General features: G+C 35.2%; 1 long non-coding RNA gene and 1 pseudogene across 2 annotated transcripts; one reads left to right on the forward strand and one right to left on the reverse strand.

Moving 5' to 3' along the window:
• Positions 1-1,299: 1,299 nt before the first annotated feature.
• On the reverse strand, positions 1,300-110,005 carry LOC143251100 (metabotropic glutamate receptor 7-like; annotated as a pseudogene). Its single transcript, XR_013028494.1, has 9 exons — positions 109,473-110,005; positions 31,604-31,820; positions 20,216-20,349; positions 15,585-15,739; positions 11,626-11,754; positions 7,953-8,147; positions 7,687-7,822; positions 5,345-6,266; positions 1,300-2,157 (listed from the first exon to the last, which is right to left on the reverse strand). The product of XR_013028494.1 is annotated as a metabotropic glutamate receptor 7-like (transcript).
• LOC143251101 (uncharacterized) lies at positions 98,079-112,922 on the forward strand. Its single transcript, XR_013028495.1, has 3 exons — positions 98,079-98,488; positions 98,579-98,634; positions 112,652-112,922. It is a non-coding gene; the product is annotated as an uncharacterized LOC143251101 (long non-coding RNA).
• The last annotated feature ends 31,257 nt before the right edge of the window (positions 112,923-144,179 follow it).

A 144,179-nucleotide genomic window follows, 5' to 3' on the forward strand; every position in this document is an offset into this window, starting at 1 on the left:
CCAGACACTAATGTTACAGAAACACGATTTAAAATAAAGAGTCGTTTGTTGTTTGTTGTTTTTTTTCAAATGTTTTGCTCGCGAATTCATTCTAAGTTTAGGTTAATAATAGGCGATATTATACTTTGTATACACACTATAATCGCTGGAGTTCTGTTCATAATTTTAATTATTCGCATCATGAATGAAATGGGGCCAGAGAGTTTGAACGAATGTTAAGATAAGACAAATGGTAGTTTAAACGTATCATGAAAGTACCAACAGTTTCGCATGAATATTTTCCTCGGGAAAACAACGTTATCATTCTTACTACGGAATTGCATCATTCATGTAAATGTTAAACGTTTCTTCTGATTGTCAATAAATACGTAACACACTATTTAGTGGAGTCACAGCTTCTCTGAGGGTGATACGTAACACACTAGTTAGTGGAGTCGCAGCTTCTCTGAGGGTGATACGTAACACACTATTTAGTGGAGTCGCAGCTTCTCTGAGGGTGATACGTAATACACTATTTAGTGGAGTCGCAGCTTCTCTGAGGGTGATACGTAATACACTATTTAGTGGAGTCGCAGCTTCTCTGAGGGTGATACGTAACACACTTTATTTAGTGCAGTCACAGCCTTTTCCGAGGGTGATACGTAACACATTTTATTTATTGGAGTTGCAGTTTTTCCGAGAGTTATACCTAACACCCTTTATTTAGTGAGTACCGATAACACCCTTTATTTAGTGAGTCACAGCCTTTATTTAGTGAGTCACAGCCTTTTCGAGGGTGACACGTAACACCCTTTATTTAGTGAGTCACATCTTTTCCGAGGGTGATACGTAACACCCTTTATTTAGTGAGTCACATCTTTCCCGAGGGCGATACGTAACACACTTTATTTAATGGAGTCACAGCCTTTTCGAGGATGACACGTAACACCCTTTATTTAGTGAGTCACAGCTTTTTCGAGGGTGATACGTAACACACTTTATTTTGTGGAGTCACAGGTTTTCTGAGGGTGGTAAATAAAAGAGTTCTGCTCACCCACACTGTTAGTCACAACAAAAAAGAACCAGCAGTGGATTTCACTTGAGTCTGTGTAGTTGCTAGATTTAGTGATATACTATCGATTGGCGATCACAAGGTGATTACTTGTTGATGGCCATTATGTATGACGTCATTAAGTTGTATTACTTAATGCACGCAGTTTTCTTGTTACAAGAAATCATCTCTATTGACCGAGTGACACGAGAAGATTTCGATTTTCAAATCTTCAATAAAAAATCACAGAGTTCTTATGTACAGTAATTTTGTTGCTTTTTAAACCTTTATTAAATACAAACTGTACAGTTAATAAGTCTAAACTTAATTGTTAAAATGACACTCGTTCGATTTTCGTTTTTGCTGATTTAAAGTTGAAAAATATTTTAATCCTAATGACAGTGAAAACAAATTGTATTCCAAGACAAAATATAAAGCTAAGACAATAACGTGTCGTCGTACGAGGATAGGAGAATAGAACTATGCTACTATCTTGTACACATGAGCTCCACAGAAACTGGCAGAAAGATTGAAATTGAGCATATATTGGAGGACTTAAAATTGGTGAGCTTTGGGTTTAGCCATTTTGAATTCTGTAGATTTCAACATCGACAATCGAATCTCACTGGAATTCCAGTTCTTGCCAGAGGGCGCTCATGGGGTTGAGCGCACGTGCTGGGGATAGTGTTGATTCCAGTGTTTATGTTTTACACTTACGTTAAGTTCTTTTCGACAAAAATCATCTCGCTTCGTTTTACGTTTAGTTGGTAAAAGTAGGTAACTGTCCAATTCCCCATTGAAAACTACCCATTTTAACTTATACTGCTTTCTTCCACGCTTGGTGACGTCACTTCCCCATTTGTGGTAGACCGGATATCGGACGTTTCTGTGGCGTGTCTGGAGGAGCTAATCACTGCGGCTGTTGCAACACTAGCTATAGCAGCACTCGCTGTAGGTCGAGCAAACCTCATGCCGTGGCAGGTCCCGGATGTGCTACTTTGTGTGCCACCCGAACGGACATTTTTATAAGGCTGACAAAGACAGATGTAGAGTTTCGGTGTGAAAAGACATCCGAGAGCAACAGTAGCACTGATACTTATACAGATACACAAACTGGCCAACTGGGTCTGTAATACAAGAAAAACATATTAATTTGTACAGCACTGTTTTAAAGTTACGTGTATCCAAACTATATGTACGTATATAAGGAATATATATATATGTGGTGTGTGTTTCTTCTAAAAACTAAACCCGATTTCAAGTGGTACGATCCAGACATAAACATACTAAAACAAGCTCTCAAAATCATATACATTAAGATATTTTTTACACAGATCAACACGTGTATCCAAACTATAAGTACTAAAATAATATACATTAAGATACTTCTTAAAAACTACCGATAAATACACATAAAACAAGCTCTCAAAATCATATACATTAAGATACTTCCTTACAGATCAACACATAAAACAAGCACTCAAAATCATATACATTAAGATACTTCCTTACAGATCAACACATAAAACAAGCACTCAAAATCATATACATTAAGATATTTCCTTACAGATCAACACATAAAACAAGCTCTCATAATAATATACATTAAGATACTTTCTTATTCCCAAGAATTTGTTTGTTCTAATTTTAACTAAATAGTGCTGAGGTACATCGGTGTAGATACACACACATATCCGAAACTTTATATATAGAGAGTTACTTTGAAGTTAACGTTACGGTTGACGTGATCTGTAATAAACGTAGTATATAATATTGAAACAAATTTTAGATTAAAGCTGAAATACGTCGACATGAATGTACTGCCTCAGTTTGAAGTTAACGTTGGAACTAGATAAAACCTTACAAATGTTCATAAGCGTCAAATGAATATTGTAACCGGAGAATCCGGCATATTTGTTGACGTCAGAGCTGAATAATACGTACGTCATTGTAGTGTCAACCTTGAAGTTAACGTTAAACCTGAACAATATTAAAATTAGAACAGTTTCTCGTCTTGTAGTTAACGTTAGAGATGAGGCAAACTAACATAACTGTATTACCAGTCTTTGAAGTATGCATTAGTGCTAAAGGAAACCTGTTTAAATGTAGTACGTTACCTTGAAGTAAACATTCTATCTGTAGGAAACCGGAATGAGTTTAGTATATCTGAATGAAACCGCGATAGATGTAGTACACAATCCTAAAATAAAAGTTATAGGTGGAGAAGAGTTGTGTTTATGCACCTAATTTTGAAATAACTGTTAGGCCGTAGCTAGAGATCGATTTAAATGTAGTACTGCACGTTAGAGCTTAATGAAATCAGTGTAAATATAACGAAATTAATGTTAGCACTGAAATGAATCGATCAAGATGCAGTGTCTGATGTTAAAGTGAACACTAGTGCTGAAAAGAAACCTGGTACATATGCAGTGTTTATAATGGATTTAGTGCTTTGTACTTTTTTACTATCTATGCTCATTTCAGTTTAATATATATTTAAAAAAATGAATATGTGCATTGCGAAAGTCTCGCCTGTTCTCTAAATTTGTAGAAGGTGTGGGTGTGGGTGTTTTCGTATAGCAAAGCCATAAAGGGCTATCTGCTCAGTCCACCGCGGGGAATCGAACCCCTGATTTTAGCGTTGTAAATCCGGAGACATACCGCTGTACTAGCGGGGAGCGAATTTGTAGGAGACTCTCGAGCGTGAGAATCAACAACCGGTATTCTTGGGCCAACTGAACTTTCTAAAACGTCGCCTTAAAGCTTATAAATCGACGCACCAAGAGACAGCATAATATTGTTATATTGTTGGTTTGCTACAGTCTGTATACTATTAATCTCGGAAGCTATAAGTGTTATAAACGCTTATTAATCGGTAAACGATAGATACTGGGCCAGGAAAGTTTATATTTAAGAACCATTCAACTTCAGAGAATTAACTCCGGACGTTAATATTTCCATGAAGACATTGTATAACTTCAGCTATGAGAAAATTACGCGAGACTAGACAAGAACAGAGCTAGCTAGTATTCCTGCTAAGTGAAATGCACCTGTATATTAACTTAGAATTACTTCTGTCTCCGTCAACCGTCGATAAAAGTTTCAATTCTAAACCAGATATAATTCTCAGTATTGTCTGTAAGTTTGTAAAACTGTGATATATATATATATATATAAATATAAATAAATCATTATTTTTCATAACTATTTGTAATAACCATTATTATAAATTGTATTGTTGTTTGTATATTAAAATATATTTCTGTTAAGAAAAAAATTGTGTGTATCAATCTTGTTAGCAAATACCATAAATTTCAAAATTCATATTCAAGCGTTCGATTATTTGATATCGTAATATGTAACGTACGTAACATGATAGGCCCTGCATAGCTAGGTGGTTAACGGTGCTCGACTCGTAATCTGAAGATCGCGGGCTCGAATATTCGTCACACCAAACATGCTCTCTGTTTCAGCTATGGGGGCGTTGTAATTTGACTGTCAATTATGCTATTCGTTGGTAAAAGAGTAGCCCATGTGTTGATGGTGGGTGGTGATGATTAGCTGCCTTCCCTCTAGCTTACGCTGTTTAATTTGGGACGGCTAGCGCAGATAGCCTTCGTGTAGCTTTGCGCGAAATTCAAACCAAACCAAACTCAGTTTCATTAGATTTGAGAACTGCATTACTTTTATGAAATAATTAAATATTGTTTAAAATTTCACTCATCATTGCTGTCAGCATGGTTGTACTGTGTCTAATATAGGAACTTATTAACCTATGGGAAAGAATTGGCAAGTTTAAGAAATATGACTGTATCAGGTATATTTCAACATGTTCTAGATGAGTGTGATGTAGTCGTACATCCAAATTATTACAATATCCTATAAAGGACAAATACTGAATAGAGCTTACGTTTAAAGTAAAGCTTATTCGTACACAAACCAGGACCAGAAATTATCTGCGCCACACTGGGTTTTATAATATCAATTCGTCATGTTGAAATCTTAATGAATAGACTTGTTTTTGCCCTATATTTATTGTCGGTATTGGCATAGGCTTCAATCGTTCTTTACCTTGAAATTATTGTTGGTACTGATACAGACAAGTCTAAATCGTTTCTTAACTTGAAATCATTGTTTGTACTGATAGAGATATGTTGAAATTGGTCCTTACTTTGCAATCATTGTTTGTACTGTCATAAATATGTTTAAATCTCTCCTTATCTTGAAATCTTTGTTGGTGATGAATTAGATATGTAATTGCTTCATTGAAATCATTGTAGACACTGATATAAATAGGTTTCAGTTGCTTCTTACCTTGAAATCATTGTTGGTACTGAAGTAGATGGGTATAAAAGCCAGCCAAACAATGCACGTTGAGTACATGGTAAAGCCAATATATTTGGCTTCGTTGAAGTTCTCGGGGATTTTGCGGGTTTTAAAGGCGTACACGGTACATAGCACTATTAGAAGCATGTTGTAGATTAGAGAAACAATCATGGACATGCTAGAAATCCCACACTGGAGAGCGGCAAAGTTACCGTTTGGAAAATTCTTTTGCTTAAGGCTTGGCGGTTCTGCTATCAACCAGGCTATGGCAAAGACCAGCTGAACAGATACCAGGGCTAAACAGATAACTACTTGGGATCGTGGGCTGGTGTAGCTAGGTCTTTTGATGCTTTGGATTCCCCGATTGAAAATTCTGGAAATCCGATTCGTTTTGGTAAAAATGGCGGAGTAACATAGGCTTAAACATAGACCTAGGCCTACTCTCATTAAGCTGCACGTGGGAACAGTGGGTTTTGCCAGAATAACGAAGCTTACACCGTAACTTAGCAACAAACCAAACAATAGCAAGTAGCACAGTTCTCTTCCGGAAGCCATGATGACGGGGGTGTGACTAAAGCGAATGAAGACGGCGCACGTGAAAAGTGTACAAACTATTCCCAATGCAGCAAATACAGCGGGGACGATTGCCCAAGGGCTTTCCCAAGTCATGTACACCAGGGGGAGCTTCGAGCAAGCTACCTTGTCGCTTCTTGGCATATAACCTTCGGGACATTTAGTGCATTGGTCATCAACCATGTACTCATCATTTCGACAAGGAACACAGACCCAACAGCAGGTGCCCTGCCGGAATGCTCGCACGTGCCCAGATGGACACGGGTCACTGCAGTTGGACATCGGGATGGTAGTGTTGCCATCTTCCCATTTGGTACGGTTTAAGTGAAGACTTAATCTGTAAAGAAAATACAATAATTTACTGACCGACGACAAAATGTTAAAAGTATGGTGTCATACTTTTGTTATTTGTCAAAGTAACACTTACGTATTCAATCAGTTTGTGCTTTACAATATTTAATGGCCCGGCTTAGCCAGGTGGTTAAGACACTCGACTCGCAATTCGAGTGTCGCGGGTTCGAATCCCCTCACACCAAACATGCTCGCCCTTCCAGCTGTGAGGGCGTTATAATGTAACGGTCAATCCCACTATTCGTTGGTAAAATAGTAGCCCAAGAGTTAGCGGTGGGTGGTAATGACTAGCTGCCTTCCCTCTAGTCTTACACTGCTAAATTAGGAAAGGCCAGCGCAAACAAACAAACAATTTTTGATACATTCAAGTTTTTAGAAAAAAAATTGAAGACGGCTTGAATGGGTAGGTATTGGTTTGGCTTATTTTGAATTTCGTGCAAAGCTACACGAGGATTATCTGCTTTAGCCGTCCCTAATTTAGCAGTGTAAGACTAGAGGGAAGGCAGCTAGTCATCATCGCCCACCGCTAACTCTTGGGCTACTATTTTACCAAAGAATAGTGGGAATGACCGTCATATTATAACTCTCCCATGGCTGAAGGGGGGAGCATGTTTGGTGTGATGGGAAATGGGTAGGGAAGGAAACGTTGTACGTTTGAAAATGAATTGTAAACTCGCTTAAACTCGAGTTTCCATGGGTAAGCAATGAAACAAACTGTTCGAGTTTGGCAATCATCTAAAGTTTATTGCTGCGAATGTGGCTTAAATAAGCGGGGAGGTTGGTAGTATATAACAGATACACTGCAATTTACTTTATCTGATATGTTTTTCTTTACTTATAGGCTATTATAAAACACTTGAAGACATCGACAAACGAAACTGACGTTTCATTCCGCGTCTAACACAAGTACCTTTGTATCGGGCGAATGGCTCATGTGCTGTGGCTCCAAACAGTGGAAGAGGTGGCCCGCTCCACCTCTATAACATTAACCTGTTGACTGCCAAGTATTTCAGCTGCTACAATACAACTCTAATGCTTCTTCATTTTGTAACTTTTTTCGTGACGCCATTTTGGATCGAAAGTGAAACAGTTTGTAAGTAGGTCAAATGCATGTATGGTGCTGACATCTAGCGTTGAAGTTAGGTATTATTGAGAACGAATTAACTCGTCCGTGGCACTGTGTTACCGATCGGCTTGGACGAGTTATCTCGTCTACGGCACTGAAAAGGTTAATTGTCTAAGCTCGGCATTACTCTGCACCTTTGCTAGATTTTATGATAAAGCTGTTGTTTTTTTTTTTCATTAAATAGACGCTGGTTTCCATACATCTAAAACTTAAAGATTTAAAGATTTTTACAAAAGTTACTTATGTATATATATTAACAGGTAAGACTAAATCGCCTTACTTTTGCTCACTCCATTCTCCAATTCGCTTGTAGTCAAACTTATGGCCCTCAAGTTTTTGATATTGGTAGATGTAATAGCTTCCTGGAGCGTCTCCATCTTTGTTGAACCTGACAACGATGTTTTTATCTTGCAAACCTGGAAGTGTAATTGGTTACAGTGAAAGATTCGGTGATTTTATTGAAAATAATTCGTTTAAGAGACCTTGCACTGAAACAACATAACAAATGAAATATCTATTCAGGAAATTAAATATTTTTGTACTTACTTTGAAAAGAAACATTTCGAATGTACTGTAAAAGTTTACTGCCATGTGGAACTGGTAAAAGTTCTTTGCACAACACACTGGAATTATCACATTGGTCACGAATCATGTCATCAAGTGCATGCGCCATGGCATAAACAGCGTCAATGACAAAAGGAACCAAACCTTCCTGTTCGTATTTCGTAAAAGTTTCGTTTCCTAGAGTGAACGAAAATCACATGGAGGTTCGTATTACAATTAGAAAAAGCACATATGGCTCACAGCAATGTTTTTGCATAGTTACAGGTATTTGGTACAACTTTAAATGAGATTTATAAATTATATTACCAGTTGACAATGCGTCACAGATTATGACATTATTTCGGGAATTGGAAACACAAAACTTTGCTTTAAAATTTGTTTTCCTATTTGAGTAAGAACATATTTACAAATATAAAACGCTTCATAAAAGAGATACACACACTTAATTATTCGCGGTGTATTTTGAAAGTTCTTTTCGGAAGGTTATTTTGCATTCTTTGGTGAATTGGAAATGATATAACGTAAAGTGATAAACCGCTCGTCTTGTACAGGTTCTTTATTGAAATTCTTACACGATAAACCCCTCGTCTTGTACAGGTTCTTTAGTGAAGTGTTTACATAATAAACCACTCGTTTTGTATGAGTTGTTTAGTGAAATTCTTAGATAAACTACTAGTCTTGTACAGGTTCTTTAATGAAGTGTTTAAATGATAAATCACTCGTCTTGTATGGGTTCTTCAGTGAAATTCTTACATGATAAATCACTCGTCTTGTACGGGTTCTTTAATCAGTGTCTTATGTAGTTTCATCACAGTTTCTTGAAAATTAATAATTCAGAACATTATAGTACTAGTGCAAAGAACATAAAATCATACTTTTAAAACGACTTAATTTAACAATAGTTTTCACATATTTTGACCAGAAAAAAATTAAATTAACTTTACTGTGTGTATAATTAAGGAAGTGGGTGTTTATACTGAGGTAGAAATAAATTACAAATATGTTAATTAAACTGTTATAAAGGGTTTTATACTGTTTGGTTTGTTTTTTGAATTTTGCACCAAGCTACACGAGGGTTATCTGCGCTAGCCATCCCTAATTTAGTAGTGTAAGACTAGAGGGAAGGCAGCTAGTCATCACTACCCACCGCCAATTCTTGAGCTACTCTTTTATCAACGGATAGTGGGATTGACCGTAACATTATGCAAGACTAGAGGAAAGGCAGCTAGTCATCACTACCCACCGCCAACTCCTGGGCTACTCTTTTATCAACGAATAGTGGGATTGACCGTCACAATATGACGCCCCCACGGCTGAAAGGACGAGCATGTTTGGTGCGACGAGGATTCGAACCCGCGACACTCAGATTAGGATGGCTAATAAGAAATGGGAGAAGCGTTATTACCTGAATAATTATTACGAGAAACAGGAAGTAAAAGTTTTCTGAAAAAGGAGGACGCCGGGAAAGAGGAAATACGAAAGTAAATAAAAAAGTAGGTTAAAATTCGGGGTTAGATTCCTCGTCGTGAACAGAGCGCAGATAGTCCATTGTGTAGCTTTGCTTCGTATAAAACAAACATTACAAAATAATAGAAAAAATAGCGGTAAAATGTGCAAAATAGATAAGATTATGTTTACCAGATTTTCTATAATGCCTGTCGAGATTATTTGTGACGTTTCACGAAACTTTTCACGCTCGAGTCATTTCAAGTAGTTATGGTTGATGAAGTTTGCGACGATTCAAAAAATATTTTATACGTGTTCTAATTTCATACGTTTATAAGCACGAGAGGAAAGAGAGAGACAGACCGAATCGATTGTGCAGCTCTTATCGCTCGCTATCTGTTGGACCGCGAGAAGGAAACAAATGCAAAGACAGAAATAAATAGGTCCACGTGACGAATATTTAGAAAATACGTGTATTTTTTTCGTATTTTATTTTGTATTAATATTTATTTTTATACAATGAGCGACGAAAGTAAAACAAAATCTATAAAGTTAATAACTATTTCCTTGTCTTTTGCGTTTACCGGTGATTCGTCATCTGTTTATTCGAACAAGAGCCTAGCGAAACCGTAGGAGCACTTCATAATAACTGTTTCATTAATAGCTATACCAGTTGTTTCTAGTCAGGTTTCTAGTTACCCGTGTAACAAGTTGGGAGTTATTGTAGGTTTAAGTTCGACACAAATCGTGCAAAACTTCTTTTAAATAAGAATTCCATATTTCTCACTTTAGACATTACATTGTAGGATATATACATATGTGGTAACTAGTATAGAGGTTATATTATGGAATATACAAATAAGGGGTAGCAATATGCTATCAATAAACTAGAAGTTACAGGTAGAGTTATACACAAATAAGGGGTATCAATATGCTATCAATAACTAGAAGTTACAGGTAGAGTTATACACAAATAAGGGGTAGCAATATGCTATCAATAAACTAGAAGTTACAGGTAGAGTTATACACAAATAAGGGGTATCAATATGCTATCAATAACTAGAAGTTACAGGTAGAGTTATACACAAATAAGGGGTAGCAATATGCTATCAATAACTAGAAGTTACAGGTAGAGTTATACACAAATAAGGGGTACCAATATGCTATCAACAACTAGAAGTTACAGGTAGAGTTATACACAAATAAGGGGTACCAATATGCTATCAACAACTAGAAGTTACAGGTAGAGCTATACACAAATAAGGGGTATCAATATGCTATCAATAAACTAGAAGTTACAGGTAGAGTTATACACAAATAAGGGGTATCAATATGCTATCAACAACTAGAAGTTACAGGTAGAGTTATACACAAATAAGGGGTAGCAATATGCTATCAATAAACTAGAAGTTACAGGTAGAGTTATACACAAATAAGGGGTATCAATATGCTATCAACAACTAGAAGTTACAGGTAGAGCTATACACAAATAAGGGGTATCAATATGCTATCAACAACTAGAAGTTACAGGTAGAGATATACACAAATAAGGGGTAGCAATATGCTATCAATAACTAGAAGTTACAGGTAGAGCTATACACAAATAAGGGGTATCAATATGCTATCAATAACTAGAAGTTGCAGGTAGAGCTATACACAAATAAGGGGTATCAATATGCTATCAATAACTATAAGTTACACGTAGAGATATACACATGATAAAAGTTATAGGTAGAGATATACACATGATAAAAGTTATAGGTAGAGATATACACATGATAAAAGTTACAGGTAGAGATATACACATGATAAAAGTTATAGGTAGAGATATACACATGATAAAAGTTATAGGTAGAGATATACACATGATAAAAGTTACAGGTAGAGATATACACATGATAAAAGTTACAGGTAGAGATATACACATGATAAAAGTTACAGGTAGAGATATACACATGATAAGATACCACTGTTGAGTTAAAGCTGTATCAACTTCTTTAATAATAAAAACAAAACTTTAATTTAACTATAATCTAATTTTCAGACATGGAAAAGAAGAAAAATATTTTGATTAAAATAAATTACAATTGTCATTTGTGTAGCTCATTTTATTAATTTAATATCCTTTCTCAAGTTATACACCGCAAATAGTTCACTTCTAAATTTAGCAAGTTTTGTTCTTCTAATCTAACATATTTCTCAGACTTACCTGCGCATTTGGTTATATTTACATCCAGTGTCTCAAAGGTACAGTCGAAGACTTGTTCCCAAAATGGTTTAAACCAGGGATTCCGCAAGTTAGTTTCGGGTTTCAAAGATCTGAAGTAGTCGTTGAACCCTGGAACGAGATATCCACAAACCCGTGGGATTTTGATGTCTTTCATTATTTATTGGTTACACACATTTTTGAAGTTTCATTAATTGCCCTAGAATTTCATAAATCCCACGATGAGATTTTTTTCAAAAGTTAACAAGAAATTGTAGTACGTGTGTTTGTAACTACTATTAACGTAACGCCATACGTTATTAGTTTTGTTCCTATGATAACACTACGTGACACAAATTTTGTTCCTGGATAGTATGTGTTATTTCTTAATTGCTTATGTTGTAAAAATATAGAAAATGGTCATTATTCCCTTCAAACTTTGCTTTTGTGACCTGGATAATGAAATTTAGAAATTAAACCTATTTTCTATGTAAAAACGGGCAAATTTGCATATTTTCATTCACATGAGATCTGAATAAAACAACGTATGAATCAAGATTTACATGTATTTATACTAAAGTTATACAAAAATGAACAAAAATGTTTAGAAGTGAATAGTTTTTCAAGGTTTGCGACTGTAATGTAAATTACTTTCATGTATCAGTCCCCAAATATAGTTTCCCATCATGTTTTCGTCATACGCTATCAGGTCACGAAAGCAAAGTTTGAAAAGAGAAAAACAGGTATTTTCCATTTACTTTAGGCATAAGTAATTCGGAAATAACACTTTCTGCCCAGGAACAAAAAAAAGTAAAAATTTTGTTACATATTTGAACGATCAGAGACTAGGTTAGAAACATTCTAAATTAGCAAACTTTTCAGGTAAATTTATCTCAGTATATAGAGAGTTAATTCAGTTATTATTACAGAAAAGTGTTTTCTCAAGAATGCGAGACACATGTATAAAAAAATGGCGAAATATGTTTTTGTATTAAATTTCATCACTGTACCTAGCCATTATTTCATAATTACCTTCTTCACCACTTAATTAAAAGGTGGATAATTAAAAACTTTTCAAATTCGTTTACCAATTCTTATCTTCAGAATAATCAATCCAACTTCTTTAGTTAATGTTATATGCACACTAACACCACGTTTCGGATGTTTTCTTAAATTATTCTAAACTTTAATTAAACATCCGTTGAAACTTTTCTTTACTAAGTGAACAGTTACCTGAGTACTTCTAATATTATAATTTTATATTTTAAATGTTCGGTAAAATTTTCTCTTTCTGTCTTTCTGACACAATGTATTGTTATATTAAACACATATATATGTGTTTCAAGTAATATTTTTTATTATTAATAGCTTCGACAAAAATAAATCTTTTCTGTCTTACGGCATTCTTCAGTTCTTTAATTAAAAAAAAGTTAAGAACATGTTTATCCACTGTATTGATTTCTGTTTTCTCTAACCATCCCTAGCTGTTAGAAGATGTTACTAAAAACCTTTCAGAATAAACAAATCGTGAATTAAAAGCGTCCTATGTTTCATCTAAAGCTTGGTACAGAAATTGGTTTGGTTTCAATTTCGCGCAAAGCTACACGAGAGCTCTCTGTGCTAGCCATCCCTAATTTTGCAGTGTAAGACTAGAGGGAAGGTCACTAGTCATCACCATCCACGGCCAACTGTTGGGCTACTCTTATATCAACGAATAATGGAATTGACTGTCACATTATAACGCCCCCACGGTTGAAAGAGCGAGCATTTTTGGTGCGATGGGGATTCGAACCCGCGACCCTCAGATTACGGGGCGAGTGCATTAACCACCTGGCCATGCTGGGCCCAGTACAGAAATAAAAACAACGTTTCACTAGGATTTGTAATTAATACCAGAATGGAATTAAAGCAGCAACAACAAAACAAACAAATATTAAGATTTACGTTTCGTTACAACAACCAGTTATGATCAGGACAAAAACCAAACAATAATTATAACTGTTACGTTTTAGAGGAATAAAGAATTATGTTCCCTTAGAATTTCTGGGTGTCATGATGACTTGGTTATTTGAAGACATTAGACAGTTGGTAACACCTGCGGGTTGGGGTCTAAAATGTCGAACTAACCCTTCTAGCTGGTTCCAAAAAAGGACCAAACGCGTTTTGTGGTAAAAGAAACATTATTCTGTTTTAGTAGCAGTTTGGCATGCTGATAAGAAAAACAAAAACAAAACACATACACACACAAAACAAGAAACATTTTAGTGGTTTATGAAAGACGTTCGTTTGAAATATCTTGCCATTTGTGGACCTTTAGACGTCTGAACACTTGGAGGACAGATACGTCGACTAAACTTCTTTACGCTTTAAATAAGTCAGTCAAATAGAAATGTTCATGTATCTGACATTAGAACCGTGTTCAGTCTAAAATGTAAATCAGCTAAAGGGCTTTTAATGATCCTCAAAATTCGGGAAAACATCAAAAGTATTCGAAGGAAGGTTGTGTAATGTTTTCATATCTGAAACCTTCCAAAGTACTTACAGAGAACACGTTGCGTAGACACCAGAGGTGGAGTCCATTTCCATGTGACTGTTTTTTATGCATTAAAAGAGTGAACATGTTATAAACGTGATTCTGACGTTTCTTACCTATCCCCAAAACTGCAGGTTTACCACAATCTAACACAGCTTTTAGTCTCATTGAATATTTTATAGATTGGCTGAAAAATTAATGTTATATTTGAATGATCTGATTTAAAACAGATAGTAGGTAACCAAGCAACTACGAATATTTACTACAAACTTTTTTTTTTTTTTGCACTTCAGGAACATCATTTACCATCTTATCTCAGATTTTGTGTAATTCGTGACTTTTAGCATCTTACACATACTGCCATACCACTCAATGGAGTTTTAATACGTGCGTGATCTGGTATGTCTCCACTGAGGGCTTTAGGCGTGAAGAACAGTTTTAGATTTCTTAGTAACTATCTATATATAATTTAGGTTTATTTGTATTTTATGTTCTTATATAGATTATATTGTTTAAACTAATAATAACTGCAGCTTTTAAAGCACCGTGGTAGCAGCTGCTATTGAGGTTTTGGTAATACTGGAAGTTTGTGGTTTGTGTAATATTTTCATTGCATTATGCTCTCATTGGTCATACTTTTGAAACTTCATAGTCAAACAGATGACTGTTCTTTTTTAATTTCTTTTGTCACTAATGACACACAATTTAAAAGCTACTTTCATTATATTACCGGTTATAACGTTTATAACGCTTTATTATTTTAGCATTATTCATTTTGTTCTTATGAACATGATAATGCAATGTTAGCAAAGAATATAAGTTTATGTCTAAATAAAACCCTTGTGAGATATTAATGGGATTATGCACGAAAGTATCGTTCATATCTTACAAAACTGACGATTCAGTGTATTTTAAGTGTTGTAACCTTCAGTTTTAATTTTTCAGTTGTATTATAGAAAATTTATAAATTTGTAACTTACTTCTTGTAGTTCTGATCTTTATAAGTACGTTCACTTTGATACCAAATCTGTAATAATAACCTCTTTAGCTCTATCATAGGGGTATAATATATCTCCATTGTCCAAAGCTAATGATAAAATATTTCTCTGTGTTTTTTGTACTAAAAGTTTATTTTGTATAATTGTTTTAGTAGTGAATACAGTTTTGACCTTTTATTCGTATAGATAAGTAGAAAAGTAGTTAGCATTTCCATGGAAACAATCTAATATTGACAGGCCATAAATTATACTTTATGTGACTACAAATAGTTTTCCGATGTGCTGACGTACACCGTTAAATTTTTCTTGTTGGCTGGCTGTAGAAAATTGACTTTATTTACTTATATGTTACTTTCAAAACTGTTTCAGTTCAGGTTAATTTAGTTAGCTTATAAGTTTTTTAATAATTGTCAATATATATGCTTTCGAACCTTTAATTTCGTATCGTTTAGGCAGGATAGTGATAGCTCCCTCTGCTGCTTCCTCCTGTTCTCTAACCGGATGGGCCTTGGCACCCCAACTGTCACTTCCAATCCATAAAAAATGTCCCGCTTTACGAGCTCGGATAGAGGCCGCGAGTAATTTCCTGGAAGAAAGAATGATATAATACGATCCATGAGCAAGATGATATACAATAATGTAAATTTAAATACAACAATAATAAATATTTAAATTTTTTCTTCTCATAGTGAGGTCCGTGGGGGGGCGTTATAATGTGACGGTCAATCCACTATTCGTTGATAAAAGAGTAGCCCAAGAGTTGGCGGTGGGTGGTAATGACTAGCTGCCTTTCCTCTAGTCTTACACTGCTAAAATAGAAACGGCTGGTGCAGATAGCCCTCGTGTAGTTTTGCGCGAAATTCAAAATAAATCTTGCCATAGTGTTTGTGGTAAAAAGATAAAATATTCACCGAATTGAGTTGGTATTTAAAGAGTTTGTTTATCTTTGTTCAGACTCGTGCCTGCTTGTTTGTTTTTGAATTTCGCGCAAAGCAACTCGAGGGCTATTTGCGCTAGCCATCCATAATTTAGCAGTGCAAAACTAGAGGGAAGGCAGCTAGTCATAACTACCCACCGGCAACTCTTGGGCTACTCTTTTACCAACGAATAGTAGGATTGACCGTCAAATTATAACTCCCCCACGGCTGAAAGGGCAGGTATGTTTGGTGCAATGGAGATTCGAAGCCGCGACCCCCATATTACGAGTCGAAGCCTTAACCCACTTGACCATGCCGGGTCATGAACTCCTATGTAATTCTTTTCCTCCTATTATCACACGTACGTGTGGCCAATATGTACTTAACATTTAACTCCATTATTGATGGAACTATTAAGGAAGGTATGCAAATTACAATTCATCTAAGTGATTATAAACTTCTTAATGAAATGATGCACTGACACTACAAACAACAGTCAGCGAGAGAAGGCAATATACTTACACCAGTAATTGAAGGATTAAACCAACGACTGTATATTACTGAGAACCTAGCAAAATAGCCTTGCCAGTAGGAGTTGTCTAGTAGTGAAGTAAAGTTTTAGGACTTTAGGACATAAAACAGCCTTCTCTTTTATTTCTAAATATACACATATTTTCAGTAAAGTTTCGATTTGTTAAACTAAATTATTCTTTAAAAGTTACATCGTAGAAGACAACTAGAAAGATGTAAAAAACGAATGTGGGTGTGCTGTAATTACAACAGTCATTTCAATTATTATGTTAAGAGTAGTCGAGCTAGTAGCAATGGGTTCTGAGAATATATTGCCTTTCATGTGGTCAGGAGTTCTAAATTAGGGTTAACTATGCCTGAAGCCGGGAGTTTCTTTTCTGAAAATCTCACCCAAGAATTACTTGACGTTTAAGGTACCAAAAGCTAGAAAATGAATATATTATGAACGACGAGACCACCTAGTAAAAGTTGATCAGTTTATTCCTTAGTTAACTAGATTGATAGTGTAACAAGTAAAGACCAATGCTGTTTTTTACTAAAATTTTACTACTTGGAATAATGGATGCCTCGCTTCTTGCAAGACAGTAGTACTGAAATAGAGCTGTTACCTCAGTGCTATACAGTTTCTTTTAGTTTGTTTTGTTTTTGGAATTTTGCACAAAGCTACTCGAGGGCTATCTGTGTCAGCCGTCCCTAATTTAGCAGTGTAAGACTAGAGGGAAGGCAGCTAGTCATCACCACCCACCGCCAACTCTTGGGCTACTCTTTTACCAACGAAAAGTGGGATTGACTGAACATTATAACGCCCCCACGGCTGGGAGGGCGAGCATGTTTGGCGCGACGCGGGCGCGAACTCGCGACCCTCGGATTACGAGTCGCACGCCTTACGCGCTTGGCCATGCCGGGCCGTTTATTTTAGAAACTATTGATATATTTTGGTCACTCTTGAATGGACAACGATGGATTTATTCTACGGAATTGAGACTTCAAAGGATGGTCAAATAATTCTAGAAGTCCACTATCCAGAGGCTTCTGCTGACATGACAGATCCTCATATTATATTATCTAGAGCCACGCGTTGCCATGTTATAACCATCGTTTATCGTCATTTCACTACGTTAGACTTCATCATATTTTAGTAATATTGTTGAAACGGATAGCGTTAACAGATGTCGCTATACTACATTTAAAAATTTTTTTTCTTTATTGCAAGAGAACGAAGGACATGAAGCTTTATGAATCGTTTTTGTGTTTTTGAAGAGACGTCTGACAAGATATATGAACGCTTGGCTAATTTTATTCAATACATGTATGCTTTTAACTTTAAAAAACACCTGAGAAATTAGTTGAAATTCATTATATATACAGTCATGTGAAGAAATTAGGACACCATATGAATGTCTGTGTATTTTTGTAACATGTTTGGATATATATATATTTAATCTCAGTGATGTCGAGAAAACCCACTTGAAGAGAAATATATATGTAGAAACGGCTCGTTTGGGTTGAGAAAATATTTTACATAGAAGAACGAACAACGTTTCGACCTTCTTCGGTCATCGTCAGGTTCACAAAGAAAGAGAGAGGTAACTGACCGGAAGCTGACCACATGTTTGGAAGGGATTGTGTAACTGAGTGTCGGAATGTAGAGGGCGAGCTTAGATGTTTGAATATATAATTTTATATTATTTATTTTACATTATTATTTATTATATTATTTTTTAATATAGATATAAAGGTGTACCTTTGTATTGGTTTATTTTGGGCTTAAGTTGTTGTATAAGTAAGGCTTCTTTAATTTTGCGTTTGTTTATGTTTGTTTCTTTATTTAGTATTTGAGTGTTTTCTATGGTTATGTTGTGTTTATTTGACTTGCAGTGTTCGAAAACGTGTGAAGGTGACTTTTTATGTTCTTTGAATCTGGTTTCCATTTTTATACTTGTTTCTCCAATATAGAAATCGTGGCAGTTATCACATTGTATTTTATAAATAATGTTGGTGTCGTGTTTGTCAGTGTAGATTTTACATAGTATAGACCTCAGTTTTGTGCCTGGTTTTTGAATAAATTTGGTATTAACTGGAATGTCATATTTTGTTACTAATTTTTGCCAAATGTTGGTTATTTGTTTGCTGATGTCAGGAATATATGGTATACAGCAGTATACGGTTTCGTGGTTTTTTGATTCGTGAGCTGTATTTACTTTAGTTGGTTGATTTTGCTTTCTGTCTAGGTGTGTGCGTATAATGTTTTCTACGGTTTGTGGAGGAAACTTATTGATGTTGATGAAGTATTGTTTTATTTTGTCTAATTCATCGTTAATTTTATCTGGTGAGCATAGTTTTATGACTGTGTTTATTTGGTTTCTTAGTATGTTGAGTTTTTGTTTTGTTTCATGTGCTGAGTCCCAAGGAATGTATAGTCCAGTATGGGTGATTTTTCGGTGGATTTCTGTTTTAAATTGTGTATCGGTTCTTGTAATTTTGAGGTTAAGAACTGATATTTGATTGCTTCCTTCTTGTTCACATGTGAAGTTGATGATGGGATGTATAGCGTTATTGTGATTGAAAAAATTAAGTGTGTGTTCTGTTGATGTGAATCCCGCAATCGTGTCGTTTATATATGTGTACCAGTATAGTGGTGGATGTAATGCTGTGTTAATTGCTTGTGAGAAGTGTTAAAAAATACATAGGCTTTCATAGGGTGTCCTAACTTTTTCACATGATTGTATATATATTGCTTTGTTTTAGATTGAGAAATACTTTTCCAAATATTGTGGCATTGTTTTCTTATCAACTTTTCTCACACATTTTGTCAACTTTCATGTATTTTTTCATCCTGTGAACTAGCATGGAACGTTTGGTTTGAATTTGGCGCAAAGATACATGAGAGTTATCTGCGTTAGCCGTCCCTAATTTAGCAGTGCAAGATTAGAGGGAAGGCAACTAGTCATCACCACCCACCGCGAACTATTGGGCTATTCTTTTACAAAAGAATAGTGGAATTAATTGTAACATTATAACGCTCTCACGGCTGAAAGGGCGCGCATGTTTCATGTGACGGGGTTCGAATCCGCGATCCTCAGACTACGAGTCGAGTGCCTTAACCATCTGACCACGCCGGGCCGGAACGTTTCGTATCACCATCGGACAGAGCTAGACCGAAATTCTAACGTGGATTAACTAATAATCTGAGAATTTACGATTCATACCTGTTCCCACAAAAACGTGCTCCGCACTTTGGAGACACGGATACGTTATAAGGGTAAGAGTTAAATCCTATTATTCGATCAGGCAAACATAACCTAAGAGTTGGAGGTGGGTACTATTAAAAAGACGACTTCTCATTTGTCTGCTAGTTAAAAATTAGTAACGGTTACTCGCAATAAAGATCGAAATATTAAATTAAAAAAAACATTTATAGAAAATAATAAGAAATAATTATGTAACCCGTTTTACAAAGAGGGGTATAGTCACGTGATCTGATGAACATACAAATGAACGGGAAAGTAAGGATGTAAATGGACCATTGGAGGTTTACATGATATATGAACAAATGTAGTTCGTGGGGAAACGCTATTCTATGAAACACATTCAACAAAGATATATACATTTACCTGCAATTGTCTTCATCCACAAACAAAACAACGCCTCGAGCTCGAGATTTTTGTACAAGCTTTTTTGATGATGTAGTCGAAATCTTCAGGCCGTGAATTCCTGGTTATCTTTTCAGACACGGCTATACAGAGGCCTGTATTGTCATAAGACACAATATGAATATACATAATTCTCTACGTATAATCACTTTCATGGTAGGTGTAACAATTTAATTTTATTATTGTAATAAAAATAATGATTGAAATTTGTAACCTGAAACCTTAGAAAAATTATATTAACAGGATCCGATCTGCCTGAAAAATCATTGTTTGTTTTTGAATTTAGGGCAAAGCTACTCGAGGGCTATCTGCGCTAGCTGTCCCTAATTTAGCAGTGTAAGACTAGAGGGAAGGAAGCTAGTCATCACCATCCACCGCCAACTCTTGGGCGACTTTTTAACCAACGAATAGTGGGATTGACCATCACATTATAAGTCCACCACGGCTGAAAGGGCGAGCCTTGTTGGTGCGACGGGGATTCAAACCCCAACCCTCGGATTACGAGTCGAATGCCTTAACCACCTGGCCATGCCGGAGCCCAAAAATCATTGGAAGAGAAACATTTAACTCTCTAAAGGTTTTGAACGTGATTATATGTGAAACTGTTAGTGATTCAAATGACAATCATGAAATTGTGTTTATAAAACGTAAAATAAAATCAGTATAGCAAAAGGAGCTTAATTAAACATATCTATTAAACGTGAAAAAGACATGACGTATTAATAGCATGTATTGATATGTGAAAAAAAAATGAAATGAAAAAATTATAAGATATTGGAAGTAGTGAGATAAAAAATTCCCCAACAAGTGTGGAATAAACTGATCAATGCAATACCATAATTTTGAAGATTCCAGGTTTCAAGTGTATTTGGATAGTTTCACTTTTGCTAAGCGAAAAATCTAGCGTCCTACATGGACGATCATACGTAGATAGTAAGACATTGCCTACTGTATATTTAGAGGTTAACTGGACAAACAATTCTTTAGGTCATAATCAAGTCAACAATGGATCCATAGGTTCTGAACTTGGACGGACGTAGATAAAACAATTTCGAAATTAAGTTACTCTGATCATAGAGGCAAGAGGTGGGAACAACGATTTGATAGATGCAAGGGAAAAACGTGAAGTGAACCCACAGAAGTAAAATGGAACTCCGGAAAAATCGCCTAAGCATACAAACGTGCAGCACGTGCCGATGTTTGGTTGACAGTTTGTCATGTGTAATGAAAATGTTCAATATAAACTTCGAACACCAACAAACACTGTTTTTTTTTTACCCAACAATTGATAAGAAGTCCGTTCGTCTTTTAAAGGCTTAGCTTTGTTACTGGTCCGTTGTTAAGAAAGAAATATACTTTTTTTATTTTGAAGATTTTTGATAAATGAAAAAACAACAAGAATACAATTCCATAATTCACTGGAGTGTAAACACTGAAGTAGATATGAACAATTTCTGGATACATATGTTAAAAGTACTAAACACAAAAAAGATTTTATCAATATGACAGAATATCCTGTAAATATGGGAAAAGTAGCGTAATTAATTTGAATTTGTATCGATAAGATAGATTGTGCATAATATTTATCCATGGAAGACATTGTGTATAATCCATAAATACGTGTATTTACGTGACAAAGTGGGCAAAATACATCAACATGTTTATCCATGTGACACAGTATATATAATCAGTCAGGATGTTTATCCATGTAACACAGTATATATAATCAGTCAGGATGTTTATCCATGTGACACAGTATATATAATCAGTCAGGATGTTTATCTATGTGACACAGTATATATAATCAGTCAGGATGTTTATCCATGTGACACAGTATATATAATCAGTCAGGATGTTTATCCATGTGACACAGTATATATAATCAGTCAGGATGTTTATCCATGTGACACAGTATATATAATCAGTCAGGATGTTTATCCATGTAAAAGAGTATATATAATCAGTCAGGATGTTTATCCATGTGACACAGTATATATAATCTGTCAGGATGTTTATCCATGTGAAAGAGTATATATAATCCGTCAGGATTTTTATCCATGTGACACAGTATATATAATCCGTCAGGATTTTTATCCATGTGACACAGTATATATAAAATCAGTCAGGATGTTTATCCATGTGACACAGTATATATAATCCGTCAACATGTTTATCCATATGTACTATGAATGAAAACATTCTTGTAATTCTTTAACTTAAATAAGTTTGTTCCGTTATAATTCCACCAAAATTAATTAATTACTTTTATACATGTAAACAGGTATATAGGTAGAACACAGTTAATGTAGAAATCAATTTCCTTTGTATAGGTCATAGAAACTGTATGAAACTTAAGTGATTTTGAAACTATGAATTTCTCTTAAATAGTAGTAGAAATCGAGTTTCGATACCCGTGGTGAGCAGAGCACAGATAGCCCAGTGTGTAGCCTTGTGTTTAATACAAAAAACAAACAAAATAAATAGTAGAAAAAAAAGAAAAATGAGTGAATTAAAAACCCAACAATAAACAAATAAAAACGGCATTTGGTAAAATCGTGACGTTTAATAGAAAGCGTTTGGTCTTAAAATAAAACTCAACAGATAGCCAGGTTTTAGTATCGAATCTTTAAGCACGGGTTTTGTTTCATGCTATTTTTCGTAGCATTATAGATGAATAACGGAAAAGAAGACGGCCTCATGGAAAATTACTAAACTTACACACAAAGTAGAAGTTGATTCAGGCTTGGGTACCGGATGCTTATCATACACGGACAAAATGGAGAAACGTGAAAAACAGAACAACAACATTAATGTTCGTTTGAGACATTTTTTGCAATAATACACTAAAACACGTGCAACTACGAATCCATTAACTTCAACACTAGAATCAGTTGAAAGTAACTTTTCGAAGAAGTTGAAGCAGCGAGTGTGTGAAAGAAAAACGAACAAATAAGAAATGCAAAGAAATAACTGTCGACTTAGAAAGCTATCAATCACATAGAGTTAGTGAATTTTATATCTAGCGTATTTCACCACTAGATGACGTGCAAAGTTGTACAGTTTCGAACTGAATCTTTTTTTGGAGAGAAGTTAAAAAGAAAGCTCTTTTATCGCAGGATATCACATGATATAATCAGGGAAAAATATGAGATAAAATAAAAGAGCTGAACTAAAAGTACGGTTAAAATACATACATTTAGCATATATCATTTTAGTTGTGTTGATTTTATAATTCACTCTCTTACTGCTTTTTAAAGTTAAGACTCTATTACGTCACCTTTTTGACAAGTTTTGTTTGTTTGTTTTTGAATTACACGCAAAGCTATTCCAGGGCTATCTGTGCTAGCTGTCCCTAATTTAGCAGTGTAAGACTAGAGGGAAGGCAGCTAGCCATCACCACCCACCGCCAACACTTGGGCTACTCTTTTACCAACGAATAGTGTGATTGACCGTACATTATAACGCCCCCACGGCTGAAAGTGTGAGCATGTTTGGTGTGACGGGGATCCGAACTCGCGACCTTCGGATTACGAGCCCGAAGACTAGTAAATGGTACTAATTACCAAACAGTGAGAAATAGTATACGTTCAGTAAAGGTTAATACGGTAAGAATCAGTATATGTTAAGAATTAATACTTTGTTACGATTCAGTAAATATTGATCAGGTAATTTAATAACTAATTAAATCCCAATTTATCTTGTCTCTAGCGGCTTCCTAATATTGAACCTTAACTACACAAAATTATTTTTGACATCTAGCAGGTTTTGCTTTGTTAATATAGAGGTTTTGCTAGGTTTTATTTCTTTTTATTTAACCATTCACGCTTTTCACCAAAGTTCTTCATTTTTTGTATTCCATCAAATTTGAGTGCAATTCGATCGGAAATAATATAATGGAGTGTTACTGTTACCTAATAACAAAAGTAATGACAAGAGTAACAACAGTAATAAATAAGTAACAATAACAATAGTAATAAATGTAACAACAACAATAATGATAAAAGTGACAATAACAATAGTAATAAATGTAACAATAACAATAATAAAAGTAACAACAATAATGATAAAAGTGACAATAACAATAGTAATAAACGTAACAACAAAAATAATAAAAGTAACAACAACAATAATGATAAAAGTGACAATAACAATAGTAATAAATGTAACAACAACAATAATGATAAAAGTGACAATAACAATAGTAATAAATGTAACAACAACAATAATAAAAGTAACAACAACAACAATGATAAAAGTGACAATAACAATAGTAATAAAAGTAACAACAACAATAATGAAAAAGTAACAATAACAATAGTAATAAATGTAATAACAACAATAATAAAAGTAACAACAACAATAATGATAAAAGTGACAATAACAATAGTAATAAATGTAACAACAACAATAATGATAAAAGTGACAATAACAATAGTAATAAATGTAACAACAACAATAATAAAAGTAACAACAACAATAGTAATAAATGTAACAACAGTAATAAAAGTAACAACAACATTAGTAATAAATGTAACAACAATAATAAAAGTAACAGCAACAATAATGATAAAAGAAAAATAACAGCCACAATAACAAAAGTAACAACAACAATAATAATAAAAGTAACAACAACAATAATAATAAAAGTAACAACAACAATAGTAAAAGTAATTTACAATTAAAGAATGATGTTCATCGTTGTTAAGGTAATGTTTTTGTATTATATGGTTAATATTTGCACTTAGCGAATCAATCACAAGTACCCATTACTAAAAATTCACGACTTTATTTTCTAGCCATTCACTGTTATTAGTAACATTCATGTGTTTCTTTTTCAGCCGTGCACACTGAATTACACATTATAATTTATCTCGGACGAGTTTCCGATTTATGACATTACGTACATTACGTATTTGTTTGTTTTTGAATTTCGCGCAAATCTAGCCATCAACACCTACCTCTAACTCTTGGGCTACTCTTTTACTGACGAATACTGGGGTTGACCGTCACATTATAACGCCCCCAATGCCTGAAAGGGCGAGCATGTTTGGTGTGAGGGGGACTGAAACCCATGACCCTCGGATTACGAGTCGAGTGCCTTGACTTCCTCGCCATTTTATGTTACGTATTATGATTTCAAATAGCGGGAAATTTGAATTTGAATTTAGAAGTTAATTGAATATCGATATATAAAAAATTTATGATATTTGTCAACGAGATTGATACACACATCTTGTTTCTTAACATAAATATATTTTAATATACAAAGAATAATACAATTTATAACAACGGTTATTACAAATAACGATTTATGTACAACAGTTTTACAAACTTACAAACAATATTGAGTCTTCTATCTGATCTGAAGCTGTATAATTATCGACAGTTCACGGAGAGCGAATTGATTCTATGTTGATACACAGGCACACTTGTCTTAATAATTAGCCTCACGACGTCTACAAGCTGAATTTATTCGCTGTGGATAACTAATGGCCTTGTAGAAATACTAACGTCCAAAGTTAGTTCATTGAAGTTAAATAGTTTGTAATATTCGAACTTTATAAACATTCCTGGTCAAATATCTGTAGTATTACGATTAATAAGCGTTTATCACAATTATAGTTTCAGAAGTTTATAATATAGTGACTGTAGTGATCCATCAATATTAAAAGTGTCTTCCCGCGTGTTGCGATTGCTACATTTTATACTCATTCGGCGAGATTCTAGAAAGTTCAGTGTACTACAATGTGAAACATATATTGTTGATTCTTGCACTCGAGAATCCTTTACAAATTTAGAGAACACGCGGAACTTTTGCAATACACATCTAACAACGTAAGTCACTTGCATTTCTAAATATATTTTAAACTGAAACATAGATATTAAAATACGTGTACAACAGTATATCCATTACAACCTTCATTACTGAAATTCATGACTTTAATTTTTACCAGCTCATACGCATTAGTATCGTTCATGAGTTTCTTTGTCAGTCATTTACACTAATTACCTAAATTAATGTTTGTTTTGTGTTTTGAATTTCGCACAAAGCTACTCGAGGGCTATCTGTGCTAGCCGTCCCTAATTTAGCAGAGGGAAGGCAGCTAGTCATCACCACCCACCGCCAAATCTAGGACTACTCTTTTACCAACGAATAGTGAATTGACCGTCACTTTATAATGCCCCCACGGCTGAAAGGGCGAGCATGTTTGGCGCGATGGGGATGCGAACCCGCGAACCTCAGATTAGGAGTCGAGTGCCTCAAGACGCTTGGCCATGCCGGGCCTTATGTTTACGTAAAATATAGAAGAAACAAATCAATTTCTCAATACCTCTACGACTGGCGTAGTTCTTTATTTAGAATTCTACAAATAATAATTACGAACGACCGTTGTGAGAGAATTAACACGCTTGGCCATGCCGGGCCCCTTAATCAATGACTTCCGTTTCCAGTCATTTACACTCATTACTGAAATTCATGACTTCTTTTTTATCCATTCTAACTCATCATTAAAATTCATTACTTCATTTTTTATCCATTCTAACTCATCATTAAAATTCATTACTTCATTTTTATCCGTTCTAACTTATCATTAAAATTAATTACATCTTTTTTATCCATTCTACCTCATCATTAAAATTCATTACTTCATTTTTATCCGTTCTAATTCATCATTAAAATTCATGACTTCATGTTTATCCGTTCTAACTCATCATTAAAATTCATTACTCCATTTTTATCCGTTCTAACTCATCATTAAAATTCATTACTTCATTTTTATCCGTTCTAATTCATCATTACTGAAATTCATTACTTCTTTTTTATCCATTCTAACTCATCATTAAAATTCATGACTTCATTTTTATCCATTCTAACTCATCATTAAAATTCATGACATCTTTTTTATCCATTCTAACTCATCATTAAAATTCATGACTTCATTTTTATCCATTCTAACTCATCATTAAAATTCATGACATCTTTTTTATCCGTTCTAACTCATTATTAAAATTCATTACTCCATTTTTATCCGTTCTAACTCATCATTAAAATTCATGACATCTTTTTTATCCGTTCTAACTCATCATTAAAATTCATTACTCCATTTTTATCCGTTCTAACTCATCATTAAAATTCATGACATCATTTTTATCCGTTCTAACTCATCATTAAAATTCATGACATCTTTTTTTATCCATTCTAACTCATCATTAAAATTCATTACTTCATTTTTATCCGTTCTAACTCATCATTAAAATTCATTACTTCATTTTTATCCGTTCTAACTTATCATTAAAATTCAGTACTCCATTTTTATCCGTTCTAACTCATCATTAAAATTCATTACTTCATTTTTATCCGTTCTAACTCATCATTAAAATTCATTACTTCATTTTTATCCATTCTAACTCATCATTAAAATTCATGACATCTTTTTTATCCGTTCTAACTCATCATTAAAATTCATTACTCCATTTTTATCCGTTCTAACTCATCATTAAAATTCATGACATCATTTTTTATCCGTTCTAACTCATCATTAAAATTCATGACATCTTTTTTTATCCATTCTAACTCATCATTAAAATTCATTACTTCATTTTTATCCGTTCTAACTCATCATTAAAATTCATTACTTCATTTTTATCCATTCTAACTCATCATTAAAATTCATTACTCCATTTTTATCCGTTCTAACTCATCATTAAAATTCATTACTTCATTTTTATCCATTCTAACTCATCATTAAAATTCATTACTCCATTTTTATCCGTTCTAACTCATCATTAAAATTCATTACTTCATTTTTATCCATTCTAACTCATCATTAAAATTCAATACTTCATTTTTATCCATTCTAACTCATCATTAAAATTCATTACTCCATTTTTATCCGTTCTAACTCATCATTAAAATTCAATACTTCATTTTTATCCATTCTAACTCATCATTAAAATTCATTACTTCATTTTTTATCCATTCTAACTCATCATTAAAATTCATTACTTCATTTTTATCCGTTCTAACTTATCATTAAAATTAATTACATCTTTTTTTATCCATTCTACCTCATCATTAAAATTCATTACTTCATTTTTATCCGTTCTAATTCATCATTAAAATTCATGACTTCATGTTTATCCGTTCTAACTCATCATTAAAATTCATTACTCCATTTTTATCCGTTCTAACTCATCATTAAAATTCATTACTTCATTTTTATCCGTTCTAATTCATCATTACTGAAATTCATTACTTCTTTTTTATCCATTCTAACTCATCATTAAAATTCATGACTTCATTTTTATCCATTCTAACTCATCATTAAAATTCATGACATCTTTTTTATCCATTCTAACTCATCATTAAAATTCATGACTTCATTTTTATCCATTCTAACTCATCATTAAAATTCATGACATCTTTTTTATCCGTTCTAACTCATTATTAAAATTCATTACTCCATTTTTATCCGTTCTAACTCATCATTAAAATTCATGACATCTTTTTTATCCGTTCTAACTCATCATTAAAATTCATTACTCCATTTTTATCCGTTCTAACTCATCATTAAAATTCATGACATCATTTTTATCCGTTCTAACTCATCATTAAAATTCATGACATCTTTTTTTATCCATTCTAACTCATCATTAAAATTCATTACTTCATTTTTTATCCGTTCTAACTCATCATTAAAATTCATTACTTCATTTTTTATCCGTTCTAACTTATCATTAAAATTCAGTACTCCATTTTTTATCCGTTCTAACTCATCATTAAAATTCATTACTTCATTTTTTATCCGTTCTAACTCATCATTAAAATTCATTACTTCATTTTTATCCATTCTAACTCATCATTAAAATTCATGACATCTTTTTTATCCGTTCTAACTCATCATTAAAATTCATTACTCCATTTTTATCCGTTCTAACTCATCATTAAAATTCATGACATCATTTTTATCCGTTCTAACTCATCATTAAAATTCATGACATCTTTTTTTATCCATTCTAACTCATCATTAAAATTCATTACTTCATTTTTATCCGTTCTAACTCATCATTAAAATTCATTACTTCATTTTTATCCATTCTAACTCATCATTAAAATTCATTACTCCATTTTTATCCGTTCTAACTCATCATTAAAATTCATTACTTCATTTTTATCCATTCTAACTCATCATTAAAATTCATTACTCCATTTTTATCCGTTCTAACTCATCATTAAAATTCATTACTTCATTTTTATCCATTCTAACTCATCATTAAAATTCAATACTTCATTTTTATCCATTCTAACTCATCATTAAAATTCATTACTCCATTTTTATCCGTTCTAACTCATCATTAAAATTCATTACTTCATTTTTATCCGTTCTAACTCATCATTAAAATTCATTACTTCATTTTATATCCGTTCTAACTCATCATTAAAATTAATGACTTCATTTTTATCCGTTCTAACTCATCATTAAAATTCATTACTTCATTTTTATCCGTTCTAACTCATCATTAAAATTCATTACTCCATTTTTTATCGTTCTAATTTATCATTAAAATTCATGACTTCATTTTTATCCGTTCTAACTCATCATTAAAATTCATGACTTCATTTTGTATCTGTTCTAACTTATCATTACAATTCATGACTTTTTAACATTTCCTATTTGTTATCAACGTTCTTGTCGTTTCTTTACTTCCATTGCAAAAACTGTTGGTTTTATATTTATCTATTTACATTTCCCATTATATCGAGATAGATAGAAGTCATATATTTTAATAACATTTAATAAATATTTTAACATTTTTCAATAAACTGTTCAATTTCTTAACAAAAAGATTCGTTACTAACACAGGCCTTCGAATTTAAACTTCATAAAAGTTGTTTTAGTTTTAATAAAATATTTTGCAAATTTCAAAATAATATTCATTTTTTTCTATTACGTAATGATTACTTACAAATCGGGGGAAAAACTTTTACTCAGATCAAATTATTATTTCCTTTACCACAATGAACATTTTTTATTACGTTTGGGTTATAGAACGATCGATAAGACTCTCACGTCACGATTGGTCTAGAGAAATCTATAGCCAGTGGTTGTCAACATTTTAATATAATAAAATGTGACCCAATTTCTGTTGCGAATAAGTCTATACTTTAATATTACTGTGTGGCTCTTTCAGATAGGATATTGTGTCGTCTCACACGTTACATTTAACGTAAACAAACAGAACTTGGTGTCTTAACGAACCTGTCTTTTATTGTATTTGTTGTCGTCTCACACGTTATATTTAACGTAAAACAAACAGAACTTGTTGTGTCTTTACGTAAAACAAACAGAACTTGGTGTCTTTACGTCTGCCTTTTATTGTATTTGTTGTCGTTTCGCACGTTATATTTAACGTAAACAAACAGAACTTTGTCTTTACGTACCTGTCTTTTATTGTATTTGTCGTCTCACACGTTATATTTAACGTAAAACAAACAGAACTTGGTCTTTACGTCTCGTCTCACACGTTATATTTAACGTAAAACAAACAGAACTTGGTGTCTTTACGTACCTGTCTTTTATTGTATTTGTTGTCGTCTCACACGTTATATTTAACGTAAAACAAACAGAACTTGGTGTCTTTACGTACCTGCCTTTTATTGTATTTGTTGTCGTTTCGCACGTTATATTTAACGTAAACAAACAGAACTTGGTGTCTTTACGTACCTGTCTTTTATTGTATTTGTTGTCGTCTCACACGTTATATTTAACGTAAAACAAACAGAACTTGGTGTCTTTACGTACCTGTCTTTTATTGTATTTGTTGTCGTCTCACACGTTATATTTAACGTAAAACAAACAGAACTTGGTGTCTTTACGTACCTGTCTTTTATTGTATTTGTTGTCGTCTCACACGTCAAACTTGACGTAAAACAAACAGAACTTGGTGTCTTTACGTACCTGTCTTTTATTGTATTTGTTGTCGTCTCACACGTTATATTTAACGTAAAACAAACAGAACTTGGTGTCTTTACGTACCTGTCTTTTATTGTATTTGTTGTCGTCTCACACATTATATTTAACGTAAAACAAACAGAACTTCGTGTCTTTACGTACCTGTGTTTTATTGTATTTGTTGTCGTCTCACACGTTATATTTAACGTAAAACAAACAGAGCTTGGTGTCTTTACGTACCTGTCTTTTATTGTATTTGTTATCGTCTCACACGTTATATTTAACGTAAACAAACAGAACTTGGTGTCTTTACGTACCTGTCGTTTATTGTATTTGTTGTCGTCTCACACGTTATATTTAACGTAAAGAAACAGAACTTGATGTCTTTACGTACCTGTCTTTTCGGCCAACATTTTGAAATATTCTATACCCTTCTCGCCGTAGTCTCCTTCCACTGCTACGGTAGACACGTAGTTCCAGCCTAACTCTTTGATTACGTCAACCATAGCTTGGGCCTGGAAATTGTCCGGTGGAACGACTCGGGAAAAATAGCCGAATCTAGCTTTATCGCTCAACTCTGTGCTAGTCGAGGCATAACTTATCTGTGGGATCTATGGTATGAAATAAAACAAAAATAAAGAGTGTGTGTGAGAGAGATAAGTTAGACGTATTAACACGTAATGTATACCTCGTGGTAGCAATATTTCTCGATATATTAACGATTTTTGCGCAACGTTAACCGCGGAATTTGAACACTGAAATAGGGCATTTAACACTAAAATTTGACCGGTGTACTGTGGGATACTCTGCCCCAAAAGCACTATAACAACAGCTTGTTTGTTTGTTTTGGAATTTCGCACAAAGCTACTCAAGGGCTATCTGTGCTAGCCGTCCCTAATTTAGCAGTGTAAGACTAGAGGGAAGGCAGCTAGTCATCACCACCCACCGCCAACTCTTGGGCTACTCTTTACCAACGAATAGTGGGATTGACCGTCACATTATACACCCCCACGGCTGGGAGGGCGAGCATGTTTAGCGCGACGCGGGCGCGAACCCGCGACCCTCGGATTACGAATCGCACTCCTTACCCGCTAGGCCATGCCGGGCCATAACAACAGCATAATAGTAGTCGACACGAAAGCTAATGATGGAGGAAGAGATCTTGTGTACTTGATCATCCTGGGTCAACATACCCAAATACCCAAAGACGCGAAGCACTAAAATAGAACAACGAAACATATTTTCAAGGGTGTTTTTATATTTTTAGTCATAATTGCGCGAAATTTTATTATCGTTTGAAACTTGTAATTTCTACGACATTTACCTGAAAAGTGAACCTTTTTTTCTTACGTTTTGCGCTCAGTTACTTTTTCCTTCTTTCTTTCATGAACTTAAATGAAAATTATTTTACTATTTCGTTAAGAATACTTATGTTGATCTCCCAACAATTCGTAATGAAATTCCTTCTTTAACCGTTTCTCTTTCCTTCTTTTTCAGTTTTATTTGTTGTTGTTTTTTAATTCTCATCCGGGAACTTTTCGATGGTGTTTGCCACCTTTGTCATCTCGTATCTTTCTTACAAAGTATTGGTAGAATTTCAGAAGGTTCAGAAAGACTCCGGATTTAGCTCCGTTACGTTAGAGAAAACCAATGTTAAAGAGTTTTAGCCATTTACGTTTTTTTTTTCCGGTTTAAATAGCCCCGTGGCACTGAGAACAAACCTGTATTCCGGAGGTATGTGTCACGTGTTAATTGACACAAAATAAATATATACCAACACACAAGATATAAATATGGAAACAAAACGTGTAATTATTTCACAATTATTTTTCAGAAAATGATATTGTTCACAAAAATTATACATAGAATTGTATTGTTCACAATAACTATACATAGAATTGTATTGTTCACGATTATTATACAGAAGATGATGTGGTTCACAATAATTATAAATAGAATTGTATTGTTCCCGATTATTATATAGGAAGTGATATTTTCATAATAATTATATAGAGAATTGCATTGTTCTCGATTATTATACATATAACTGTATTGTTCACGATTATTATACAGGAAATGATACTGTTCACAATAGTTATACATAGAATTGTATTGTTCACAATAACTATACATAGAATTGTATTGTTCACTATTATTATATAGGAAGTGATATTTTCGTAATAATTATATAGAGAATTGCATTGTTCTCGATTATTATACATATAACTGTATTGTTCACGATTATTATACAGGAAATGATATTGTTCACAATAGTTATACATAGAATTGGTTTGTGCACGATTATTGTATAAGAAATGCTATTGTTCGCAATCATTATATATAGAATTGCATTGTTCACGATTATTATACATGAAACGATATTTACAATAATTATACATAGAATGTATTGTTCACTTCTATTATACAGAAAACGATATTGTTCACAATAGTCATCGGCCCTTTGTACAGAATGTTTGAAGAGGAGTTTTAGTTTGTAAGATCATGTTATGCAGAATACAAAGCATGTTAATGTTACAGGGTGCATTCTAACAGTGAGCAAACAAAGCATGTTAATGTTACAGGGTGCATTCTAACAGTGAGCAAACAAAGCATGTTAATGTTACAGGGTGCATTCTAACAGTGAGCAAACAAAGCATGTTAATGTTACAGGGTGCATTCTAACAGTGAGCAAACAAAGCATGTTAATGTTACAGGGTGCATTCTAACAGTGAGCAAACAAAGCATGTTAATGTTACAGGGTGCATTCTAACAGTGAGCAAACAAAGCATGTTAATGTTACAGGGTGCATTCTAACAGTGAGCAAACAAAGCATGTTAATGTTACAGGGTGCATTCTAACAGTGAGCAAACAAAGCATGTTAATGTTACAGGGTGCATTCTAACAGTGAGCAAACAAAGCATGTTAATGTTACAGGGTGCATTCTAACAGTGAGCAAACAAAGCATGTTAATGTTACAGGGTGCATTCTAACAGTGAGCAAACAAAGCATGTTAATGTTACAGGGTGCATTCTAACAGTGAGCAAACAAAGCATGTTAATGTTACAGGGTGCATTCCATTAGAAAATTATAAAAATATATGTGGTATGAGATTAAATCTAGAAGCAGTTCTACATGAAATATAGCTTAAAAACTGCATAACTTTCCACATAAAATCCATAAACATCTAATGAAAAATAAACAAACCACCATTCCGTTCTAAAACTGTATGAAAAGTTAGGCCTAGGTTAGCATATGCATTTTTATTGTTTCGTATAGTATAGTACTGTACTAACTACATGCAAAGAAATTATTAATTGTTAAATAATATTACTAATTTAAACAACACTATTATATCAGCTATTTTAATGATCGGCTATCATATACGTACATGTATGCACTATTGAAATAACATGCTAGAATGTTCCATTTCTCTGGTGGTGCTTTTCCATAAATAACTTAACAGTTTCAATGTTAATAGCAATGTCACGACGGTTATGAATTAAAGATATAACATCCACCATTCTTTCTTCGGTCTGGTAACAGAGAGCAAATGCTTACGGATTGCAGCGTTGTAAGCCTGTAAACGTACCGCTAACCCATTGGGACACGTGAATGTTTTTGTGACATTTTATTTATTCTTAATTATGTGCACTACATTAAGAATTTTTTCAAACAATATACGAACAGTATTAATATACACAATAATGATACCGACAAGAAGAACTGTTTTTATTGTATTACAAGTCACAGACTTTTTTAGTCAGGAATAATACTGTTTAAAGCGGGTGCGGCGTTTCGATCACTGGTGCGAGCGTTCCAAAGTGTAGAATATTAGGCCCAGCATGGCCAGGTGATTAGAGCGCTTGAGTTGTAATCTTACGGTTCGAATCCCCGTCACACCAAACATGCTCGTCCTTTCAGCCGTGTGGGCGTTATAATTTTACCAATTATTCGTTGGTAAAAGAGTAGCCCAAGAATTGGCGGCGGGTGGTGATGACTAGCTGCCTTCCTTCTAGTCTTACACTGCAAAGTTAGGGACGGCTAGCGCAGATAGCCCTCGTGTTGCTTTGCGTGAAATTCAAAACAAACCAAGCCAAACGTATCTACAGATGGAAACCTGTATGGGGTTTATTTGTTTTCCCGAAAAGGGACTGAAGTCTGCTTAAAGGGGTCATATGTTTTAATCATTCGCTCTACAATACAGTAGTGTGTTGTCTATCAGTCAGTCAATAGACATTAAAATGACGTCACATAAGGGGCGCTTAACGTTATCATTTATATCGTGTGACTTCAGTAAAATGTCCACATACCAACAATAACGAGAATTATTATGCATTCTGTAGATTATAATACAGCAGAATATATGAACTTAAAAAGAAATAAATACAAAATATTTATTATTCTTATATTTAGTTTTATTTACTCTTGAAACAGAACATATGAGATTGACGAACTGAGGTTAAGACTGATAGACGGTGTATCCCCACCGCAGTGTGGGTCCTACTTATGCAATCACCTCCAAAATCTAGGGTACATTTTACATTTTACATGACAGTCTGTACCCTGGGGATCCTTTTGAGTTGTGCAGTGTTTTTGATATCATATTTGTATATACATTATTCGTTTTGTAAAAGTTATTCCCTGCTGAGTTGGGGTTGATTACATCGTTATTTTAGAGTCCATGAAAAGCAAAATACAAAAGTATACTAACAAGTAAAGAAACAATAAGGTCTTTGGCCACAAAGAGAAGTAAGTCCAGAGGTATTATAAGTGTAACAGTTGTTATGCAAAATAAAAAACAAGCGAATTCTAAACACATCAGTGATAATGTCTTAAAGTGATTTGCTTGTTTTTAGTTAAGCGCAGTGTTACATAATGGGATATTTATGATGTGCCCACCACTAGTATCTAAATTCGATGTTTAAACGTTATAAGCCTACAGATATACCCACAACTGAGTCACTTGGGTCCGCTTTAAAATGTTACGATGCTCTCTAAATTTTAGCCTAAAAAACCTGTATTAGATAACTAGTTCACATTCTGTTTAAAAGATCAAAGAAAATAGGTGTAAATATACTTAAACTTCAGTATTAATTATTTGTCATTATTGATTTACTTCGTTTTCAGTTCTCTTATTTCTCTATTTCTGCTAAAGTTTACCTGTTTTATCACACAATTTCTGTATCTTAATCTTACGTATTATTTTGTTTACATCGTTCTAGAAGTGATGATGATTTACAATATATTCTGATTAGATGTTCCTTCATTGCCTCAGAGATTAAGGCGTTCGACTCGTAATCTGAGACTCGAGGGTTCGAATCCCTGTCGCACCAAACATTCTCGCCCTTTGAACTGTGGGGACGTTATATCGTGACGGTCAATCCCACTATTCGTTGGTAAAAGAGTAGCCCAAGAGTTGGCGGTGGATGATGATGACTAGCTGCCTTCCCTCTAGTCTTGCACTGCAAAATTAGGGACGACTAGCGCAGATAGCTTTCGAGTAGCTTCGAGCGAAATTCAAAAACAAACAAAAAATTTTGCAAATTTTTTTCCACAAATCCTACGTAGTTTACGTTTAGTTCAAACGAACGAAACTATAATAAAAATCTACCTTAAAGTTAAACATTAATTAAGGTCTGAAAAACACTTCTTATTTGAGATTCAGTAGCTACGGCAGATTTATTAAACGTGGTTCTCAAATCATCAGGTTTTCATTTTGTGTTTTGTTTGGTACATGCATAACACACCATCTAAAGAGCGTTACATATAAGTCACATTATACGATTTATTCTTTAATCTAAAATAACGGTTTATTATGTATTTGAAGTAATTATGGAACAAATCTCGATAAAGTAATTTTTCATGTTGATAGCATGATAAATATGGCATAACACTATTTGTTATTTTTAGATAATTACACATTTATAAACTATGTAATTAATGTACTTTCCCTGCTTTTGGTTTTGCGATCCAGTTACAGTATCAAAATGGAAATAAAACAACAGTGCAGGAAAAATCTTAAAAATAACAAGGTTAAAAAGTACAATGAAAACAAATTTCTGAAATTTTTAAACAATATCCATCAAGAAAGTTGCCATAGCAGCACACCCTTTAGGAAAATATTTACTTTATGATTTACAACCACCACAAGAGTTACCATGGTAACACATCCCTTAAAAAAAATGATTTCTCTTACGACTTACCGCCATCAGAAGAGTTATTACAGTAACACATCCCTTGGGAAATAATTTCTGTTATGTGTTATTGCCACGAAAGAAGTAATCAAATTGCCTAAATTTGATAGTAAGAAGTAATATTAAGGCTAAATATCACCAGAATAACTACCATGGTAAATCGCTAGTGAACAGAGGGATTTTCATTATAATGTACTTCCATTAGAAGGGTTGTTGTAGTACTTACCATCTCCCATAGTTGTTCTTTGAATGTGGGTAGATACTTTAAAAATTAGCAACTTGTGGAATATTCTGTGTAGGCTGTTATCAATGCTTCATAAACTGTGGCTAAGCCAACTAAGTGTATTGTTAGTTTAATACTGGTTTGTTTATTAATACTGTTAATTAATCTATTTTGTTTGTTTTCTTATAGCAAAGCCTCCTCGGGCTATCTGCTGAGCCCATCAAGGGGAATCGAATCCCTGATTTTAGCGTTGTAAATCCGGAAACATACCGCTGTACTAGCGGGCTAGTACTAATCTAAATCTCCTAAGGTCCGGGGAGCCACGTGAGATATTATTGTAGTAATAGATGAAAATATTGTTGACATAGATGGTAAACAATTAATGAAACGATACATTATGATATTTACTTACATTTATAAAAATGTATTAGAACTGTCCATAGTCTGTTGTATATCAATGTAACTATTTTTTCAAGCTATAGATAAATCTTCATCAAAATTACTGTGAAGGTACATTAGGTCCATGCGGGGGGGGGTAAATAAATTTCCTATTTCACATCTTGTATTTTGCGATTTTTATGGGCCTTTTACTTTTTTGTATAATTACATGTAAGGAAAGCAACTTTTCATGTCCTAAAATAATCTTTCATTAATTATGAATTTACATAAATTCCATCGTGGGGGACAAGTACTTCAGCTAGTCTATAATAACGTATTAAAATTACAAATATAAAATCGAAATTTAGTTTCGATCTAAGTTGTTAGCGTACTCTGATTGAAAGTTGGTACACGAAACGACGTTCCCTCCCCTGTGACAGTGGTCAGTTTTTGGATTTACGACGCTAAAATCAGAGTTTCAATTCCCCTCGGTGAACACAGCATATAGCCCGATGTGGCTATGCTATAAGAAAACACATGTACACGAGAAAAGACGTGGCGATTATATTAACATTTTTTGTCTTAAAAGCCCTAGAAGGTCTTTGTTGTCTCCTAGTGGCACAGTGGCATGTCGGCGGACTTACAACGCTAGAAACTTGGTTTCGATGCCAGTGATGAGCAGAGCACATATAGCCCGTTGTATTGTTTGGTGCTTAATTAGAAACAAAAAGAAGGTATTTGTTTCCATTAATAATTTTTTTTTTATTTTTTTTTGTGGCTAACACTCTCAGCATCACTTTAATTTTTTGTGGCTAACTCTCTCAGCAGCACTTTAATTTTTTGTGGCTAACTCTCTCAGCAGCACTTTAATTTTTTGTGGCTAACACTCTCAGCATCACTTTAATTTTTTGTGGCTAACTCTCTCAGCAGCACTTTAATTTTTTGTAGCTAACACTCTCAGAATCACTTTAATTTTTTGTAGCTAACACTCTCAGCATCACTTTAATTTTTTGTGGCTAACACTCTCAGCATCACTTTAATTTTTTGTGGCTAACTCTCTCAGCAGCACTTTAATTTTTTGTGGCTAACACTCTCAGAATCACTTTAATTTTTTGTGGCTAACACTCTCAGCATCACTTTAATTTTTCGTGCCTAACACTCTCAGCATTACTTTCGTATTTTTATCCTTATTTATTTTTCTCTAACAAACGATCACTTTATCACAAACCCTTTATTTTGTCTTTGTTACTTTGTTTTTCTTTTTAAGTATGCAACTGGACTTTTTCCTACTCAACCTTCTTTTGTATTCTTTGTGGGGACAACTTCCCTCATTACTGTGCTCTTTGTTTCCTTATCTTTTTCCTCTCTCCCCCCAGGTGGTTTAGCAGAAACTCAGTGGGCTTGTAAACCTAAGCCTCGGGTTTCGATATCCATTGTCTAAATTTTATTTCTCAACAAGACAAACAAATGAGCAAATTCATCTTTTTTGGCAGCTCTATCCTTTCTATAACTGCTAATATTTTTCTTCTGACAAATCTGCTTTAAATTAGGTCTTGATAAAGTGAACATGTGAACAAGAGGTACACATTTAAATATATGAAACTTTCCGTGTTTAATTAACTCGAGTCTCCTTAATTATGGCTTAAAAGTTTTCGAATACTGACAGAATAAGGACGTTCAAACACTGTTCTTTAACATGGAAACATTTTACGATAAGCGCTATACAGGTAAAAACGAAGAAATGATGTATGCCTAATTTACTTGGAATTTTAGACAATCCTATAAGATATATTACTTGCCCATCCGATGCCTTTTTGTCATGAAAATCAATCAGCACGTTTTCGGATCAACCATTTAAAATTTTCCTAATGCATATTCCATTTAAACATTAGCTTTTAAGGCACCCGCAACTTGGAAAGTCAAGTAATCTGTTTATGACGTAGTAAGAATGCTTTAGACTTTTGAGCTTTACTTGCCTTTAAATCTCGAATGCAATGAGAATATTCGATAAGACGGAAATCTGAAATTGACTAATATTAGCACTTTAAGTAATCACATAGAAGAACGGCAATCTCTACATGTTCCGGGTACTGATATTCAATATAGAGTAAGCATTTCGTTTGGACAATTACCTGTAGTTTCATATATGTACGCTTTTTAAGAATCATTTACCTCTGCTAATGTGGGTTGGAAAATGCTCATAATCTGGCAGGACTCTAAAATCTTCTGGCAAACCACCAGAATATAAGTGAAAGACCATTAAGCGTTAAGTTCAGACAGAAAACCGTGGATGTAATTACCTAGGAATTATACTGCTTGCACTTCTAAAAACGTTCTTTGGAATATTGAATCCTAAGTTAATTTCTGTTGGCGGTCACAACTTTTATAGTTGAAACTATACTTATTTAACAGGTACTAGAGAAAAGCTCTAATAATTCTTTTCCTAAATTTAGAAATTATGGAATTATATACAATGGATTTCTTGTTAAACTATGATACCACAGCAAATAAATTAGGAACGATTTTCAGAAGTATGAACTTAATAATGTGGACTCTAAACTTGCTTGAAACAGGCTTCAGATAAAGAACTAATACACTAACGTTATTCATACATATGCTAGGCCTTATTTCTTATTTTTGCATCTATTTTGAACTACGAAAACATGAAGTAAAAACAAATTTCGTAACTAATAGAAATATAGTAAAATAGATAAATTTATCATGGTATTATTTTCAGAACTAAATTTACTGCAAAATTATGATTGACGTGTTCCAAAATTTTGCGTGGAATTACACAAGGTTTATATGCTTATATGTATCTCTAATTTTAAACTAGTAGACCAGAAAAAAAAAACAGGTAGCCAACAGAAACAACCAGTGATTAATATACTGTTGTCTGATTGGATAGTTGGATTTTCTCGCCACTCTTACAGCATCTACAACTCCAAGATTGGAAACGGATTATTGAAACAATGGGTTGTGAAACGCGAATTTTTAGATTCACAGTTCGGGCATACTGAACAGTAGGTCATGCGCGCGGCTCAGTATTGTTTTGTACAAGAGACAGATAGATCTCTTCATTACAACGTAGTTTGCTATGGTTTGATTTGAATTTCGCGCAAAGTTACTCAAGGGCTATCTGTGCTAGCCGTCCCTAATTTAGTAGTGTAAGACTAGAGGGAAGACAGCTAATCATCACCACCCACCGCCAACACTTGGACTACTCTTTTACCAACGAATAGTGAGATTGACCGCACATTATAACGCCTCCACGGCTGAAAGGCCGAGCATGTTTGGTGCGATGGGGATTCGAACTGGCGACCCTCAAATTACGAGTTTAGTCTCATAACCACCTAGCCATGTCGAGCCACATAGTTTGGAAACAGTTGCCTAAGCGACTAAATTAAATCAGTGTATAGAGCAGACAGGCGAGAAAGTTCAGAAAAACAAGGACAACAGAAACTAGACCTTCATTAGAACTAAAGCTCTTAAACTATTAGCCCTAAAATATTTCTTATTTACTCATATTTCTGTAACTACTTACAAAAATAAAAACATTGATTATAGCGGCTTCATTAATTCCTTTTTTGTCAACTTGGCGGTAAAATGAGCGATTTTTAACGTCACGTGGTCAGAAGCAGTTAAACAAACTTAAACTAACATTTTGATATATTTTCAAACAGAACGAATACTTTATGAAATGTCAGTTGTATACAGTGTTTTGGAACACGTATACTCATTTTAGGAGTGAAAACTGAAGCTTGGATGTTTCATATTTACGGCATTGAATGAGTTTTTCTCTTCTGGTTTCAGGTTTTCTGGTTTTCCGTTTAAAGATCCTATTTTATTCGTAATAGAAAACGGAATGTTTGTAATTATCTGTTATTAACTTTTTAAAATCACAATATTACGGATAAGAAACAAAATAATAATAGAATTTTGTTGATTTTACAAGCTCAGCTCATTTGTAGACATAAAATTCAAAATATAGACGTATCCTGATGCGGAGAAAATAAGTTGACACGACAGAGTAAACCATTAGCTTTGTACACGGAGGACAAGCTGAGGGAACACACTACGGTAAATTAACTCCATACAAGAAGTCCTAGTTGAGAAAACTTGTACAGCAGAAGAAGCCTTTAATTTGTAGATGAAGTACCAGCAGAGAAAACCCAGTACAGAGAAACAAACCTTCACCTTTCCAAATGGAGTATTAGTCAATTCGTCATTTAAGTCTGGGCCCAGCGTAGCCGAGTGATCGGGGCGCTCGACACGCAATCTGAGGGTCACCGGTTCGAATCTCCGTCACACCTAACGTGCTCGCCCTTTCAGCTGTGGGGATGTTATAATGTACGGTCAATCCCACTATTCGTTACTAAAAGAGTAGCCCAAGATTTGGCGGTGGATGGTGATGACTAGTTGCTTTCTCTCTAGTCTTATACTGCTAAATTAGGGATGGCTAGAGCAGATAGCTCTCGTGTAGCTTTGCGCGAAATTCAAAATCAAACAAACAAACAAACAACACAACGCAAGGTGTTTATGAAGACAGGAAACCTGGCGGATAACTGAAATAATATATTTAATAAAATTGTGTGTTAATTAAGATGGAGTACTCATCTCGTCTCTGTCAATAAATACATAGTTTATACGAAATCAACTTGAAACATATGAACAACCAACAGCTGAGGATAAAGGGAAGCTTCGTAGGAGTTTTATTTCTACTAAAGTTAAGCCTTTAATGAAATTGCTAGAAAATTACTGTTAATGATGTTTTCAATCAGACAACGTGCTCAGAGCGTGGTTTACTGAAGATAATCTGATGTCACCAAAAACAAGACTCGTGCTGTTTTTTTTTTTTGTCTTATTCTCTAGTTTACGTGCAGGTTAAACGGTTGGTATTTATGACTGAATTTATTTGAAATTTAAATCAAATACTCTACTTATTCCTCTAATACTATACGAATATTAAATTTTTAATTTCAAACCTCTTGTACCCGGGATTTTGCGTAGTTATTAAATGATGAAGTGTGTACTTAAACCTATTAGACGGTGTATGGCAAGTGTTATTCGTTGCCAAGAATGAACCTTTGTCACTGTTATGAAACTGTTGCCCTTTCATTTAGCTTCAAATTGCAAGCTTATGATGCAGTTTATGTGCTTTAATACACTATGTCAGGTGCTGATTGGAATATTCACTTATTCCAAAGTAACGTTGGAATGGACGGAACTGTTGATTTTCTTTATTATAATGTAGGCTCTGTCTGGCACAGTCTGGTGACAACTTGAGTTTCAATCTTATCACCGAAGAAGTCCTTTCTTTCAGGTGTGGGAGCGTTATAATGTTACGATCAAGTCCACTATTCTTTTTTACAGGTTAGCCCAAGAGTTTGTGGTAGTCGTTATTATGAATAGCTTTATAAGTATGAACGGTTTATGAAGATAGGCCTTTCACACGAAAATGAACAAACACGCAAACAATGTTGTTGATAATAAAGAGAATCCGGCTAACACCATCTAGTGTAACATATGTATACTTTTTATCATCATTTGAAATGGCTGAAGAATAACGTAGAAGATTGGATGTTCATAAGAATATAAAACAAACAGGTAAGACTTAACGTCCATATTAATATAACACAAAAGGTAAGACTGAATGTTCGTAAGAATATAACACAAACAGGTGAGACTGAACGTCCATATGAATATAACACGAACAGCTGAGCCTGAACCTTTATATTAAAATAACACAAACAGGTGAGACTGAACGTCCATAAGAATATAACACGAACAGGTAAGACTGAACGTCCATATGAATATAACATAAACAATTGAGACTGAACGTTCATATGAATATAACACGAACAGCTGAGACTGAACGTCCATAAGAATATAACACAAACAGTTGAGGCTGAACGTACATATGAATATAACACGAGCAGCTATGACTGCACATCCATATCCATGCAACATAAACATCTGAGACTGAAAGTTCATATGAATATAACATAAACAGCTGAGACTGAACGTTTATACGAATATAACATAAACAGCTGAGACTGAACGTCCATATGAATATAACACAAACAGCTGAGAGTGAACGTCCATATGAATATAACACGAGCAGCTATGACTTAACGTCCATATGAATATAACACAAACAGCTATGACTGAACGTCCATAAGAATATAACACAAACAGCTGAGAGTGAACGTCCATATGAATATAACACAAACAGCTATGACTGAACGTCCATAAGAATATAACACGAGCAGCTATGACTGAACGTCCATATGAATATAACACGAGCAGCTATGACTGAACGTCCATATGAATATAACACAAACAGCTGAGAGTGAACGTCCATATGAATATAACACAAACAGCTATGACTGAACGTCCATATGAATATAACACGAGCAGCTATGACTGAACGTCCATATGAATATAACACAAACAGCTGAGACTGAACGTCCATATGAATATAACACAAACAGCTATGACTGAACGTCCATATGCATATAACACAAACAGCTGAGAGTGAACGTCCATATGCATATAACACAAACAGCTGAGAGTGAACGTCCATATGCATATAACACAAACAGCTGAAATTCCAACCATCGTACCAGATTTTAATATTTTTGTTATATTTTGGTTTAAATTATTTTTGTTCTTTAAAAATTGTGGTGGTTGGTAGCGGTGGGGCAGGGTGAAGATATGGGTCAAGTTTCAAAGAGGGTAAAAAGTTGATAATTTGGTCAGAAAGATTTCTTCGCAATTTTCGTTGTATTCTACTCTTCTGCTTGTTTGTTTGTTTTAGCACAAAGATACACAATGAGTTATGTTCGCTCTGCCCACCACGTGGAACCGAGTACCGGATTTTAGCACTGAAAAATTTCCCTTAACCCACCAAGGGATTTTACTCTTCTGTCTAAACAAATGGTTTTTGTTTTTTTTATCCACGTGATACATTGTTGTTAACTAAAGTGCCCTCCGGTGAACCAGCGGTAACTTTATGGATTTACAGTGCTAACATTGGGGGTTATGTTCTCCACTGAGGACAAGGTAGATAGTCGAATGTGGTTTCAGCTAAAGTTTGGGGTTATTAACTTTCATATTAAATACGTTTCTGTTGAATTTGCATTTTTTTTTATATAACCTATGAAGGTTTTCTTATCCTTTCTCTACACATATGCACATAAATGGATGTGTATGTATATGCGCACGTTTGCATTAGAGAAATATCATACATTGTATGTGGTTTCTATTTTAATATAACAAAATCAAAATAGTTATATACATATTAAACGAATGACTTGTGATTAGCATACAACGTCGACTCCAAAAAAAGACAAACAAATTATAAAATGCAAATTATCTGTTGTTCAGGTAGGCAGTTAATAAGCAAGAATAGCATTTTTTTCGCGATAACTCTGGACCGTATAGCCAGATAAATGTAGCCTTGATCTTGTTTATAGTAATAATATAAGTTTGATAAATGTAAAATACATATCGAGTGACAGAAACAGCCATGTGTAAAGAGGTCTACGTAAATAAGCAGTTGTTACATAAAACTGTATTAAAATGTATTGTTGTTTGTATACAGATAAAACGAAATGCGCTAAACTATACCATGAATTCAAAGGTAAAAGGCATTGCAGTGAAAAAAGACATAAAACTTACACAGACAAAACGCATAGCTGCAAAAGAGACATAAGTATACACAGAAAAACGCAATATGGTAAAAGGAGACAAAATGCACACAAAAAAAATACAATATGGTAAAAAGATACAAAATGCAACCAAAGAAAACACAATATGCTAAAAGAGACATAAGTGTACATAGAGAAAACACAATATGCTAAAAGAGACATAAGTGTACACAAAGAAAACACAATATAGTAAAAGAGACATATGTGTACACAGACAAAACAGAATTTGGTAGAAGAGACATAAGTGTACACAGAGAAAACACAATATGCTAAAGGAGACATAAGTGTACAATATGCTAAAAAACATAAATACACAGTAAAAGAGACAAAGAGACATGTACACAGAGAAAACACAATATGCTAAAAGAGACATAAGTGTACACAAAAAGAAAACCATAATATGGTAAAAGAGACATAAGTGTATACAGAGAAAACACAATATATGGTAAAAGAGACATAAGTGTACACAGAGAAAACACATAATATGGTAAAAGAGACATATAAGTACACAAGAAAACATAATATGGTAAAGAAGACATAAATGTATAAGAGAAAAAAGATACATAAGAGAGACACAAAGTTAACACAGAAAAACAATATAATGGTAAAAAGAGACATAAGTGTACAATATGGTAAAAAGAGACATAAGTGTACACAGAAAACACAATAATAAAAGAGACATAAAAGAGAGAAAATAATATGGTAAAAGAGACATATGTACACAGAAAAAAAAACAGAATAGAAGAGACATAAGTGTACACAGAGAAAACACAATATGCTAAAAGAGACATAAGTGTACACAGAGAAAACACAATATGGTAAAAGAGACATAAGTGTACACAGAGAAAACACAATATGCTAAAAGAGACATAAGTGTACACAGAAAACACAATATGGTAAAAGAGACATAAGTGTACACAGAGAAAACACAATATGGTAAAAGAGACATAAGTGTACACAGAAAACACAATATGGTAAAAGAGACATAAGTGTACACAGAGAAAACACAATATGGTAAAAGAGACATAAGTGTACACAGAGAAAACACATAATATGGTAAAAGAGACATAAGTGTACACAGAAAACACAATATGGTAAATAGACATATGTGTACACAGAGAAAACACAATATGGTAAAAGAGACATAAGTGTACACAGAAAACACAATATGGTAAATAGACATATGTGTACACAGAGAAAACACAATATGGTAAAAGAGACATAAGTGTACACAGAAAACACAATATGGTAAATAGACATATGTGTACACAGACAAAACAGAATTTGGTAAAAGAGACATAAGTGTACACAGAAAACACAATATGGTAAAAGAGACATAAGTGTACACAGAAAACACAATATGGTAAAAGAGACATAAGTGTACACAGAAAACACAATATGGTAAATAGACATATGTGTACACAGACAAAACAGAATTTGGTAAAAGAGACAAAATGTACACAGAGAAAACATAATATGGTAAAAGAAACATCAAATTTACACAGAGAAAATCCATTGTGGTAAAGGAGACCAAAAATGTTCACAAGTGAAACGCATTGCAGTAAAAGCGGTATCAAGAATACATAGATAAAACACGATATAACTCAATTCAAGAGTGGAACTCTTGTTACTATGATATTAGGGTTTGCTATTGTAAATATTGTGTTTGTTGTTATAATATTAGGGTTTGTTACTATGGTATTAGGAGCTTTTGTTACTATGATACTAGGATTTGCTACAATGATGTTGAATTTGTTACTATGACTTTCGTTTTGTTATTATGAAAGTCGGTTTTGTTATTTTAATGATAGTACCATATAAATGGTACTAGAGCAGTATACATAGTATTCATAAACACTATACGCGAACTACATGCTGTAGAGGTCTATACATACGAAAACTTGGAGTTACACGGTTGTCTTCTTTTGTTTTCTAGAAACTATATCTAAACAAAAGTTACAAAGATGCTTTTAATGACAATATTTTTCCACTTGGATGTTAGATGTTCTTATTTCCAGTTTCACAGATACAAGTTTTAACAGTTTTGTATTTTCTGACGTCTTACCCGGTTTCAGTTTTATATAGACGAGTGAAAAGAAACCAACAATTTCGGATAATACAACCTGATAAAGCGTAAAGGAGCTGGTGGTTGGAATAATTTAGTTTCAATGTCATTTTTAATAGTTTATAGTTCGGTGAGACGTACGGTAAGTTTCAATGTTTGCACGTTTGTTTGTGTTGAATTTCGCGCAAAGCTGCACGAGAGCTACCTGTGCTATCCGCCTCTAATTTAGCAGTGAAAGACTAGAGAGAAAGCACTTCGTCATCACCACCCACCGCCAACTCTTGGGCTAATCTGTAAGAAACGAATAGTGGGATTAACCGTCACGATATAACGCCCTTACGGCTGAAAGGACGAGCATGCTTGGTGAGACGGAGATTCGAGCCCGCGACCCTCAGATTGCGAGTCGAGCGCCCTAACCATCTGTCCATACCGGAAGTGCAATGTTTTACATCGTAAACTCCGCAAAATATGAATCGATAGTTATACATAATTTCTTAATAGAAATCTCTTTAGACGGTTGAAACTAATGGCTATATGGTATTTAGACGGTTGTAACTAACGGCTATATAGTATTTAGCTCTTGCTTTTAAAAAACGTTAAGTAATAAAAAGGTAGCTTTTAGATTACATGTGATTTTTTTAAAAACAAATAAATAAATTAAACAAGTCTTAGAATAGTTTAAGAATTCAAGAGGCCAGAGCTATCTGTTTTGTACGCCGCGGAGAATGAAACTCAAGACGCTAGTACTATACGTCCGTATACTCAAATGTAAGCCTGAGGGCTTACAACGCTAACATTGGAGGGATATTCCTTCGCTGTAGGCGAGGAGCAGATAGCACGTTTTGTAGCTTTGCCCTAGAATAAACAATCTTTGAAGAAACTTCAACGCCATTTATGAAATTCTTGTATGTATAATATTTTTAGCTGTTGTTTTTTTGTTTTACGTATTTCTAAAATGTATATAATACCTCGAGAACTTCAAATCAAATTCTTTCTTTTTTCTGTTTTCGCTACAATGTTAATCTTTGCACGACCAGTATAAAACTATATATAATTCATATAATATTCTTGGAAATTACATATATTTTTTATGTTAGTGATACATTACGACATGAATAATGTAACAATCAAAACAAATATATGATGAAAAGATTAATTTATTTATCATATTTGCATATAATATATATAATATAATATATAAATATACTGTTATTTTTTTGAAACTTTCATTTTTCATTGTGCATTCTTTTAAGTTTTAGTTACGTAACCTTGTTTTAGTCTCAAGAGTTTTGTAAAACATTCCTACTTGTAGCTTGTCGTTATTTTCATAATACTGAAATATACACATCGATTATCAGAGCCGTTAGGATATAACCAATATTTATTTGAAATGAATAGGGATTGTTTGAGATGCTAACAATCTAAACAATTCAAGATTTCTCTAAAATACGAGATCCCCAGCAGTGGCATAATTGTATGTTGTCTGTGTTTGAATTTCGTGCAAAGTTACACGAGGGTTATCTGCACTAGCCGTCCGTAATTTGGCACTGTAAGATAGAGGGAAGGCAGCTATTTTTCATCACCCACCGCTAACGTTTGGGCTACTCTTTTACCAACGAAGAGTGGAGCTGACTGAACATTATAACGCCCACACGGCTAAAAGGGCGAGCATGTTTGACGTGATGGTGATTCAAACCTGCGACCCTGAAGTTAAGAGTCAAGCATTTTAACCACCTGGCCATGTCGAGCCGCATTGGTACGTCTTCAGATTTACAACCTTAGAAATCGGGTTTTGATACCTGTGGGGGGCACAGATAGCGCATTGTATAGCTTTGTGCTTAACTACAAACAAACTTGGTCCCGGCATGACTAGGTGGTTAGGGCGCTCGGCTCGTAATCCGAGTATCACGGGTTCGAATTCCCGTCATACTAAACATGCTCACCCATTCAGCAGTGGGGGCATTATAATGTGACGGTCAATCCCACTATTCGTTGGTAAAAGAGTAGCCCAAGAGTTAGAGGTAGGTGGTGATGACTAGCTTCCTTCCTTCTGGTCTTACACTGCTAAATTAGCGACGGCTAGCGCAAATAACCCTCTTGCAGCTTTGCGCGAAATTCAAACTAAACAAACTACGATGGAAATTTAAACATTTATTATTTTGAAATTTGTTTAATTTTATCAGCTTTCCACCTAACTTATCACATTTTGTCTGATTTTCTAATAAGAAGAATTGTTATTTTCAAAATCACGGTAGCTTTTTATGCTAAAATACAATAAAAAAACGAAACATATAAATATTGCAAGACATTATAACATTCTCGGTTTATAACCTTAGCACGTTATAAAAAACAAAGCAAACATATATTGGTGATTTAAAGACCCAGTGAAGAGCTATTTATATACATTTTGTCTAACATAAAATCGTTTAAAGGTGAAAAAGAGTCCGGTAAGTTGCAATAAGAAAAAACAAACAAACAATTTTTTAAACAGTTTTGAATTTTTAAGCATAAAATAGTCGTAATTTTTTTATAATTTTATTGTTTGACGTCTTCAATTTCGATGAACAGTTTCTAGTTGTGCTGGAAGATTTTCCTACGTTTTTAAAGAGCCAGCTTTGTTGAAGTAAGTCGATGACAGACTTAATTTAACTATACTTTGAGTATACAATCCACCATATCCCTCACATGAAGATAGAGACATTCCATGAGACGACGCAATAAGTAATCTAATAGACTTCATCAATGGATGTGCTCATGGCAAATATAAGAATAAATTTAAAAAAATGCATGCATATTACAGGTCAATACGGTTTGGGCATCAGAAACAGCAGAGGTAAAAGTGTGGTTTTGATTTATGAAGATAACTATTTTTTTACAAGTAGTACCTTTTGGTCAGTATCATCAAAGGAGGTGATGTACTTGAAAAGTCCAGAAGACACGCACAGAAACCAAACTGGTTAAATCAGTAAAAATATCATTTGAAAAACAATATCAAATAAATAAGGACAGATACGAGAGTGGACACCAACTCAATTTTTAATCTTCTAATGGAAATAGCAAAGATCAGACTGAAAAAAAACATTTAAATAATGTTACAAGAGTACCCAGAGTGGATGTGAGAAACAACCAAATATTAGAGAAGGATATGAGGTTGAAGTGGTAAGAGAAAGCAGTGAACATGGGATCACAAAAGACAGAGAACAAATGCAAATGCAAGTATACAGCATGTCAACAATATATTCCTAATTAAAGAAAGAGTTGCTAAGTAACCATGGATGGAAGAAAATATCCTAGATCTCATGAAAGAAACATAGAAGAAAGATACTCCTGACTATAATGATTTTTACAAACTAATAAGGAAGGAGTAAAAGCAAGCCAAAGAAGAATGGTAGATGGAGGACATGATAAGCCAAAGAAGAATGGTAGATGGAGGACATGATAAGCCAAAGAAGAATGGTAGATGGAGGACATGATAAGCCAAAGAAGAATGGTAGATGGAGGACATGGTAAGCCAAAGAAGAATGGTAGATGGAGGACATGATAAGCCAAAGAAGAATGGTTGATGGAGGACATGGTAAGCCAAAGAAGAATGGTAGATGGAGAACGTGTATGATAAAAACCAAAAACTTACAACAATAAAGATAAAAATGGACTAAAAACAGTGAGTGCATCAAAACTAAAAATAAAGAGATTATCTTAAGTAAAAAAGGAAATTTTAAAGAAATCGCTAGAATACATTCAGGACCACTTTGAATACGACAGACAACACAGACAAATGTTGAACGGCCAACTATTCATAAGTATTCATAAAATCCATTACAAAGTTGAACTATAATGAGTTGACCAAATATCTACTGAAATGTTCATTTTTCGTTTTGAGAAGTTGACAGGACTGTACAATGACGTAAATAACAAATGACAAAATACCTAAAGAACGTTTTTATCACCATCCCATAGAAGCCAAATGCAGTAGTTTTATCAGACAACGATCAGCGTAATAAGCCATGCCATCAAAAAGGTTAGGATCCTTTTGGGAAGGATCAAATACAAAGTAGACAGAGAGGTTGATTAGGAACAGTTTGGATTAAGACCAAACAGTGAAACGAGAGAAGCAGCATTCTGCAATGGAACGATATCAAAAAAACACATTTAAATGCAGAAAGACGTTTATATCTGTTTTACAGGTTAAGCCAAGAAATTCAACAAAGTGCAATATTAAAAGCTATTAGAATGCACTAACTGTAGAGGAAACAAATAGTAGCAATAACAATAAGAACAGGTGTGAGACGTGGATATGTCATATTCCCTCATCAAATCAACACGTACACAGAAGTTATATTCATATATATAGAAGAAATAGAAGGATTATCCAGACAGACGATACACTGCTGTTGGCTAAAAATAATGCAATAAAGTATAGATAAAATTAAAGGGAAAGTAACGAATATGGATTGGACATGATTATTAAGAAAACAAAGTTAATTATCGCTTTCAGCAAAAAGAAAGAAAAGGCCAAAGAGGAACTAGAACGAGGGTTAAAAACTTCACTTACCCTGAAGAGTTAGTTACAGAAGATGGTGGATATTTAGGAGATAAAAAGAAGAACAACTGCTGCAAAAACTGCTTTTAACAATAGGAAAATAAATTCTTGCATCAAAAATAAATCACTAACTAAAATGAAAATTACTAAACGCTTCCAATGGTCAACACTTTTATATCATGCATGCTCTTAGACAATTAGTTAATGTACTGAGACAAAGTTCAAAGCGTTTGTAAATGTAGATATTCTGAAGAACAAAGAATATCGTGGAAGAAAAAACAATGAAGAGATTTTAGGAAACCTAACCATAAAAGGGGACTCGTGAACACCTCAAAATAAAAACAAAGAGTATACGTTGGGTATATTTAAATACACGGAAAGATATAAACAACAAAGAAAACAATGGAAGAATAACATCAAGCAGTGGACATGTCTTAAGATCTCAAGAGTATACGTTGGGTATATTTAAATACACGGCAAGATATAAACAACAAAGAAAACAATGGAGGGATAACATCAAGTAGTGGACATGTCTTAAGACCTCAAGAGTATACGTTGGGTATATTTAAATACACGGCAAGATATAAACAACAAAGAAAACAATGGAAGAATAACATCAAGCAGTGGACATGTCTTAAGATCTCAAGAGTATACGTTGGGTATACTTAAATACACGGCAAGATATAAACAACAAAGAAAACAATGGAAGTTTAACATCAAGCAGTGGACATGTTTTAAGATCTCAAGAGTATACGTTGGGTATATTTAAATACACGGCAAGATATAAACAACAAAGAAAACAATGGAGGGATAACATCAAGTAGTGGACATGTCTTAAGACCTCAAGAGTATACGTTGGGTATATTTAAATACACGGCAAGATATAAACAACAAAGAAAACAATGGAAGAATAACATCAAGCAGTGGACGTGTCTTAAGATCTCAAGAATATACTTTGGACATATTTAAATACACGGCAAGATATAAACAACAAAGAAAACAATGGAAGTTTAACATCAAGCAGTGGACATGTCTTAAGATCTCAAGAGTATACGTTGGGTATATTTAAATACACGGCAAGATATAAACAACAAAGAAAACAATGGAAGTTTAACATCAAGCAGTGGACATGTCTTAAGATCTCAAGAGTATACGTTGGGTATATTTAAATACACGGCAAGATATAAACAACAAAGAAAACAATGGAAGTTTAACATCAAGCAGTGGACATGTCTTAAGATCTCAAGAGTATACGTTGGGTATATTTAAATACACGGCAAGATATAAACAACAAAGAAAACAATGGAGGGATAATATCAAGTAGTGGACATGTCTTAAGACCTCAAGAGTATACGTTGGGTATATTTAAATACACGGCAAGATATAAACAACAAAGAAAACAATGGAAGAATAACATCAAGCAGTGGACGTGTCTTAAGATCTCAAGAGTATACGTTGGACATATTTAAATACACGGCAAGATATAAACAACAAAGAAAACAATGGAAGTTTAACATCAAGCAGTGGACATGTCTTAAGATCTCAAGAGTATACGTTGGGTATATTTAAATACACGGCAAGATATAAACAACAAAGAAAACAATGGAAGTTTAACATCAAGCAGTGGACATGTCTTAAGACCTCAAGAGTATACGTTGGACATATTTAAATACACGGCAAGATATAAACAACAAAGAAAACAATGGAGGGATAACATCAAGTAGTGGACATATCTTAAGACCTCAAGAGTATACGTTAGACATATTTAAATACACGGCAAGACATAAACAACAAAAACACAATGGAAGGATAACATCAAGCAGTGGACATGTCTTAAGACCTCAAGAGTATACGTTAGACATATTTAAATACACGGCAAGATATAAACAACAAAGAAAACAATGGAAGTTTAACATCAAGCAGTGGACATGTCTTAAGACCTCAAGAGTATACGTTGGACATATTTAAATACACGGCAAGATATAAACAACAAAGAAAACAATGGAGGGATAACATCAAGTAGTGGACATGTCTTAAGACCTCAAGAGTATACGTTAGACATATTTAAATACACGGCAAGATATAAACAACAAAGAAAACAATGGAAGTTTAACATCAAGCAGTGGACATGTCTTAAGATCTCAAGAGTATACGTTGGACATATTTAAATACACGGCAAGATATAAACAACAAAGGAAACAATGGAGGGATAACATCAAGTAGTGGACTTGTCTTAAGACCTCAAGAGTATACGTTAGACATATTTAAATACACGGCAAGGTATAAACAACAAAGAAAACAATGGAAGGATAACATCAAGTAGTGGACATGTCTTAAGACCTCAAGAGTATACGTTAGACATATTTAAATACACGGCAAGATATAAACAACAAAGAAAACAATGGAAGGATAACATCAAGTAGTGGACATATCTTAAGACCTCAAGAGTATACGTTAGACATATTTAAATACACGGCAAGATATAAACAACAAAGAAAACAATGGAAGGATAACATCAAGTAGTGGACATGTCTTAAGACCTCAAGAGTATACGTTAGACATATTTAAATACACGGCAAGATATAAACAACAAAGAAAAGAATGGAAGGATAACATCAAGTAGTGGACATATCTTAAGACCTCAAGAGTATACGTTAGACATATTTAAATACACGGCAAGACATAAACAACAAAAACACAATGGAAGGATAACATCAAGCAGTGGACATGTCTTAAGACCTCAGAGTACACAAGAAAAGTTTAAGAAAGATAGTAATAGCACTCATCCTGTGTGCAGGAGATGGCATAAAATGAATGCATTATCATAGTAAGGTTAAAACACTTGTATCCTAGAACACAGCGACTTATACCCATAGTAATTCCTAAATCATATGAAGAGTAATGAAAGGTTAGGGAAACACTTTCACTGTAACATAACACCTTGTGTATCCGGCTTATGATCAATTTTACTGTAACATAACACCTTGTGTATCCGGCTTATGATCACTTTTACTATAACATAACACCTTGTATATCCGGCTTATGCTCACTTTTACTGTAACATAACACCTTGTATATCCGGCTTATGATCACTTTTACTGTAACATAACACTTTGTGTATTCGGCTTAAGTAGCTTACATAAAAAATATCAAGAATGCCGTATATATTTCACGAGAAACGTTTTCATCGTGCGAATTTAACTGAGCATGACACAAAAAGAAAGAAACCTCCAGATCGTCTACAAATTACTAATCTGGGCACGTATGTGAGATTCGTAATTTAACAAGAAGATATGTGAAGACAATAAGATCACATACAACAGACAGCAGCACAGCTGCTCGTGATTGAAATGGAAGCCATAATGAGTTTGGTGCAGATGATAAACAGATGTGCCGTCAGCATATTTTAAAGTGGAATAAAAGGGTAAAAAAGAAGACAGTGTAAGTTTTACTCCGGACATACCACTGACAGTGTAAGTTTCGCTCCGGACATACAACCGACAGTGTAAGTTTCACTCCGGACATACAACCGACAGTGTAAGTTTCACTCCTGACATACAACTGATAGTGTAAGTTTCACTCCTGACATACAACTGACAGGTAGGATTTAAATATCTAAAGTAGAAACATAAGTAAGCACACAGGGTTCAAACTAAAGGTAATAATGGCATTCTTTTAGTTTGTGTCTCTATATTTTTAAAACTGCGCAATGGGTTATCTGTGCTATGCCAACCACGGGTAACGAAACCCGAGTTTTAGCATTATAAGCGCTCAGGCCGACCGCTGAGCTACCAGGGGAGTGGGGTAAGATAAATACGTCTTGAAAGGCTGATAGAAACATAGATTCACGAGTGGAATGCTGGGTATATAAATGGATACACCTACAAGTGAGTAAGGACAGCCTTTCGGTCATACGTACGGTAAAACAGCCTACATATAGGGGCATACATTAATATTCAAGATATTTTGTGAAAAAAATTAAAACGTTTTGCTCCATTTACTGTGTGCATATGTGGGTGAGTGGTTTGAAAGAGATAGCCCGTCAGTCACTACAGTATAATCACATCTCTAGTCTCTGGGGACAGTAGAGAACATCTCACACTGAGACCCACTCTACGTTTACAGTATCACTTCTCCTTCTGTTCAAGGTTGAGATTCCCTTGAGAATTTCTGAAAACTTTGACATTAACGTCCTAATGAAATCTGAGATAGAAAGAAAGATATATACATCTAACCAGTATAAAGAATAGAAGACAAACTTAAGTTTACGATACAAACTCGCTGAATTAGAAATAGCTATAGCCTGACTCACTCTGTTATGCTAGGATTTCAATGCACAAAATATTGACATGAACTAACATTTTGTTTAAATGAGTTGCGAAATGGTTAGGAGGAAAACCAACAAGGAGGAGTGGCTTACCTTGCAATTAGCTTACATCAAGATGAATAGACACATTCACGTGACTAAGTAAAAAGAAAATTAATGGAAAACCAAATGTTTAGATAGTGTACTGAGAAATACAGACAGGTAGACAGAACATAGTCTTGTCTAAAAACCAGAGATACAATAATAAATAGAGAAACATACAAATAGTCATCTAGTTTTACAGATATGTATGTGTAAGAAGAAATTAAGGAATTTTAAATAGTCTTATGGATAAAACGTTACTGACAAACATAGTTCAATAGAGTAATCTCTAACACTAAATCAGTACACTAGTAGAACTATTAAGTAACGCGTGTTACTAGCTCTATCAGCAGAATATGCAGTCTTCAGAGGATATTATAAACTTCTAGCACGTGTTTACAGTATATAAGATACAATGACACAGCATATTATACAAAAGTATCCGCAATGGTATCGACCCCGAAAATAATAGTCGGAGAGTGTTTCAATGTAGAGAGTTCGTATCATCGGCTTTTTGTATTTTTAAGAATGTTTGAATAACATTTTTTAGACAAAATTGCTAAAAAGAACTTATTTTTCGTTTAAACGCATAACATTTTAAGCATAGTATAAACATTGTTTTTCCTCGTAAGGGTTTCTATGATGATTATTAATAAACACGTCTGAGCTAAACTCTACTTTACTGATGGTTAGTAAGAAACACGTCTGAGCTAAACTCTACTTTACTGATGGTTATTAATAAACACGTCTGAGCTAAACTCTACTTTACTGATGGTTATTAATAAACACGTCTGAGCTAAACTCTACTTTACTGATGGTTAGTAAGAAACACATCTGAGCTAAACTCTACTTTACTGATGGTTATTAAGAAACACGTCTGAGCTTAGCTCTACTTTACTGATGGTTAGTAAGAAACACATCTGAGCTAAACTCTACTTTACTGATGGTTATTAAGAAACACGTCTGAGCTTAGCTCTACTTTACTGATGGTTAGTAAGAAACACGTCTGAGCTGAACTCTACTTTACTGATGGTTATTAATAAACACGTCTGAGCTAAACTCTACTTTATTGATGGTTATTAATAAACACGTCTGAGCTAAACTCTACTTTACTGATGGTTATTAATAAACACGTCTGAGCTAAACTCTACTTTACTGATGGTTATTAATAAACTCGTGTGAGCTAAACTCTACTTTACTGATGGTTATTAATAAACACGTCTGAGCTAAACTCTACTTTATTGATGGTTATTAATAAACACGTCTGAGCTAAACTCTACTTTACTGATGGTTATTAATAAACTCGTGTGAGCTAAACTCTACTTTACCGATAGTTATTAATAAACACGTCTGAGCTAAACTCTACTTTATTGATGGTTATTAATAAACACGTCTGAGCTAAACTCTACTTTACTGATGGTTATTAATAAACTCGTCTGAGCTAAACTCTACGTTACTGATGGTTAGTAATAAACACGTTTGAGCTAAACTCTACTTTACCGATAGTTATTAGGAAATACGTTTGAGCTAAACTCTACTTTACCGATAGTTATTAGGAAATACGTTTGAGCTAAACTCTACTTTACCGATAGTTATTAGGAAATACGTTTGAGCTAAACTCTACTTTACCGATAGTTATTAAGAAATACGTTTGAGCTAAACTCTACTTTACCGATAGTTATTAAGAAATACGTTTGAGCTAAACTCTACTTTACCGATAGTTATTAGGAAATACGTTTGAGCTAAACTCTACTTTACCGATAGTTATTAAGAAATACGTTTGAGCTAAACTCAGAGCTACTGATGATTATTTAAAAGAAGAGGTAAACTTCATTTTAGTTTGTAGCAGAAAGCCGTTTGGATGAATCTCTGTTTTACCGACGGTCTTGAATACGTACAAAAAAATTTTAGGGGCGCAAAACGTGTATATAGAGGACCAATTTTTACAGTGTAATAAACTAAAATAATACATGTAATGTGTGCTTAAACGCAATAATATATTTTTTTACAGTTTTAATAACATTTCGAAAAGTATTTATTGTAACTGTAAAGTTAAGTCTACATTATAATAAATGTAAATTGTGTGGAATTTTTTCCTTTGATTCTTCCCGTGGGCGCCTGTGCTGGTGATTAAAAGAAAAGGCTTAATGACGAAGAAGAAAAAAAGGCTTAGTGACCACTTTATATCTTCAATTTATAAATATATCTTATTATAAAAACAAATGAATTACTGATGGTTAAAATGATACCGAACATGCACAATTTGACGATCAAACAAAAAAAAGTTTATAATTCCTAAACTGTACCGGAATTTTAAATTATGCCTATGGGATGATGTTAGACATAAGTAGACAGATTTTAGTACGAAGAATCTGCGAAATTCGACAAACACCGACTATTAAATTGTAAATAATGTTTAAGGGTTGTATATATTATTCCTGAAGTATTTTCTATGCATGTTTCTTTCCAGGTTATTTCTAAGCCTTCCCTTTGACAAATCTGTTTCAAAATATTCTAATTACATGGAGTTCTATGAGAAACGGAAGGAAATATATGAAAGGCGAGCTTTATATTCGTCACGAAACTATCCAACTGTCAATTCGTACTGCAGTGATTTATCCACAGAGAACAAACACGCGCCACATTCCCTGAAAACCACTCCTCATGAAGGACAAAAACTCACATTTTCAGTGCATAATCTATATATTTGTTTCAGATCGTTCGAATTTCAAACTGAATATCGTGAGCTGTTGCTCAATGTCATGTATGAATCTGGTTCTACCTACGTGTAGAAACATACGTTAGAAGAACATTTTAGTTTCTTTATCGATGTTTACAGTTTTCAAGAAAAAAAATCAGTAACGCTACTTTCGGGTTGTTAATTTAGAAAATTATTTTTTCTATAGATAACGCAAGCCTGCGATGGTTCTACTGTCTTGAAATGTTTACGTGTTCTACACTAATTCCTGTACTCTGACTACAATAATTACCCAGATAACGCAAGCCTGCGATGGTTCTACTGTCTTGAAATGTTTACGTGTTCTACATTAGTTCCTGTACTCTGACTACAATAGTTACCCAGATAACGCAAGCCTGCGATGGTTCTACTGTCTTGAAATGTTTACGTGTTCTACACTAATTCCTGTACTCTGACTACAATAGTTACCCAGATAACGCAAGCCTGCGATGGTTCTACTGTCTTGAAATGTTTACGTGTTCTACACTAATTCCTGTACTCTGACTACAATAATTAACCAGATAACGCAAGCCTGCGATGGTTCTACTGTCTTGAAATGTTTACGTGTTCAACAATAATTCCTGTACTCTGACTACAATAGTTACCCAGATAACGCAAGCCTGCGATGGTTCTACTTTCTTGAAATGTTTACGTGTTCTACACTAATTCCTGTACTCTGACTACAATAGTTACCCAGATAACGCAAGCCTGCGATGGTTCTACTGTCTTGAAATGTTTACGTGTTCTAAAGTAATTTCTGTACTCTGACTACAAAAATTATATCCATTGTTTTCCTTCAGGCATAGATTTTTCACAAAAGGTTATATGTACTTTTACATAAGCGAACCATTTTAATTGAAACTGGATCACATTTTGTTATAGATAAAATGTTGACAACTATAGATTTCTCTAGACCAATCGCGACGTGAGTGTCTTGTCGATCGTTCTAGAACCTACGAAAAACACATGTAATAAAAAAATGTTCATTATGGTAAACGAAATAATAATATGTCTAAGTACCTGTTTTTTATGTGTATATAAAAGGTTGCTTACATGATAGAAAATATATTATTATTTTCAAAACCTGCATAGCTGAATTATGGAAAATCCGTTATTAAAACCCAAACAATTTTTATTAAGTTTGAAATCGCAGCTCTATGTAATTAATTCATGTTTGTATTTAGAATACGTCGCACTTGCGATTTTTTGGAGGGGTTTAAAAATCTCCCTTTTTAAGATTACTTATTTATGTGCTGAGGATTGTTTTGTTTTGAATTTCGCGCAAAGCTACTCGAGGGCTATCTGCGCTAGCCGTCCCTAATTTAGCAGTGTAAGACTAGAGGAAAGGAAGCTAGTCATCACCACCCACCGTCAACTCTTGGGCTACTCTTTTACCAACAAATAGTGGGATTGACCGTCACTTTATAACGCCCTCACGGCTGAAAGAGCGAGCATGTTTGGTGCAACCGGGATTCGAACCCGCGACCCTCAGATTACGAGTCGAACGCCTTAACACACTTGGCTATGTGCTGAGACCCATACCGGAAGCAATAACACATAGTTCAGTTAATAAACGTGCAAGAAAAATACGTGATAAACATTAAAAACAGTGTTAACATTCTCTTCTCAGTCAGAGGACTTATACATGTAAATTGCACAAAATACAAATTACATTTGTTACTTAAATTGGTAAACAATATTAAATAGTAATTATGAATGATGGTCTTTTGTTTAAAATTAAAGTCATATAAATGTTAAAATATTTCACCTTTTTGTACAAAATTAAAACATATCTATTAAAGTTGTCAATGTCCTTCAAAAACACCTCACGTGTTGCGACTTGCTTCGTCGTCTTGAATATGTTTAAGCACCCATCTGACATACGAAAGAACACTGTATTTTAATCTTTGGTCTTTCTATTTCACTTAACAGGTCAGCTAAAGTAAACACCCAAAAAATGTAAGAAATAACGTCTGATGTGCGACAGGTCGTTACTGGCAACAGTTCAACAATCTACAGACGTGTAGATTGTGTTTTTATAATAGATTCTTTCTCCATTGTTTGGTGTTGAGACGGCGTGCCGGACTGAATGGTCAGTTCTCTAACAAGGACCTCAAAATGACCTCATTCAACGAGAAGGGAAAGTTCATTAGAAACATAGTTTGCCTTTCGAATCATATCTGAACACATCTAGAAAGAAGTACTTGCAGGTCTTTAGATGGTTACAATACAACGAACTTATCCATACATCTGACCTTAAAAGAGAAAGAGAGAGAAAAAAAAAACCAATCAGTGGTCAAGACAGTATCTACTTATTGTAGTTTTCGGTTACACGTACTGTTTTCGAGAAATCTTGAGATACTAGACTTTTAGACAATATTTCCTTGACGTATTAGAAGTAATATCAGAGCAATAACGAGTCGACTTTTAGGAAAATCAATTGATTTCCAAGCAAAGGTTCATGTTTCTTCTAGCAATATTAGAAATCGGGTTTAGATACCCATGGTGGGTAGCTACATACATAGCCCATTGTGAAGTTTTGGGCTTAATTCAAAACAAAACGGTCAATTCTACATGTTTCATTTACATAGTTTTATTAACCCCAGAACTGAGTGTTGAATTATAGTTTTGACTTTTTTTGTATGTAAAGCTACACGAGGTCTACTTGCACGAGATATATTTTTTTTTATTTTGAAGGAATAAACTAAAAAGAAGGCTGCTAATTAATACCGTTAACTTTTAGACTACCCTTTACCAAGATAAATTTGTTTGTTTGTTTGTTTTGGCATTATAACCGAAGCTACACAAAGGGCTATTTGTACTCTGTTCACCACAGGTATCGAAACCCGGTCTCTAGCAATATAAGTTTGCAGACATACCACTGTGCCACTGGAGGCCCACAAAGAAAAAAATAGAATTTACTATCAAATTATACCCCCCTTGAAAAAGAGGCTAAAACGTAGAGCATACTCGGCCAAACGTTTCGGACCCGCGATCCATAAATTGCGAGACGACCTCCCTCACCATCAGGTCATGCCAGGTCTAGAAACTGTTCTATTTTAATGGTAACTCTGGGCAAGAGAAAATTAATTTTTCAAGTTTCTCATATAAAGCTTTCCATATAAGTTAATGACTCAATCTTATGGCTTCGAGGAATGCAGTTAAACTCCCAAAATTATGTTGATAAACATTATACCCAAAGGGTTGCGTTTGTTCATGGTCAGAGAGAACTTTTACTTGCTTATTACATCTGGGGTCACTCTACTTAGGCCCGGCATGACCAGGTGGTTAAGACACTCCCCTCCTAATCCAAGAGTCAGTGGTTCGAATCCACGTTACACCAAACATGCTCGCCTTTTTAGCCGTGAAGGCGTTGGTATGGGATAACCACTCCCACTATTCGTTGATAAAAGAGTAGCACAAGAGTTAGCGGTGGGTGGTGATGACTAACTGCTTTCCCTTTAGTCTTGCACTGCAAAACTAGGGACCGCTAGCGCAGATAGCCCATGAGTAACTTTGTGCGAAATTCAAAACAAACCACTTTACTTAGATAGAATAACTAATACATTTCTCCTCACTCTTCTTGGTTGAAGTCTGGTCTGTTTTATTTAAGTCTGACAAACACTAAACGACCTAACTGGCAATGAAAGTGGTTGCACTGAGAATAGTGTAGCGTTTTAGTCTTAACGTTTAATCTGCTTTGCAGTTTTGTTGTCCCTTTTGGTTAGATTCTAATTATTTTGTATCACCACATTTCTGGTCGCTTTAACTTCAACAGTAATCCCATCATGACTGCATTAACTATTGCAACTTTTCACTTCAAATTGAAGCTAGGATAAACACGAACTTTGGACATTTTCCTGATGCATGTTGGCATCTGCTTTGCAGTTTTGTTGTCCCTTTTGGTTAGATTCTAATTCTTTTGTATCACCACAGTTCTGGTCGCTTTAACTTCAACAGTAATCCCATAATAACTGCATTAACTGTTGCAACTTTCCACTTCAAATTGAAGCCAGGATAAGTACGAACTTTGGACATTCTCCTGATGCATGTTGGCCAGTTTAATACGGAAAACAGCTCTTCTATAGGTAAGTTATTTTATAAAGGCAATGTACTTTTATCACAATCTTGATAAAGTCGGGGGTGAGAACCCATTTCTTTTTCAAATGAAGATTGCTCTGTTAACTGTGAATCGATAAGCACAAAGGTTGCATTGTTCGAAAGCTCGGACACTGAGCTATCCTTGAAAGCTAATTTATAACGTTTACAAGATGTTCTAATGTCCAAAACAGTTAATAATTTCTCTAGAACCGACTCCAGATTTTAATATTAAAAGAACAAGTGGATAGGCAGTCTATTTAAGTATCCGCCTCATTTGAAAAAAGGAATCAAATGCTGCTGTAGTGATAGAAGGATACCCTTTGAAAACAGGATTTATTTGTGACGTAATTGCATAGTTCTACAAAGTGGCACTAGGAGGTGGGAGAGTTCCAAAGTGTGCTATTTGGAGCAGATAACACCAAGTTGCATTACTAGAAGGTAGTTAGTTCCAAAGTGTGCTATTAGGATGAATATAGTTCCAAACTGTATCACGAGAAAAAATTGTCTCAAAGTGTGTCACTTGGAATGGGCCTTGACGTCACCAACTCAAAACTTATGTAGAGGACTATTTTCATGTCGACATAAAACATTTAAACTTCAGTTACATATCATATGTATCACGAAACAAAATCTATTGTTTCATCTTCTAAAATTTGTAACATAAAAATACGAAGCCCTATACGAAAAATGGACCTTTCTTCATTGTGACTGACCAAGTAAAGTGAAATATGAAGAGGTATGGAGTGACGTCATGGTAGACAGCAATAATAACTGGGAGAGATTGTTACAGGCGTAGCTAGTTTTCGAAACGAAAATGTTGATATGAAAAGGTTTTGTTTAAAACAAAAACGTCATGGAAAATTATAATTGGTGAAATAAACATGCGATGTGAAGATGGGTTAACAAGAAAATGTTAAGTCGATAGAAATATGAGATAAAAACAAAAGTTTAAAATTGTGATCAATAAATAATGAGTATAAGAAATATTTGGGGTAAAAATAAAGAATTTACAGAACAAGAAAGGAAGGAAATAGAATAGTAAACTTTTATTCGTTGTAAAGGAAAATAACTAGTAATTAATTATTACTGAATCTAGAACCTAAGTTTATGCTATAAAATTAAACAGTATTTGAGGTGGCAAACGTTATTCTTTACAGTAGGTGTCTGTGAGTGTCTGGCGATAAAGTTCAACAATAAATGGACAACAAACAATCCACTTCTTTTTAAAATAATATATTCAAAATAAGTAAAAGGTTTCTATGAAAATTCGTTTCACTATTCGCTATCACCGTTAAATTCGGAGTTTTAAGTAATTATATTTTTCGTAAAATATCTACATATGCTGGTTTAATTGTTTTAGAACCCTACTGATAGAACGAATTATTCTTCTTTACCATGTTATTATAATACAATTTGCGATTATTACGCATTAAAAGTCGCCACTATATAATCTTTACCATTAAACTTACCAATGAAGTCTAGCTCTATTTGATTATATCTTTCACTAGCTTTGTTTTACTTTCATTACTTTACTAACCTCATTTAACCTGGTAGTCTATATATACATATCAACCGACTGAGGCCTAAAACTTTCTGCGAGATACGAAACATTATGATGTAACAATACTCTCTTTAAACAACAAGAAAAAATTGGAAGGTTCGAGTTACATGACGTCAATTCACAACAATTGAACGACACAACAATTGATTAGCAAACAGTTACCTAAGCAAACATCCCACAGCTATTGCTTCTAAAAATAGATTGCTTTAACACTCGCACGACATAAACCAAGTAATACCTTCGTAATCAACTAAAGTTGAAACATTCTTGTATATATAACAAGGTTTCTTTTATTTTTTATTATTAATTTTGAAACCATTTTCAATACGTGTGAGAATCACATCTGTAACGGACTTAATGTTATAAATTTATTTTAATATCTGCGTTTGTTTCATTTTGACGCACGTATCTTATATTTTTAGATGTGTATTGCGCAAATCTTGTCTGTTCTCTAAATTTGTAGAAGATTCTCGAGAGTAAGAATCAACAATATATGTTTCACGAAAACACTAGCGTATCGTTGAATATTGTTGAACTTTAGAGAATCTCATCTAATTGGTATAAAAGCTAGCCAAGACATAGTAATAGATTATTACTGATCAGATACAGTGAGTAAACTATAGTCTTCTGAAGCTATAATTGTGATTAATGCTTATTAATCGGAAAACTAGGGATATTTGACCATTGTCGTTTATAGGTTTCTTACATTATATATTGGGTTGAGGAATAATTCGTGAGCGTTTTTTCAAGTTAAAAAAAAATATTCATAAATGAAACGTTTTCGCAAAATATTTCATGTCATTTGGTAGATAATTTTTTGCTCTAATAGATGGTGTGTTTGATTTTCATATGTCTTTAATTTTTGCTTTCATTTTCAGCTCATTAAATGGAATGTCAAGTGGACAAAATCGATCATTTTCGACACCATCTGCTTTTCGCATTTAATTTCTTGCAATTTCGTTTAAAACAATGCATACTATATACCTAGGTATTACATGAAATAAAGTATCATAATAAATGTTTTGGGTGTAATGTGTTCATGCATTGAAGTATTGTATAGTCTTGCATGTAATGCTTGAATGAAATTATTTAAAAACGCTCACGAATTATTCCTCAACCTAATACTTCAGTGAAATAACTTCGGATGCTAGTATTTCTACGGGAAAAACGTGTCAAAAATAGAATTAATTGATATTACCTTCAAGTGAAGTGTATCGATATATCAACATAAAGGTAATTTGCTCGTCGTGGACTATCGGCAAAATATTTAGTTCTGGACCAGATAGAAGACTGACTCTTGTATGTGAGCTTGTATAACATTTTTGTATGCGAATACGTATTTGTAATAATCGTTATTACAAACTGTATTGATGTTTGTATATTAAAATATATTTTTGTTAAGAAAGTTAATTGTGTGTATCAACCTTGTTGGCAAGTATAAAATTGACACAAATTGACATTTGATTAACTTCTAAATTAAAGTTAAAATTTCCGGCTGTTTGAAATCGTAATACGTTAACATACGTAACATAATAAATCAAAAATTCGTCCCTGATTAATTATAATACGTAAAATAATACATCACTAATAGTTTGTTTCTTTTTCAATTTCGGGCAAAGCTATCCGAGAGATATCAGAGCTAGCCGTCTCTAATTTAGCAGTTGAATACTAGACGAAGGGCAACTAGTTAACACCATCAATTGCCAACTCTTGGGCCACTCTATTACTAACTGTCCCCCGCTGGAACAGCGGTAAGTCTACGAATTTACAACGCTAAAATCAAGAGTTCGATTCCCCTCGGTGGACACAGAAGATAGTTCGATGTGGCTTTGCTATAAGAACACACACACACACTATTACGAAAGAATAGTGGGAGTGACCGTCACATTATGATGCCCCCTCGGCTAAAGAGGTGAACATGTTCGTTGACGGAGATTCGAACCCTCGACTCGCAGATAGCGACTCGAACACATTAGCCTCCAGGTTATATTAGGCTCCATAACTGATAAAATGACCGAGTTGGTTCAAGTGTTGAGCAACAATGTTTTTTTTTTCTGTGTTAATAGAAGATTTATGGTAATTAACTCTCTAGCGATGGTTCGGGCGTGTCCTACATACTGTTTTATTCTTCGCCCCAACTTTCTGTTCTGTAGCTTACATTTAATATTAATAATTTAAATAAGTAAACTTGGTACTTTATGTAATTACGGTTTTAATATTTATATAGTGTACTTAAAGATTATCCATTTAAAACTAACTTATAATCTGCGTGGAAGACAGTTTCTTGTATGAATATGAATCATCCAATCGTTTGATAATACAGTACAGCTTAAATATACGGTTTTAAACATACATTATATCACAGTTAAATACTCCTGGATAGGACTGTTGATGTTAACACAAATCATCCAGTCTTTTGATAATACAGTACAGCTTAAATATACGGTTTTAAACATACATTATATCACAGTTAAATACTCCTGGATAGGACTGTTGATGTTAACACAAATCATCCAGTCTTTTGATAATACAGTACAGCTTAAATATACGGTTTTAAACATACATTATATCACAGTTAAATACTCCTGGATAGGACTGTTGATTTTAACACAAATCATCCAGTCTTTTGATAATACAGTACAGCTTAAATATACGGTTTTAAACATACATTATATCACAGTTAAATACTCCTGGATAGGACTGTTGATGTTAACACAAATCATCCAGTCTTTTGATAATACAGTACAGCTTAAATATACGGTTTTAAACATACATTATATCACAGTTAAATACTCCTGAATAGGACTGTTGATGTTAACACAAATCATCCAGTCTTTTGATAATACAGTGCAGCTTAAATATACGGTTTTAAACATACATTATATCACAGTTAAATACTCCTGGATAGGACTGTTGATGTTAACACAAATCATCCAGTCTTTTGGTAATACAGTACAGCTTAAATATACGGTTTTAAACATACATTATATCACAGTTAAATACTCCTGGATAGGACTGTTGATGTTAACACAAATCATCCAGTCTTTTGATAATACAGTACAGCTTAAATATACGGTTTTAAACATACATTATATCACAGTTAAATACTCCTGGATAGGACTGTTGATGTTAACACAAATCATCCAGTCTTTTGATAATACAGTACAGCTTAAATATACGGTTTTAAACATACATTATATCACAGTTAAATACTCCTGGATAGGACTGTTGATGTTAACACAAATCATCCAGTCTTTTGATAATACAGTACAGCTTAAATATACGGTTTTAAACATACATTATATCACAGTTAAATACTCCTGGATAGGTCTGTTGATTTTAACACAAATCATCCAGTCTATTGATACAGTTTCATCTAATTCTCATAAACTAAAAGTACTGCGGTCCAAACAGAAAAGGTACTACATCTGTATTTCACGTATCACGAAATGCACTTTGAAATGCAAAAAATTAGTTGTTTACTATATATAAACTTTATTTGAATGATACTAGTTCTATAAAATCTTGTCTAGGAGTCTGCGGATCATAGGAGACCACGAAGATGCAAAATCTAGTTTTAAACTACTGTTTTTGTTGTTTATTCAAACTATTTTTATTATGAAAGATTTCAGTTCAGTACAGAAGTAAATCATATGATTTTAACTTTATGAAATGTATCGATTTAGTGCTCGATTCTTGTTTTCACATATTTCATTTACTACACTGTGTTGATCAACATATCGTTTACAACAGACATTTTATGTTCACCAGACATTAAAAGTTAAGTTAAGCCTAACTAGCTAACGAAGGAATTTTTTACGTCACTGAACTTTGACCTTAATTCTGAGAAAATTGGTTGTATGCTTCAAATTTATGTATCATAGTAGCTAAAGGTGTTGCGATACAGCAATACGACACAATTTATATCTCTTCACAAAATTGTATAAGCTTCCAGTAAACATTACATGTATTTTGTACCGAAAAAATACAGAATTTCTAATAAAATATTTTTGTTTAAAATTAATGATTTAATAAAGAAAGTTTTGTTTGTTTTGGAATTTCGCACAAAGCTACTCGAGGGCTATCTGTGCTAGCCGTTCCTAATTTAGTAGCGTAAGACTAGAGGGAAGGCAGCTAGTCATCACCACCCACCGCCACCTCTTGGGCTACTCTTTTACCAACGAATAGTGGGATTGACAGTCACATTATAACGCCCCCACGGCTGGGAGGGCGAGCATGTTTGGCGCGACTCGGGCGAGAACCTGCGACTCTCAGATTACGAAGTGCACGCCTTAACGCGCTAGGCCATGCCGGGCCAATAAAGAAAGATAAGTATTGAGTACTATATGTTGTCTTAATTTATCTTATAAAAACATAATATACAATAATAACTTAACAATAACAAAATACACAGATATTAACTTTATTTAACTTCTCTTGTTAGCTAACATTTAGTTAATCAAACCTGAGAATATGATAAATCACTGTGAAGTGTGAAGTATGCCTGTATAAGACAATGTTAGTATTATAGATAGTAAATTACAGCGAAGACTATCAAACTTTCTAATAAACTGCTGGTGTAACTTTTGTATTTCGATACGTTATGTATCACGGTTTCGATATCTGGGTCTGTATTGTCTCACGGCACCAATATCTAGATACGTTATGTATCACGGTATCAATATCTAGGTCTGTATTGTCTCACGGCACCAATATCTAGATACGTTATGTATCACGGTATCAATATCTAGGTCTGTATTGTCTCACGGCACCAATATCTAGATACGTTATGTATCACGGTATCAATATCTAGGTCTGTATTGTCTCACGGCACCAATATCTAGATACGTTATGTATCACGGTATCAATATCTAGGTCTGTATTGTCTCACGGCACCAATATCTAGATACGTAACGTACCATGGCATCAATATCTAGATCCGTATTACGTAACGGCATCAATATCCAGAACCGTATTGTATCGACTACGATATAATGAGATAGCTCCTCTAATAGTAACACAGAGTACGTGATTTGTCAACAAACAGAAAATTATTTATATTTGTATTTTAATTAGAACATTCACGTGAAAATTATAATTTTGTCTGATTGGTTCCACAGTACAGAAAGTAATTTGTTACTCTTTATTTGGCGTTAAGAGGAGATGACCGTTGGACTGGCAGATCACTAGCACAGCACCACAGGAACTGAGCCACACTCGACTGGCAGATCACTAGCACAGCACTACAGGAACTGAGCCACACTCGACTCGAAAATAAAAGATGTTATAGCGTAAAGTAAAAACTGCTTCAGTACTAATAATGTCTTCTTAACGCGAGGTGAGTCAGGTTGAATATCTGTAATTTAAAGTGATTCAGTATTAATAATGTCTTCTTAACACGAGGTGAGTCAGGTTGAATATCTGTAATTTAAAGTGATTCAGTATTAATAATGTCTTCTTAACACGAGGTGAGTCAGGTTGAATATCTGTAATTTAAAGTGATTCAGTATTAATAATGTCTTCTTAACACGAGGTGAGTCAGGTTGAATATCTGTAATTTAAAGTGATTCAGTATTAATAATGTCTTCTTAACACGAGGTGAGTCAGGTTGAATATCTGTAATTTAAAGTGATTCAGTATTAATAATGTCTTCTTAACACGAGGTGAGTCAGGTTGAATATCTGTAATTTAAAGTGATTCAGTATTAATAATGTCTTCTTAACACGAGGTGAGTCAGGTTGAATATCTGTTAGCTAAAGTGACTCAGTATTAATAATGTCTTCTTAACACGAGGTGAGTCAGGTTGAATATCTGTAATTTAAAGTGATTCAGTATTAATAATGTCTTCTTAACACGAGGTGAGTCAGGTTGAATATCTGTAATTTAAAGTGATTCAGTATTAATAATGTCTTCTTAACGCGAGGTGAGTCAGGTTGAATATCTGTAATTTAAAGTGATTCAGTATTAATAATGTCTTCTTAACACGAGGTGAGTCAGGTTTAATATCTGTAATTTAAAGTGATTCAGTATTAATAATGTCTTCTTAACACGAGGTGAGTCAGGTTGAATATCTGTAATTTAAAGTGATTCAGTATTAATAATGTCTTCTTAACACGAGGTGAGTCAGGTTGAATATCTGTAATTTAAAGTGATTCAGTATTAATAATGTCTTCTTAACACGAGGTGAGTCAGGTTGAATATCTGTAATTTAAAGTGATTCAGTATTAATAATGTCTTCTTAACACAAGGTGAGTCAGGTTGAATATCTGTAATTTAAAGTGACTCAGTATTAATAATGTCTTCTTAACACGAGGTGAGTCAGGTTGAATATCTGTAATTTAAAGTGATTCAGTATTAATAATGTCTTCTTAACACGAGGTGAGTCAGGTTGAATATCTGTTAGCTAAAGTGACTCAGTATTAATAATGTCTTCTTAACACGAGGTGAGTCAGGTTGAATATCTGTAATTTAAAGTGATTCAGTATTAATAATGTCTTCTTAACGCGAGGTGAGTCAGGTTGAATATCTGTAATTTAAAGTGATTCAGTATTAATAATGTCTTCTTAACACGAGGTGAGTCAGGTTGAATATCTGTAATTTAAAGTGATTCAGTATTAATAATGTCTTCTTAACACGAGGTGAGTCAGGTTGAATATCTGTAATTTAAAGTGATTCAGTATTAATAATGTCTTCTTAACACGAGGTGAGTCAGGTTGAATATCTGTAATTTAAAGTGACTCAGTATTAATAATGTCTTCTTAACACGAGGTGAGTCAGGTTGAATATCTGTAATTTAAAGTGACTCAGTATTAATAATGTCTTCTTAACACGAGGTGAGTCAGGTTGAATATCTGTAATTTAAAATGATTCAGTATTAATAATGTCTTCTTAACGCGAGGTGAGTCAGGTTGAATATCTGTAATTTAAAGTGATTCAGTATTAATAATGTCTTCTTAACGCGAGGTGAGTCAGGTTGAATATCTGTAATTTAAAGTGACTCAGTATTAATAATGTCTTCTTAACGCGAGGTGAGTCAGGTTGAATATCTGTAATTTAAAGTGACTCAGTATTAATAATGTCTTCTTAACACGAGGTGAGTCAGGTTGAATATCTGTAATTTAAAGTGATTCAGTATTAATAATGTCTTCTTAACACGAGGTGAGTCAGGTTGAATATCTGTAATTTAAAGTGATTCAGTATTAATAATGTCTTCTTAACACGAGGTGAGTCAGGCTGAATATCTGTAATTTAAAGTGATTCAGTATTAATAATGTCTTCTTAACACGAGGTGAGTCAGGTTGAATATCTGTAATTTAAAGTGATTCAGTATTAATAATGTCTTCTTAACACGAGGTGAGTCAGGTTGAATATCTGTAATTTAAAGTGACTCAGTATTAATAATGTCTTCTTAACACGAGGTGAGTCAGGTTGAATATCTGTAATTTAAAGTGACTCAGTATTAATAATGTCTTCTTAACACGAGGTGAGTCAGGTTGAATGTCTGTAATTTAAAGTGATTCAGTATTAATAATGTCTTCTTAACACGAGGTGAGTCAGGTTGAATATCCGTAATTTAAAGTGATTCAGTATTAATAATGTCTTCTTAACACGAGGTGAGTCAGGTTGAATATCTGTAATTTAAAGTGATTCAGTATTAATAATGTCTTCTTAACACGAGGTGAGTCAGGTTGAATATCTGTAATTTATAGTGATTCAGTATTAATAATGTCTTCTTAACGCGAGGTGAGTCAGGTTGAATATCTGTAATTTAAAGTGATTCAGTATTAATAATGTCTTCTTAACACGAGGTGAGTCAGGTTGAATATCTGTAATTTAAAGTGATTCAGTATTAATAATGTCTTCTTAACGCGAGGTGAGTCAGGTTGAATATCTTTTAGCTATTCTTCATAACAACCCTCAAGCGAGCATTGTTTTAGTCTAAAACTCAAACTTTTCAGTTCTAAAAACAAACACTGATACATCAATCAGTTTATTTGGACCATAAACAGAAACAAACTATGAAAATTCAAGAGCGCTTGGGCTGAACCATAAAAGTTCCTGAAAATAATCGAGAGGTCGTAAGCTCACATTCTCAGTGATTGTTTGTGTGCTTGTCAGTTCAGGATTACACAGCTCACATAAGCTAGGTCACGTGATATGTTACATCATAAGTGACGCAAAAAGTAAAATATGTATTTGACCAATATCTACATTGCTTTATGATGTGACTCGTCTTAATGAACGAAAGTGTTTTGATTATTTTAATACAGATGTTAATAATTATACAGGAATAACTGGTCAACTTTGCAGACGATCAAGACTAGTTGTTGTAAGATAGCGTTTTCGATATATATATGTATATAGGCTCGTATTATTTAGATCGATATTTCAAACATTTATCTTTTCACGAATCGCTACATAAAAACTAATTGTAATTTTTTTTTGTAAAGTGAAATCTGCTAAAAGGTTTTTAAGACATTTTTCTGTGATCTCTCCAATTTTAAAAACAGTTCGCTAGCAGTATTTACGGTTAAAAGTTCGAGCAGATTTTAGAAACAGTCACGTCTCAGATATTTGAAAGATATTCATCCTAATCTTCTCACCTTCTACGTTTCTCTTTCTCATCTGTAAATCTATATTCAAGATCTTGCAAGACGACACTGAATTCGTATTTAAAAAACAGAAAACGTAAAACCTTTAGCGATTAATTACAGGCAATATTCGTTTCGATTTCACGGGAGACAGAAAGAATGAAAAAGAGAAAACTATTGACTGTACTTGGTGATTTATTTTTTGCGGGAACTGCTGAATCAAGGTTAACTTGCACCTCGTATTTTCATTGGAGTCGTTAATTACTGCTTTAGCCAATCAGGTTTCTTTACGCTTACCACAAGTCCAGTTGAGGTAGGCGTAAACCAAAATACACGAACATCCATTTCAAGCTGTGCCTTATAAACACAAATGTACAGTGAGTTAAGGCCGCAAACACCAACAGCGATTGGTAACAACCGATTACTTAGGACAGAGTGGTTGTGAAAGCTTCTTGTAGTTTGCCTGTTACTTATAATTAAGATTATTTGTTAATAATTGTAATTTTATTCTTATCAGCTCTTCTGGTAGACGTCATCACATAATTCAAGTTTATCAGTTATGTTGGCAATGTAAGAATATTCAGTAGCGTTGTAAATATTATACAGAGTAAATATTTACACCTTTGATCAAATGTAACACTCTTATTGGTTGAAACACAGTTTTACCTTGAAATATAGAAAACTACATATTTTTATTCTGGCTAAACGACTAGCACAGATAGCCCTCGAGTAGCTTTGTGCGAATTTTCAAAACAAACAAACAAACAAACTGTTCTGTAGTTGAAAACAATTTTTATTTCCAAGTTACAGTCAAATTAAATGATAAAATTAGTTTTTCTAGTTTCTCAATGGAACAATTTTACTTCTAGGATTCTTTGTTTTTTGTTTGTTTTTGAATTTCGCGCAAAGCTACACGCGGGCTATCTGCGCTAGCCGTCCCTAATTTAGCAGTGTAAGACTAGAGGGAAGGCAGCTAGTCATCACCACCCACCGAAAACTCTTGGGCTACTCTTTTACCAACAATAGTGGGATTCACCATCACATTATAACGCCTCCACGGCTAAAAGGGTGAGCATGTTTCGTGCGACAAGGATTCGAACCCGCGACCCTGGGTTACGAGTCGATCGCCTTAACACACTTGGCCATGCTGGGTCGCTACTTCTAGGAATGGTTCTGTTTTTTTAACATATTTTTTGTTGTATATACTTGTGTAAGTAAAACATTCAAAGGAAACACTTTTGTACCACATCTTCATAATGCGTGCAATAGAGGGTGGAAAGAGCGTGAATTAGAAATACTACTAGAGGGCGCTGTGGTCCTGGTAACATGAACATTTGTGAAGGAGATTGACGTTGAAGCGTACCTGCTCTTCGAATTCCTGCATATTTATTGTTACATGGCAGTCAGATGATGAAAACGTGAGAGTTTTAATATTGGACAGATAGGTAATAATTTACAGCGACACTGTTTCAAAACAAAATGGACCATGTTGCATCTAGTTGTGTCATAGATAGATAGTTATAATATACTTAAAGAACTGGGTAAAACTGAATGTTATAGATAGCTTTAGCGATTGAGCGATGGTTAAAAAGATTCTTAGACTTTGTGGTGCTACTTGAAGAATGACCAAGAGACTGTCATAAGAAAAACATTTCAAATACCGGAGCTGATGTGTTCTAACACTTTTGCCAGCCTGGCAGATGGAAGAGTTAAAAACACACAATACAAGACACATTATAAGATGAAACAAACAAATGAAAATACTACAAGTAAATAGCAAGAATAAGAAGACATCATTTCGTTTCCATCAAGAAACAGATATAAAACTGAATTATGATACAAAGCTGACAATGTTTCCCTAACAGGGCATACAATGGAATGATCGTATATGTACTTTATTCTAGACCATTTGTCTCTATACCGGCTGATATACGTTTGCAAAACGTTTGCATTTAATGTCATATTCCTTTCAGCGTAATACGGTCGAGAAGTGAAATGAACTTTAAACATCGGAAGTGCTTTAGAAATTCGAACACTTTATTGACACACACAAATCACGTCTCACGGTGAGATTCTTTTGAGTCTAATTTTTGGTATATATTACTAACCTTGTCCGTTGAAGAGAAAACGATATCTGTGGACTTACATCGCTAAAATCCAGGGCTCGATCCCCGCTTTGCTTTTGCACAGACAAACCTCTGTTACTACTCCCCACGAAAAAAAACCATAACAAATTAGTTAAATTATGTTTTTAATTGACATTTGGAGAATTTAATAAAATTTACTAGTAACATTTTTCATTGGCGAGGAAATTGTATGGGAAAAAAAAAGTCTGTCTTTATTTTCTACCACTGATTTTGGAAGCTAAAAAGACCATACTAAAAATGGCCAACTTTTTTCGTATGTTTTTACAATTATGGTACGAATTTGCATTTCAGAAGATTCTAACGAAAACGAAATGCAAAACCAGCTTGTTTTTGATAGACTTAAAAACAAAGACAATTTATACTTTGTGTAAAACAGTACTAACTTGTTTAAATAGCTACAATAAGAGCTCAAGCTAAAGAAAACAATAGTATGGAGTTTGAATGAGTACAACAATAATTCAAGTTAAAGACAACACTAGGCTCAAGTTGAAATAATGAAAACAATAATTCAAGTTAAAGACAACACTAGGCTCAAGTTGAAATAATGAAAACAATAATTCAAGTTAAAGACAACACTACTGTGGTGTTTGAATGACTACAGCAATAATTAAAGTTAAAGACAACACTAATTTTGAGTTTGAATAGCTGCAACAATAATTTAAGTTAAAGACAACAGTTGTTTGAAGTTTGAACGAGTACAACAATTATTCAAGTTAAAGAGAACACTAATCTAGAGTTTGAATGGCTACAACAGTAATTAAAGTTAAAGACAACGCTAGTCTGGAGTCTAAATGACTACAACTGAAGTTAAAATTAAACAAACACATTCATATGGAACTAATTTAATATTAATTAAATGTACTTGCTGTTGCACTAAATTTATATTTAGTTTTATGTAGGCCCGGCATGGCCAAGCGTGTTGAGGCGTTCGACTCGTAATCTGAGGGTCGCGGGTTCGCATCCCCGTCGCGTTAAACATGCTCGCCCTTTCAGCCGTGGGGGCGTTTTAATTTTACCATTATTCGTTGGTAAAAGAGTAGCCCAAGAGTTGGCCGTGGGTGGTGATGACTAGTTGTCTTCCCTCCTGCTAATTTAGGGACGGCTAGCACAGATAGCCCTCGAGTAGCTTTATGCGAAATTCAAAAACAAACAAACAAAGTTTTATGTAATAATAATATTAGTAAATTAAACATTTTCGTAACAGAAACGTAAATTTTTCCTACAATGTACGAAAAGTAACTTCCGTGTTCTATGAATGAGTACCTTTCTGAGTATCAACAGTTGCTTTAAAGACTGTGTATTATCAAATACTGACATAATGGATTTGTAAGAATATTTAATCCGATTGAAATAGTCATAATTTCATACTTTGTTAAGATCATTCAGTTTGTTTACCTTCTCTATTATAAGTTCTCGTAACATTCATCAGGATTATCATGTCAATTATTACGTTTTCGTCAACGTTATTTAGATTAAGTGTTTATTTCAGTTGAACAAGAGATAGACTCAATTGTTTTCATCAACATTTAGAATAGATCATTACTTCAGATTATAAGACTTGCTAACGATCCAAACGAGGACTACTAATCGATTCGGACCAACATTTTTTAAAAATAAAATTCTGAACGTGGACAATCCTATTACGTAATGCTAACTAGAGCGTGCAAGACTTGTCCAGATCTTAATATATTAATAATAATCTGAACATGGACAACAATATTCCAGGCTGTTACATTTTAATATTGATCAGAACGAGGACTACTCATCCAAACCATAACTTTTAAACATCAGTCAGAAAGTGTTCTGTTAATTTAGACACTCACACGTGATAATGACCGAACGATCGATCATTAAAACACATACCATTGTGCTCTAGTAACAGTATGATCGTGTCTCACTAAGTAAAGGCCGGGCTCGATTCATAATATGAGAGTAGCGGGTTAGAATTCCCGTCACACCAAAAATGCTCTCCCTTTCAGCCGTGGGGGCGTTATGTCGTAACAGTTAATCCCACTATTCTTTGGTAAAAGAGTAGCCCAAGACTTGGCGGTGGGTGGTGATGGCTAGCTGCCTTCCCTCTTGCCTTACTCTGCTAAATTACGGACGGTTGTCGCAGATAGCCCTCGAGTAGCTTTGCGCGAAATTAAAAAACAAACACTAATTAAAGCCTTCTTTACCACATTGGAAGAATCTGTTTACAGCCATGTCGAGCCTGGTTAGTGCTTTGAAGGGTGAACATCTGGAACTGTCAACTGAAGAAGGCACTATAACTAAATCCTCCAAATGGCACAGCAGCATGTCTGCGGGCATATACTGCTAGAAACAGGGTTTCGAGACCCATGGTGTGCAGAGTACAGATAATCCATTGTGTAGCTTTGTACCCAATAACAAACAACAACACTAAGCACAGAACATGAAATTTGCATCTTATGAATTGTTGATCATATAACTGATGATCTTCCAAAGCTGTCTTCTATAACTGTTGATCTTCCAAAACTGTCTTATTTTCAGTTTTTATTTTTGAGAGAACAGTTGATTTCTCCTTAAATCCTTGTAAAGTATCAACATCATCTACATTCTCCGGTAACTCATTCTATAAGAGGTCAATGTCATATACATTCTCTGGCAACTCATTCTATAAGAGGTCAATGTCATCTACATTCTCCGGTAACTCATTCTATAAGAGGTCAATGTCATATACATTCTCTGGCAACTCATTCTATAAGAGGTCAATGTCATATACATTCTCTGGCAACTCATTCTATAAGAGGTCAATGTCATCTACATTCTCCGGTAACTCATTCTATAAGAGGTCAATTTCATCTACATTCTCTGGCAACTCATTCTATAAGAGGTCAATGTCATCTACATTCTCTGGCAACTCATTCTATAAGAGGTCAATGTCATCTACATTCTCTGGCAACTCATTCTATAAGAGGTCAATGTCATCTACATTCTCTGGCAACTCATTCTATAAGAGGTCAATGTCATCTACATTCTCTGGCAACTCATTCTATAAGAGGTCAATGTCATCTACATTCTCTGGTAACTCATTCTATAAGAGGTCAATGTCATCTACATTCTCTGGCAACTCATTCTATAAGAGGTCAATGTCATCTACATTCTCTGGCAACTCATTCTATAAGAGGTCAATGTCATCTACATTCTCTGGTAACTCATTCTATAAGAGGTCAATGTCATCTACATTCTCTGGTAACTCATTCTATAAGAGGTCAATGTCATCTACATTCTCTGGCAACTCATTCTATAAGAGGTCAATGTCATTTACATTCTCTGGCAACTCATTCTATAAGAGGTCAATGTCATCTACATTCTCTGGCAACTCATTCTATAAGAGGTCAATGTCATCTACATTCTCTGGCAACTCATTCTATAAGAGGTCAATGTCATCTACATTCTCTGGCAACTCATTCTATAAGAGGTCAATGTCATCTACATTCTCTGGCAACTCATTCTATAAGAGGTCAATGTCATCTACATTCTCTGGCAACTCATTCTATAAGAGGTCAATGTCATCAACATTCTCTGGTAACTCATTCTATAAGAGGTCAATGTCATCTACATTCTCCGGTAACTCATTCTATAAGAGGTCAATGTCATCAACATTCTCCGGTAACTCATTCTATAAGAGATCAATGTCATCTACATTCTCTGGCAACTCATTCTATAATAGGTCAATGTCATCTACATTCTCTGGCAACTCATTCTATAATAGGTCAATGTCATCTACATTCTCTGGCAACTCATTCTATAAGAGGTCAATGTCATCTACATTCTCTGGCAACTCATTCTATAAGAGGTCAATGTCATCTACATTCTCTGGCAACTCATTCTATAATAGGTCAATGTCATCTACATTCTCTGGCAACTCATTCTATAAGAGGTCAATGTCATCTACATTCTCTGGCAACTCATTCTATAAGAGGTCAATGTCATTTACATTCTCTGGCAACTCATTCTATAAGAGGTCAATGTCATTTACATTCTCTGGCAACTCATTCTATAAGAGGTCAATGTCATTTACATTCTCTGGCAACTCATTCTATAAGAGGTCAATGTCATCTACATTCTCTGGCAACTCATTCTATAATAGGTCAATGTCATCTACATTCTCTGGCAACTCATTCTATAAGAGGTCAATGTCATCTACATTCTCTGGCAACTCATTCTATAAGAGGTCAATGTCATTTACATTCTCTGGCAACTCATTCTATAAGAGGTCAATGTCATTTACATTCTCTGGCAACTCATTCTATAAGAGGTCAATGTCATCTACATTCTCTGGCAACTCATTCTATAAGAGGTCAATGTCATCTACATTCTCTGGCAACTCATTCTATAAGAGGATCACCTAGTCAGTAAAACAAAACTTCTTAGATGAAACCTACCCAGCGTTTTCCAAATCTTCAGCTTCTGTTCTCTTCCAAATACAGCACAAAGGAATTGAAGGTTTTTGTCATATTTATCCCTCGGACAACATTATAACTTCGAGAAGATAAACTTTTATCTCTCTAGTAAGCTTCAATAACTCTTATCCTTCTTTTCCTAAGAGAACATAAATGATCTTAGCTTTTCTTTTAATATATCATCCATCCTGGAATCATCCACTGAATTATCTCATTTCTAAGACAAGCAGACCAAATTATGTATAAAGTATACCAAGTGAGGCCTAACTAGTGATAAGAGTGACCTGGAAGTAACCTTATAGAATTTGATTTAAAAGGCCATAAGTGAATAGTAGAAGCTCCTCACGATGTTTTGGAATTTCTCCTGTTGTGTAACGACTTAAGATACCTCAAAACAATCACATGCGATCTTGTTTTATTTATCGCAAAAGGAAAGGATAGAAATACCAAGTTTGTGTTTCCATCAGTTCCACTAAGTACAATTATTCTGTAGAATTATTTGATCTGCGCGGACCTAGAACAGAAGCTCCGCAAACAGAAGAAATGGAGTTGAATCATTTGAAGAAATGTGTGTTTGCTAGAACAATAATTCCGGTTAAATTCCAAGTGGCGTGCCAGACTGAGGCGGCGAAACCCGTTCTATAAAAAATACCCTAATTCTGCTAATGTTTGGTTACGTTCGCTGACTCCAATGTATAAAATATATGTATTTTCTGTTATCTGGAGCTCTTTAAGCCTTTACCAGGCTTAATTATTAAGGTCCTAAGAAAATACCTAATTTTGTACATGTTGACATGGACATGAAAAACAGACATATGTTAATAATTTAATGACTTTTATCACTAATAAATAGACGAAAACAAAACTATTACGAAGAAAACAAGCTTAATCCAGAAACAAAATAAATTTCAAATGAATTACGCTACTTTAATTTATATATAACCATCTGGCTTACAACTATGACATTTTATTATTTGTTTCAGATATTAGCCCTTACCTAGTGGCTTTGTACCCGATATAGTTGGTACGTTCACCAACTGAAGACAATCGTCTTCATGGTCTGAAGACGTATAACACTAAAAAACAAACAAACGGTATTGTTATCCGTGGTGTATACAGCTCAGATAGCGCAACAGCAAGCAAAAGAAATCCATACATTATTTCTTAGAGCATTACGTTTAACTTTAGAATTGTTGTTTAGCTTTACTTTCAGTGATTACTGTTCAAATTTGGTTAAGAAACCATTAATCTCTTGGATTACGTTATGAGAGAGCTTACTGAATTCTAATTTCAGCGTTGCATATTTCGATGCCAAACGTAAGCTAAGGAAATAAATCAAAAATTAACTGTATTAAGTGAAGTGAAGTGAAGGGTTCCTTACATCGAAATAACCGCACTAGTAATCTATTTCAGTCAACGAATCTTTTACTCGTTTATGTAAAAGGAATACAACATTCACTCTTTCCTACGATCAACATTTAAACATCATACATATAACTGTTACATATATTAATGGTTTTCTTGTCTGTGTGCTCTGTGCTCTTCTTTATTATGTAACATTCAACTGTGGCAGGACTGGTAAGAAGGAAACCTTACGATGTAGAAAGTAGAAACAAATTACAGTGAAACAGAAGCCAAAATATTAATCAAGAGTCGCGTGCACACTTTAGCGTGCGGAAACTCGTTCAAGTTATTCATTCCTATAGACCTTTTAAAAATGTTACAGTGAGAGTTAAAAATAGCCAACATAACATTAATTTATCTCTATATTAAAGGTAAGTAGAGAGGATAAAGTTCTACCTAAGTAATAAATAAGTTGCAGAAGGGAAAAAAAACACTTTAGAACTAAAGCTGGCACGAGTGGAAGAAGAATTATTGTAACAACAACGTATTTCTAATTAAAGATTTTGTTACCATAGAAAGTGAAGTGGGAAACAGCAGATGTTACTTCAAGAAAAATGGGTTGTTGTTTTCCCCAGTGCTACACCATTTCTTTGCTTTATTGATGTAACCATATTTTTATATTTAGATTTAGGAATTCTTCGTACTTTCCCACACGAGATAGGTAACTAGTTAGGTAGATAAGTGTATTTTTGATTGCTCTTTTGATCAAAAACATTATCTAAGAATACTGCTGACTTTGGGGAAGCTATTTAGCATCATGGCTGATATTAAACTAATTTAAGTATCATGTAGATATAAGAAGGTCACATATAAAGCAAACTGTTCTTTGGCTTGCAGTTTCTGCTAAAAAAAGTTACACTGTGGTGTATTGATACCTGTGGAACAAAAAAATGTGAGATGCAGTCGTAAATGGGCCTCATTAGTTACAGAATGAACCGACAAAATATAGTTCTGCCAATGAAATAATACCGCTGTTTAATGAAAAAACATGTTCAGCCAAGCAACGTTTTGTAACACTGACTGGTGTAACAACCAGTATGTGCTTCCAAATGTTGTTTATAAAATTTCTAAGGCTTATGGCAGATACCTGTTGTATTGAATATATAAGGTTTATTCAATAATGAAACATACAGTGGATTCAGTAAGCGAAATTAATGAGTCTACATAAAGGTTTGTTTGGAAATATACTTAGTATCTTCCTCTTGAGTATGCGCGAATTAACACAGTCATCAGCTTTAGATTGTTACACAGTCATCAGCTTCAGATTGTAACACAGTCATCAGCTTCAGATTGTTACACAGTCATCAGCTTCAGATTGTTACACAGTCATCAGCTTCAGATTGTTACACAGTCATCAGCTTCAGATTGTAACACAGTCATCAGCTTCAAATTGTTTGCTAGTTTTATAGACGGTTATTTGCAGTAACCGTCCCTAATTTTGAAGTGACGGATTAGAGGAAAGACAGCTAGTCAACTCTTGGATTTCGTTTTACCATCAAATAGTGCAATTGACCGTCGTATTATAACGTCCCCACGGCTAAAAGGGCAAGCACATTCAGTGAGGGAGTTCTAATTCATTTTCGGCAGATTGCGAGTCGATCACTTTAACCACGAGGCAGCTCGAGATAAGAGGACCTATCGTTGTAATTCAAGATTAGGTTAATGACAAAGAACATTTCGTGTGTTTAGATATTATTAGTTGTTGGCTTTCAATATAGTTCTTAAAAGAATCTTTGACACCTGTTAAGATGAAAACCAGGAATTTTCTTGTTATTGAACTAGTTTAAATTTGAAGCCTACTGAAAATCCTATGTTTTAAGATCATTATGTGAAAATAAAAGATAAATACAGGACAACAGTTTCGGCGACAATGAAAACGACAGATACAATGCGGCTGAATGCTGTTATTGTATATTCTTTTAAGTGTTGAAAATCCCATGGGATCTAAAGAAGGAGTGTGATTTTTAAACATGTATCTGTATATTTATACATAAATCATTGTATCGCAGTTCCTACATGAAAAGTGTCACACAGTTCTGTTAATATAAACTCACTAGCTGTTGCTAGGTGTAGGTTTGTTTTGGTTGCTTGTTTGTTTGAATTTCTCGCAAAGCTACTCGAGGGCTATTTGTGTTAGCCGTCCATAATTTACCAGTGTAAGCCTAGAGGAAATGCAGCTAGTCATCACCACCAACCGCCAACTCTTGGGCTACTCTTTCACCAACGAATAGTGGGATTCACCGTCATATTATAACGTCCCAACGAGTGAAAGGGTGAGCATATTTGATGTGACTGGTATTCGAACCCGCGACCCTCGGACAACAAGAAGCTACGGCTAGGACAAAATGCTTGAAGTATTGATAGCTACAAGAAGCTACTGTGTCACAAGTTAGGAGATAGGCCGTTTTACTGGGATGTTGAGTGTTAGACAAAGCTTTAGTTATAACGGACAGTTAACTTTGGACTTCATGGACAATAAAAAAAACAACAGAAATTTTGACACATTTGCTAACGTGTCTCCTTCATGTAGATTGTAAATAAAAAAAATCACAAAAGTTACTAACGTGTTTACTAGTGTATTACTACAACTTTTTTGTCTCGGAATTCTGTAAATTAGATTCGTCTTTGGTGGGTAAAGGTTGGGGTATGGAATGAACTCTGACCTGGTTATACTCGAAATAAATTAAAATCTTTTTTTTTTTTACGGGTTTCATTTAAGATTGTGATGCATTTTTTATCGTATCTTACTGTGCAATGGTTGTTATATCGTCTATAGTGCTCGTACATTGGTTATACCGTATCTTACTGTGCAACTGTTATATCATACATTGTGATTAAACGTTGGTTGTATCATATCTTGCTGTGCAACGGTTGTTATATCGTCTATAGCGCTGGTACATTGGTTATACTGCATCTTACCGTGCAACGGTTATATCATATATTGTGATGCAACGCTGGTTGTATCGTATCTTACTGTGGAACGGTTGCTATATCGTCTATAGTGGTGGTTCATTGGTTATACCGTATCTTACTGCGCAACTGTTATATCATACATTGTGATTAAACGTTGGTTGTATCATATCTTACTGTGCAACGGTTGCTGTGTCGTCTATAGTGGTGGTTCATTGGTTATACTGTATCTTACCGTGTAACGGTTATGTCATCAAAAGGTATGGAACGTTGGTTGTAGAGTATCTTGTTCAGCAATGTTTATATGATCTGTAATGATAAAATTTAGTTTTACTGTATCTTACCGTGCAAATCTTGTATAATCTATAGTGATGGAACATTGGTTATGCTGTATCTTATTGTGCAACGCTTGTGTCATCTACATGGATGGAACGTCTGTTGTACCGAATCGTATTGGTAAAAACAACACGTGACAACAGGTGAGTAGGGGTTGAAAAAACCCAAAAGTTTAAATAAGAAGCAATGAAAATAACGAACTCGCCAAAGGTAATCAAACAAAACCAGAATCAACACAATTTTTTTGTTTGTTTTGGAATTTCGCACAAAGCTACTCGAGGGCTATCTGTGCTAGCCGTCCCTAATTTAGTAGTGTAAGACTAGAAGGAAGACAGTTAGTCATCACCACCCACCGCCAACTCTTGGGCTACTCTTTTACCACCGAATAGTGGGATTGACCGTCACCTTATAACGCCCCCACGGCTGGAAGGGTGAACATGTTTGGCGCGACTCGGGCGTGAACCCGCGACCCTCAGATTACGAAGCGCACGCCTTAACTCGCTAGGCCATGCAGGGCCGAATCAACACAAAGTAGTATTCTTCGATATGTACCACGTAGATAATTGTAATTCAATGTATGCATGAATTTATGAAAATTAGAAAGTTAAAAATACTGCAGCAGTGCAGGAATCTAATTAATTTAATTAATTAACCTTGTGTTATGCTATGTCTACTGCACGCAAACTGAAGACGAGGGATTTTCTTATGGACGTCTTTACAACCACTTAACTTTAGCAACTACAAGATACATTAAGAATCGTAACGCTGTAGACATAGCCCACCACGGAACCACATTGATACATTGATTCAAAAATACCTACTTCCAACAAAACAGCATAAATTATGTAAGAAAGAGAAATACTTAAGTAGACAGAAAGGGTAAAGAATGATTTTAAACAAATTATGGTTCTTTCAAGAGTGCTTGAATTTCACTCGATCTTCATTTATAACGCGAGATGGAAAACCAGAGAGTTGTCACAGCTGTGAACAGATTTAAATAGCACTTTAGCGAAAGAATATTTGGCTCGACTGGATTCAGTTGACTACTGGAATACCGTTCCATTTAACAGGTGGCGCTGCTAATGCCATCAAACCCAACTAGCTAATAACAGTCGTATTGAAGAATTTGATTGGGAAAAACCTACTAAAATTAGAAGTAGCTCATAGGTGTTAGAAAAGCTTTCGTTGGCAATAAGGCGGGTGAGAAGATATTGGACAAATAGAATGAAAGATTCAAGCAAACACTTTGTGCAGGGAATCCAGTGAACGATGGTTGGTAGAGAATACGATTATTAAGCCTAACTCATCAGGCGGTTTCAAACACACTGGAATGGGAGAAGTTACAAAAGTGAACGCGATTGAAATTAGTTATAGATTTGTTTGTTTTCTTTAAGGGCAACTCCAGAAATGGGCTACGTCCACGTGGGGAATCGAAGCCCGTATTTTAGTGTTGCAACCTTCTATTGTCTCACAGGTGGACTTAAATTAGAGACATAGACTTAATATACTTTTCGGCTTAGATATGTAAACTAAAGCACATAACTCGTTAGGTTTTCTTTACTGGTTTGCTTCAACCAACTACGATTATTTTATCATTTATTTTTAAGCGACATTTTGTTATTCAATTTTGAATCCAGTTCTAATCAGGCAACAAAGTTTACCTTTTTTAAAGAAATTATTATTATGATTTGTTTTAGAGCAAAGTCACATTGGACTCTCAGCCGTGTCCACCGCGAGTAATCGAACCCTGAATTTTAGCACCTTAAATCCGTAAACTTATCTCTGTTCCAAAGTACAGTTGAATGGGATTTTATAATCATTTCAATGTGTTTGATAAAGATAAACCAGAATAACTCCCAAATTTTTATCTGAAGAACTTATCATACGTGAATGAGAAACAAAAAATTCAATGACCAATCTCAGGACTCCTCGTTCATATAAATAAACTATTTATATGGTTTAATCGTATTGCTTTCACCAGATATACTTCATAAAAATCAGTATTGGGTCATGAGAGTCTGAATATTCATTGTATACCTACATCTACTTACATATATTTGGATCTGACATACTCAGTTCTTTGATGTCATTATTTATATTTATATTTTACGAGTAATTTAAACGAATTGCCAATAACACTTATTTCAATCCCTGTGGTAAATGTTTTCCAACAGCTAAAAAAAAACAACAACAAAAAACGAATAGGTAAACGCTATAATTTCTTGAATATTCATTTTAAACTAGAACAATAGGATGTCCTCAATAGTCGCAGCTGTAATTAGATCTCAAATTGATCAAGAGATGGCGCCATAAGCTAAATGTTTGTGTTTCAAAAAACTCGGGACCATTCTATGAACCGTTGTGTCGCAGGAAAAAAAAAGACTAGTTAACAACATGCCACAACGCTTAGATATTGTTTCTTAGTCACAGTGTTTGTCGTTTTTAACAATTCGAACAGCTTTCAAAATGGAACGTACATCGAGTCTACTCGTCTTCTTATCACTAACTACTATAAATCTTGTTCGTTCTATTTGAGATCTTTAAATCTGTGTACTTGAATTTTCAAATGCGAATCCGCAGTGAACAAGAGGGGTCCTCAATTACCGCGACTATACTTAGATATCAAATCGGTCAAAAGAGGAAGCTTCAAGCTAAATGTTTGTGTTTGAAAAACTTAGGGCCATTATATGAGCAGATATGCTGCTGCTAAACAGAATGTTGTTTACTAAAAACGTATTTGGGGAGTTTTTGGTTGGGGAAAAGGTATTTGGTAAAAGCTTGATTTTTTTAATCAATGGTTTTGTTTTTCAGAGCAAAACCAACCATACTGGGCCACTAATATATCCTCCTCGGTGAATTAAACTTCTGATTTAAAGCCATAGAATTTATTAACCCAAAGTGTTTATTACGTGCTTTTTCTTGGAATAATCGGCTTATAGATTGACTCTGAGTTGTTTGTTGTCTGTTGTTTTTATCGAAGTACAAATTTTCATCTCATAGCTCCTTCATCTCTTTACCGATCTGAGATATAATTACAATTTTCGACACAAGAGGTCAAAACCTTTGGAGTGAGGTATTTGACCATTCCCAAGATCTAATAAATAAATCTACTCAAATTCTGTCTAAAAGAATTTCAATTTGAAGGTAGGCAGGTAGAGATCTTTTATAAAATAAAAGTTTGTACACACGCGCCCCACGTTTGGTATTGCTGACGTATAAAATATAGCTAATAAAAAAAGAAACAAAGGCCTCATAGATTAATTTACCCTTCTTCCGCCTAATAGAATTTCAAGTGCTTTTGCGATTTAAAATTCTCTCTTTTTTCTCCTATTACCATTAGAGGGCAAAAAAATCCATTATGTATTGTGGTTGGTTATTCACTATCTTTTAGGTATATTATAGGAAACATTCCAGTAAAATATAATTTAAAAGAACCAAAAACGTATAAAGCAAATACCTATTTAATTATGAAGCCTGATTTTTATATTAATTGTTATAATTTATATAAATGTAACACACTTGTCTTTAGATATTTTTATAAACGTTTTAAACTAGAAGTTGTGTTTTATATTTATCTAATTCACGTTAGGTGTTCAGTTGTCCGTGAACTCTTATCTCGTACATCTTTGAAGCTGATAGGAACCAATTTGGCATGAGGATGCGGGGTGGTTCTGAGGGGTCCTTAATTATAAGATGTATTCCCTATCGGGGTAAAGTAAGTAGAGAGAAACTTCACCCTTAAGGACATATAGTCGTAGTGAGGGTGTATGACTTTGTTTTTAAAGTTTATGGATCCGAATCTGGCATCAGACTGTGTGCTTGTTTATTTGTTGTATTTCGCTCAAACCTACTCGAGAGCTGCCTGGGCTAACTCTCCATAGCTTAGAAGTGACACACTAGAAGGAATAAAGCTATTCGACAGCTTCACAATCAGCTCTTGGACTGCCTTTTAGTAACGAAATGTGTGATTGTCTTTTCATTATATCATTCCAACGGTTGAAAGGACAAGCATATTTGGTGGTGAGATTCGAACCCGAGACCCATAGATTCCAAGTTTGATTTTCGTGTTTACGCTCCATGTGTGCCACGCCTGCAGCATGGTTCATAATCACAAATTAGCGGGACCAAAGAAGCGTGCACGGACTCCTCATGGGATGGCAATAAAAGCATTTTGGTATGTGGAGAAACTTTACTGGTACATTGGACCCTTTGAAATCATGATAGGGGTGTCTTAGAACCCCGAGTATGTTACGGTATTTCAGTCAAATATTAATAACAGATTATAACATATCACATATTTTCTGATTATTCAACGTAACCTATTTAATATTTAAACAAATTAGATGAATTAGTGAAATAGTTTTGTTATATTTATTGCCTATCAGTGTTTTATTATAACAAGTTAAAACAGTAGAAAACAACACAAAATCTTTTGGTCTGATTCAACATGATATCTCTAGCACATCTAAAGCTGCTTCAGTTATGTGACCACTTGACAGAAGATTGAAGGAGTTTTCTGTTTTACTGATCAAACAGCGTTCAATACAAAACATTTCTTATGTTTGGAAAATATTATTATAGATTTCTCGCTTTCAAACTTCTCTCCTCTAACCGTGGGAGTGGAGGGAAGCTTACTTTACTTCCATCTTCATTCCTTTTCCCCAGGCAGATATTGGTTGTATTTCACGTGCTTACAAAACTCAAGGATTACGGTCTTCACGATCTAAAAATATTACCATATTTAGGTTGTCAAGACTGGTTGGCTACGTATTTCCAGCAAATCCGGATTTGTTAGAAAAGAACCCGTTTTCTTGGCAGATGACAGCTTCTGTTCTCAGTAAGAAAGTGGTTGTGACGATGCAGATTACGAAGTATTAACACTGTCATCTTTACCAGTTTAACGTCTACAACATAAACAGACTAAGAAACCGGTAAATTTGAGGATTAAATAACGTCTGTGCTATACAAATATAAATTTTCTGGGCCAATGTTTGTTTATTTGTTTTGAATTTGCGCAAAGCTACACAACAGCTATCTGTGCTAGCCGTCCCTAATTTAGCAGTGTAAGACTAGAGGGAAGGCAGCTAGTCATCACCACCCACCGCCAGCACTTAGGATACTATTTTACCAACGAATAGTGGGATTGACCGTAACATTTTAACGCCCCCACGGCTGGGAGGGCGAGCATGTTTGGCGCGACGCGGGCGCGAACCCGCGACCCTCGGATTAGGAGTCGCACACCTTACGCGCTTGGCCATGCCAGGCCCACCGCGCAACTCTACACGAGGCTTACCTGTGCTAACCGTCCATAATTTAGAAGAAGCAGCTAGCTGTTAACATTGGTCGCCAATCCTTGGGCTACTCTGTTACCGACGGATAGTTGTGATTAATTTTAACATAATAACGCCCCCACTGTTGAATATGTTTGGTGAGAAGGGGAAATTACAACCCGCAACCCTCAGAGTGCAAGTCAAGCGCATTAACCACTAAAGTCATGTTAGTTTTAATTTATAATTTATAGTTTTTACAGTATGTTGTTTCATTCTGGAAACATATGTTTTAGACTTTTTGTTTCAGGTATATTTAGTTCTGTACAATAGCTAATCTCATACATCAGTTTAAACTAACTATTTATATGAGCGACCTTAACGTATTTACAGAAAAATACATAATCATGTGAAGAGCATTCTGGGTAAATTTACTGCTTTTTTATTTTTATATACATCAAATAAAAGAAAAATAAGAACATGTTTTTTTTTTTTAATTAAGCACAAAGCTACACAAGGGGCTATCTGTGCTCTGCCCACCACGGGTATCGAAAACCCGGTTTTTAGCGTTGTAAGTCCGCTGAGCCACTGGGGGGGGGGGCAAATAAGAAAATAAACTGAATAAAGTAAAGTCAACAGTAGAAGAAAACCATACGCGTGACGAAAGCACGGTCACGTGTAAACTTTGCTTAACTTTAGAAACTGATGACCTAACTCAATCGTGAAAAAAGAAACCAATACCTCGAAGACATGAAATCAAATTGTTGTCGTTATCTCTTACAAACTATCACAAAGCAAAATATATAATTGTAGAAAGCATCGTGTCGTGGTTTTCTTAATTTTTAGTTTTAATTTAGTTTTTTTTTTTTTTTGACTTTGTAATTCTCGAGCAAACTCGTCACCAAACGTTGTTGGCGAAACGAGATAAAGCACGTTTTTATTGTTAATTAATTGAAGCATACGTGCTTTCTGGTTAACTTTAAATGTGTTATTGACAAGGAAAATGAAATATATAGTAGAATGGTTAACTTTGAATATGTTATTGGCACGTAATACACAATTACCTTGACATACGATTTATCTGAGTTTTATATTTTAGTCGAATAACAGAGGCGTACTAAACATTTTCGTAAAACAACTAAGCCGATAATATTAACGATTTGCACAGATGCATAATTGGTCATTTCTGATTTTAAGGCATCTGTTTTTTTTGTATAATATTTCGATAGAAATTAAGTCTGGATATGTTAACATGTTATTGGTTGTTTTGTTAGTTTGTTTTTTGAAATTTCGCACAAAGCTACTCGAGGGCTATCTGTGCTAGCCGTCCCTAATTTAGCAGTGTAAGACTAGAGGGAAGGCAGCTAGTCATCACCACTCACCGCCAACTCTTGGGCTACTCTTTTACTAACGAATAGTGGGATTGATCGTACCATTATAACGCCCCCACGGCTGAAAGGGCGAGCATTTTTGGCGCGACCGGGATGCGAACCCGCGACCCTCAGATTACGAGTCGCACGCCTTAACACGCTTGGCCATGTCGGGCCACATGTTTTTGAGATATTTAGCTCCACAAAGGTTTCTGATTAGTTCCAACATACAATCCTGCTCGTCCATATTTTAATCAGAATGCCTAATTAACAATCAGTATGGTGCACCGTAGGAAATCTGTGAATGTTTCACGTCTCCTACAGTTAAGAACGGTACACCGTAGGAGTCCTCTGATAATATCACGTTCTTCACATTTAGTATGGTACACCGTAAAAGTCCTCTGATATTATCACGTTCTTCATATTTAGTATGGCACACTGTAGGAGCCCTCTGATAATATCACGTTCTTCACATTTAACATAGTATACTGTAGGAGTCCTCTGATATTATCACGTTCTTTACATTTAGTATGGTACACCGTAGGAGTCCTCTGATATTATCACATTCTTTACATTTAGTATGGTACACTGTAGGAGTCCTTTGATATTATCACGTTCTTCACATTTAGTATGGTACACCGTAGTAGTCCTCTGATATTATCACGTTCTTCACATTTAGTATGGTACACCGTAGGAGTCCTCTGATATTATCACGTTCTTCACATTTAGTATGGTTCACCGCAGAAAAGCTATTAAATATCGCTTTCCCTACAGTGAAATATTATGGTTTTAAACTTACAAGAGTATAGGGCAGGCAACAGCACTAACCACCAACTACAGAGCTACTCTTTTCTGACTAAATAGTAAATCTGATTATCACTTTCCTGACTCACCTACAATCTTAAATTTCTGAGTAGGTTTTGGGGGCAATCTCGAACCATGAACCATCACCTTTACTGTCCGAAAACTATTTACCAGGTCATGCCCGGTCGATTTCTTAAGATACTTTCTCATCAAATTTTCTACATTATTAGAGTTTTCCTTTTGTTTGTTTTACGTAAACCATATAGTTGCGTCGTTTATGTTAAACACATCCGTTAAAGTTGTCTATTATTTGCTTGTCTGAAAATCAGTGTGAACTGTTCTTAGCGTTGTATTGTAATCTGAGAAGTTAAAGTGTGAACTGTTTTGGGTTGTGCACCTTTATCTACAGACGAATGGAAAGATCCATCAGACTCAGCAATTACATTCTCACTCTGTTACGGCTGATTGTACAAATGCTCGGGCTCAAAGAAACTAACAGAAAATTCTTGATTGTTTGTTTGTTTTAGAATTTCACGCAAAGCTACACGGGGGATATCTACGCTGGCCATCTCTAATTTAGCAGTGTAAGGAAGGCAGCTAGTCATTACTACCCCTCGCAAACTCTTTGGCTATTCTTTTACAACGAATAGTGGGATTGGCTATGAGCACGAGAGTGTTTGGCGTGACGGGAACCAACGACCTTCAGATAATAGTCGAGTGCTAGGATCACTTGGCCATGAAAAAAAAAATCTTGAAACGCTATGGTAACCTAACTTGAAATAAAGGATTTACACGCTACAAGTGACCGGTTTAAAACGTTACTGTTTTAAAATATTGTCAGGATTTGTGCAGATACATATGTATGTTTTTTAAACTGCTTGAGTTTAAATTATTTGTGCGAAATGATTTTGCTGAATGGTGCGTTTTCCACCTTCTAACGACTAATGATGGTCTTTGTTTTAGCAGAAGCAATTATTAGAGAAAGGTTACATCTTTACTTTTTTTTTTCCATTTCAGTTTAAACCGCAAAACAAGATGTGATAAAAATAAAGATTTCCAGTAAAGACCGCTCAAGAATGTCATTATGAACAATTATGAGTTTCTGTTCAAACTCCTGAAAAAAACAACAACACAAAACAACTAAGTTAGTCGTTTTACTACTTTGTCATTTGTTTTCTTCAAATTGGGTTCCACAAAAAAAGTGACAAATTGTCAATTATTGTGTACAATACCATAAGCGTACCTTTATACACACAGACGATATGTTCCGAAAATTCTAAAAACATCTCTCAAGCACGCAGTTTCGTTAATTATCTTCCGACCAAAATTTGTCCTTCTTATCTAGATTTAGAAACCAACTTAAAATAATGGCTTTGAGAGGCCTCAAGCAACAATGTTGTACATAATTGATTGTGAAGAGTAGAAGTTTTTAATGAAATACTGTAACTTATTGGTTAAAATACATGCTCGTAATGAAATACTATCATTGATTGGTTAAAATAATGCACACTTGCACGTTCTTTTCAGTTCTTTCTAGACTAAATTTGCTCAATTTCCAGCGTCGCTTCACTTAAAAAAAAACAAAAACAAAGTCCAGATAAGATTAATTGCGCTTCGAACTACTGATTAATTAGTTTCTACGCTTCTGTAGTTTTCAGCTGTAAAATAAATGATATTTTGAGCCAGTTCTTTTATTGTGGCAAGACAAAATTCTGTTTAAAAAAGACCTTAAACAGTTGAATATTAAGTAAAAAATTTAATCAATCGTTTGCGTCACTTTACAACAGCGAATAACGAAAGTTTTACAAAGAGTAACAGGTTAATTGTATTTAACAGAAGTTAAGTAAAGTCAAAAGCCGGTTTAGATCGTAATTCTGTTAAAAAACGTAAATGTTTTAAAAATATGAACCATAGTTTTTGAATCCACAATTCATGAATTATTAATGTGTGTCTCTATGTGTGTGTTCTCTTATAGCAAAGCTACATCGGGATCTCTGGTGAATCCATTACATTTTTACCAACGAACAGTGAGATTGAGCGTCACATTATAGCGCCTCCACAGCTGAAAGGGCGAGCATGCTTCGTGGGATGAGGATTCGAACCCGCGACCTTCAGATCACGAGTCGAGTGCCTTAACCACCTGGCCATGCCGGGCCTATTGAGGCTTCAATGAACGCTTCTGGAAGTTTCTAAGTGATTTAGCGTCTCTGCTTTTTTTGTTTTCCAGAATTTTCAACGACCATGAAAAAACAAAAAAAGTGCAAGTCAACAGTAAAAAAAAAAGTTTTCCCTGAAAGAAACGAAGTGACAGAAAGAAAGAAAAAACAGAAAGAATACGAATAGAGAAGTGGCTGTAAATAAAACCTGGTAAACGAAAGTAAGTAAATGTGCTGGGGAGCTAGAAGTTTGACAATCAATATTTCCTTTGGATGTTTTCATTTGGATGATCTGGGCTGTGATTGTGGCCACTATAAAGAGAACGAGTGGATCTCTGTTTAATCAGTTTTTTTATTATCTCTACAGTGATGTGTGTGTTTTACTTGATATACCAATGAGACAACTGTATCATTGTAATGAACTGAGAATATTAAGACAGCCATTGAATGAAATGATGTAAATTGAAGAGCAGACTTTTTAAACTAACATTGTGTGAAATACTAACCGAAAATAAACCTCGACTTATGAGGGGTAGAATCCCCTCATATAGCTCTTTGACAAAAGTGAATCAAATAACTGATTGGGTTTCGTATTTATTTTTAGTATCTGAAAACAAATTGTTTGTTGAATAATTTCGAAGAATAAATTAAACGCATTGACGTTACATATTTTTGAATAAATATGAGTCCACTGTGGTAAGTAAAAAGCAACTTCAAACGCCATACGTATACCGTGTTTCTCCGATAATAAGACCTACCCATAAAATAAGACCTAGTGTGATTTTTGGGGATAGTTTTAATACAAGCCTTACCCTTAAAATAAGCCGTAGTTGAGAGTGGCAGGAAGAGGAAAGAAATAAAAAAAATTAATTTATTAATTAGTTTAATAGTTAGTTAATTAGTTTGTTAAGTATTAATCAGTTAGTTTAATAGTTTAATAGTAGTTTATTTTAAATGGTTAGTTTAATAGTTTTACTTTGTAACTTCATTTTTTTAATTTATCAAAATAAGACATCCCCCGAAAATAAGCCCTAGTGTCATATTTTGGAGTGAAAATTAATATAAGCCCTGTCTTATTTTCGGAGAAACACGGTAGTAGTATACGTAGCTCTACTTCATTAATAAAACAGTGGGATTGGATGTTAAATGATAGTTAGCCTGTCGAGTTACTGGTAGAAAGGTTAGGAGTGTAAGACGTGATACAGGTAAGAAAGAAAACCACCACAACAAACATTTCAGTTGCTTTTGTTTGTTGTGAATTTCGTGCAAAGCTACATGAGGACTGACTGCGCTAGCCGTTTCTAATTTAGCAGTGTAAGACTAACTCTTGGGCTACGCTTTTACCAACGAATAATGGGATTGATGGTCACATTGTAATACCCCCACGGCTGATAGGGAGAGCAAATTGCGAGTCAAGCACCCTAACCACTCGACTGTGCTGGGCCCTTTCAGCTCTGATCGTGTTATAAAAGTGACAGTTAATCTCGTTATTGGGTGCAAAGAAATGGACAAAGCTGTTGTGTTGGCGAGCGGTTCTAAATGGCGTCCTTCGGTTTGGTAAGTAGTTCACAATTAGGACAGATATACTTGAACAATAGAGGTCTCTGATCCGTCTATTTAGTCTACCTGTTCCTGAGATTTTGTTCAAATTGAAATTTCCAATTCACATTTATAACGTTGATTATTAATTAATCAGAATTGTCTCGCATCTTACATCCTTATATACTGCAAAATAGTGTCAAAGGCAAATGTACGGTGATATATAATATTCCTATTATTCTGATATTTCACAAAATACTTAAGAACCTGATGGAAAGTTAAGCCTACTTTAACATCTTTTCTTATTGAATATTTACTATCTTTCTCGCTTACAGTTAATTCTGGATAATTAACACACTTTGGTAGACAGGTGTAAGTTTTTGCTACAGTAAATAACTGTACACATTTTATCGTATTTATTCCTTAAAACTAGGAGAGGCCGGGCATGGCCGGGTGGGTTAAGTCGTTCAGTTCGTAATCTGAAGGTCGCGGGTTCGAATCCCCGTCACACCACCAAACATGCTCGTCCTTTCAGTGGTGGGGTGTTATAATGTGACGGTCAATCCCACTATTCGTTGGTAAAAGAGTAGCCCAAGAGTTGGCGGTGGGTGGTGATGACTAGCTGCCTTCCCTCTAGTCTTACACTGCTAAATTAGGGACGGCTAGTACAGACAGCCCTCGAGTAGCTTTGTGCGAAATTAAAAAAAAAAAAAAAACAATTAGGAGGGAAAGTGAGAAAAGCATCCAATATTTTATTTCAAACATAATTTTATGATACCGAAACAAGTGAAAGAAACATCTTAATACAGTTTTTGACCGCAAAGCTACACAATGGGCTATCTGGGCTGTGGCCACCTCGCGTATGGAAACTCGGTTTTTAGCGTTATAAGCTCTCAGACTTACGTTTGAGCCACTGTAGGCATCATTATAATACTGTAAACATGAATATGGAGTGTTTATTTATAACACCTGACGGTAACTTGCAAGCTTTATTTACCAGAAATTAAACAAAACAAATAAAAACAACAAATTACGTCAATCTACAATTATCGCGTCTCAGATGCAATCAATTAATTTAAAAACAAAACAAGACACGATCTTCATTTATGTCTTCATATACATAATACTTATTATATGTTTTTCAAAACCTTTCCCAAAAATGTTACATTCGTTTTGTAGAACGTTGCAAAAATATGTTAAGAATATTCAGGGTGGCCCGTAAGTCCCTACCCATCCATATGTTATTATGTTATATTCAATTACGCATGTATTATAAATTTGTTTCTTTTTTTCAGCTAAATATGGCCGATGTAAGCCCATGTACACTTGAAGAGCGTATTGTGACAAATACGTGGGTACATGAGCGCAAGAATACTGGTGACACCACACAGATACACTGGATACACAAGATATATGGATGGGTAGGGACTTACGGGCCACCCTGTACATTCACAGTAAGCTATTGATGTTAAAATTTTCGCCATAATTTAAGTATAATAAAATGACTGGACGAGAACATCGATTTACCGTTATTTCAATATGTTTATTAAAATAACCTGTCCCTCAACGAGCACATAATACCAAAAAGTTTAGCAATGTATTGGTTTAAGTATACATTTATTGCCGCGGCATATCGGCTGACTCTGAATTTCCCAAGTTGAAAACTTCGAACTCACAATTTTGTCACGTAAAATATAAGTACAGTTTTGGGCTCAGGAGGTCAAATCCTCTCGACTGGTTTATTTGACCACGCCCAAAGTCTTATAAATTAATTTACTCTAATCCTGCCTAAAATAATTTCAGTTCGAGGGTGGGCCGGTAGAGATCCGGATGAGTAATAAAATATAATCGGGTGTACGTGCTCCCAACGGCTAGTACCGTGGAGTACAGAATTGTATCTGATACAAAAGGTAAAAACGTCTCATAGATTAACATACTGTAATCGTACCTAAAGGAGTTCAAGTGCTGCACTTACTGAGGAATTACTCTTGTTTTCAGTACTGTAGCAAGAAATTCACTGGCGCGATTATAACAATCGATAGAAATTAACCTAGTTTATATTCGAAAAAAACCAATACACTTTCGTATAATCCGGGTACCTAGAATTATCACTAGAAGGAAGAAACGAAACAGAGTATGTGTTGATTGGAACTTCCACGCTTTGACCGTAATTTCCGCTTGTCGTCTTTTTCAGAACACTTTATCTCCATAGGATTCTGGGTAATTCCGTAAGGAACCTTCTTTAATTTCCTAGCACACTAGTGCGTAAAAAAACATTAGTTCTACATATTCGTGTTGTAAACAGCTGCTAGTGTAGAATGGAAAACATGAACTAGCTGCAAGCTCGGGTTTTGAAGAAACTGTGTCCACTTTAACTTCACTCAGATCCACAAATATGGCGTTTTTGTGGTGGGTCATCAGATTTGATGGAACGCTTGTTCATGAAAAATATATTTAGTCTTCGACTCTAAGACTAATATTTTTCTTTAAACATTTTAGGCTCGGAAGAAGAGAAGAGAAGGGGAGACTTTAGTATGAGCAGTTGAAAGCAGAAAGTAAGCTTTGATTTAATAAAATATTAAGCTGTAGTAGGTTTATTAGTAAATTTTTACTTGTTTTATTATTTTAAAAGCATTGCGGTACAACACATCATTTGTATAATGACGTGGTATGAAGTTGATAACTAAAATGATATACATAACATTCAGTATAGTTAAAAATACTTCGAGAGATTGTAGGGCGGTAAAGTCGTATAGGTGTAAAATGCCAAGACATATTATTAGAAAATTTTACTTTAAAGAATACTAAAGTCGTGGCCCTGGCATGGCCAGGTGGTTACGGCCCTCGTCTCGTAATCCGGCCACAAGGACAGTAGGCCACGCCCATCACTTTATAAATCAAAACATCGTTTATTATTAACAGAGCTCTTTGTTAGTTCACTTAATATAAATGGGGTTTTATTACACTGTAGCTTGAGTTACTTAAAATAAATGTGAGTTGAAGCATCATAGCAAGACTGAAATTAACTTCAAGGTTTCGCGCTGGTTTTCAGTAAGAACGGAACATTTCAACTTATCTTGTTGTTCTCAATGTTTTCATTCTTAAATTATGCACGGTTTGCCAGAGTCAGTGCTTAGAAGGTGTGTCTTCATTCATTATACATGAAGACTTTGTATGCAGTAACAAAACTGGCCTGTGTAGTGAAATGATCTACATATTAATACACTGAACAATGTAATAATAAGGCTACTTCAAGTACTAACTTAGTGGTCCATATAAAAACACAACTAATTAATGTAGTAATACGTTAAATCTATTTAGTAACATAGCTGTTCTGCGTATCAACAAATTAACTTGTGTGATAACACAGCTAACCACCTCTGTAGTAGTAAAGCTCACTTATGTAGTTACGCAGCTATTCTGTGCAATAACCTAGATGACTTATGTGGTTACACAGCTAACCTGTATAGTAACATAGATGATTTATGTAATTACACAGATAACCTGTGTAATAGCATAAATTACTTATGTGGTTACACAGTTAACCTGTGTAGTAACATAACGTACTTATGTGGTTACACAGCTAACCTGTGTCGTAACAAAAATTACTTATGTGGTTACACAGATAACCTGTGTAGTAACATAAATTACTTATGTGGTTACACAGATAATCTGTGTAGTAACATAAATTACTTATGTGGTTACACAGATAATCTGTGTAGTAACATAAATTACTTATGTGGTTACACAGATAACCTGCGTAGTAGCATAAATTACTTATGTGGTTACACAGCTAACCTGCGTAGTATCATAAATTACTTATGTGGTTACACAGCTAACCTGCGTAGTATCATAAATTACTTATGTGGTTACACAGCTAACCTGCGTAGTAACATAAATTACTTATGTGGTTACACAGATAATCTGTGTAGTAACATAAATTACTTATGTGGTTACACAGCTAACCTGTGTAGTAACATAAATTACTTATGTGGTTACACAGCTAACCTGTGTAGTAACATAAATTACTTATGTGGTTACACAGCTAACCTGTGTAGAAACATAAATTACTTATGTGGCTACACAGATAACCTGTGTAGTAACAAAAATTACTTATGTGGTTACACAGCTAACCTGTGTAGTAACATAAATTACTTATGTGATTACCCAGCTAGCCTGTGTAGTAACATAAATTACTTATGTGGCTACACAGATAACCTGTGTAGTAACGTAGCTGCTCTTGATTTGAACGAAACACCCTCACTGAATTATATCCTTCTTTCTGGAAATGTTTTGGAGGCTTATTTATATAAAAAAAAATAAACCAATATTGTTGGGGTGTTTCCTAATAATATCATATGCTGGACTTCACATATGGATCTGCAGCATTTGATGGAGCATGCGTGGCCCAACTGCTTTCTGAAACAGTTTCGCTCTAATCAATCAAAGAAAGATGGATGTCCGGTTTTTAAGTTTGACTTACACAGAAAAGAACATCTTCAAGATGAAACACGTACGAAGTCAGATGATGTTCGAGTTTGTTGGTTTTTTTCTATCTTTACTTATGACATCGTATCGCCATTTCTTCTTTGCCCACGTCGACTTTTTATGTTGAAATCAGCCGTCGTCTACAGCCAAAACTTCCAAGAGTATGCTTTTGATCCAAGACGACAGCATAGATCTTAATTTATTTTTATTATGTTAAACAATATCTAAGAGGAATGAATCCCGAAAACTTGCCGTCTCACATTGTAAGTGATTGACGAATCAAAATCACTGAATATTAATTTAATATATTGAAGTCAAGGTAGCTATCTAAATATATGAATAGTGTTGAGTTAAAACCTAAACACGTGTGTATAAGGCCATGGTGTTGAAAACGACAAATATAAAAAAACAGACCGACGTTAGTTAATTGCTATCCTCGTTGAATAAACAATCTTATAAACTGAGTATCCATAAGTATTCAACCCTGTAGTATCAGAGATTTCGTTAAGTTAAACGAATCCAGTTGTTCAACGCAGCCACACGTAAGTTTCAATTTCGACGGTCAGTATCAGAGATTTCGTTAAGTTAAACGAATCCAGTTGTTCAACGCAGCCACACGTAAGTTTCAATTTCGACGGTCAGTATCAGAGATTTCGTTAAGTTAAACGAATCCAGTTGTTCAACGCAGCCACACGTAAGTTTCAATTTCGACGGTCAGTATCAGAGATTTCGTTAAGTTAAACGAATCCAGTTGTTCAACGCAGCCACACGTAAGTTTCAATTTCGACGGTCAGTATCAGAGATTTCGTTGAGTTAAACGAATCCAGTTGTTCAACGCAGCCACACGTAAGTTTCAATTTCGACGGTCAGTATCAGAGATTTCGTTGAGTTAAACGAATCCAGTTGTTCAACGCAGCCACACGTAAGTTTCAATTTCGACGGTCAGTATCAGAGATTTCGTTAAGTTAAACGAATCCAGTTGTTCAACGCAGCCACACGTAAGTTTCAATTTCGACGGTCAGTATCAGAGATTTCGTTGAGTTAAACGAATCCAGTTGTTCAACGCAGCCACACGTAAGTTTCAATTTCGACGGTCAGTATCAGAGATTTCGTTGAGTTAAACGAATCCAGTTGTTCAACGCAGCCACACGTAAGTTTCAATTTCGACGGTCGGTATCAAACTCATCTGATTGGTGTTTCTATTTCATTCGCATGACGCAGACCAAGATATTCCACTCAACCAGATTTCTTATTTTCCATAATTGTGTTATGCTCACCCACGGTCAGGTTCGAACCTAGCCTGAGACGAACGTTTTCTTCATTTGCATACATGAAGAAAGGTAATGAGTTACTCGCGTATTAGTAATCGCCAGAAGGCTAGCCTTCACTGCTCAGAAAAGTTACTGTTCATAAAGACAGACTATGAGAAGGCGAGAAGCTTGGTGTGAAGCTTTATGGCGTCAGTTGTAAATTAACATTGTAATTTGCACTTCCTTGCACCAGAACGAGATTATTTCCAGTTTCGTAGAGGTGATTACTGAGAGTAGAAGACCAACAGCTATTAACGAACATCTGGTTTGGTTTGATTTTCACGCAAAGCTACACGAGAATATGTGTATGTATTTCTTATAGCAAAGCCACAAATTCACATCGGGCTATCTGCTGTGTCTACCGAAAGAAATCGAACCCCTGATTTTAGCGTTCTAAATCCGTAGATTTACTGCTTTCCCAGCGGTGAACGCTAAACGAGAGCTATCTGTGCTAGCCGTCCCTAACTTAGCAGTGTAAGACTAGAGGAAAGGCAGCTAGTCATCACCATCCACTGCAAAGTCTTGTGCTACTCTTTTACCAACGAATAGTGGGATTGACTATCGCATACCAACGCCTCCACGGCTGAAAGGGCGAACATGTTTGGTGTGACGGGAATTCGAACCCGCGACCCTCGGATTACGAGTCAAGTGCTTTAACCACGTGGCCATGAACATCAAATCAATGAAAATCAACAACCAGGAAGAAAAATTAAACGGGTCTGGCATGGCCAGGTGATTAAGACACTCGACTTGTAATACGAGGGTCGCGGGTTCGAATCCCCGTCACACCAAACATGCTCGCCCTTTCAACCATGGGGGCGTTATAATGGTACGGTCAATCTCACTATTCATTGGTAAAAGCGTAGCACAAGACTTTGCAGTGGATGGTGATGACTAGCTGCCTTTCCTCTAGTCTTACACTGCTAAGTTAGGGACGGCTAGCACAGATAGCTCTCGTTTAGCGTTCACCGCTGGGAAAGCAGTAAATCTACGGATTTAGAACGCTAAAATCAGGGGTTCGATTTCTTTCGGTAGACACAGCAGATAGCCCGATGTGAATTTGTGGCTTTGCTATAATAAATACATACACATATTCTCGTGTAGCTTTGCGTGAAATTCAAACAAACAAACATAAGCAGAACGAGTCCCAGAAGATTTATTAAGTATGTGACGAGATCAAACACGAAAAGGATACGTTTCCAAACAAACTCCGAGTCATTTGTTTCTGATGTAATGTTCACACTAATGCATCGGCATGTCGTCATAGATTCAAATTGCGGCGTTACAAACGTCATATTTAGCACCTATATATATATACTTCATAAACGTTAAATTCCCAATCATTCGGCATTGCAAATCCGACACAAATAGGCTTATGATAAAAATGATTGTGTTACAGCATTTTTCGACGGAAGATCGTTGCACAACGAGATTTTTAACGATAAATGGTAAATTAGTATAACATTTTGAAATAAGGAGTCTTTAACATTCTTCACTGAAGTGGGAAAACTTGTGCACAGAAGTTTAGAACAGCCATGGTGGTAGGCTTTTGTACGAGTCAGATTCTTTATAGTAGGTGTCTGTGATTCTTTGGCGATAAATTTCTAAAATGAACAAACAGCACACTGTCGTTGTTGTTGTTTGAATTAAGCACAAAGTGTTGTAAGTCCGCAGACATACCGCTGAGCCACTAGGGGGCAGCATACAGTCCACTTGGTATATTAAAACAAGTAAAACGAAAATACAAATTTTCTTTACACTTTAATAATTGTTTTCTCATCGTCAATGTCCACACAGGCTGGTTGAATTACTTCAGAACAGAATTGACAAAATAATATTCTATTGTTGCAATACAGTCTTGGATAATTACACTTTATAAATCGTCCACTAAATGCTCTTTGTCGCTAAACTTATAATCACGCAAGATAGATACATCTTTTGAACTGAATCTTCGCCGCGTATTTATACCTCGACAAATGTCTAGAACGTTCCGCACTCAACTAGATATTATGATTTGGTTTGTTTTGAATTTCGCACAAAGCTACACGAGGGCTATCTGCGCTAGCCATCCCTAATTTAACAGTGTAAGACTAGAGGGTAAGCAGCTAGTCATCACTACCCACACCAAGTCTTGGGCTACTATTTTACCAAGGAATAGTGGGATTGACCGTCACATTCGTGTAATCACATAAATATCTGTTAAAATATTCTTGTTCATTTCACAGTGTGAAATAGTCACTTATTAAATAAAATGCTGTTGGCTTTATCATTATTAGTTGTAGTAAACATACGCTTGTGTTTTAAGCACAAACGTACACAATGAAGTATTTGCAGTTTGCTCAGTGCGGGTATCCAACCTTGATTTTAGCATTATAAATCTGAGCCGTGAAGTTACAGTTTGTTTGGTTTTATCGTTAATATCTGACTCACTGAAGTGATTAACTTTCTGTGAAAGAAAACGTATTGACGTTGTTTTAACATTAGGCATTCATTGTTATTCCATGAATAATGAAAGTGAATAGCAGTAAAATCGATCAATATCACAAAATGAAACGTGAATAAGGTCAAACAGGTTCTCATAAAATGATATTATATTTTTTATAGCTAATTATAGTAACAAAACTTAAGCGTTCAATGTTTCCTGATAAATAAAGAACCGGAAAACCGAGAGTGACCATCTAGCAAATACAGTTCACGTGTATGATATGATTTGTTCTTTCCTTAGTTAAGCCTAACTACAAATGTCCACACGACATATTATAACACGAATTAAGTTTAATAGAATCATATTCTTGGATTTTCGGCTCAATAATGACAGACACAAAGAAAGCTATCATAGCCAGAATGATAATGCACTCAGTAATGGCGTCAGCTGTGAATTGTTTCAGCACTTGAATAAAAAGACAAGTTCCGAGATTCCACAACACTGAACACATTAAAGCTTGCTGCTAACACATCAATAATGGCTGCAGCAATCGCTCTAATAAAAAACCTATTTTCCCTGAGCCTCGAAAATTTGGTAATAACAAAGCGTGAATGATTGAACATCATATTTGATACGTTAGAAGACTCGTAAACCTGTTTCAGTTTCAGTTTTATTTCTAGAAACAGTGACCGAGGGCTTCCTGTTAAAACGAGTTAGCTTGGAGTCGATCCTAAGAACAGGACTTACAGTTAGTTATTAAAATATTAGCTTAGGATCGGTCCTAAGAACAGGACTTGAACTTGTTATTATAGTGTTAGCTTGGAGTCGGCCCTGAGAACAAAACCTAAAGCTTGTTATTAAAATGTTAGTTCGAAATCGGCCCTAAGAATAGGACCCAAAGCTAGTTATTAAAATAGGTTAGTTTAAAGAAGGCTGTAAGAATAGGACCCAAAGCTAGTTATTAAAATAGGTTAGTTTAAAGAAGGCTGTAAGAATAGGACCCAAAGCTAGTTATTAAAATAGGTTAGCTTGAAAAAGGCTATAAGAATAGGACCCAAAGTCTGTTTTAAAATCGGTTAACTAGGAGCTATCTTTAAGAAGAGAACCAAATCCTTGCTGTTAAAATAGGTTAGCTTTTATACGGTTCCAAGGATAGGATTGAAGTTTCGTGGTTGATATAGTTTGGATACGGTTCTAAGGACAGGACCAAAAGTTTGTTGTTCATATAAGCTTGCTTGGATACCGTTCCAAGGACAGGATCGAAATATTGTTGTTGAAATAGGTTAGTTTGGATACGGTTCCAAGAACAGGATTGAATGGTTGTTGTTAAAACATATTGGCCCAGAAGCGGTCTTTTATTATTAAAACAGTTTGAATGTGGTCGTGGTGTGGAATGGTTTCAAACCAATACGAAGTAAATTAATACATTCATTACTAGTTAGGAGGTTGATTTACAACATGGTTTAAAACTGTTCTTACTTGTGTGTTCATTGTTGTGTTTTCAAATGTCAAAGACTAAGTAAATAGCCTAATATCACTAGAACTAATCGGCATTAGTTGATGATGGAGTCACTATAGTTGAAAGGTTTGAGAATGGTCTTCAGCATGGTTTTGGTAGAATTTTTAATATATTATTCGTTAAACAACACTAGTCATTGATGAGAAAAGAGACTCATGGTCCCCTGGTTAGGATGCTCGACTTACAATCTGAAAGTCGCGGGTTCGAATTCTTGTCTCAAGAAATATGTTTTCCCTTTCAGCTGTGGGAACGTTATAATGCGACAGTCAATTCTACTATATATATATATATATATTCATTGTTAAATGTAGCCCAAGAGTTGGAGGAAAGTGGTGAAGACTAGTTGTCGTCCCTTTAATGTTTCACTGCTAGATTAAGGACGGCTAGCGCAGATACTTGTGTATCTTTGGATGAAATAAAAAAAATTCAACAAACAAACAGAAAAGAGCCAATCGCAGACCGCTTGTTTGCGTTCCAGACTAAGGATCTGGGATTCTATCATATTTTACATTCCGTTACCGTGAGATATAAATAAAGCTCTTCACTTGTGTAATATGAGTAACAATCAAATTTCGGTTAATAGGGATGGGTGATGTTGTCTTTTTAATATCAGGTTCAGTTTTCACGAAATTCAGGAAAAATTCCAAACCAACTGGTGGTAAAACTAGGCAATGTTTATTTATCGTAACAACAATCACCAAACTCACTGCTACTGTTTTTATATGTAATCGGACAGGTAACTCTGATTTGAATAGCTTACATCAGTGGTTCCCAACCAGGGATGCACACACCCCTTGAGAGTGCGAGATAACTTTCCAGGGTGTGCGAGATAACATTTGTTTTGGCCACCTTCACCTTTATTCTTAAATAACTAATTACTGTGAGGGGTGCGAGAACATATTAAAAAATTTTAGGGGTGCGGGGCATAAAAAGGGCTGGAAACCACTGGCTTACATTATATTATCAATCCAATGACGTCAAAATTATCCTATGACGTCACAAAGCAGCTTACCAAGTCCTCGCTAGAACGTTTGAAATAAAACGTAGTATTATTTTTATGGAAGTTTAACACATTTCAATCAACAAACACAAACTGTATGAAAGCAGAATAGTAACGAACGATTGAATAATAATTATAATTCGAACGTATTTGTAAAATAAGTTGCGTTTCCAGAACAAAAAATCATAAGATGGGTGCGCTCGAGCTTTCGGAACTGAATTGAATCACATCAAACGCGAATAATACGGAAGTGATATACATGCACGCACAAATACGTAATGAACACGTCACAGTATACATGTTTATGCACTAAACTTTTTATATGATGAGTTAATTTTAAGCGAAGTATCTTTGAATGTGGGGTAAAAATAATTTCATGTATATTTTAATATTTACTTGTGTTACACCGTGTACGTTATAAAACTTAGTGTAATAAATACCGTTTTCGTTAAATAAATGGCTAATCGTGAATTTTCACTTGATGCATAATTCATTTCACGAGTTCGGAGAATTTTTTAAATCTCTAACAGGAATCGCTAACTAGTAACCAAGAGCACCGTTTAGACTTTAAAATTAATGAACTTAATTATAAGAATGTCGATAGATCTGAAGTAACATCAGCGACTCCTCTCGTAATCTAATTAATAAATACTTTTACCTAAGTTTATGATAGAAATAAAACTTTTTTTTTTTCAGTAGTGAAAATTGCATACTATCGCGTTCGGTGATCCGTTCATCCATTATTCTCTAGCGTTTAGTCAAGAAGGCATATTAAACATTCTAATTTTTAATTACGTTTCCCTTCTAGCTAAAAGTAAAAGGCATTTTTTAGATTTCTCTCAGAACGTTAAAAAAAAAGAAGATTCTTCCAGTTATTACCCAGAATTTATTTTAAGTAGAAACTTTGTTAATGAAATTAATCAACGGATTCTGTTTGAGTTCAATAAATAATAATTTAAGCGTAAACTTAAAAGTAAGGCATTTTCATATTGGGTTACAGTAACTCTAGAACGTGATTACATTTTTTATAGATCTGATTACACACAATTAATATCTGACTACACTTACTCTTACATGCAAGGACATTTATCCTTAATCTGATTACATTTATCTTAGATAATGTTACACTTTTTTTAGGTCTAGAAATAGCTATTTATGAGGAGATGGTATAATTTGTGTAGTAATGTTGCAAAACTGTTTGCCACCGAACATCTATTCAGTTTACTTCTTGTACAACTGCAGGCCAGTTTTAGTGTCTGTCTACTATAAATAAACACAAGACATTTTCTACAAAGAGTGTCGATAAGATATGACAAACTTATTTTGAATATACGTTTGCTATTATTACCTATTGATAAGGACTGTCTTGAATTGGCCCGGCATGGCTAGATGGTTAAGGCACTCGACTTTCTAATCTTAGAGTCGCGAGTTCGAATCCCCGTCACACCAAAAATGCTCACCCTTTCAGCCGTGAGGGTGTTATAATGTTACGGTCAATCCCATTATTCGTTGGTAAAAGAGAAGCCTAAGAGTTGGCGGTGAGTAGTGATGACTAGCTGCCTTCTCTCTAGTCTTACACTGCTAAATTAGGGATGGCTAGCGCAGATAGCCCTCATGTAGTTTTGTGCAAAATTCAAAAAACAAACAAACAAACTGTCTTGAGTCATCCATTGTTAGCCACTGTTATTAAAACTACTGTTAAAACACAGATTTTTCACCAATTACTGGTCAATATTGAATAATCTATACAGAGGAATTGTTTTATATTGTTCACTGTTATGAAACCTCTACTGTTAGAAACGGTCATGTAATACACATTATCGGTTACTGTTCTAAAGTAAATATAAACAGAAATTGTCTTGTATAGTCCATAGCTAGTTGTCACAGTTAAACGTCTACTATTAGACAATGTATTGTATAATTATTTGACAGCCACAGTTAAAAATCTATGCTGTTAAAATCTGTCTTGTTTCATAAACTGTTGAATTTTCTATAGACAGAAATTGTTTAATATGGCCCATTCTTAGTTGCTTTAAACTTCTACTGTTGGAGACTGTTTTGTATCATTCATTGCCCTAAATTATCTATATATATTAAATGTTTAATATCGTTCATTGTTAGTTGCTATAAAGTTCTACTGTTAGAGACTGTTTTGTATCATCCATTGTCCTAAATTATCTACAGAGAGGAATTGTTTAATATCGTCCATTGTCAGTTGCTATCGCAAAGCTTCTACTGTAAGAGACTGGTTTCTATCATACGCTGTTGGTCGTCGTTTTGAATTATTTATAGTTAGGAATTGTTTACCGTCGTCCATTGTTCTTTGCTGACAGAAAACTTCTGGTGTTAGAGGGTGTCTTCTATCATACGTTGTTAGTGAATGTTCTAAATCATCTACTGTTAGAAACTGTTCTTTCACATCTGTCACGTACAATGTCTTGGAATGAATCATATTCCTAGCGTTATCAATTTCCATATATGGGCATGTATCTCTGCGTGCTTAATATAAATCCTGCATCCATATGTAACCAAATGACTTTCATTATGATGTTATTAAAACTACTGGTCAAATGAATAAGCTATTCTTACACAACAAAGCATATGGTTGAAAAGTGAATAAAAGAAAGTTAAAAAAGATAACTAGTCTTTACCTTAAAGAGCCGAAGTATGTTTGCTACCATGACAGATACAGAACTAGATGATGCCCCTATAACTCCTACCACCGGTTTCTGGGGGTTGTATATCGGTTTCATCCCGTTTTCGCAGCGGTACTGAGATTCGTCCAAGGTGGTCAAAGATGCCTTTACAAACTCCATACTTTGCTCTAGTGCATACGTGTCTTGAGAGCACGTGTCAAGGATGAAGGTTCCCAGGGTGACGTTTGTAAGAAGGTGGGGGTCCTGGTTGATCTGGTCTAAAGCATACAACATGGCTTCCATCCGTTGGATTCCTTTCTCCTCTTTAATTAGTCCGCACGATTGGCTTGGATCTGCAACAGATTTTGCCTCGTGCATGGGAAATAGTCCCCCAAGAATAAAATCTCCATCTAGCTTCAGCTGTCTACCTTCTGCCGTGCTAGTGGACCACAGCGCCAAAGACACCATATTCACGATCATTAATCTGCTTATCATGTTTTTAACTATTTATTACAGAAGTATGGGAGAAAACTGTTTTATTTTAGTTTATTAATTTCCCAAAGATCATTCCGTTTTGGAATAACAAGCCTTTCTTATAATATTGGCATAGATGAGATCCTTGTGTTATTTAAAGCTAAAAACCAAATACATTCAGAACAAATGCAGGGTTTTCTTCCCTCTAAATTTATTAAAGAATTGGTTGCTTCGATGAACAAAATATTTCGAATTATTCAAAACTAAAAATGCGAGAGTACAAAGAAGAGATCACGAGACATACACGACTTCCCTAGTCCCAAACGAAGTACGGCAACAGAATGACAGTAACGAAAAGTTCCAATAGAGAGCCTTGCATACGAGATAGAACGTGAGCACGCACCTTGCTTTTGGTTGGCGCTTCGCTCTTAGCAATGCGCGCGAGTTGCTTTCTGGAAACATCCTGAAATCCCATAACAACCGGAAAATTCTCATATCGCGCCTTTCTGATGTTCTCATATCAAAATTTATAATGCAACAACCGATTCTTAGTATCATATTAGTGATACCAAAGTTTTATAGTATCAATAATATGAGGAACTCCCCAAGACGTATCACAAATCAACATGTAAGTGTGTGAAGTTCCAGCGATAAGTGTTTATTGGAGTTGAAAAAAATACGAGAATGGGCGTGAAAGGTGTTACACAATGTTTCGTTTTGCTTCAAAATATTTAAAATTATTCTTACAAATTAGAACTATGAAACGTCAGACATTAACAGGGGCTCACAGATACAGTTTGATCAAACCAATGCTTCTAGTTGAGGGTGGTCATGGGGCTCTTCTCTCATGAAATATAAACGAATTGATGACAACATTCGTATCTCAGAACAGTTGGTATGTGTAGTTACGCTTTTATTGATAAGGAGAGAACAACGTTTCGACCTTCCTGGGTCATCTTCAGGTTAAGAAAGAGAGTTTGCAACTGACCGTTGCCGGACACTTGTCTTAGGGACGAGAGTACCCATTTCTAATTTTGGTTTTAAGAATGTGTTTTAGTTTATGAAGACACGCGCGTTTACTTTGTTCTGTAACAACGTACACGATGCCTCAATGAACAAAATTAGAAGCGATTGAAATCAGTAACTAATTTAGAGATATGTATTATAAATACGAACTGTCACACCTTTTAGTAATACAACGTTTTTTGAGAGAAAGGTAAAGTGTAATCACGTTTTTAAATTATTATAATTTCCAACAGTAGGTACTAGTGTAGTTTCGATCGTATACAATGGGCGATTTGTGCTCCGCATCTCAGAACAGCTGGTATGGGTATTAACACTTTTATTGATAAGCAGAGAACAACGTTTCGACCTTCCGTTCTGAGATACATTTTTATTTCAAATGGGATTCTCGTCATCAAGAAGGGGATCGAAACCTGATTTATAGCGTTGTAAGTCTGCAGAAATACCGCTGTGCTACCGGGGCGCTGCTGCATGTGTGTTTTTTGTTGCATGTTTACCAAATTATAGTAATTATTTTAAACAAATAATATATAATAAGTGTTCCCTTTATTGATGTTAAGAACACACGTAGGTTCAGCATATGAATGATAGGGAGAGCGAAAAGAAGAAATCCTATAACCAGGGCGCTTCAAACAGATACACGTTTCTTTATCTGAAGCAAACTGATTTTCATCTTATGAGTTCTTGAACGTGCTCTATGTTGACTGTGGGGTATGTGTTAATTTTTATGTTTGTTTGTTTTTGAATTTCGCTCAAAGCTACATGAGGGTTATCTGCGCCAGTAGCTCCTAATTTATCAGTATACCATGTGGGCAACTATTTTACCAACGAATAGTGGGATTGATCGTCACAATATAACGCTTCCACGGCTGAAAGAGCGAGTACGTTTGGTGTGAGGGGGATTCGAATCTGCAAATTACGAGTCGAGAGCCTTAACCACTTGGCCATACTGGGCCTTTTATGTTAATGTAACATATCTGTTATTATTGATCGATATACCACCACTTATATCTATTATTGTTAATAAATAAATTGACGGTTATAGTTTATTATTATATTGTTATTAACTGGTATGTCGATCACAGATAACATGCACGATTCATTGTGTTGTTGTCAGTTGATGAATTGTTATCAGTCAGTTTTAGCTATTAGCTTGGCTTAACCTTTATATATATATATATATATATATATACAGGGTGAGTCAAAAGTAGGTGGACAGTAAAAAAAACCTTTATTTAGAGATCACGTATACGTACAACTATATGTAATAAGACAATTATATTAATGAAAATAAAATGTTATTTATTAACGCAAATGCTCAAATTGTTGAGATTTCCAATACTCTTTTAACACCCATATTCTTTTATCTGTATTTAAAGTATTTGACATTACGGGTTCTATTAACAATCTAAAAAAAAGAAAACAGATTAAATTAAAACAAATGTAATTATACAATTGTAATTATATAACACGAATAATATAGTTGCAACATAGTTATAATATACAATTGCATTAATATAACCGATACATAAACCTATTTCAAATGCTGTCCACCTACTTTTGGCTCACCCTGTATATTGCAGTTTTATGTGAAAAGCGATTTCTTTTTTCTGAACTTTCCAGAAAATATACAAATATAATGTGGCTCTTGAGCGAAGGTGTTTTATTAAGAAACAGTACTGTTGTCACCTTCACAGGGTTTATTGTTCTTCGATCGAATCTGGGTGAAATTCTACGAACAGGAAGGTCGTGATTCACATCTCGTAAGGTTCCTGCTATAATTACGTGTTAATTATTTCCAATGAATGATAGAGAATCTCTACGGATATGACGTCACGACAAAGCTATGTTCGCTGTGGGTTTAAGAAGCCTGTGACCAGGGAACATGATATATTGAAGAAACTCTGGTAGGAAGAGAGACAGAAAGAAAACAGTAAATAATGTCAGATATAAAGATGCGAAATAAAATGGAAGAGAAATAAATGCGTAAGGAACAAGAGGAATAATTAATTATTAATCAGTTAACAAAATTAACTAAAAGTGACACTTGTTTTTATGAGAATGTATGAATTTCACGAATAACTTTCTTATTAGTAGTTTGTAATGTATTACACATATATATATATATATTAGTATTTGGATTTGTGGTTCAAATCGCCTTGGTAAACCATAACCAAACACGACTATGAAATGCACAGAACCTGACACAGAGAGGAACATGTTCTAACATGTTAGTACTTTTTTTTACAACTTCTAAACATTTGGTTTTGTTTAATGTGACGACAGAATCTGGTGATTAGAGCGCTCGATTTGCGATCAGAGGGTAACGGTTTCAGAGTTCCGTTATGTGCTCACCTATTAAGCCGTAAGGGAATTAGAAAGTGAAAGTCGATCCTACTATTTGTTGGTAAAAAACTAGACCAGTAGTTGGCGGTGGATGGTTTTGAGCTATATAACACTTTGTTTCACATGTATATTGACACTCTGTATAACACTTTGTATCACATGTATATCGTTACTCTGTATAACACTTTGTTTCACATGTATATTGACACTCTGTACAACATTTCGTATCAAATTTATATCGTCACTCTGTATAACACCTTGTACCACATGTATATCGTCACTCTGTATAACACTTCGTATCACATGTATATCGTAACTCTGTTTAACACTTTGTACCACATGTATATCGTTACTTTGTATAACACCTTGTACCACATGTATATCGTTACTTTGTACAACATTTCGTATCACATGTATATCGTCACTCTGTACAACATTTCGTATCACATGTATATCGTTACTCTGTATAACACTTTGTACCACATGTATATCGTTACTCCGTATGACACCTTGAACCACATGTATATCGTCACTCTGTACAACACCTTGTACCACATGTATATCGTCACTCTGTATAACACTTTGTACCACATGTATATCGTCACTCTGTATAACAGCTTGTACCACATGTATATCGTCACTCTGTACAACACTTCGTATCACATGTATATCGTCACTCTGTACAACATTTCGTATCACATGTATATCGTCACTCTGTACAACATTTCGTATCACACGTATATCGTCACTCTGTATGACACCTTGAACCACATGTATATCGTCACTTTGTACAACATTTCGTATCACATGTATATCGTCACTCTGTATGACACCTTGAACCACATGTATATCGTCACTCTGTATGACACCTTGAACCACATGTATATCGTCATACTGTATAACACTTCGTATCACATGTATATCGTTACTCTGTATAACACTTTGTACCACATGTATATCGTCATACTGTATAACACTTCGTATCACATGTATATCGTCACCTTGAACCACTGTATAACACACTTGTACCACATGTATGTCGTCACTCTGTATAACACCTTGTATATCCACATGTATATCACTCTATATAACACTCTGTATAACACATTTTGTACCATACCACATGTATATCGTCATACTGTATAACACTTCGCATCACATGTATATCGTCATACTGTATAACACTTCGTATCACATGTATATCGTTACTGTGTATAACACTTTGTACCACATGTATATCGTCACTCTGTACAACATTTCGTATCACATGTATATCGTTACTCTGTATAACACTTTGTACCACATGTATATCGTCATACTGTATAACACTTCGTATCACATGTATATCGTCACTCTGTACAACACCTTGTACCACATGTATATCGTTACTCTGTATAACACTTCGTATCACATGTATATCGTAACTCTGTTTAACACTTTGTTACACATGTATTTCGACACTCTGTATAACACCTTGTACCACATGTATATCGTCACTCGAGTAGCTTTGTGCGAAATTCCAAAAACAAACAAACAAACATTTGTTGCCTACGTCATGAAACAACAATTTATTATCTATATACAGTTTTCCGTACAATTGACCTAATTAAGTAAACCATAATTATTCCTAAAATACGTTTACGTAATTAAGTATAATTATACAGTTATGATTTATTAAATTATAGGACTTTTAATGGGATGTTAAATTTTAATTTGTAGTTAAGACGTTAATAAAAAATACAAGCTACTGACAATAGTAACTGTTAAATTTTTCTTTTGTGCACAGGTTACACGTAGAACGTGTTAATATTTTCACGTATTTTTGAAAGAATGTGTCAGAAATGTTTGGAAATGAGTCAAGAGAGGTGAACTGAATTGAGCAAAGATGTGAAAGAACATTTGTGGTAAATCCGTTAACACCAAAAACAAACACAAAATGAGGTCAGGTAACTTTTCTACGATGCTGGGTTGATATATTTTATGAACCTAATTAAGGAGAAACAAGGAATTATTCGCTTGATAACACGAGAGGTGGAGTGTGACATTTTGCCGCATTAACGTCTAATAATATCTTATTCCTGACCAGTTTTGAAGTTTTCCAATTTGTATTACAGAAAGCTAACACGTTGTTTTCTCAAGTGGTCGCTAAATATTGTAATTAGGTTTGTTTTACATGAAAAGCTGAACATTTGCAGGTGATTACACCCGAGTTCAACGCGAATGTTGAAGTTGTAATTAATGAATAAGAATTTGTCCAAATCCTGGTTCTTGTTCGCCAGCCTTTCAAGCGTTTTATTAGATTTACTCAATAGCGTGCGAACGAGAGAAACTGCAACACTCGCGTTATTTGGCCTCACTTATGGTTGAGAGTTTTGATAATTAACTAATGAAAGTTTTAGAAAATTTGTTTTTATTTTGATTCGACCAAATATTGCAGACGCTTCAGTGGTTCAAAACATTTTAGCAGTCTTGTGATTTCATTGCGGTGCACCATGAAAATGCTTAGAATGCCTTATTTAATTCTGCATCAAAAAAAATTGGTTTCTAAGCTGTTTATTTCTAAATGTTGTTTTATCACCTCGTCTGCTAAAGAGGTGGACCAGAACGTAAGTTGAACGCTTCGCGTTCGGCTTAAATGTAAAGTCATTATCTGACGCAGGCATGTATCTGATTTTGAGAGTATCATGAGAATATCTATTTGAGGGAGACATATATATATGTTTAGGTGAAAATTAATCATAATAGAATTAAGTGAACAAAATCAGAAGGAAGGACTGCGTTAAAGACAGCAAATACAAACTTATGGCAAATTATATTAATTTGTTCTAACCGAAAAGAAGCTGAAACAAAAATAGATAAAAATAAAAAACGCTGCACTAATAGTAAGGACCCCAGAGTACAGGCTGTAATGCTGGATATATAATGTATCCTAGGTTTTGGAGGTAAATAAAAAAGTAGGATCCACATTGTGGTGGGGATACACCGTCTATCAATCTTAACCTCCACTCGCCAGTCTCACATAAAGAAATAAAGGAATAGCAATAGAAATAATAGTCATATGGAAATAGAACTTAGGAGAGCGAGATGTGAGTACTCAAGCCCACATCTATGTCATCCCTCACTGTCTGCTTATGGGAATGTGACTGCTCTTCAAAGTAAAGAGGTAGAAAAAAATTGATAAATAAAAAAAGAAAAACAATAAGAAAAATATAAAATTCTGTATATGTGTGTATATATACTTATATATATTTCGCTTTGCATGGCTATAAGAGAGAGCTTAGAATTTTTTATTACAGCGATCTTCCGTAGTTTATAACAAATGAACATTGTTAAAGCCTAAATTAATGAAAATCTGTTGCTTCCCATCGCATCCTAGAGATTTTTAAAAGCCCAAAATACCTGTATCACTCGCTTCCCCAGATATTTAACCCAGTCCTTCAGATCCCCCTGAACAAAACGAAATTCCCCACTGAACATTATTTGGTATAAGCAAGTTTGATACGAAATCCTATTATTTATTACTTCAACCGTTTCTTCTACACAAACAGAATGATTTAAACCCACTGAAGTATAGAATGCTTATTATGTTTTGTACAAACAAATATTGGAATTTTTATTTGTATTTTATATTCATGTAAAACCTACTTAATCTATCTGACGTGTCTCTAATTCTGATCTCCTGACTATAGGAAAAGTAACTAGCCAGCAAACCCACCGCTTACCATCCACGTTAAGGGAATGACTGTCACTCTTATAATGTACCCATATCTCAAACTGCAGAGAATATTTTGTAGTATCGCACTGACTAAAGCCCGGCTCGCTAGCTCCAAATCTAGAGCTATAGCTTTTCTATAATATATTAAGTCAAAATGAATATAATAAACGCAAGGCGAATGACACTATTTTGCAAAGAATCCAACTAGATTCACCTGCAATGGCGTAAAAAAAATCGTTTATTCATATGTAACAAGAATCATTTCATGATGGAAATCACTTCTAGGCTCTCACGGAGGTCTTAGTGTACATAAATAGAATGTTCCATACGTTACGTCTCTTCGGTTTCTTTTCAGGAGTCTTTATAGGAAAGCTCAAGAACGAACGTTTTGTTTAGGGTTATGAGTGATCGATAATATGTTATTAAATATTACTGCTATGCATGGTGTACTACTATTATACCTAAACGTTCCTAAGGATTTGTAGAAGCCTGGAGACCAAAGCTTTGAATTTACAGTGTTTTGAAATACCCTGTTAGTTACTGGTTTGATTGTTTTAAATATATAAGAATTCATTTTATTGTTAAATGAAATGACGAACGTATGTAACACAGAACGTTTTGAGAAATCAGAGATAATTCAAAAGTTATTCACGTTGTTGTTTGGAGATTTTAACATCTTACCATTTTTTTTTACAAAATGTCTCAACTGTTCTGATAAGGTTTAGCTGTTGTAGTCTTTGGTTGTTCTAACGAAACGTTAGGTTGTAATGTTGGACTTAAATAATGATATGACACGTCGTTGTTAGGCGATATGGAGTGATATAATGTAATACTGGATTGTAATAGCGAAACGTTTGACTGTAGTTGTGGGCCAAGCGCAGCACAATTGTTAACGTTCCAGATTGTGAAGCTGACGAGCCATGGTTCACTTCCCGTTACAACTACAAAATATTGTGCTTCATCATTTAAGGTCGAGCATAGCCAGGTGGTTAAGGCGCTCGACTCCTACTCCGAAGGTCACGAGTTCGAATCCCCGTCACACCAAACGTGCTCGCTCTTTCAGCCGTGGAGGAGTTATAATGTTACGATCAATCTCGTATTCGTTGGGAATGTTAGTTGTTTTGTTTTTACTGTGTATGGCTGGATCGTTCTAGTATAATGTTCGGTTTTTGTTGTTGTGTATTGTTGGATCGTTGTAGTGCAATGTTAAGTTTTTGTTGTGTATTGTTGGATCATTGGAGTTTAATGTTAGGGTTTTGTTGTTGTGTATTGTTGGATCGTTGTAGTGTAATGTTAAGTTTTTGTTGTGTATTGTTGGATCATTGGAGTTTAATGTTAGGGTTTTGTTGTTGTGTATTGTTGGATCGTTGTAGTGTAATGTTAAGTTTTTGTTGTGTATTGTTGGATCATTGGAGTTTAATGTTAGGGTTTTGTTGTTGTGTATTGTTGGATCGTTGTAGTGTAATGTTAAGTTTTTGTCGTGTATTGTTGGATCATTGGAGTTTAATGTTAGGTTTTTGTTGTTATGTATTGTTGGATCGTTGTAGTGTAATGTTAGGTTTTTATTGTGTATTGTTGGTGTGTACTTTTGACTAGGTTTTATTAAGTTAACAACAGAGCTCAATCGTACAACAACGTCTCTTTTTTCGAACGTTCTTTGATATATTTCAACAATCTCTCTCCAGTTTAAATTCAGCTGTCGTGATCTTCTCTGCTTATGAACAATTGTGTACTCAAATGTGTAGATTTTGGTGATCAGGTAGAACCAGAAACGTTATTATTGTATGTTTCTTGGAAGTCAGTTTTTATCACGAATATTTAAATTTAAAAGATAACTACATTTTAAAAACTGATTTACGGCGTGAACAAGAGCAATTTCTCTTTTGATATTTATTCAACAACTCAGTTTGTGACTAGGGTGGCTAAAGATTAATGTGCCCAGGATGCGAATCCACGTGTTCGTAATGCGTTGGTAACTTCTATATTTAAAACGATCTAGGCACTTAAGGGCCGTGAGTGTGTGATAAGACGGGCAGTCAAATTCAATTACTGAATTAAACACGTGTAGCCTGAAAGCTGACAGTGGGCGCTGTTGATAAAGTGACTTCCTTTTAAAATATTATATCAAAATTAGGAATGGTTGTGGGCAGATAACCTTGAGTGTAACTTTGCGATACATTTTGTAATAAACAATAACAACAATATATATATACATACATATATATATGCAATTCAATTATTGATTATAAATCCATTTTGACTACTTTAAACATCCATAAAATAATAATAAATGTTTTAAAGAGTTTCGTTAAGTTAAACGATAGTCTATAGTTTAGAACACGTTTATTATTAACAACGTTTGAGTACTTTCTCAGCAGGTTTTATTGTTTGTTCACTTCCTGTAGAGAAATTGCTCCTTTGCCTGTAATACGTAGCGCACTTTCGGCGAGTTTCGTTTGTGGGAAGCTACAGTAAAAACGTATAAAAACAAGAACAGTAAAGCATAGTCCATTAGAGATGCTTCCACGCGCGCGAGAGAGAGAAAAACTCGTTCTTTTTTCGGAAGCTAAAGAAGCTGTAACTTGAATGCAATCAGACGTATAATGTTTTATTGAAGGATTTTCTATAATACGCCTATTTAGTGTGAGAGAAATAACTATTTTATAGGTAACAAAGTTGCTAATAACAGTTGTATGTTTGCGTCAGACGAAAGTTTCGGGTTGGTATAAATACGTTTGTATTTCGACTTCCTTCAGGGTACGTTAAGCATTTATGAAATTCTGTTTGCCTTCATAACACAGTCAAGTTACAGAGAAGACTATTTAATTCTTTCTTTCTCTTTCTATCTCTCTTCCAAAAAAAACAAAAAAACAAACAATCTCACATCTGCCTGGCTACCTGCCTGAATATTAATCTGATTGGGCATGCTTGTTTTATTTTTATTTAAAATGTTTTTGCTTGTTTTGGGAATACTCGTTGAAATATATATATATATATACGAATAAAATAAAAAAAATAAAAAATAAAAATGGAATAAAAGTGAAAAAAATTGGACATTGCCCTGAAAAGGGCCGGAGTACTGTGGGATACTCTGGCCCAAAAGTACTACAACAACAACAAATTTTTAACAGTCGCTGACATGAAAGCTAGGGATGGAGGAAGAGGTCTTGTGCACCTGATCCTTCTGGGTGTTGAAAAATTCAACATACCCAAATATCCATAAAGAAGAAGCGAATACTCGTTGAGTCTGAAACTTATGATTTGTAATTGTGGGCAACTTCACTGAGAAGTTCAGATGGGAAACGACGTGTTGGAAAAAACTTAGACACTTTGTTTGTTTTGGAATTTCGCACAAAGCTATACAAGGGCTATCTGCGCTAGCCGTCCCTAATTTAGCAGTGTAAGACTAGAGGTAAGGCAGCTAGTCATCACTATGCACCACCAACTTATGAGCTACTCTTTTACCAACCAGTAGTGGGACTGACCATATCATTATAACGCCCCCACGGCTGAAAGGACGAGCATGTTTGGTGTGACGGGGATTCGAACCAGCGACCCTCGGATTATGAGTCGAGTGCCTTAACCACCTAGCCATGACGGGCCACGTTAGAGAGAACCGAATCACAAGTTAGATTAAGATGTGAGATATTCCCACTTTTAGTGATGTCGAGAAAACCCACTTGTGGAGAAATATATTTCGATGGTCATTGAAACGTTGTTCGCTCTTCTACGTAAAATATTTTCTCAACCCAAACGAGCCGTTTTTGCATATATATTCCCACTTTATTAATACAAACTACTTTTAGAATGACAAGTTGGTGAACAACTCTTTAGCTCTTTTATTTAATAAAGAACTTAATCATAGACCGACAAAACATGCGCCAAGAAAACATCCGTTAACTTTCACTACTGGCGTTCTAACGACCTATTGAGAATAAATAAGCTTCAAATTGTTGTTTAGCTTGTTCGGTAAGGTTTAGGCGCTGAAAGTAGGCTTAGTGTGTTGCGTATTGTTATAAGCCATATTTTTAGTAGTTTAATTCAAATATTTGTTTGCTTGAGGGGGCATGTTATTACGTCATCGTGACGCAAGAAGTTCTAACATTTCATGAAAGCTGAGGCCTCTGTACGAATCTCGAAGTTTCTTAACACGACATAAAAATGTCAGAACGAGCTAAGTAACGTAGTGAGTTATTCAGTTGGATGTCATTTAGTGAGTTGACAACGTGAATTACTGCGTCTATTTGTCTCTTACTCAGTTAGTCATTATGATTGTTATAAATCGTTTAGATAGAAAAATGTACAAGCAAAGTCGTAAGCACATTAGGCGTAAATTAGTTTTCGAATCAATATTGAATCATTGTTTGTGAAGCCAGCCTTTAGCAAACGTTATTTAAGAACTGTATTAATTCATGATATTTATGGTGAAGGCCCCGTGGTTAAGACGTTCGACTCGTAATCTGAGGGTCGCAGGTTTGAATCCCGGTCGTACCAAACATGCTCGCCCTTTCAACCGTAGGGGCGTTTAATGTTACGGACAATCCCACTATTCCTTGGTAAAAGAGTAGCCCAAGAGTTGACAGTGGGTGGTGATGACTAGTTGTCTTCCTTCTTGTCTTACGCTGATAAATTATGGACGGCTAGCGCAGATAGCCCTCGAGTAGCTTTGCGCGAAATTCAAAAAATAAAACAAACATTTTATAAATATGCTCAAACTGTATCGTTGAGAGTGAAGAATAAAACACGAAGTACATATTTTATTAATATTTGTCGTGAAATCTTGTTACAGAATATGGCTTATGTTTCTTTTGTTTCCAAAAAGTAATAGTAGGCATGGAATTATGAACGCTACAAACGTGAATAGGCCTAAATCGTGATTAGAATGTCCAAGTATACTCGAGGTAAAAATTCTCAAAGACAGAACACGTTACATGAATATTATAATGGGTTTAGGTTTTCCAGTTTTTACGTTTAATAATTTTCATGTGTTCAAAGGTGTAATCCTAAGGCATACGATGACAATGTTTTTGTCACTTCAATTGCAGATTTTTACGGCTCGGCATGGCTATGTGGTTAGGATACTTGACTCGTAATCTGAGGGTTGAGAGTTCGAATTCCCATCACATTAAAAATGCTCGCCCTTTCAGTCATGGGGACATTATAACGTGAGAGTCAATCCCATTGTTCATTAGGTAAAAGAATATCCCAAGAGTTGGCGGTGAGTGGTGATGACTAGTTGCCTTCCATCTAGCCACCCATTGCTAAGTTAGAGACGGCTAGCGCAGAAAGTCCTAGTTTAATTTTGCGCGAAATTCGAAACAAACCAAAAATACCATGTTTTCATACCTTTATGATATATTGTTAGACAGATGTCAACATCTAATTTAAGTTTACTGTAATATGACTTTTAGGTAATCTTTAATATTTGTAACTTTCCATACTTAGGTATTACTCCAGTTGTATATTGTGGACAAACTTTGAATATGATATCTAAATAAGCCAATAGAACTGTTACATTGTTTTTCATATAACATGACAGGCATAATTTTTATCGGTTCACATAGTGTAATGGTATATCGTAGCGCAGATAGCCCTCGTGTAGCTTTGCGCGAAATTCAAAACAAACAACGGTATATTGTAAACAGACCTCAGAGCATATTATCTAATTTATCTGAAACAGCTGCTTAATTGGTGTTTCGTTTTTTCAATTGAAATTAATATTAATATTTCGAACTTCAGTGTTTTTACATTTAAATAAGTGTGTTTGTTTTTGAATTTCGCGCAAAGTACACGAGGGATATCTGCGCCAGCCGTTTCTAATTTAGCAGTGTAAGACTAGAGGGAAGGTAGTTGGTCATCACCACCCTCCACCAACTCTTTTACCAACGAATAGTGAGATTGACCATCAAAATATAACTCTCTCACGGCTAAAAGTGCATGTATGTTTGGTGCGACGGGAATTCGAACCCACTAACCTCAGATTACAAGTCGAGAGCCTTAACCACCTGGCCATGCCGGGCCTTTTTATAAGTAGATTAATAAAACAACTTTATGAAAGAAACTTCTCTGAACTTGCTTTGTTGAGTAAATGAGTCTTCATTTCCTGTCTGGATATGTGTTGCTCACCCGGAAAATCTCAATTAAAACCTACCACACAGCAGAGCTTCGGTTATTAATGTAGTATATAAATGCCTCGATTTCAATTTGAACTAATAAAAGAAAAGAAAGAACAGCAGTAGGTTACGAAACGTTTTTGGACAGTTCACCCCTCTGGTTCTTTGTCTTCCGGCTTTAATAAAAAACGTGCTTACCTTCGTAATCTCAAGACGGCTGGTGTGGGTATTAGCACTTTAATTAATATAAGCACAGAACAACCTTTCAACCTTTTAAGTCATTTTCAGAAGGTCGAAACGTCGTTCTGTACTTTATTTTAAATAAAGTGCTAATACTTATATCAGCCGTCTTGAGAATACATTTTTCCTTCAAGTGGGTTTCTCGTCATCTTTCATGTTTACGTTCATGTTTGATTAAAAAAAAACAGCTTTTGCTGAGCATTTTTAAAGCCTTTGTTCAAAAATATTAAATTAAACCCCGCAAAAACCGTATTTGTGTTATGTTTTAATAAAAATCAAATTTCTTGTTATAAAGCAGATCATACTTGTCCTCATGTTTTAATAAAAATTACGCATACGTGCGTCTTTTAATACAAATCACGTTTATGTAGACGATTGAATACAATTCATGTTTACGTACATGTTTAAATACAAATCATGTTTATGTACATGTTTATGTAGACGATTGAATACAATTCATGTTTACGTACATGTTTAAATACAAATCATGTTTAATACAAAAATGTTTATGTACATGTTTAAATACAAATCATGTTTATGTAGACGATTGAATAGAATTCATGTTTACGTACATGTTTAAGTACAAATCACGTTTAATACAAAAATGTGTATGTACGTGTTTGAATACAAATCATGTTTGCGTTCATGTTTAATACAAATCGTGTTCATGTTCATGTTTTAATAGAAATTATGCTCGTTTTTTTCTGCTTCTTATTTCTTGATATAAAATTCACATTCAGACTCACGTGCATACGAGAGGCATAAAGAAAGACATTGTTTTTCACCTACAGAGTCTCTCTGGTAGATATGACGTATATGTTTAGAGGAGGAAGCAGTCCAATATTAAACATACAAATTTGTCTCCTCGCTTTCCTTTGGTCATAATTGAGAAAAATAGGCTGTTAGTCCAGAGGTTGTCATTGTATCTGGTAAGTTATGCGTCATATCCACCACCCATTTTGACAGTGACGTAACAACGGAGGACAAGTGTAGTCGAAGTAAAACCGATTAGTTTCTGGTAAGTCATTAGGTGGAGTGTATTTCTCTATATCTATCTATTCCACCCATAGGTAATGATTGCCATATGTGTTTTAGTTGTGTTGCAAATGGGCTTTTATTAAACTTAATTTTAAATTGTGTTTAATTATTTTAGGGAGATCATTAGTTTAATGGTACTTATATCCGTATAAAAACATAATATCAAATTAATTGTGATTTGTAATTTTGTTCATTTCAGGCTAAAGTTAATCATTTACCAGTGTTGTGAGACAGGAAGAAACAGCATATTACGTAGCTTAAAATAATTAAAGAGTCAATGGTGTACAATTCTTTTCATATAGATAGAAAGTCACGGATCGTGTTAGAATAAGCGTGGGCAAAATGAAACAGTGATTTACAATAATATTAAAATATGTGTGCTTTTTTCTTATAATAAAGCCACATTGAACTATCTGTTGTGTCCACTTATAGGAATCGAACCTCTGATTTTAGAGTTGTAAATCCATAGATTTACCACAGTCCCAGTGGGAGACTTATTTAAAAGCAAACTAGATCCGCGATCGTTTGTCAAATAAAAGTAACTCGTAATTCAACATTCGACATAATGTTGCATATTTTCTCTTCTTATGCGATATGTATGCATAATGTGCATATATACATATTATTACATTAAGTACTGCATCAGACAAATCGTTTGGCTTTATCGACAAATGTATCTGAAATTCTCCGTTCAATGTTCCATAATTTTTAATTTAATCATGGTTAATTATGAACAAACGAAATCGTTTGTTTTTAAATTCGTTTACGTGTATGCAACTTATCTACAGAGATATTTATATACTTGAGTGAACGGTTATGAATAAAAATGTCACAGACAATTTTCTTTTTCTTGTTGTAACAACTTTTGTTTGGTGTCGAACCTGTAAAAACTGGGCAACCTATTTTAAGTGAAAGTATAACAACCTCTAGACCATCCATCAATATATATAATATTAGCAGATGCTCGTTGGAACATTTGAATGTTAATTTTTTTACAAAATAGTGACGAGGTGTGTGTTTTCTTATAGCAAAGCCACATTGGGCTATCTGCTGAGTTCACCGAGAGGAATCGAACCCCTGATTTTAGCGTTGTATAGTGATAAACAAAGAAGATAGTTGTTATAAATGAAGTTCAGCCAAACTGGATTATTGTCACAAGTGTGGTACCTCAGGGATCAATCTTACGTTCATTGCTTTTTTCAAGTGTGGTACTTCAGGGATTAATTAATCTTACGTCCATTGCTTTTTTCAAGTGTGGTACCTCAGGGATCAATCTTACGTTCATTGCTCTTTTTTATTTACATCAATGGCACAGATGCAAAAAATGTTAAATAAATTATTTATATTTGAAGATGATGTAAAGGCCTTGGGTGTTGTTAGCTGTGAAAAGGATGCTGCTGATTTACAAAAGGATTTAGATCATTAAGTGAGTTGGGCAAATACATGACAGGTGAGTTTTAATTATGATAAATGTAACATATTGCATGTGGGTTATCATAATTTTAATTATAAGAATAACTTAGATAGGAAAATCATAACAGTGTCATGAAAGTAAGAGATCTTGATGTAATAATTGATGAATCTCTTAAGTCATCCAAGCACTGTGCTTACCACTAGTGGTAAGGCAAATAATATTTTAGGTTGTATCTACGTGGATATTCAATACAAGCTCTAATGAGGTTATGATTTCATTGTATAGTCACTGGTTAGGCAACATTTGGAATATTGGATTCTAATTACAAATTTGTTGGAAATGGTTCAGTGGTGGGCTATTAAAATGGCGCCTGGAATAGACAGTTTGTCATATAAGGCGAGAGTTAAGATTTTTGAAACTGTTTTCTTTTGAAGAAAAAAAGTTAAGGTGGATCTGCTTGAGGTATTTAAGAAACTAAAGAGAATCGATAGTGTTGGTGCAACAACTTTCTTATATTTAATGACGAGAACAGTAAGTCCAGGGGACACAAATATAAATTCTGGACAGTTTTATTTTTCTAACAGGGTGGTTGGCTTCTGGAATGGTTTGCCTTTGATGTTATGGAAGCACTAAATTTAAGCAGTTTTAAAAGAAAGCTTGATAACAATACGAAACATAAAGGCTGGCCTTGAAGATTTTTAGTCGTAGCATATTGGCTCGTAGAATGCCTCTGAGTTTCTCCAGATACAAACTTTTAGATCATAGCTCCGTCGTCTCTTGGCCAATTTGAGATATAATTACAGTTTTAGACTCAGAATTGATCTATTTGATCATGGCAAGGTCTCATAGATTAATTTACTTTAATTCTGTCTAAAAGAATTTCAATTTTAGGGTAGAGTTGTAAATATTCTGATGAGTAATGCAATCGGCTCTGGTATAAGCGCATCCCACGCTTGCTTATTCCGGTGCACAAAAATATAGCTAATAAAGAGGAGAAAATAGGTATATATTTATTTACTTTAGTCCTGCCTGTAGTAATTTCAAAAACCGCGGTTATTGAGAATTCCCTCTTGTTTAATTATTTTACTTGATTATTTTAATTTAGAGTATGGGACAGCCCACACAGCCCAATAGATCCTTTGGTGTCCTTAAACTATGCAATGTTATCTTACTTTGTGTCGCACAAAGCTACTCGAGGGCTATCTGCGCTAGCCGTCCCTAATTTAGCAATGTAAGACTAGAGAGAAGGCAGCTAGTCATCACCACCCACCGCCAACTCTTGGGCTACTCTTTTAACAACGAATAGTGGGATTGACCGTAACATTATAACGTTTTCACGGCTGAAAGGCTGAGCATGTTTGGTGCGACCGGGATTCGAACCCGTGACCCTCGAATTACGAGTCGAACGCCTTAACCTACTTGGCCGTGGCCATGTTACGCCGCATCTTAATATATGAATCGTTCAATCAATACTTACATCTTGTCCTGCCAATGATTCCAGACTTGCATAAGTGGTTTGGTAGATAAACCAAACACTTTAACTGTTTAATTACAATGTAGCTGATTGGGTAATATTTTACTTCTTTCTTTATTGTTAAGCACAAAGCTACACAAGTTATCTGCACTGTGCTAGCCACGGGTATGAAAACCCGGTTTTTAGCGTTTAGAAGCCTTCAGGTTTACTTGCCACAGCGTTTGGAATAATACCTGAAGAAATAAGGGGAATTTTTACCTTTTCTGAATATAACAAAATTATATTAGCTTTAAAAAGAGCTCAAATGTAATTTGCCATGTATACATATAATTTAGGTAATTTGAATTTTGTTATATTTCTCTACAAATATTAGGGTATTTCGATAAAGCTAACCTCCCCTGATTATTACAGACGTGCATTGAAATAGGTTTAACAAACCTTCTCAATTTAGGTGTGTTTGTTTTTCTTGTCACCAAATTTGCTAAATGAAAAGGTATGGAATTTTATTTAAAAATGTTTCAGGTGTTTTGCATGCTTTATACAAATGCTGTTCATGTTTTATATTTTATAGACACTTCTGGAAATTCTGGTGCCGCGAGGGTTAGTGAAAGGGTGTTTTTATTAATATTTAGGCTTAGCATGTAATCTCTGACTAAGCGTTATCTGTAAATTAAACGTAATTAGCTTCTCAGTTTGAATTATGAAACTTAAGGAAATAGAAGACGTAAATAAATTACTACGTCATTAAGCACATTTGAAATCGAGATTACACAGTCTCTTGTACTTAGCGCTGAAAAGGGTTTGCACAATGGAAGAATCTCCAGGGAACCACATGCCTTCTAAAGCTATTGAACTTTAACGAGACAAAACCAACAGCCCCGTAAACAGAGTCCTAGAATTGATTGAATACGCGATAACAGAGAAGGTTTACGTATGTGTCAGGCCTAGCTGTGCTAGCCTACGCTTTCTCGAGTAGTAAAGTCAAAATAATGTTTTCGAGATCCTTGAAAGACGGACAACGCAACAAGGTAATCACTATTTTAGGGTTCTATTGTTCTTCGTCTGTGTGTTTAACAGTGTACTGATTATGTGTTGTAGGGTGAGGAGTTTCTATTTACCTGAAATGAACTTTCCTTGAACTTGTAGTTTTTAAATTGCCGTTACTGTATAAAGTTTCATATTCTAACTGTGTGTCTGTCTTCTGACATTACTATATAAAGTTTCATATTGTATCTGTGTGTCCGTCTGTTGACGTGCTGTATAAAGTTTCATATTTTAACTGTGTGTCTATCTTCTGACATTACTATATAAAGTTTCATATTGTATCGGTGTGTCCGTGTGTTGACGTTCTGTATAAAGTTTCATATTCTAACTGTATGTCTATCTTCTTACATTACTATATAAAGTTTCATATTGAATCCATGTGTCCGTCTGTTGGCGTGCTGTATAAAGTTTCATATTCCAACTGTATGTCTATCTTCTGACATTACTATATAAAGTTTCATATTGTATCTGTGTGTCCGTGTGTTGACGTGCTGTATAAAGTTCATGTTCTAACTGTGTGTCTGTCTTCTGACATTACTATATAAAGTTTCATATTGTATCCGTGTGTCCGTCTATTAACGTGCTGTATAAAGTTCATGTTCTAACTGTGTGTCTATCTTCTGGCATTACTATATAAAGTTTCATATTGTACCCGTGTGTCCGTCTATTAACGTGCTGTATAAAGTTTCATGTTCTAACTGTGTGTCTATCTTCTGACATTACTATATAAAGTTTCATATTGTATCCGTGTGTCCGTCTGTTGACGTGCTGTATAAAGTTTCATATTCTAACTGTGTGTCCATCCATTGACATTTCTATATAAAGTTTCATATTTCGTGTGTCCATCCATTGGTGTTTCTATATAAAGTTTCATATTCCGTGTGTCCATCCATTGGTGTTTCTATATAAAGTCTCATATTCCGTGTGTCCATTCCATTGGTGTTTCTATATAAAGTTTCATATTCTAACTGTGTGTCCATCCATTGGTGTTTCTATATAAAGTCTCATATTCCGAGTGTCCATCCATTGGTGTTTCTATATAAAGTTTCATATTCTAACTGTGTGTCTATCCATTGGTGTTTCTATATAAAGTTTCATATTCTAACTGTGTGTCTATCCATTGGTGTTTCTATATAAAGTTTCATATTCCGTGTGTCCATCCATTGGTGTTTCTATATAAAGTTTCATATTCTAACTGTGTGTCCGTCCACTGGTGTTTCAATATAAAGTTTCATATTCTAACTGTGTGTCTGTCCATTGGTGTTTCTATATAAAGTCTCATATTCCGAGTGCCCATTCATTGGTGTTTCTATATAAAGTTTCATATTCTAACTGTGTGTCCGTCCACTGGTGTTTCAATATAAAGTTTCATATTCTAACTGTGTGTCTGTCCATTGGTGTTTCTATATAAAGTCTCATATTCCGAGTGCCCATTCATTGGTGTTTCTATATAAAGTTTCATATTCTAACTGTGTGTCCGTCCACTGGTGTTTCAATATAAAGTTTCATATTCTAACTGTGTGTCTGTCCATTGGTGTTTCTATATAAAGTTTCATATTTCGTGTGTCCATTCATTGGCGTTTCTACATAAAGTTTCGTATTCCGAGTGTCCATCCATTGGTGTTTCTATATAAAGTTTCATATTCTAACTGTGTGTCTATCCATTGGTGTTTCTATATAAAGTTTCATATTCCGTGTGTCCATCCATTGGTGTTTCTATATAAAGTTTCATATTCCGTGTGTCCATCCATTGGTGTTTATATATAAAGTTTCATATTCTAACTGTGTGTCCGTCCACTGGTGTTTCAATATAAAGTTTCATATTCTAACTGTGTGTCTGTCCATTGGTGTTTCTATATAAAGTCTCATATTCCGAGTGCCCATTCATTGGTGTTTCTATATAAAGTTTCATATTCTAACTGTGTGTCCGTCCACTGGTGTTTCAATATAAAGTTTCATATTCTAACTGTGTGTCTGTCCATTGGTGTTTCTATATAAAGTTTCATATTCCGTGTGTCCATCCATTGGTGTTTCTACATAAAGTTTCATATTTTGTGTGTCTATATTCTCTTCAAACATATTCATGTCAAGAGAAGTTGAGGTTAATCGTATTAATCATATGAATGATTTTAGGAAGTGAGGATAATTTGAGCAAAGACATAATTCAAAGATAGTTGGACAGGTGAAAATAATTTTCCCACATAATTCGAATACCGGAAACACAGTATAGTAGGTAGAAAGAGACATCAAGAACAGGATATTAAAATAATGGTGATTTTCAAATATTTTTTCTTCTTCTGAGAGATAAGTAATATATGAGGGATCATTTATTTACAAATATAAAATTTGATCTTTATATTATCTTATCAATATCAATGACTGCTTGAAATTACTATAAATATAAAACATTGCGGGTACAGTGTTAACAACAGCAGCAACTGTTGAACATTACCAGAAATATAAACATACTATAGGTAAAGTGTTAACAATAGAACCGACTGTTGGACATTACCAGAAATATAAACATACTAAAGGTAAAGTGTTAACAATAGCAGCAGTTGTTGGACATTATCAGAAATATAAACATACTAAAGGTAAAGTGTTAACAATAGAACCGACTGTTGGACATTACCAGAAATATAAACATACTAAAGGTAAAGTGTTAACAATAGAACCGACTGTTGGACATTACCAGAAATATAAACATACTAAAGGTAAGGTGTTGACAGTAACACCGACTGCTGGACGTTATTCAGAAATATAAAGACGTTAACAGCAACAGCGACTGTTGGACATTACTGAGAAATATAAACACGGTACAGGTAAGGTGTTAACAGTAGCAGCAGTTGTTGGACATTATTAGAAATATAAACACTCTGCAGGTAAGGTGTTAACAATAGTACCAACTGTTGGATGTTACTCAGAAATATAAACATTCCACTGGTAAGGTGTTAACAGTACCAACTGCTGGACGTTACTCAGAAATATAAACATACTAAAGGTAAAGTGTTAACTATAGCAGCAATTGTTGGACATTATCAGAAATATAAACATACTAAAGGTAAGTTGTTGACAATAACACCGACTGTTGGACGTTATTCAGAAATATAAAGACATTGCAGGTAAGATGTTAACAGTAACAGCGACTGTTTGACTGAGAAATATAAACACACTACAGATAAGGTGTTAACAATAGCAGCAATTACTGGACATTACTCAGAAACGAGAATTACATTTGGACAGTACGTTAATCATAACTCAGAAGTAAACACACATCAGGAATAAGACGATAACAACAATAGTAAATGTTGGATATTACTTAACCTGATGAAGGTATGACTGGAATAAAGATAAGGTTTATCTTTCATAATATAAAACAAAACTGTAGATGTTTTATCTTGTGGCTTTGTCAGACAATTACAACTGTATTAAATGCACTAACGTATGGATTTTGTATCATAACGAGGTAAGCAAGCAGTTGTTTTATAGTCAGAAATATAGATTTCACCCGGATGAGTTGAACGACTGAAATATAGAAGTGGAAATTAATGATTTCAATGAAACTTCCTAAATACGTCTCTTCGTTCTTATGTCTGATGTGCCTAGTGTTTAACACGAAACGATATGTCCAGCGATACATGTAATGGAAGACATTGTTAAAAGTTGTAACTTACACCGATTTTTTTTTTTTTTTTTCCACTGGATTAACAAATCTTTTCCAATTGGATTAACAATGTTAAGTGCAGAAGATAAATCTCTTAGGGATTTACAAGATGAGTAAATGATTTAAACTGTCTGACATTGTACTTGTCTGACATTACTAAAGGTATAACGAATTTAAGACAAGACATCTGTGTTTTAAAGTATTTTATTTTAGGAAACAACAGAGAAACAAGGAAAATTCACAATTTCTTCAATTGTGAAAAACCAATATAACATACAACAGTTACTCACACACATATTTTACCTTTATATTTACATTTGTATATAACAACATATGATAAATATTTCACATATATCGCTACTAAATGAAAAGGGAATTGTGACCAGTAAGCACACACACATACAGACTGTGACGTAGTTCATCAACAAGCGAATGTAATTAAAGTTCATCCATATTCAACTTAACGACCCGTAGTGTAGTTCATCAAGGGAAGTAAGTAAAGTTCACTCACATTAAACTTAACGAACCATAGTGTACTTCATCAACGAACCTACCTTAACAAAGTTCACACACATTAAACTTAACGAACCATAGTGTACTTCATCAACGAACCTACCTTGACAAAGCTTATTCAAATTAAACTTAACGAAACATGGTGTAGATCATCAAGGGAAGTAGCTAAGTAAAGTTCACTCACATTAAACTTAACAAAACATGGTGTAGATCATCAAGGGAAGTAGCTAAGTAATGTTCACTCACATTAAACTTAACAAAACATGGTGTAGATCATCAAGGGAAGTAGCTAAGTAAAGTTCACTCACATTAAACTTAACGAAACATGGTGTAGTTCATCAAGGGAAGTAGCTAAGTAAAGTTCACTCACATTAAACTTAACGAAACATAGTGTAGTTCATCAAGGGAAGTAGCTAAGTAATGTTCACTCACATTAAACTTAACGAAACATGGTGTAGTTCATCAAGGGAAGTAGCTAAGTAAAGTTCACTCACATTAAACTTAACGAAACATAGTGTAGTTCATCAAGGGAAGTAGCTAAGTAATGTTCACTCACATTAAACTTAACGAAACATGGTGTAGTTCATCAAGGGAAGTAGCTAAGTAATGTTCACTCACATTAAACTTAACAAAACATGGTGTAGAACTGTAGATCATCAAGGGAAGGAGCTAAGTAAAGTTCACTCACATTAAACTTAACGAAACATAGTGTAGTTTATCAAGGGAAGTAGCTAAGTAAAGTTCACTCACATTAAACTTAACGAAACATAGTGTAGTTCGTCAACGAACTTACCTAAACAATGTTCGTCCATATTAAACTAAACGTGTAGTTCATCATTGTATTTTTTTACTGAAGTTCATTTACACTCTTCCTAAAGAACCATAGTGTAGTTATTTATCGGATGTACCAATCATAACACTACAGTGAATCGAGTAGTCAATACGAACATTATTCACGTTGTAGCTCATCCATATGAAACAAGTTTACCAAGATGTAGCTCATTCACATTAAACAGATTTACCAAGACGTAGCATCTTCACATCAAATATAGTTAACAAGATGCATTTTTCTCTACATTAAAGTGATTAACCAAGATAGTCTCTCCACATCAGACAGATTTATCACGATGTAGGTCATCCACATCGAACAGATTTATCAAGATATATCTCGTCCACATCAAACAGATTCACCAAGATATATCTGATTGACATAAAACAGATTCACCAAGATATATCTGATTGACATCAAACAGTTTTACCAAGATATATCTGATTGACATCAAACAGATTTACCAAGATATATCTCATCTACATCAAATAGATTCACCAAGATATATCTGATCGACATCAAACAGTTTTACCAAGAAATATCTCGTCCACATCAAACAGGTTTACAAAGATATATCTAATCCACATCAAACAGGTTTACCAAGATATATCTAATCCACATCAAACAGATTTACCAAGATGTATCTCATCCAAATCAAACAGGTTTACCAAGATATATCTGATCCACGTCAAACAGATTCACCGAGATATATCTAATCCACATCAAACATATTTACCAAGATATATCTCGTCCACATCAAAGAGGCTTACCAAGATATATCTCATCCACATCGAACAGATTTACCAAGATATATCTCGTCCACAGCAAACATATTTACCAAGATATATGTCGTCCAAATCAAACAGGTTTACCAAGATATATCTCATCCACATCAAACATATTTACCAAGATATATCTCATCCACATCAAACAGATTTATCAAGAAGAAAATCTCGAACTATTTTGTTTAGCAGTTTCCATGCTGTATGGTTGATCTACATCAAAATTAAACGTGATAATAAAAACATTTATCATAACGAACTATGACGAAGTACTTCTTAACTACCTCTGCGTAGTTCACCTGATTAAATAGGGGTTATAATGGTATAATTATTCTCATTTAAACATCTATCATGATACAGTTTATCCTTATTACAGAGAGCTAACACCTCTAGGGAACGTTTCCTTTAAGACAACATATACACAAGATAATACCTTACATGAGTTACTGCACTGATAATGTACAATGACAGAAGGGCCAGAGACACAAACTGGGCAGAACTAACCACTTACAGAACTTGACAAACTGCAAACCGAGCCCCTGAATTTACAGAAGGTCAGGTGAGTAAGTGGCAGTTGGCAACCGTAGAAACTGGAAATACTTCACAAAAAGATATTTTTTTATAGACTTCAAATTTTGTTTTGATTGCAAGTCTTACCTAAAGAGACTCGAACTGGTTACATTTAGGCGATGATTTTTGGTAGGTCATAGTAGAGAAGAGAATGCCTGTAGTAAGTGCACAAATAATATTACAGATGGCGCTATTTTCACTTTAATGTTTGCTGTTTTTTTACGAGGTCACGAAGAGATATGATTTTGCCATCCTAATATTTAAGGTGGTTATATACAAGCAGGTTAAGGTTCTTTAGAACCATCAGTTGAATGTTTGATGACCATTTTTATTTGTCGTGTCTGCTTCATTTCCTGTGGATATAGTTAGATTTCAGGTTCGCTGAAGGAAGACACAATAATGATACGTATTCTAACGCGTATCGCACATGTCAATTCCAACTTGGAATATAAATTATCAACAAATCAGATTCCCATCCAGTCCACGGTATTACTCAAAAGAACAGAACATTTCTGAGACTGTACTTGAAATGGAGAAGCTTTAGTTTTTGTACGTATAAAGTTAACAGGTATCTCACAACAATTTTTTTTTTGGCAACTTAACACTTCCGGTCCTTTATTTGTTTCCGATCTTTTACTTGTTTACGATACATTTGTTTAATAGTTTTATTCATCAATATTTTATTAAGAATGACGCTCGGCTAAGTGAAATACCTTAATAACATCATTGGAAAGCCTGTTTTTTGTGTTTGTTTGTTTTTTAACACAACTACACCGTTTGTTTATGTTATATTTTGTCACTAGATGTCACGCCATGTTCAAAATAATAATTACTTCTGTCACATAGACGCTAAACTGTCCTTATCAATTTCAGCTTGTCCTTTAGAGGGCACTGCTTGCAAAGTTAATTTCACTTGTTCTACAGAGCTTCCTGTAAAGAAAAAAATGTTAATTATAATGAGTCATAACTAACAGGAAACACAGAACAGAAAAATGAAACTAAGAGGAAACACAGAATATTGACTGAAATATGAAACAAGGATATTAATGACTTAACAACTGCTACCGTTGCAAGTTATTGTGAAAAAAATACTTTGTAAATATAGCAACTTTCCATATAACAGATGAAACTGACGGTTCGTAGAACATTGTAAGAACAACGATCTAAGTCCCGCAACGCTCTTAGTACTTCTTCACCTATCGTTGTGTTTACTTCATCCGGTGGCTGCGATTACGCACTATTTTGCCAATTATTGCACTTTATGTTGCAATAAACTTCAGCTAAGACGAAGAGGTCATTTTTATACCCCATACCTTCACATACTTTTCAGAGTCACTCTACTATAAAGCTACCAAAATCACTTTTAAGAAGAGAAAAAAAAAACACCGTTTCTGTGTAGTTGTATTATGAAACTAGATGGAATTTCTGTGGCCATCTTTCTCATGAAAGATTGTCCATGTTGAGGTGTGTGTAAAAACTGGTAAATTTTTGACTCGCGAGACTTCGTGAACTTCAAATTCTTTATTATTATTATAATATTTTTAACGCTACCGAAAATATGCCGAGCTTCGTCAAAATGTTTTTTTTTTTTTGAAGGGGAGGTTGGAAGGTTCTTTTTCTCTAACATGTGTTCATTTTGGGATAGGAGACGCAGAAGATAAGGGGAGGGCTTCACCTACGAATACTTTCTATTTGCAACAGTATAACAGAAAAACTTAAATGGCCTAATGATGCAGTGTTTTAGGCGGAATTGTAATGGTAATTTCCTAGATGGATTGTTTGTTTGCTTGTTTGTTTTGAATTTCGCACAAAGCTACTCGAGGGCTATCTGCGCTAGTCGTCCCCAATTTAGCAGTGCAAGACTAGAGGGAAGGCAGCTAGTCATCACTACCCACCGCCAACTCTTGGGCTACTCTTTTACCAACGAATAGTGGGATTGAACGTAACATTATAACGCCCCCACGGCTGAAAGAGCGAGCATGTTTGGTGCGATCGGGATTCAAACTCGCGACCCTCGGATTACGAGTCGAAAGCTTTAACACGCTTGGCCATGCCGGGCCCTCCTAGACGGAGAAATAAACAAAACGAACAAAGGGGGTCAAGCTTTCCTTCTTGCTACTCTTGTATTTCACAATGAGACCGTTATTCCATATTGGCCTGTGGTATGGTTACTGTTGCAAAGGCGCTCTTTTGAAAGTTTCTCTTTTCCATGGAGAACAATGAAGATTTATCTAAATTGTGTTTCCTCTGGCTCCACAACACTTAAGATCAGCGCTGTAGAAATATTATTCTTCGGCAAATGTTGTGTGATATATTTTGAACCATAAGCCTAACTGCAGTTGTATTGAACCATTGATTGATCAGTAATCCACGTGAAGTAAAGATATAGGCGAGAAAGTTGTCGCCCGTAGCACCAAGGGTTTCCTTTGTGGCGCCTGCACTGGCACGTACAGCTCTTTCTAATAACATACTATAGACATTACACTGGCACGTACAGCTCTTACTAATAACATACTATAGACATTACACTGGCACGTACAGCTCTTACTAATAACATACTATAGACATTACACTGGCACGTACAGCTCTTACTAATAACATACTATAGACATTACACTGGCACGTACAGCTCTTACTAATAACAAACTATAGACATTACACTGGCACGTACAGCTCTTACTAATAACAAACTATAGACATTACACTGGCGCGTGCAGTCTTACTAATGACATACTATGGACGATTACACTGGCGCGTGCAGCTCTTACTAATAACATACTATGGACGTTACACTGGCGCGTGCAGCTCTTTCTAATAACGTACTATGGACGTTACACTGGCGCGTGCGAGCTCTTACTAATAAAAACTATGGACATTACACTGGCGCGTGCGCTCTTACTAATAACAGACTATGGACGTTACACTGGCGCGTGCGATCTTACTAATAACAGACTATGGACGTTACACTGGCACGTGCAGCTCTTACTAATAACAGACTATGGACATTACACTGGCGCGTGCGAGCTCTTACTAATAACATACTATGGACGTTACACTGGCGCGTGCAGCTCTTACTAATAACATGCTATGGACGTTACGCTGGCGCGTGCAGCTCTTACTAATAACATACTATGGACGTTACGCTGGCGTGTGCGAGCTCTTACTAATGACATACTATGGACGTTACGCTGGCGCGTTGCGAGCTCTTTCTAATAACATACTATGGACGATTACGCTGGCGCGTGCAGCTCTTTCTAATAACATACTATGGACGTTACACTGGCGCGTGCAGCTCTTTCTAATAACATACTATGGACGTTACGCTGGCGCGTGCGAGCTCTTACTAATAACAAGACTATGGACGTTACGCTGGCGCGTGCGAGCTCTTACTAATAACAGACTATGGACGTTACGCTGGCGCGTGCAGCTCTTACTAATAACAGACTATGGACGTTACGCTGGCGCGTGCAGATCTTACTAATAACAGACTATGGACGTTACGCTGGCGCGTGCAATCTTACTGATAATAAAAACTATGGACGTTACACTGGCGCGTGCAGCTCTTACTAATAACATACTATGGACGTTACGCTGGCGCGTGCGAGCTCTTACTAATAACAGACTATGGACGTTAGACTGGCGCGTGCAATCTTACTAATAACATACTATGGACGTTACACTGGCGCGTGCAGCTCTTACTAATAACATACTATGGACGTTACACTGGCGCGTACAGCTCTTGCTAATAACATACTATGGACGTTACACTGGCGCGTGCAGCTCTTACTAATAACATACTATGGACATTACACTGGCGCGTACAGCTCTTACTAATAACAGACTATGGACGTTACGCTGGCGCGTGCGAATCTTGCTAATGACGTACTATGGACGTTACGCTGGCGCGTGCAGCTCTTACTAATAACAAACTATGGACGTTACGCTGGCGCGTGCAGCTCTTACTAATAACAGGCTATGGACGATTACGCTGGCGTGCAGCTCTTACTAATAACAGACTATGGACATTACACTGGCGCGTGCAGCTCTTACTAATAACATACTATGGACGTTACGCTGGCGCGTGCAGATCTTACTAATAACATACTATGGACGTTACGCTGGCGCGTGCAGCTCTTACTAATAACATACTATGGACGTTACACTGGCGCGTTGCGAATCTTACTAATAACATACTATGGACGTTACGCTGGCGCGTTGCAATCTTTCTAATGACATACTATGGACGTTACACTGGCGCGTTGCGAGCTCTTTAAATAACAGACTGTGGACGTTACGCTGGCGCGTGCAATCTTACTAATAACATACTATGGACGTTACGCTGGCGCGTGCGAGCTCTTACTAATAACATGCTGTGGACGTTACGCTGGCGCGTGCGAAAGCTCTTACTAATAACATACTGTGGACGTTACACTGGCGCGTGCAGCTCTTACTAATAACAGACTATGGACGTTACGCTGGCGCGTGCAGCTCTTACTAATAACATACTATGGACATTACACTGGCACGTGCAGCTCTTACTAATAACATACTATGGACATTACGCTGGCGCGTGCAGCTCTTACTAATAACATACTATGGACGTTACGCTGGCGCGTACAGCTCTTACTAATAACATACTATGGACATTACACTGGCGCGTGCAGCTCTTACTAATAACAGACTATGGACATTACGCTGGCGCGTGCAGCTCTTACTAATAACATACTATGGACGTTACACTGGCGCGTACAGCTCTTACTAATAACAGACTATGGACATTACGCTGGCGCGTGTACAGCTCTTACTAATAAACAGACTATGGACATTACGCTGGCGCGTACAGCTCTTACTAATAACATACTATGGACATTACACTGGCGCGTACAGCTCTTACTAATAACATACTATGGACATTACGCTGGCGCGTGCAGCTCTTACTAATAACATACTATGGACGTTACGCTGGCGCGTACAGCTCTTACTAATAACATACTATGGACGATTACGCTGGCGCGTTGCAATCTTGCTAATAACATACTATGGACGTTACACTGGCGCGTGCAATCTTACTAATAACATACTATGGACGTTACACTGGCTGGCGCGTGCAATCTTACTAATGACATACTATGGACGTTACACTGGCGCGTACATCTTACTAATAACATACTATGGACGTTACGCTGGCGCGTGCAGCTCTTACTAATAACATACTATGGACGTTACGCTGGCACGTGCAGCTCTTACTAATAACATACTATGGACGTTACGCTGGCGCGTGCAGCTCTTACTAATAACAGACTATGGACGTTACACTGGCGCGTGCAGCTCTTACTAATAACAAACTATGGACGTTAAACTGGCGCGTTGCAGCTCTTACTAATAACATACTATGGACGTTACACTGGCGCGTGCAGCTCTTACTAATAACATACTATGGACGTTACGCTGGCGCGTTGCAGCTCTTACTAATGACATACTATGGACGTTACGCTGGCGCGTTGCAGCTCTTACTAATAACATACTATGGACGTTACACTGGCGCGTGCAGCTCTTACTAATAACAGACTATGGACGTTACACTGGCGCGTGCAGCTCTTACTAATGACATACTATGGACGTTACACTGGCGCGTGCAGCTCTTACTAATAACAGACTATGGACATTACACTGGCGCGTGCAGCTCTTACTAATAACAAACTATGGACGTTACACTGGCGCGTGCAGCTCTTACTAATAACAAACTATGGACATTACACTGGCGCGTACAGCTCTTACTAATAACATACTATGGACGTTACACTGGCGCGTACAGGCTCTTACTAATAACATACTATGGACATTACACTGGCGCGTACAGCTCTTACTAATAACATACTATGGACATTACGCTGGCACGTACAGCTCTTTCTAATAACATACTATGGACATTACACTGGCGCGTACAGCTCTTTCTAATAACATACTATGGACGTTACGCTGGCGCGTGCAGCTCTTTCTAATAACAAACTGTGGACGTTACACTGGCGCGTGCAGCTCTTACTAATAACATACTATGGACGTTACACTGGCGCGTGCGAGCTCTTACTAATAACATACTGTGGACGTTACACTGGCGCGTGCAGCTCTTACTAATAACATACTGTGGACGTTACACTGGCGCGTACAGTCTTACTAATAACAAACTATGGACGTTACGCTGGCGCGTGCAGCTCTTACTAATAACATACTATGGACGTTACGCTGGCGCGTGCAGCTCTTACTAATAACATACTATGGACGTTACACTGGCGCGTGCAGCTCTTACTAATAACATACTATGGACGTTACGCTGGCGCGTGCAGCTCTTACTAATAACATACTATGGACGTTACACTGGCGCGTGCAGCTCTTACTAATAACAAACTATGGACATTACACTGGCGCGTGCAGCTCTTACTAATAACATACTATGGACGTTACACTGGCGCGTACAGCTCTTACTAATAACAAACTATGGACGATTACACTGGCGCGTGCAGCTCTTACTAATAACAAACTATGGACGTTACGCTGGCGCGTACAGCTCTTACTAATAACATACTATGGACGTTACACTGGCGCGTGCAGCTCTTACTAATAACATACTATGGACATTACGCTGGCGCGTACAGCTCTTACTAATAACATACTATGGACATTACACTGGCACGTGCAGCTCTTACTAATAACATACTATGGACGTTACACTGGCGCGTGCAGCTCTTACTAATAACATACTATGGACGTTACACTGGCACGTGCAGCTCTTACTAATAACATACTATGGACGTTACACTGGCGCGTGCAGCTCTTACTAATAACAAACTATGGACATTACACTGGCACGTACAGCTCTTACTAATAACAGACTATGGACATTACACTGGCGCGTGCAGCTCTTACTAATAACAAACTATGGACATTACACTGGCGCGTGCAGCTCTTACTAATAACATACTATGGACGTTACACTGGCGCGTGCAGCTCTTACTAATAACATACTATGGACGTTACACTGGCGCGTACAGCTCTTACTAATAACAGACTATGGACATTACACTGGCGCGTTGCAGCTCTTACTAATAACAGACTATGGACGTTACACTGGCGCGTGCAGCTCTTACTAATAACAGACTATGGACGATTACACTGGCGCGTGCAGCTCTTACTAATAACAAATTATGGACGTTACACTGGCGCGTGCAGCTCTTACTAATAACATACTATGGACGTTACACTAGCGCGTGCAGCTCTTACTAATAACATACTATGGACGTTACACTGGCGCGTGCAGCTCTTACTAATAACATACTATGGACGTTACGCTGGCGCGTGCAGCTCTTTCTAATAACATACTATGGACATTACACTGGCGCGTGCAGCTCTTTCTAATAACAGGCTGTGGACGTTACGCTGGCGCGTGCAGCTCTTACTAATAACATACTATGGACATTACGCTGGCGCGTGCAGCTCTTACTAATAACATACTGTGGACATTACGCTGGCGCGTGCAGCTCTTACTAATAACATACTATGGACGTTACGCTGGCGCGTGCAGCTCTTACTAATAACAAACTATGGACGATTACACTGGCGCGTGCAGCTCTTACTAATAACATACTATGGACGTTACACTGGCGCGTGCAATCTTACTAATAACATACTATGGACGTTACGCTGGCGCGTGCAGCTCTTACTAATAACATACTATGGACGTTACACTGGCGCGTGCAATCTTGCTAATAACATACTATGGACATTACGCTGGCGCGTGCAGCTCTTACTAATAACAGACTATGGACATTACACTGGCGCGTACAGCTCTTACTAATAACATACTATGGACATTACGCTGGCGCGTGCAGCTCTTACTAATAACAGACTATGGACATTACACTGGCGCGTGCAGCTCTTACTAATAACAGACTATGGACATTACACTGGCGCGTGCAGCTCTTACTAATAACATACTATGGACGTTACACTGGCGCGTGCAGCTCTTACTAATGACATACTATGGACGTTACGCTGGCGCGTGCAGCTCTTACTAATAACATACTATGGACGTTACACTGGCGCGTGCAGCTCTTACTAATAACATGCTATGGACGTTACACTGGCGCGTGCAGCTCTTACTAATAACATACTATGGACGTTACGCTGGCGCGTGCAGCTCTTACTAATAACATACTATGGACGTTACACTGGCGCGTGCAGCTCTTACTAATAACATACTATGGACGTTACACTGGCGCGTGCAGCTCTTACTAATAACATACTATGGACGATTACACTGGCGCGTGCAGCTCTTACTAATAACAGACTATGGACGTTACACTGGCGCGTGCGAGCTCTTACTAATAACAGACTATGGACGTTACACTGGCGCGTGCAGCTCTTACTAATAACATACTATGGACGTTACACTGGCGCGTGCAGCTCTTACTAATAACATACTATGGACGTTACACTGGCACGTACAGCTCTTACTAATAACATACTATGGACATTACACTGGCGCGTGCAGCTCTTACTAATAACAGACTATGGACATTACACTGGCGTGTGCAGCTCTTACTAATAACAGACTATGGACGTTACACTGGCGCGTGCAGCTCTTACTAATAACAGACTATGGACGTTACGCTGGCGCGTGCAGCTCTTACTAATAACATACTATGGACGTTACACTGGCGCGTGCAGCTCTTACTAATAACAGATTATGGACGTTACACTGGCGCGTGCAGCTCTTACTAATAACATACTATGGACGTTATACTGGCGCGTGCAGCTCTTACTAATAACATACTATGGACATTACGCTGGCGCGTGCAGCTTTTACTAATAACGTACTATGGACGTTACGCTGGTGTGTGCAGCTCTTACTAATAACATACTATGGACGTTACACTGGCGCGTGCAGATCTTACTAATAACATACTATGGACGTTACACTGGCGCGTGCAGCTCTTACTAATAACATACTATGGACGTTACACTGGCGCGTACAGCTCTTACTAATAACATACTATGGACATTACGCTCGCGCGTGCAGCTCTTACTAATAACATACTATGGACGTTACACTGGCGCGTGCGAGCTCTTGCTAATAACATACTATGGACGTTACGCTGGCGCGTGCAGCTCTTACTAATAACAGACTATGGACGTTACGCTGGCGCGTGCAGCTCTTACTAATGACATACTATGGACGTTACGCTGGCGCATACAGCTCTTACTAATAACATACTATGGACATTACACTGGCGCGTGCAGCTCTTACTAATAACAGACTATGGACATTACACTGGCGCGTGCAGCTCTTACTAATAACAAACTATGGACATTACGCTGGCGCGTACAGCTCTTACTAATAACAGACTATGGACGTTACACTGGCGCGTGCAGCTCTTACTAATAACATACTATGGACGTTACACTGGCGCGTGCAGCTCTTACTAA

This window comes from Tachypleus tridentatus, chromosome 5, assembly GCF_004210375.1.
Source record: "Tachypleus tridentatus isolate NWPU-2018 chromosome 5, ASM421037v1, whole genome shotgun sequence".
Classification (NCBI taxonomy): domain Eukaryota; kingdom Metazoa; phylum Arthropoda; class Merostomata; order Xiphosura; family Limulidae; genus Tachypleus; species Tachypleus tridentatus.